General features: G+C 43.5%; 1 protein-coding gene and 2 non-coding genes across 3 annotated transcripts; all 3 read left to right on the forward strand.

The window, feature by feature from the left end:
- The first annotated feature begins 6,173 nt into the window (after window positions 1-6,173).
- Window positions 6,174-95,237, forward strand: LOC140715772 (uncharacterized). The gene is made up of 8 exons (XM_073028144.1): window positions 6,174-6,291; window positions 9,728-9,867; window positions 10,734-10,829; window positions 59,872-60,191; window positions 62,840-62,920; window positions 82,497-82,652; window positions 90,533-90,795; window positions 93,466-95,237. The coding sequence occupies exons 1-8, from the start codon at window positions 6,174-6,176 to the stop codon at window positions 95,148-95,150; spliced, it is 2,859 nt and encodes a 952-aa protein (XP_072884245.1). The 3' UTR covers window positions 95,151-95,237.
- Window positions 36,117-36,188, forward strand: trnam-cau (transfer RNA methionine (anticodon CAU)). The gene has a single exon. It is a non-coding gene; the product is annotated as a tRNA-Met (tRNA).
- Window positions 37,860-37,931, forward strand: trnad-guc (transfer RNA aspartic acid (anticodon GUC)). The gene has a single exon. It is a non-coding gene; the product is annotated as a tRNA-Asp (tRNA).
- Window positions 95,238-144,179: the final 48,942 nt, after the last annotated feature.

Consider the following 144,179-nt stretch of genomic DNA (forward strand, 5'->3'; position numbering starts at 1 on the left):
AAGAAAAAATGCTGAGAAAATGAGTTGAGGAGTAATTGAAAGAGAGTGCATAGGTTGAAGAATCAGTTCAGATATGAATGAGTGAAGTTATCCACGCTGCTTCAGGAGGCTGATGATTATCGGCCTATAACTATAACTTTTTAAAAAGCTGTGGCATTTAAAACTCCTGTGCCTCCTGACAGATGGTAGTAGCGAGAAGATATCATGGCCTGGCTGGTAAGGGCTATTGATAATGGACGCTGCGTTCTCGTGGCGGCGCTCTTTCTAAATGCGCACAGTGGTGAGGAGGGCTGATCCTTTTATGGATTGCGCTGTTTCCGCCACAATTTGTCGACACTTCATGTTCCTGGGTATTGGTATTTTCTTGTCACTCCATGATGCAACTAGTCACGATACTCTCCACTGATAAAACGAGATATTACGGAGCAACAAAATAAATCGTCTTTTTAAATATCCTTTCCACTATCACACAGTTCGCGACAAACGAGAGCACTTGCTCCGGCCACTCTTTGAACACCCAAGTGACTGAATTGCATGGGACTCCTGACTGTACCGCCCACAAGCAAAGAATCGGATGAGTGTTGGTGGCCAGATTTACAATTAATGGAGAGACCATGTTGTGAAGCTATCAGCCCTCCTGAGTCCTGTCATCAGCACGACGAAAAGCATTCGTTGTTTACTTTTGCTCGTTACTAACATGCAGATAATTGACTCACTGGGGAGTCCCGAGCAAAATATAAAGGCTGGAGAAAACCTGAAACAAGAACCATTTGTGAAGAGAATGCATGGACCAGTAAGCGGACTGCTATATGCCATTTACTATCCTTTTCTTGCAATCATTGGTTTTCCCAGTAAGTAGTGCATCCTCAATCATCTACTGAACCTTGCTTATAGTGATTCCAGAGATGTTTGGTACCGAATTCGACTGTTTCGGTTCAGCAGCGCTGGTTGTAAGTGAGCAATTACAACTAAGAATCTAGATGGCAAACTTCCTGTATTTACAGATCTGTGTCCAATGGTGATTCTAACAGATATTCTTTGACAACTCTCTGAGCCATTTATATTTTCTCGTTGAAATGTTGCAGATTTCATCTCAAGAAATAAAGTGATGTGAATATATCTGTTCACGTTAAATGTCTAACCTTTATTTAATACTGTACTGTATGATTTAACATTAGCAGTAATAGATATATAAATGTTTCTGATAACATGCATGATGCTACGATGCATTGTTGCACATCAAACAGTATAACGTAAATACTCAATTTCATATTGCAAACTAGTTCATGCCGTATAGAATTAATTCAATTTTGTCTTCCATTTTACTGGCAAATGCTCCAAGGACTCCTTTATGTCCAAAACATTAATTGCACGCTAGTATAATATACTGCAATGAATTTAAAATTTCGATATGCTCATTTTTTTCTTCTATTTGACATTAATTCTATTAGGGAGGGGCTTCACAGCAAGTATAATTTCTATATTTGTGACTGTACCATACTGGAACGTATTACAATTTTGTTTTGTTGCCTTTTTAAATAATATGTTATGTCTAGCAGGCTGCCGTAACATTCCAGGCATTTAGTGCATGCAACACAGGTTAAAAGCCGCACGATCTGAGCATCCCGAGTAGCATCTATGGAAAGGAGTTAGTTGTCGACTTTTCCGACCGAATACCTTCATCAGGGCAGGAAAAAAAGATAAGAAGTTAGGTCAAGCTGTGAGGAGGTCAAGAAGAAGGTAGGTGATAGGTGAAACCCGGAGAACGGAGGGCAGTAGTGAAGGGCTTGGAAGCTGATGGGTAAAAGAGCTAAAAGTCTGGAGAAGGGGGAATTTGACAGGAGAGGCTAAAAGACCATCGAAAAAAAAGGAAGGGGGAGGAGCACCAGAGGCAGTTGATGGGCAGGTAAGGAGATGATGTGAGAGAGGGAACTGGGAATGGGAGGGTCAAGAAATCGATGTTCATGCCATCAGGTTGCAGAATACACAGACACAATATAAGGTGTTTCTCTTAAAACCTGAATATGGCCTCATCGTGGCAATAGAGTTCGCCTTTAGATTTAGTTTATGCAGAGCTGAGATTATCAGCTATGTGAGTGGATTAGTACCCAACCAGCGAACATGCCATTGAGCTTCTTTAGAACAACGCGCAGCGTCGGTCACTTTTCCCCCGATGCCACTGTTATTTTCTTCAGTAATGTCATTTCCTCATTTAAACCTGAAGATGCGGGTTGTCTGTTTTCTTTGCAACGCCCAGATTAAACGGGATAGAGGGTTCTGCAGTAGAGCATGGACATCTATCTCACTGTAATACTGGTTACAGACATGAAGCAATTTCAATGGATCTGTTCAATATACCTTTTAAAGATAGAAAGAAAATAATGGATATGAATATAGATGTAACGCTGATGAACAAAGTATACATGATTTGTTGCCCATATTCACTGAACTTTTAAGGATAAACCCTTGCTTCCATTTCTCGTAATCGAGGATACAGAACTAAAAATCCAATCCCCTTCCATGGGCCCAGTCGACCCATTCCAACCTTATACCGTGCTACAATTTTAGGAATCACTCGAGTGAATTTTAATTTTACCCTTACAGGGTCATTTATAAAGTCATCTCATGAATTCCCATCTGTACTGAGACTTCAAGCATTCAATCTCGAACCGTTCTTCTTGTTCCCTTAACAGCGAGCTTGGCAGCCGTTGTGGTCCTGTCACGGGGAAGATGCGGTCTCTCCAAATGCGTCACTTACTACCTACTGGCAATGGCGGCAACGGATCTGCTGGTCATTGTCACTGCCGTGATACTGAATAGAATCACTGGTGTCTTTTTCGGGAACAGTTTGCTCTTCATCACTCCCGCCTGTAGTCTCAGCACGGTGCTGATTTATTTCAGCTGGGACTTCTCGGTGTGGTTGACGGTTGCTTTCACGTTCGACCGGTTTGTCGCTATTTGTTGTCTGGAGCTGAAAAGGAGATATTGTAATGAGAAATCTGCTGCTGTAGTTATATCTATTGTCGGTTTTCTGGCAACCCTTATGAATGTACCCTATTACTTTGTGTATCGGCCCTTGTATGTACTAGATGGCGTGCCCTGGTTTTGTGATTATAAACTAAGTTTCTTCACTGAACCATTCTGGATAGCGTATGATTGGTTGGACCAACTTTTAACGCCGTGCGTCCCTTTCCTTCTGATCCTGCTGTTCAATGTTCTGACTATTAAACACATTTTTGTATCGAACAGAGTCCGCAGGGGACTTCGGGGTGAGAAAGAGGGGAAGAATCTCGAAGATGTAGAAACAGAAAAGCGGAAAAAATCCATGACATTACTTTTCACTATCTCCGCCAGTTTTCTGTTCCTGTGGATTACATATGTCATTAGTTTTCTATACGTGCGAATTAAAGGCGGTTCTTATATATCAGGATTCAATTTCAGGGACCCACGCTACATTCTCCAAGAGAGCGGTAACATGCTTTCAAACCTGAGTTTCTGCACGAATTCTTTCATTTACGCGGTAACTCAGGCTAACTTCAGAAAGGAGTTGAAGAAGACACTGAAGTATCCCATGACTGCAGTTACTAGCTGTTTTACTAAGCAAAAATGAATAAATTCTGCTGTCATTGATGTTTGCGTCATTCACTTTTGCTTTTCAATATATTTTATATTATAGTTTTTATAAATATGTATTTAAATGCACTGCTGCACCAAATCAACAAATTTCAAGACATTTTAAAATTGATTCTGAGGTGATCAATTTCAAAATCACCTACGGCATCCTCGCAATCCATATCGCCAATTGGCTTTGAAATTTCGGCCGGCCTGCATATATTAAGCATGTATCATTCAAATCTGGTATACAGGTCTTATACTGTTGGGGACTTAGAAGCAGTGTACGAGTTGGTTTTAAGGAAATGTTTGTGGACTTTAGGAAGTTCAGAAGGACCGTCCCAGCCTACGCAGACACGGCTCCTCCATGAATTGCACCAATTTCCTGGGTGTTCACATCACAGACGACCTCAACAGGTACCTCAATTTTCCTGTCTGGGCAAAAAGGCACACACTCCCCCCTCCACCTCAATTGAATTTTACAGAAGCTCCATTGAGAGTATCCTGAAAAGCTGCATCTCCATTAGGTATAGGAGCAATAGAGCATCAGACAGGAAGTCACTAGAAAGGATAGTAGGAATTGCCTAGAGGATAATAGGGGCCTCAACCCCATACATCATTGACATATATTGGGAGCGCAGTGTACGCAGAACTTTCAGCATCATCGAGGATCCCACTCCTCCATCCAGCATCCTCCTCAACATTCTACCATCAGGCAGAAGACTCCAATGAATAAAAACTAGACTGATATGGGAAACAGCTTCTTTCCTCAGGCCATAAGCTTCTGTAGTTCCTGCTGTTACGTACCCCGTAACTGGGTGTCTAACCAGCAGAGAAAGAAGAATCCGTTGGAGTCTGGTGGTACTATTTTTAAACAGTGTTTATTAGTAAAATACACAAATCAATATCAATAATGCAAATATATAGATAATACACGTTAGCAATACTAAACCTAAAAGTGTGGGTACAATAATAATAAATAATAAACAAGCTCTATCGATGTCTAGGGGATATTGAATTGTCATATACAAGTGTAAAGTTTAGTTCAGTTCAGACGTGCTGAGGTACATGTTGGTTGGTGTGTCGTAATCGTTGGGGAGAGAGAGAGAGAGAGAGAGAGAGAGAGAGAGAGAGAGAGAGAGAGAGCAGTAACAGCTACAGACAGGCAAACCTTCCTTTACCTTCTTGATCCGTCGATCTGTTGTGGCCATTCAGGTATGACCCCTCTGTCCTTCGGCTGGACCGTTCTTCTGTGGTGGACTCGTCACTCTGGCATGAGTGGACACACACACAAGCCCCCACCGTCCCTGCTATAACACTGTGAGTCAAACTGACCGATCCTTTGTTCGGTATCCGATGCCCCACACCTTCACCTGGGTTCCGACACTCAACCAGTGCTCAATAGTGCATCTCCTGATGTGTCTGAGGGGTGTCTCCCCAGACCTCACTTTTATCCCTACTCACGGGGTCTCAGGTGTCAATCAGTTTTGATTGGCTTTGTCCATCAAACCAGCCCACTCCGGCTGTCCACTGAGGAATTTTAATGAACAGAATAGTATAAGATAAACAACCCTCTCAGAAGCCATAAGTCTTTCAGAAGTCATAATATGGTGAATCAACAAGTCTTTCTCCCCCTGCTTTATCTCTCTTATCTGTAGCAGATGTTCCAGTTCCAGCATGTTTTCCCTTACATCTCTCTCTCTCTCTCATTTGCAGCATAGCAACAGTAACGGTTTGCGATTCTTCCGGGGGGGGGGGGGGTTGGGGGAAACATGGGCAACTCTGCACCCTTCTGCCCATCAGAGCTGTTCATCCTTCATAACACTGCCACAACGCATTCAAAGTATCACCGGAAAGTTTGCATTGCGCCTACAATATGTAATTTATAGACTTTATTTTGTTTATCTATGCATATTTCATTTCTAAATTTCATTCGTAGTGTTTTTAAGTTATTGTGTGGTATATGTGTGTTGTACATATTACACTTTGCACCATGGTCCGAAGAAAGTTGGCTCGTTTGGTGGTATATACGCATATAGTTAAATGACAATAAACTTGAAGTGACTTGATTTGGCTTGTTGGACATAGCGTTCAGCTCATGTACCTATTGCTTTGGTGACACATTGCAGATAAAAATATTATTAAGTTGTCAAAATGACACATGTTCACATGCAATATCATTGCTGTTTTACAGTCTTGCTCTACCCCTCTTATAATTGTACTTCAGTGTAGGCAGGAGAAAATAAAACCAACACTAAAGATGGAAGACTTCCGGTAAGATTATGGTGTGGGCAAACACACGGCCTCTCGACGAGGTGTGGAGTGCAACCAAAGGTGCATATTTCTTTGTAAGATTTCTTTTTACGCAACAAAGACAATTCTATTCGAAGAACTTAGGTAATATAGGACTACTCCATCAGTGTACCTCTCATTGATCGGAGTACCTGGACTGGTGCCGGAGGAGCCGGCCGAGGTGTTGAAATGGCCGTACATGATGTTGGGCGAAGGAGCCAGCTGAAAAGCCGAAGGAGACAGTCGGGATATCGGAGGGCTCTGCGGGAATGTCGGAGCTGTCCTTGCTGTCTACTACTCAGAAGCATCGACGTTGGTGCAGCATAACCATGGGAGAGTATCTCGTACATTTCACTTGCGATCACAAGACTCTGTTGGACGATACAGGTAATGTAAGTTGCCTCGGGCCTGCTACCCTTGTCTGTTGGCGAGAAAGATGACATAGGAGCTGTATAGCCTCGATTGTAGCGATGTCTAGGCCTCAAGCCTTGGGCTTGCCTGCAGCTGCACACCAGGAGAAGGACGCAGAAGTCCTACACCATGGTGTCCTCACTCATCTCGGGCCCGTCCTCTCCAGTCGGTGCTGCCCTTTCCTGCTAGAAAGGTGGAATGACAGACTGGATTGCACACTTCAGCGCATTGCCGGGAGACTGGACAATCGACTGCCGGATATTGTCACTCAGATCTTATTATATATGTTCTTTTTGTTTGATTTTTGAATTATACGACATTCATTTTTGAAATTTACTCACTATTTTCAAGTTTTCTTCCTATTTGAATATTCTGCACGATATTCCAGAAAAAGGCTGTTTATTCCGCTGTCTCTAGGTAAGATTTGAATGATAATTAAACCTGATTTGATTTTTATTTGATTTAATTGGGCCATCCCTTCACATATTCGTCTATAATCTAATAATTCTGCCAGATATATTCAAAATTTCCACAACATATCAACAGCCATAAATTTGCCATTGCAGGTATTTGTGAATAAATTCATTGCTGTCAGCACCTTCAGTAAATCACCTGAGTGAGAATCATCTGAACACGTTAGTGAACTGACTTCGGGAGAGAAATCTTATTTAGACAGATGTTGATTCAGTAGTTAGACCATAAGATATAGCAGCAAAATTAGGCCTTTAGTTCAATCGAGTCTGCTCCTCTCAGTTTCCTCTCAGTTTCTCGCCATACCCTTCATGTCCTGACCAGTTAACTATCAACTATCAACTATCTATCAACTTCTGCTTTAAAAGTACATAAAGACATAACCATAAAGAATTTCACAGATTCACCATTCTCTGGCTAACGAAATTCCTCTGCATCACCATTATAAAAGGGCACTCAATCCTGAGGCTGTGTATTCCAGGCTTTGACTCTCCCACCACAGGAAATATCCTCTCCACATTCACTCTTTCAAGGCCTTTGACCTTTCGGTAGATTTCAATGTGGTCACCCCTCATTCTTCCGACTTCCAGTGAATACAAGCCCAGAGGCTTCAGACGCTCTTCATATAACAAACCATTCACTGCTGGAATCATTTCCGTGAACCTCCTTTGAATCCTCTGCAGTCTCAGCACATCATTTCTAAGATAATGGGCTCAAAGCTGCTCACAATACTGCCAATGCTTACTGAAGTCTCAAAATTCCATCCTTGCTTTTATATTCTAGTCCTCTTGAAATGAATGCTAACATTGCATTTGCCTTACTCGACACAGACGTAACCTGTAAACTTCAGGAAATCCTGAACAAATCCTGCATCTCAGTTTTCAGTTTCTTCTCTCCATTTAGAAAATAGTCAACCATTTCTTCTACCAAGGTGCATGGCCATATACTTCCCGACACTTTCATCTGTCTTTACTTTGCCCATTCTACTAAGCTGTAAGTCCTTCTGCAGCCTCTCTAAATCTTCAGAACTACCTGCCGCTCCAGCTATCCTGATATTATCTGCAAACTTGGCTACAAAGCCATCAATTCCGTCATCCAAATCATTGACATATAACGGTAGAAGAATTGGTTCCAATTCAGACCCTGTGGAACACCACTAGTATCCTGCAGCCAGTCAGAAAAGGCTCCGTTTATTCCCACTCTTTGCCTCCTGCCAATCAGCCACTGTTTTATCTATGTTAGAATCTTTCCTGTAAGGTTCCGGTGACGTCATCGTCGAGAATGGTAACTTAAGTCATTAGCTACTCCGGAAAAACGCATATTTTGCCCCGTTAACCCATCAAATATAGTATTTTTCGAAAGCATTTAAACTGATAAGAGGGGCAAGAATGGGGAAAAGGAATGGAAATAAAAAAAGCGACACTGCGGAGCCTGTGGACGAGAGGAGTGCAGCGAGCGGCTCTCCTACACGACCGCGTGCGAGCGAGGCTGACGCTGGGCCTCGTTCAGGTGAAGCGGCGAATATGATCGAAACTTGAAAGAGATAAGTGAGTTCCAGAAAAATATAAAACAGCAGCTCCATGATATTACGTCAGAGCTCGCCACTGTCAATCAACAATTAGCGGTGGTAGAGACTCGAATTGAGAAGGTGGAAGATCGCGTGCAAAACGTGGAACGGATACTAAGTAAGACCATAAATAGTATTAAATCAACAAGAAGGTAAACTGCTTGACCTGGAGGGAAGATCATGGCGGAAAATGATCAGAATATACAACGTTCCCAAAGGAGAGGAGGAGTTGCCTGTGACGGAGTTTGTCGGAAAGTTGCTGAATGTTGTCGGAAGTTGCGGGATGCGCTGGAGCTTCCTTCGACTATGGAGCTGGAAATTGAGAGAGCGCGACGCGCGATCGTCCCGAGGCCTACCCGAGGAAGAGCAGCTAAGCCACGCTCAATAATAATTAAATTCCCTCGATACAGTACCAAGGCGGAGATTCTACAAAGGGCCTGGAGTAAAAAGAGGGTGTTTTTAGACGATGAATTAATAAATTGCGACCAAGATTACACCCCGTCCCCCGCGGTTCTGCAGAAACGTAAAGAATACTCTGAAGTAAAGCGAATACTAAAGCAGGAAAGGATTAGATCTCAAACTCCGTACCCTGCTAAACTTCGAGTGTTTTATCAAGGTGGGATCCAACTGTAACAGACAGTGGAGGAGGCGACTACAGACATGAAGGCCAGAGGGTTGCCCGTCAGCGTGATCAAACCGAGGGAAAGCCTGGCAGACGAATTATCCCGCTCTGCTTGGTAAATAGTGCGAGAATCGAGAAGACAGAAGACGGGAGGTGGCCGAGAGAAGTATATCAGAAAGAGACCGGTAGTTTTCCAAAGACAGCCCTCACCCCCTCCAGAACAGCCATAAGGGTTGGCTAACTTTAAAAATGTTGAGAAGCTAGACGCAAGCAAAAGAATACAGTGATATAACTATCTCAAGAAATACTTATTATAATGTGGATTTTATATACTCAGTTATTCTTCTTTATTTGCTCACTTACTCCTTTTTCCCCACCAAAATAAGAATATATGTGTGTGTGTATGTGTGTGTGTGTGTGTGTGTGTGTGTGTGTGTGTGTGTGTGTGTGTGTGTGTGTGTGTGTGCGCGCGCGCGTATATGGGAATGTATATATGTATATATGTGTATATGCATACTTATATATATGTTTGTGTGTGTATATGTATGTATGTGTACATATATATATATAGGAAGAGTACAGAGGAAAATATTTTCTGTGTAATGGATTTGTTCACTAACTTTCATGAATACTGCAATGGGATCCTCAACTCACAGGTAGGAGGGATTATCTCCCATAGCTAAACCCCGGGTCATCTACCAGATTCCTCAGCCTTGAAATCACACATTCGTTGCCTTTTTTCTTCTGGTTAGGGTTAGGGTTCTGTCAAAATATTGGGAAAAGTTACGCTGGTTGTTTTGACCAGTCAGAGTGTAAAGATGTCATGTTTGCCCAGGCTATCAGTGATGTAACTAAAGTCGCACTCTCTGATAAGATAACAGAGTTTGGAGAAGTAAGGCCATGGGCAGTGCAAATTTTTAAAGACATATTTTACGCAGCTGAGGGTGAAGAACTTAAAGACAAGTTGTTCTCTTTTCAGCAAAGTGAGGAACGAGTTGCCTGACCTGAAAGTTCTAATGGTCCTTTAGCGGTTGATTTAAATTCTGAGCTGGGTTCAGCAATTACATCACTGGTTGATAAATGCCAAAAGTGTACCTGCAGTGAGCCAAATTTATCGTAAGTTGAGAGTGATCTCTAGAATCAAGCCCACACCTGATGGGAAAGAGAACATCTCGGTTACTGGATGAATGGTAGTGTTCAGATAATGTGAAAAGTGTTTAAAAGGTCTAGTAGCTGATATAGTGAGGGTCCTAAAGGTAGAACATCCGTTAGACACATCAGCTAATTGCTTGCAAGCGGTGGAAGATGCTTTTGGCAGTACTGCAAGTTCAGCTGATCTTTTCATGAAATTGAGCCACACATTTCTGGAGAAAGAAGAGAAACTATCTGCCTACCTTTTTAGGTTGGAGAAATTGCTGCATTCTTTATGCCACAAAGGGGTCATTCAACTGTCTAAGAGAAATTGCCAAAGGATGGAGCAAGTTGTGAAGGGCACGCTGTAACGTAACATGTATGTTCTACATATTTGAATAATCCACTAGATGCGTCCTCCTCCTTCTTTTACCAAGTTAATTGGAGATGTTAGAGGGGAAGAAAACATGATTGCAAAGCGGAACATTTCCAAAGGCTGAGTAGTAACTTCAGTGATAGACTCTGCTGCTAAAGGGTCCCCTGATGCCACAGCGATAGAGCTTTTGAGGAATGCGGTGGAAAACCTTTGAGCTGAGTTGATTTGACAGATATCTGATAATGTTTCAGCTAATTGTGACACGTCTGTTGGGAAACATGATCCATGCAGGACTTAAAGCGCAGAGGAAAGCTGGTGAAAAGGACTCTTTAATAGAGAAGAAATCGGTATTTTCTGTTATAGCTGTGGAGAGCATGGGAATTTTAAGCAAAACTATGAGGGACAGGGATATCTTTGAAAAGTAAGTCAGCAGTTAATCAAACAGAGAAGAAAAGAAGCAAATCTATGTAGGGACCCAGTAAAGGAACGGGCTGACAACTCAGAGAGGATACATTCTAATCAGTGTATCAAAGAAAACAGTGAAGTGCAAAATACTATTCCTGAAGGTTTAGTGGGAACAAGCTCTGATGTATCCATATGGTTTGAAGGTGTTTATTCGACAGCCATACATGACATAGGTTCTCAAGTTACTTTGCTTTATAACTGCTTTTACCACAGATTTTTGATGAATTTACTATTGACAGCACTCAGTGCCCTTTACATTTGGGGCCTTAGTACTGTCGAGCATCCATACAATGTTTATTTGTCATTGAAACTGGAGTTTACAGAAGCGGATGTTGGAGTGTGACTATTGACACACAAGTGTTGGTTTGCCTGGATCCGTTTGAAAAGTTGAAGCTTTCATTCTTGTGGGAACAAATACTCCCATTGTGAGAAAGGAGAATGCAAGAAGAGAAATGGAAAGAATTTTTTAGAAACCTTGTCCATTCACTCGGTATTCAGAGTTGCTTTTGAGACCGTGCACGTTCTCCTAAGCAGAATGATGAGCATAAACGAAGAAGTATATGGTACACCCAGTCTAAACCTGCAATGTTGCATCCTGGAGGAGTAGCTGGAATGACAAAGGACATCCTTGTCGAAAGCACGTCTCACTGGTTAGCAGCAGTGGAGTTTGAAGATGTTCAATAACACCTGCTTAAAATGAAAGAATCTGAATTCAGTCATGGGACAGGGGCAACTGAATTCCCAGAAAGTACGAGTAATAGACGAGGGGAAGCGTTCTCCAGTGGACAGGGAAGGGTTGGCTGACGCTGTAGAAGCTGAAAGTAAGGAAGTCAGAAAGTCAGTAGACCCCCAGCAAGGCTGGCAGAGGATGCACCTGCGAAATAGAGTGTTATGTCATTTCCCATGGTGAGATATGTAACTTCCATTTACAAATAGACAATATAGACAATAGGTGCAGAAGTAGACCTTTCGTCCCTTCGAGCCTGCATTGCCATTCTGAGATCATGGCTGATCATCTACTATCAATACCTGGTTCCTGCCCTGTCCCCATATCCCTTGATTCCCCTATCCATAAGATACCTATCTAGCTCCTTCTTGAAAGCATCCAGAGAATTGGCCTCCACTGCCTTCCGAGGCAGTGCATTCCAGACCCCCACAACTCTCTGGGAGAAGAAGTTTTTCCTTAACTCAGTCCTAAATACCTACCCCTTATTCTCAAACCATGCCCTCTGGTACTGGACTCTCCCAGCATCTGGAACATATTTCCTGCCTATATCTTGTCCAATCACTTAATAATCTTATATGTTGCAATTAGATCCCCTCTCAATCTCCTTAATGCCAGCGTGTACAAGCCCAGTCTCTCTAACCACTCTGCGTAAGACAGTCCGGACATCCCAGGAATTAACCTCGTGAATCTACGCTGCACTTCCTCTATAGCCAGGATGTCCTTCCTTAACCCTGGAGACCAAAACTGTACACAATACTCCAGGTGTGGTCTCACCAGGGCCCTGTACAAATGCAAAAGAATTTCCTTGCTTTTATACTCAATTCCCTTTGTAATAAAGGTCAACATTCCATTAGCCTTCTTCACTGCCTGCTGCACTTGTTCATTCACCTTCAGTGCCTTATGAACAAGTACTCCTAGATCTCTTTGTATTTCTCCCTTACGTAACTCTACACCGTTCAGACAATAATCCGCCTTTTCTGTTCTTACTCCCAAAGTGGATAACCTCACACTTATTTACATTAAACGTCATCTGCCAAGTATCTTCCCACTCACTCAGCCTACCTAAGTCACCCTGGATTCTCCTAACATCCTCATCACATGTCACACTGCCACCCAGCTTAGTATCATCAGCAAACTTGCTGATGTTATTCTCAATGCCTTCATCTAAATCGTTTATGTAAATCGTAAACAGCTGTGGTCCCAATACCGAGCCCTGTGGCACCTCACTAGTCACCACCTGCCATTCCGAGAAACACCCATTCACCATTCCCCTTTGCTTTCTATCTGCCAACCAGTTTCCTATCCATGTCAATATCTTCCCCCCAATGCCATGAGCTCTGATTTTACCCACCAATCTCCTATGTGGGACCTTATCAAATGCCTTCTGAAAATCGAGGTACACTACATCCACTGGATCTCCCTTGTCTAACTTCCTGGTTACATCCTCGAAAAACTCCAATAGATTAGTCAAGCATGATTTGCCCTTGGTAAATCCATGCTGGCTCGGCCAAATCCTATCAGTGCTATCCAGATACGCCACTATTTCATCTTTAATAATGGACTTTAGCATCTTCCCCACTACTGATGTTAGGCTGACAGGACGATTGTTCTCTGTTTTCTCCCTCCCTCCTTTCTTAAAAAGTGGGATAACATTAGCCATTCTCCAATCCTCAGGAACTGATCCTGAATCTAAGGAACATTGGAAAATGATTACCAATGCATCCGCAATTTCCAGGGCCATCTCCTTTAGTACCCTAGGATGCAGACTATCTGGACCTGGGGATTTGTCAGCCTTCAGTCCCATCAGTCTACTCATCACCGTTTCCTTCCTAATGTCAATCTGTTTCATTTCTTCTGTTACCCTATGTCTTTGGCCCATCCATACATCTGGGAGGTTGCTGGTGTCTTCCCGAGTGAAGACGGGTCTAAAGTACTTATTAAATTCTTCTGCCGTTTCTCTGTTTCCCATGACAATTTCACCCAATTCATTCTTCAAGGGCCCAACATTGTTCTTAACTATCTTCTTTCTCTTCACATACCTAAAAAAGCTTTTGCTATCCTCCTTTATATTCCTGGCTAGCTTGCGTTCAGACCTCATTTTCTCTCCCCGTATTGCCTTTTCAGTTAGGTTCTGTTGTTCCTTAAAAATTTCCCAATCATCTGTCCTCCCACTCACTTTAGCTCTGTCATACTTACTTTTTTTTAATGCTATGCCATCTCTGACATCCTTTGTCAACCACTGTGGCCCCGTTCCCCCCTTTGAATCCTTCCTTCTCTGGGGGATGAACTGATTTTGCACCTTGTGCATTATTCCCAAGAATACCTGCCATTGCTGTTCCACTGTCTTTTCTGCTAGGATATCCGTTCAGTTAACTTTGGCCAGCTCCCCACTCATGGCTCCATAGTCTCCCCTGTTCAACTGCAACACTGACACCTCCGATCTGCCCTTATCCTTCTCAAATTGCAGATAAACACTTATCATATTATGGTCACTACCTCCTAATGGCTTCTTTACTTAGATTGGGAGTGCTGAAATCACAACATTCATTTGAATACTGTGTTATTTATAATGGTTTATTAAATTCCAAAGTCATGAGGACATGACTATTTTTGGTGGGGGAGAATGTATTGCCCTAGTTAAGATTTCTACTACTGTGCTGTGAGGTATCCTTTTTCGACACTTTTCTGCAAACACAATGTGTCCTGCTGGAAGACGTGTTTTGACCTCAGCTAAAGATACGCAGCCATGTTGTCCCACTCAGGAATGTGTGTCAGCCAATTTTATGTTTCTATAAAATCTCCTCTTATTATTCTGAATTCAAGTGAGTACAGTTCCAGGCGACTCAATCTCTCCTTATAGTCTAACCTCCTCATATCTGTACTCAACCTGGTGAACCGCCTCTGCACCACCTCCAAAGCCAGTATATCCTTCCTCCAGAACGGAGACCAGAACTGCACACAGTTCTCCTGGTGCAGCCTCAGCACTACCCTGTACATTTGCAGCATAGCTCCCTGCTCTTAAATTCAACCCCTCCAGCAAGGAAGGCCAGCATACCATTTGCCTTCTTGAAAGCCTGCTGCACCTGCAAGCCAACCTTTTGTATTCATGCATAAGAACCCCCAAGGCTCTCTATACAGCAGCATGCTGCAATTTTTTAAATATTTAAATACTAATTTGCTCTTTCGTTTTTCCTTTCAATGTGGGTGACCTCGCATTTACCAACATTGTACTCCATCTGCCAGACCCTTGCCCACTCATTGAACCTAAATATATCTCTCTGCAGACTCTCCATGTCTTCTTCAGAATTTGATTTTCCAATAAATTTAGTATCATCAGCAAACTTAGATACACTACACACAGACTCTACTTCCAGATCATCAATGCATATCATGAACATTTGCTGGCCTAGCACCGTTCACCACTGATTGCCAATCAAAGCAACAAACATGTAATCCAACTCTCTTTCTATAAGTTAAACAATCCTCCATCCATGCTAATACATCACCCCCAACTCTTAACGCTATGCATCATTTAAGAAGTGCTTTGTGCAGACTTATGGTTCAAAGGAAGAAGGGCCAATACTCCTGAATTAGCCAGTTCGTTTCAAATGGTCTTTAAGGGAAGTTCATTTCAGTATAATATACTGCAAAAGATTTAAAGGCTCGATATGCTGATATTTTTTTCATACTATTTGCTAATCATGCCCGGCTGCGCTAAAATTCCAGACTAGATTTAATTTATGCTGCAGACGCAAAATGCTGGAGGGACTCAGCAAACCAGGCAGCATCTATGAAAATAAGTAAAATGTCGACGTTTCCGGCGCAGACCCTTCATCAGGACTGACAAAAGATTCAGATTCAGATTCAGTTTATTGTCATTTAGAAACCACAAATGCAATGCATTTAAAAAATGAGACAACGTTCCCCCAGAATGACATCACAAAAGCATATGACAAAACAGACTACATCAGAAAATCCATGTAACGTTTAACAATCCCCAATCCAGAGTACGGAGAGGCTGCTGCGTATTAATATCGCGCTACCGTCTGGCGTGTTCCCTGGAGAGGAGCTCCAAATCCACCAGACAAAAATAAGACCAAAACTAAAGCTACAAGACCTGCACAAAACCACATAATTACAACATATAGTTACTACAGTGCAAACAATAGCATAATTGATTTTAAAAAAAAACAGACTATGGGCACAGTAAAAATAGTCCAAGATGTTAAAGGACTGTAAGTTCAAAAGAAATCACCACAGTTTCCACAAGTCCCCAGGGTTCCGACAGACTCGCCATCCCACGCCAGCGACAGAAGGGAGTACCCCTGCTCTGGACTTCCAAGGCGCCGCCCGTCTCAGCGTCGCAGACGCAGCACACAATGAAAGCTCCGTCGAAAGCAGCCTCACACTGAATGCGACCTGGAAAAGGATGAGAAATGGACAAGAAGGTGGGGAGAGCAGATAAGAGGTATATGGGGTAGGTAGTAGATGCAATCAGGAGAGAGGGAGCATTGCAATAAAGAGCTACAAAGCCGATTGGTGAAAGCAATAAATGGCTGGAGAAGGGGTAATCTGATAGGTGATGGAAGAACACAATCAATGAAAAATTCCTATGTCAATCCTTTCAATCCTCATCGCCAATCAGCTTTGAAATTTAGGCAGGCATGTATATAGGTATTGGACAGTTGGGATCTCAAAGCCAATGTACGAGTCCGTTTGAAATAAATGATTCTGCAATTTAAGATGGTACAGAACAATCATTCCCGTCCTTGCAGACACAGCACCTCCGTAAAGTGCATCAGGTTCTCCGTAAAGAGCGCCAATTTCACATCAGGAACAACATCACCTCCCTGAATAAAAAGGCACGGCAGTTACATGAGAGCGTTCTGAAAGGCTGCATGGCCAACAGGTATGGGAGCACCTTACCATCGGACAGGAAGTCCCGACAAAGGATTGTGAGATCAGCCGAGAAGATAATAGGGGGTTGCTTACTTTCCATCAGTGACTTTTATAGGGAGCTTTGCGTACTCAGTGCCCTTAGTATAATCAATAATCCCACTTGTTCAACCATCAGGCAGGAGACTCATATGTATAAAAACAAGATCTGGATTGTCAACAGCTTAATCCCTCGAAGAGTCAACGGATAGTTTGCATTGTACCCTACAATATTTGATTTGAGCACATTGTTCTGCGTAATTCATTTGTAGATGAAATTCTTAGTTTTCCAAGTCATTATGTGTTATATGTGTTGTGAATACTACGGTGCTTACCACAACGCACAATTAAATTCAAAGTACGAAGGATATTTATGATCAAAGTACGTACATGTCACCGTATAGCACCTTGTGATGGATTTTCTTGCACGCATATGCAGAAAAAATAAAGAAACACAATAGAATTTATGCAAAACCACACATAAACAAAGACTGAAAGACAAAAAATTTGCAAATTAAGACAAATCGCACAAATACTAATAACAAAAAGGAAAAAAAATAATGCTGAGAAAAGGAGTTGAGGAGTCCTTGTAAGTTAGTGCATAGGTTGAAGAATTAATTCAAATATGAATGGGTGAAGTTACCCACGCTGCTTCAGGAGGCTGATGATAGTCGGGCAATAACTGTTGACGAAGCTGTGGCATTTAAAGCTCCTGTTTCTCCTGACAGATGGTAGTAGCGAGAAGATATCATAGCCTGGCTGGTAAGGGCTATTGATGATGGACTCTGCTTTCTCGCGGTGGCACCCTTTCTAAGTGTGCACAATGGTGAGAAGGACTATTCCTGTTATGGTCTGCACTGTTCCCGCCACAATTTGTCGACACGCCTGTTCCTGGGTATTGGCATTTCTTTGCCACTCCATGATGCAAATCGTCACGATACTCTGCACTGAACATCACAAGGTGTTCATCACGAGAGCAACAAACAAATCGACTTTTTAAATATCCTTTCTACTATCACACAGTTCGGGGCAAACGGGAGCACTTGCTACGGCCACTCTTTGAACACAAAAGTGACTGAATCGCATGAGACTCCTGACTGTACCGCCCACATCTGAGACCCGGATGAGTGTTGGTGGCCAGATTTACAGTTAAAGGGCCGACCATGTTTTGAAGCTATCAGCCCTCCTGAGTCCTGTCATCAGCACGACGAAAAGCATTCATTGTTTACTTTTGGCTCGTAACTAACATGCAGATAATTGACTCACCGGGGAGTCCCGAGCAAAATATAACTGCTGGAGAAAAGCAGAAACTAGAACCATTTACGCAGAGCATGCACGCCCCAGTAAGCGGACTGCTATATGCGATTTACTATCCTTTTCTTGCCATCATTGGTTTTCCCAGTAAGTTGTGCATCCTCAGTCATCTGCTGTACCTTACTTATAGTGATTCCAGAGATGTTTGATATGGAATTCCACTGCTTCGTTTCAGCAGCGCTGGTTGTAAGTGAGCAATTATAACTAAGAAACTAGATGGCAAACTTGCTGTATTTACAGATCAGTGTCCAATGGTGATTCTAACTGATATTCCTTGACAGATGTCCGAGCCATTTAAGTTTACTAGCAGAAATGTTGCAGATATTATCTCAAGAAATAATGTGATGTGAATATATCTGTTCACGTTAAATGTCCAACCTTTATTTAATAGTGTACTGTATGATTTAACATTAACAGTAATACATGTATAAATGTATCTGATAACGTGCGTGATGCTAAGATGCATTGCTGCACATCAAGCCTTCTTAAATAATATTTTATGTCTGCCAGGCTGCGGTAACATTCCAGACATTTAGTTTATGCAACACAAGCTAAATGCTGGACGATTGGATCATGCCAAGTGGCATCTATGGAAAGGAGTAAGCAGTCGACGTTTCCGACCGAATACCTTCATCAGGACAGGGGAAAAAAAGATGAGAAGTTAGGTCAAGCTGGGAGGAGGTCAGGAAGAAGGTAGGCGATAGGTGAAACCCGGAGAACGGAGGGCACAAGTCAAGGGCTCGGAAGCTGATGGGTAAAAGAGCTAAACGTCTGGAGAAGGGGGAATTTGATTAGGAGAGGCCAGACGACCATCGAAAAAAATGGAAGGGGGAGGAGCACCAGAGGCAGTTGATGGGCAGGAAAGGAGATGATGTGAGAGAGGGAACCGGGAATGGAAGAGTCAAGTAATCGATGTTCATGCCATCAGGTTGGAGACTACACAGACACAATATAAGGTGTTATTCATAAAATCTAAATGTGGCTTCATCGTGGCAATAGAGGACGCCATTAGATTTAGTGTATGCAGAGCTGACATTATCAGCTATGTGATAGGTTTAGTACCCAGCCAGCGAACATGCCATTGATCTTCTTTAGAACAACGCGCATTTCCAGCGATGCCCGTGTTATTTTCTTCAGAAACGTCATTTCCACATTTAAACCTGAAGATGCGATTGGCTGTTTTCTTCGCAGCACCCAGATTAAACGGGATAGAGGGTTCTGCAGTAGAGCACAGACATCTATCTCAGGATAATACTGATTACAGACATGAAGCAATTTAAATAGATCTGTTCAATATACTTTTCAAAGACAGAAAGAAAATAACGGATATGAATATAGATGTAAAGCTGATGAATAAAGTATACATGATACTGAGTTATTGGCCATATTAACTGAACTTTTAAGGATAAACCCTTGCTTCCATTTCTCGTAATCGAGAATACAGAAATAAAAATCCAATAGCCTTCCATGGGCCCAGTCGGCCAATTCCTACCTTATACCGTGCTACAATTTTAGGAATCACTCGAGTGAATTTTATTTTTACCCTTATAGCGTCATTTATAAAGTCATCTCATGAATTCCCATCTGTACTGAGACTTCAAACATTCAATCTCGAACCGTTCCTCTTGTTCTCTTAACAGCGACCTTGGCAGCAGTTGTGGTTCTGTCACGGGGAAGATGCGGTCTCTCCAAATGCGTTACTTATTACCTGGTGGCAATGGCGGTGACGGATCTGCTGGACATTATCACGAACGTGATACTGAATAGAATCACTGGTATCTTTTTCCGGAACAGTTTGCTCTCCACCACTCCCGCATGTAGTCTCAGCACGGCGCTGATTTATTTCAGCAGGGATTGCTCGGTGTGGTTGACGGTCGCTTTCACGTTCGACCGGTTTGTCGCTATTTGTTGTCTGGAGCTAAAAAGGAGATATTGCAATGAGAAATCTGCTGCTGTAGTTATATCTGTTGTCTGTTTTCTGACAACCGTTAAGAATGTACCCTATTACATTGTGTATCAGCCCTTGTATATACTAGATGGCGTACCCAGGTTTTGTGATTATAAACTAAGCTTCTACACTGAACCAGTCTGGATAGCATATGATTGGTTGGACCAACTTTTAACGCCGTGCATCCCTTTTCTTCTGATCCTGCTGTTCAATGTTCTGACCATTAGACATATTTTGTTATCGAACAGAGTCCGCAGGGGACTTCGGGGTGAGAAAGAGGGGAAGAATCTCGAAGATGTAGAAACGGATAAGCGGAAAAAATCCATGATATTACTTTTCACTATCTCCGTCAGTTTTCTGTTTCTGTGGACTACACATGTCGTTAATTTTCTATACGTGCAGATTAAAGGCATTTTATATATATCAGGATTCAATTTCGGGGACCCACGCTACATTCTCCAAGAGAGCGGCAACATGCTTTCAAGCCTGAGTTTCTGCACGAATTCTTTCATTTACGCGGTAACTCAGGCTAACTTCAGAGAGGAGTTGAAGAAGACACTGAAGTATCCCATTACTGCATTTACTAGCTGTTTTACTAGGCAAAAATGAATAAATTCTGCTGCCTTTGATGTTTGCGTCATTCACTTTTGCTTTTAAATATATTTTAAATTATAGTTTTTATAAATATGTATTGTAAAGCACTGCTGCACCAAATCAACAAATTTCAAGACATTTTAAACCTGATTCTGAGATAATCAATTTCAGAACACCTACGTCATCCTCGCAATCCCTTTCGCCAATTGGCTTTGAAATTTCGTCCGGCCTGCATATATTAAGCATGTATCATTCAAATCTGTTATACAGGTATTGTACAGTTGGGGACGTAGAACCAGTGTACGAGTTGGTTTTAAGGAAATGTTTGTGGACTTTAGGAAGGTCAGAAGGACCGTCCCAGTCTACGCAGACATGGCTCCTCCATGGGCTGCACCAGTTTCCTGGGTGTTCGCATCACAGATGACTTCAACAGGTCCCTCAATTTACCTCTCTGAATAAAAAGGCACACACTCCCCCTCCATCTCAATTGAATTTTACAGAAGCTCCATTGAGAGTATCCTGAAAAGCTGCATGTTCATTAGGTATAGGATCAACAGAGCATCAGACGGGAAGGATAGTAAGAATTGCCTAGAGGATAATAGGGGTTTCACCTCCAACCATCATTGACATTTGTTGGGAGCGCTATTTACGCAGAACACTCAGTATTATCAAGCATCCCACTATTTCATCCAGCATCCTCCTTAACATTCTACCATCAGGCAGAAGACTCCAATGAATAAAAACTAGACTGATATGGGAAACAACTTCTTCCCTCAGGTGATAAGCTTCTGACCTTCCTGCCACATTGTATTCAAAGTATCACCGGAAAATTTGTATTGCACCCTACAATATGTAATTTATAGACTTTATGTTGTTTATCTATGCATCTTTCATTTCTAGATTTAATTCATAGTGTTTTAAGTTATTGTGTGGAGAAAGTTGGCTCGTTTGTGGGATATATGTATATAGTTAAATGACAATAAACTTGACATGACTTGATTTGGCTTGTCACTACCTGCTAACGGGATGACTGCCTTGTTACCAGTTAAACCAACAATCCTGGGACCTGAACGTTCTGCATCAACCCATATGGCAAATAATTTTCGGAAGGTAGAACTGCAGGTCGTGGTGAAATATTTCCTGGGAATGGACTAAGACCTTACAATGGACAATGTCCATGGAATGCGAATTAATATGAGATGGCCATCGCCAGATACACTCATTTATGATATTCAAGGGCCTTCACAATAAAACAATGAAATACAATGGAATCAATGAAAGCTACTCACAAAAACTAGCAGCATAAGAAGACAAACTGTACAAATACCAAAAAAATAAGTTAATGGAAAATAAATAAATAGATTCATTGCTTGATAGACGAGTGGACAGAAAGATAGGTAGATACATATAAAATAAATAAATAAACAAAGAAACACGTAATTAACTAGATAGTAAATAGATAGATAGATGGATAGATGGCAGTGTGGGTCTAAATATAATCAACTTGTTGAACACAGAGTTCAGCTCATATACCTATTCCTTTGGTAACAAATTGCAGAAAAAAAATATTATTAAGACGTCAAAATTACAAATGTTCACATGCCATGTCATTATTGTTTTACTGCCTGGCTTTACACACACGGCCTCTTGAGGAGATGTGGGGTGCAACCAAAGGTGCATATTTCTTTGTAAGATTTCTTTTCATGCAACAAAGACAATTCTACTCCAAGAATTTCAGGTCCTTAGGGCTACTCCATCAGTGAACTTCTCATTGATCGGAGTACCTGGACTGTTGCTGGATGAGCCGGCCGAGGTATTGAAATGGCCGTACTTGATGTTGGGAGAAGGAACCAGCCGAAATATCGAAGGAATAAGTTGGGATATCGGAGGGTTCTGCGGGAATGTCGGAGCAGACCTTGCTGTCTACTACTCAGAAGCATCGACGTTGGTGCAGCATAACCATGGGAGATTATCTCGTACATTTCACTTGCGATCACAAGACTCTGTTGGACCTTGATACAGGTAATGTAAGTTGCAGCGGGCCTGTTAACTTTGTCTGTTGGCGGCAAAGATGACATGGGAACTATATATTCTCGATTGTAGCGAGAACTAAGCATCAAGCCTTGGGCTTGCCTGCTGCTGCACACCAGGTGAAGGACGCAGAAACCCTACACCATGGTGTCCGCACGCATCTCGGGCTCGGCCTGTCCAGTCGGTGCTGCCCTTTGCTGCTAGAAAGGTGGAATGACAGACTGGATTGTGCACTTCAGCGCATTGCCAGGAGACTGGACAATCGACTGCAGGATATTGTCACTCAGGTTTTATAATATATATATATATATATATATATAAGACTCAATATAATATATATATAATATAATATATATAATATATACACTCCCCATATAATATATATGTTCTTTTTTGCTCGATTTTTGAATTATACGACATTCATTTTTGAACTTTACTCACTATTTTCAAGTTTTCTTGGTATTTGAATGTTTTTCACCATATCCCAGAAAAAGGCTGTCTTATTCTGCAGTATCTATGTCAGATTTGAATGACAAGGAGTAGTATAGGAAACTGATACAGGACTTTGTGATATGGTGCAACTCAAACTACCTGCGTCTCAATATCACCAAGACCAAGGAGATGGTGGTGGACTTTAGGAGATCTAGGCCTCATATGGAGCCAGTGATCATTAATGGAGAATGTGTGGAGCAGGTTAAGACCTACAAGTATCTGGGAGTACAGTTAGACGAGAAGCTAGACTGGACTGCCAACACAGATGCCTTGTGCAGGAAGGCACAGAGTCGACTGTACTTCCTAAGAAGGTTGGCGTCATTCAATGTCTGTAGTGAGATGCTGAAGATGTTCTATAGGTCAGTTGTGGAGAGCGCCCTCTTCTTTGTGGTGGCGTGTTGGGGAGGAAGCATTAAGAAGAGGGACGCCTCACGTCTTAATAAGCTGGTAAGGAAGGCGGGCTCTGTCATGGGCAAAGTACTGGAGAGTTTAACATCGGTAGCTGAGCGAAGGGCGCTGAGTAGGCTACGGTCAATTATGGATAACTCTGAACATCCTCTACATAGCACCATCCAGAGACAGAGAAGCAGTTTCAGCGACAGGTTACTATCGATACAATGCTCCTCAGACAGGATGAAGAGGTCAATACTCCCCAATGCCATTAGGCTTTACAATTCTACCGCCAGGACTTAAGAACTTTTTAAAAGCTATTATTAATGCTTTTTGAGATAGTGATTTAGATGTATATCATATTTTTTACTGAGTTAAGTATTGTATGTAATTAGTTTTGCTACAACAAGTGTATGGGACATTGGAAAAAAGTTGAATTTCCCCATGGAGATGAATAAAGTATCTATCTATCTATCTATCTATCTATCTATCAACTAAACTTGATTTGATTTTTATTTGATTTCATTGGACCATCCATTCACATATTCGGCTATAATCTATTAATTCTGCCAGATATATTCAAAAATTCCACAACATATAAACAGCAATGAATTTGCCATTGTAGGTATTAGTGAATAAATTCATTGCTGTCAGCACCTTGAGTAAATTACCTGAGGGAGAATCATCTGAACATGTCAGTGAACTGACTTCGGGAGAGAAATCTTATTTAGATAAATGATGATTCAGTAGTTAGACCATAAGATATAGGAGCAAAATTAGGCCATTATTTCAATCAAGTCTGCTCCTCTCAGTTTCCTCTCAGCTCCTCCCCATACCCTTCATGTCCTGACCAATCAAGGATCTATCAATCTGCTTTAAAAATACATAAATACTTGACCTCCACAGCTGCCTGTGGCAAAGAATCTCACAGATTCACCATTCTCTGGCTAACGAAAGTCCTCCTCATCACCATTATAAAAGGACACACTAACCTGAGTCTGTGTCTTCTAGTCTTTGACTCTCCCACCGTAGGAAATATCCTCTCCACATCCACTCTATCAAGACCTTTGACCTTTCAGTAGCTTTCAATGCGGTCACCCCTCATTCTGCCGACTTCCAGTGATTACAAGCCCAGAGGCTTCAGACGCTCTTCATAAAACAAACCATTCAATATTAGAATCATTTTCTTGAACCTCCTATGAATCCTCACCAGTCTCAGCACATCCTTTCTAAGATAATGGCTCAAAGCTGCTCACAATACTGCCAGTGCTTTATGAAGTCTCAACATTCCATCCTTGCTTTTATATTCTAGTCCTCTTGAAATGAATGCTAACATTGCATTTGCTTTCCTCGCCACAGACTTAACCTGTAAATTAAACCCCAGGGAATCCTGTAAAAACCCTGCATCTCAGTTTTCTGTATTTTCTCTCCATTTAGAAAATAGTAAACCATTTATTCTACCAAAGTGCATGGCCATACACTTCCCGACACTTTAATCTGCCATTTCTTTGCCCATTCTCCTAAGCTGTAAGTCCTTCTGTAGCCTCTCTACATCCTCAGAACTACCTGCCCCTCCAACTATCCTCAGATTATCTGCAAACATTGCTACAAAGCCATCCATCCTGTCATCCAAATCATTGACATATAACGTTAGAATAATTGGTTCCAATTCAGACCCGGTGGAACACCACTAGTCACCTGTAGCCAGTCAGAAAAGGCACCGTTTATTCCCACTCTTTGCCTCCTGCCAATCAGCCACTGTTTTATCTATGTTAAAATCTTTCCTGCAATATCATGGGCTCATCACTTGTAAGCCACTTCGTGTGTGGCATTTTGTCAAAGGCCTTCTGAAAATCAAAGTACACAACCGATTCTCCTTTGTCTATTCTGCTTGTTACCTTTTCAAAGAATTCCAACAGATTTGTCAGGCAAGAATTTCCCTTGATGAAACCATGCTGTCTATGGCCTATTTTATCATGTGTCTCCAAGTACCCTGAGATCTCTTCTTTAATAATCAACTTCATCTTCTCACCACTGAGGTCAGACTAACTGGCCTATAGATTCCTTTCTTCTGCCTCTCTCCCTTCTTGATGAGTTCGTGACATTTGCAATTTTCTTCCAGAATAATTCCAGAGTCTGATGATTCTTGAAAGATCATTATTAATGCCTCCACAACTCTGCAGCCACCTCTTTCAGAACCTTGGGGTATACATCATCTGATCCAGGTGACCCACCTACCCTCAGACCTGTCAGTTTCCCAAACCCTTCTGTCCAGATATGGTAACTTCACACTCTTTATGGCCCTGACACCTGGGACTTGCACCATACGGCTAGTGTCTTTGACAGTGAAGTCTGATGCAGAATACTTATTTAGTTCATTCATTGTTTCATTGCCCCGTTTTACTATATCTCAGCATCCTTTTCCAGTAATCCAATATCTATTCTCACCTCTCTTTTACACCTTAGATATCTGAAGAAACTTTCGCTATCCTTTTCAATATTATTGGCTAGCTCACTTTTGTACCTTATTTACTTTATTGACTTTTTACTTGCCTTCTGTTGGTTTTTAAAATCTTCCCAATCCTCTAACTTCCCACTAATCTTTACTCTATTGTATGCACTCCCTTTGGGCTTTATGTTGCCTTTGACTTTTCTTGTTTTCCATGGTCGTGTCATCTTTTCTTTAGAACACTTCTTCCTTTTTGGGACATATATGTTCTTGTGCCTTCTGAACTGGTTCAAGAAATTACAGTGATTGCTGTTCTGCTGTCATCCCTGCCAGTTTTCTTTTCCAGTCAACTCCAACATAAGAAACATAAGAAATAGGAACAGGAGTAGGCCATCTGGCCAATCGAGCCAGCCCCGCCATTCAATATGATCATGGCTGATCTGGGCATGGTCGCAGCTCCAACTACCTGCCTCTCAGGAGATTGGGAGTCTGATATACACCAACCACCCTGACTGGCATCAAATCAATCCACAGTCAAAGTCACTTAGATCACATTTCTTCTCTGTGCCAATGTTCAGTTTGAACAACACCTGAACATTTTGACCATGTCTGCTTTCTTCTATGCATTGAGTTGATGCCACATGATTTGCTGATTGGATACAGTATTTGCTTTATTCAGCAGGTGTACTTGATACAAAGGCCACTGGGTGTGGATTACCTTGATTCAAGTCAAATTTGGGTCCCTCCCTCTATGATTCTTTTGTTACGGCAATGGCTGAATTTCGGAGATGGATCAGTGAAACAGACAGAGACAGCGGGAATCTGTGAAACAGAAGAAGAGAGAGGCAGAAGGTACATCAGAGTTGCTACAAAGAGAAACAGGAATGTTACCCTTGTGAGGTGAAAGAATTGAACATGTTTATATTGGAAGGTGCTGATATATGGTCAATGATATGAAAATAGCAAGTATGAAATCTCCAGGTCTGGGTGAAGGAAAATACAGAGAGGCAAGAAAAAGAGAGAGGGTTATATTGGGACATGAAGAGATTTGAGAAATATTAGTGTGATAAACAAATACAAAACTGAAATGGGTGAGTAGAAACAGGCAGGGGCTGGGAATGTGGAAAATATGAACTGCAGCTGATGGGAATAGAGAGATAGAGCATCATGTCTCTATCGCTCTCTGTCTCCCTGTCTTTCTCTCTTCTTATTGAAGTGTAGGTCAATGCTGACATGAAATATCTGTAGAATGACACTCGCTAAGATGTGTTAGACCAGGAGTGGATTATCAGATCTTTCATGGAGAACTCATGGCTCCCCATTTCATTCAGAGAGTACCAGAGATCTATTTATTTATAGATTTTATTTATATAAATCTATGCATTTATAATGATTGCCTTGATGATTCAATGAAATTCATTATTCAATTAGGAGACTGTTTCACCACGTTCATCAACTCTGCTCGGAATTTGCTCTAAGCAACAATGTAAGTAATTGTGTTGGTGTAGAAACTGAGTACCTGCAATAGAATTGCTGCTGTAATATTTACAGTATAAATATGGATCAGCAGCAGGCTAATGAACAATCTGTCACAAGGTGGGGACATGGGTGCTGGGAGAGGACCCATAAGCAGGACACAAACACGTCTTTCTTAGGTTCAATAAAATAGTGTTTATTACTCGCTCTACAGAAAATCGGGAAATCAAGGAGGACAAAGAGGAACATGAACCTCGGACTAGGAGATTAGGGACTTGGATCGCCGCGGACCTGGGACTTGGAAAAAGGGAACTGGGATCGCTGCAGCCCTGACTTGGACAGTGGGAACATGGATCGCCGCGGCCCTTGGACTTGGACAGTGGGAACATGGACAGTCGCAGACCTTGGACTTGGACAGTGGGGACATGGACAACCGCGGACCTCGGACTTGGACAGTGGGGACATGGACAGCCGCGGACCTTGGACTTGGACAGTGGGGACATGGACAGCCACGGACCTTGGACTTGGACAGTGGGAACCATAGATCGCCGCAGCCGGGAACAGGGAACCTGGATCGTTGCGGACCTTGGACTAGGAGACTAGGACCTTGATTCACCGCAGCCAGGAGCATGGACACCATGGATCGCCACAGCCAGAAACATGGACACCAAAACACAGGTCAGGAACACGGAGTCAGGACTCCTACTTCAGATCAGGCATTGAGCTGGGACTTTTCTTCAAGGGAACAGACGTCGACACAGGGCATGAACATCAAGCCAGGACTCCGTCTTCAGATCAGGCATCGAGCCGGGAATCTTCTTCGAGGGATAGACACAGACACTGGGCATGAACATCGAGCCAGGACTCCGGCTTGCACTCACCCCTGGCAGTTTGACCTTGCCCGGACCCACTCTGGCAAAAGAATGCGAATTGTTGGTAGTCCGACATGGGTTGGATAACTCTGGTTTGTGGTATTCAACAGCAACTTGCTGATGCTTCTTAACACTCTCACCCTGAATGGCTAAAGCCAAGGGCTTATAAGCTGCCGGTTCAGGTCAAGGGTAGATTACCTTGATTGCCAAGCTCAAGGGACACATGAAACGGAATTAGAAGGGAACAAGGAGTCAATGGTCCGGATCGCAACCTAACTAAGTTTAAAGTGGAACCGATCCGGACCATGACACAATCTGATTAATACGTTGATTGATATCGAAATCCACAGCAACATGAAAGTGCCTGCTATACTGAAAGGCAAAACCATGGACTTCTTGCAGCTATCTATCCCTGGAACTCTGTCAATTTCCCCATTACTGTGGTCCTGCAGTCTCCTGAAAACTCTGCTGGTTGCTACAATCTGCCTGGCTGTCAAAAAAATTAACGCAAGGACATGTTGAATGGGATACAAGGAATCAGAATATGATGAAATGTATTGAAGGCGGCCCATGCAGGGAATGTATGCAAACTTCATTTCGAGATGTGACCCCAAGAAACACCACTAACTGTTATTACATATCTGTCGAGGAAGTACCGGAGATACTGTATAAACATCACATCGCAGTCACTGTTCTGTCAGTGTTTTGTCTTTAGCTTCTCACAGCAAATGGCCACAAATTGATGAAATGGTAAAGCGACCATCGCCCAGATAGCAATCAATGGTTCGATGTTTCAATTTAATATCAGAGAACACATAGAGTTAGCAACCTGAAAGTCTTACTCCTCGCAGACATCCACGAAACAAAAAAAACCAAAAGAATGAGGGACAGAAATGTCTGAACCCCAAGCCCACCCTCCCCCTCATACAAAAGCAGCAGCAAAAGCATCGACTATCCTCCACCCCCACTTGCTCCAGCAAACCCACTGACCCTTGCTCCCCACCCCACCATGCAAGCAATTGCAAAGACATCGAAGAGACCATGATATAGATAGTTCATCAAAAAACTACACTCCATCCCAAAACTTCTGTATGTCAGAAAGGCATTTTCTCACTGACGGTGGAAAAAGAGGTCGCTCCTGCAACAAACGAGAGCAAGACACCTACAGCTCACTGTTTCGATGTTATGGAATTACATATCACTTCTCTGAACTCCCTGACTCAAAGACCAACAGGCTTTCACCTACCTTCAAGAGAGAGCGAGAGAGGATCACTCAAGTGCAGAGGATTTTTTCTGACGGTAGAACCACACATTGCCTACTGTCTCGATATTTCAGATTCTTCTGACGTTTCAGTTGGTGGCATTGGTGAGGAACCAAGTTGTCTACCATCTGCACCTTGAAGGCTCATCTCTTCTAGGCCACAACTGAAGATATCGAAACACCAGGTCACGTAGCATGTCTGAGACCCCACTTGCAGAGAACTGGAACTGTACATCACAGACTCCAATAGGACCACAGCCACCTAGAAAATAAAAGGAAGACCTGAGAAAAGAAGAATAAACTTCCACAGATGAATTGTAAGAAGTCGTCTTGGTCTGCAAAAACATCTGGCACCATGTATTCTAGCTCCCGCTGCTTGCTAAGTAAATCACAAAGCTGCATTTGGCGGTAAGGTAGAGTAACTAAACTTGGAAATATACCATGAAGGTCCATTTCAGCAAGAGGTCAGAAATAACAATCATCAGATCCATCACCGCCATTTCCACCAGGTAGCAAGTGATACATTAGGGGAGCCATTACTTTCTGTGGGATAGGATCGAAATCACTACTACATTAAGTGGAACAGAGAGGAAGGAAAGCAGGGTTACACTATTAGCATGTTTGGAGAGGTGCTGGGACTGCCAGGAGAGTTGAGAATGCATACATGCATGTTGCTCTGTGTGTGTGTGTGTGTGTGTGTGTGTGTGTGTGTGTGTGTGTGTGTGTGTGTGTGTGTGTGTGTGTGTGTGTGTGTGTGTGTGTGTGAGAGAGAGAGAGAGAGAGAGAGAGAGAGTTGAATGTCCATTCACGTTATGTTTTTAGTCCCTGTTCCCCCTCTCCCCCACACCAACACCCCCATCCCACATCCCTCTCTCCCCCTCCCCACTCCCCCTCATCTCCCAGACTCCCCCTCCCCTTCCCAATCTGCCCCTCTCTCTCCTCTCCATCTCCCCTCAGCCATTCTCCTCACCGCCCTACCCTCTCACTCTCCCCTATCTCCACCTCCCCAATTACTCCCTATGCTCTCTACTCCCCTCTCCCCTCCCTCCCCTTCCATCTCCCATCCTCCTTCCCACTCACTCCCCTCTTCCTCTCCACCTCCCCTTTTGCATCCTCACCATCTCTGTTCCCAATTTCTCTCCTGCCCCGTCTCCCTCTCCCGTTCTATCCCCACTCACCCCTCATTCCCCCTCCCCCCTCTGTGTTCCTACTGCATCTCTATCCTCTCATCTCCCTCTCCCCACTCCTCTGCCCCTCCCCCTCACCTCCCCCAATCTCCATTCTCATCCCCCTGACCCTCTCCTTCTTCAGCCTCCCCATTTCCTCCCTCCCCCTCACCCCTCTCCTATCCCACTCCCTCGCTCTCTTCTCCCACTCTCTCCACCCCCATCCTCTCCCCTCCATCTACCCTCTACTCCCCCACTCTCCCTCCTCCTCCCACCACATCCCCCTCTCCCCTCTCCCACCCCCTCCTTCCTCCCTCACCTCACTCTCCCATTCCCGCTCCTGCCAATCTCTCCATCCCCCACTCTTCCCCCTCTACATCCTCCCCACGGTACCCACACAGACCTCTCCCACCCTCCCCATTATTCCCCTGCCCCTCCTGCCCTCGACCTGTCTCCCCTCACCCCCTCCCCCTCTCCCTCCCCTTACCACTACCTTCTCAACTCCCCCAACTCCCTCCCCCAGCCCCCTCCACCCATCTCCTGCATCCACCCTCCAGCCTCTACCCCGCTCCACATTCCCACCTCTCTCACCCCTTCTCTTTCTCCCTGCACGCCCCCATTCTCCCCTCGATCCAACCAACACCCTCTCCCCCTACCATCCCCTACCCCTCCCCTCCTCCCTCACCTCTTTTCTGCCCCCTCATTCCTTGCTTACTCTTCCTTCCCCTTTCCCCTCCTTCCCCTCCCCCTCGCACCCTATCCCCCTCCCCCTCTATCTCCACGCTCCACCCTTCCCTGTGCCCCTCTCCCCTCTTCTACCCCTTCTCCTCCCCCACTCCTCTGCCCATCCCCACTCCCTTCCCCTCACCACACTCTACACTCTACAGTCCACCCCCCCTTTCCCTCTCCCTTCTCCCTCTCTCCCCCTCCCCCATGCCTTCCCTCCTTTCTCCCAAACCCTCCCTCCCCCTCACCACACTCTCTCGCTCGCCCCTCAATCTCCCCTCCCTGCCCACTCTGCCCTTTCTCACCTGCTCTCTCCATCCCCACATCCCCTCCACTCTCCCCCTCCCTCCCTCATCCTCTCCCTCTTCATTCTACCTCTACCTCTCCCTATACCACCCTCTCCCCTTCCCCTCACCCCGTCCCCTCCTTTCTCCCCTCTCCTATCCCCCCTCCCATCTCCTCCAGCACCCTCGACATCTCACCCATCATCCTTCACCCTCTACCCTGCTCTCCGTCTTCTCCCTGCTCTCTCCCCAACCCCCATTCTCCTCCCTCCCTACCCCCACAACTCCACTTTCCTCTCCAGCATTTCTCCCCTCTCTGCAGTCTCCCGCACTCGGTCGCCACCCTCCTTACCCCCCTCACAATCCTCTCCCATCCCCACTCCCCTTTTCTTCCCCCACTGCTTTCTCCCCTTCTATCTCTACACTCACACATCCCCCTTCCCCACTCAATTTCCTCCCTAAACTTCCTCTCCCCTCTTCTACCCTAATCTCCTCGCTAATCCACCATTCTCTCACCTCCCCCTCCACCCTCTACACACCCTCCCTCCCCCTCCCACCCCTCCCTCCTCCCTCACTCCACTCTCTCCCTCCCCTCCAACTCTCCATCTCTCCCTCTGCCCTACTCTACCCCTCCCTACCCACTCAACCCACTCTTCCTCTCCCTTCCCCCTCTCCGTTATACCACTCCCTAACCACTCTGATCTCTTCCCCACCCACCTCACCCTCTCCCCCTCCCCACTGCCCTCAACCAACCTCTCCCCTCCCCTCACCCTCTCCCACTCTCCCATCCCCTTCTCCACCTCTCCCATCTCCCGCATCCCCATCCACCCCTCTCACCCATCCTCCGCCACCCTCTACCACTCTCCCCACTCCCCCTTTCTCGCCCCTTCCTGTGCTCTCCTCCCAGCTTCATTCACCTCCCTCACTCCCCACCTCTTCTTTCCTCTTCTGCTATCTCTCCCCTCCCCAACCCCTCCCCTCTTGCCCCTCCACCTCCCGGCCCTGTTCCCCATTTTTTCCCCTCTGCCATTATCCCCCTCCCCAACAGCTTCTTACACCCTCATTCCACTTTTTACCCTCACACTCTTCCCCCTCACTCCGTACTCATTCACTCCCTCGCTCCACAAACTCCCTACCCTCCCCGTCCCTCTTTCCCACCTCCCTCCGTTCCCCCATTCTCTCTACTCCCCTCTCCCCTCTATCCCTTCCCTGTCTCCCCATACTCGTCCCTCTCCCTTCACGTCCCTCCCCCCTCCACATTCCCCCTCTGCCTCTCCTTTCTCCCTGCCTCCGCCTCTCTCCCCATCCCCCTCTCACCCCCTTCCCCCCTTTATTCCCCTCCCTCTCCCTCCACTCTCCATCTCTATCCTCCAATCTCCTCCTCCCCTACACTCTTCGCTACCCTCTCCCGTACCACTCCCCTCACCATCACCCTCTCCTCTCTCCCCACCTATCTCCTCCCCTACGCTCATCCCTCCCCTTCCCCTCTCTCCTCCCCTCACACTCACCCTCTCCTCTCTACTTCCTTCTCCCCCCCTCCCCTCTCAGTCTGTACATGTCTAGTACTAGAGATTGACAGGACAGTATTAGCCCACACTTTGTACTATAACAGTGGCTGACAAGTAAAGAATGAATCCTGAAATCTCCTTCTACTAGACAATTTCAGATAGAGGTTGATGTCCACACTCTCACACTATACCATCCATTACCATGTGTAGAATAAACCCCCAATCACACTATAACAGAGACACATAGGTACAAAATGAATCCCACCCTCTCACAATGTCCAACAGAATGGCAGGCGGAGAATGCATCAACGCAGTCACAATCTACCAGAGAATCACAGGTATAAGTTACATCCTACATTCTCACACTGTACCAGAGACTGACAGGTACAGAATGAACCCCACACTCGCACACTGTACTAGAGACTCACAGCTACAGACCAAGTCCCACAGTCCCACATTTATCCAGAGTTTGAAATCAGGACGCTCACAATACCTCAGAATCCCTTTTGCTGATTCTCCCAGTGCTGCTATCGCGTGCTCTCTCTTCAATTCTGCATTTTAGAAACATAGAAAACCTACAGCACAATACAGACCCTTCAGCCCTCAAAGTTGTACCGAATATGTCCCTACCTTAGAAATTACTAAGCTTATGCATAGCCCTCATGTACCTATACAAATAACTCTGAAAAGACCCTATCATATTCACCTCCACCATCATTGCTGGCAGCCCATTCCACACACTCACCACTCTCTCAGTAAAAAATGTATCCCTGATATCTCCTCTGTACCTACTCTCCAACACCTTAAACCTGTGTCCTCACAGTCTGCTGTATACTTCCAAGTTTCCCATTAAGCGTTTTCAGTTCATATTTAACCAGGTCGAAGGAATTCTGTAACAAGTCAAACTTGGATTCCAAATCATCCAGTTTATCAAATTTTTCGAGTCTCTCTGACATTTGTTGAAACATTTCAGTCAAAGCCTCTAAAGTAGCCTCTTTTTTAGAGTGTTTTCTACTCATGGTGCTCTCACCGAGATAGGTTTAAACAGCAAAGTAAGCAAATAATTTCAGAGCATGTAGCTACTGCAACCTACTCCATTACAGCCACCGGAAGTCTCCCTGCACCATGCGCCTTCTTAACCACAGAGTCAACTCGTGCAGCTGCTTTGAGCATCCTGTGGACTCAGACCCCAAGATCCCTCTGATCCTCCACACTGCCAAGAGTCTTACCATTAATATTACATTCTGCCATCATATTTGACCTACCAACATGTACCACTTCACAATTATCTGGGTTGAACTCAATCTGCCACTTCTTAGCCCAGTTTTGCATCCTATCAATGTCCCACTGTAACCACTGACGGCCCTCCACTCTATCCACAACACCTCCAACATTTGTCATATCAGCAAACTTACTAACACATCCCTCCACTCCCAGGTCATTTATAAAATTCACAAAGAGTAGGGGTCCCAGAACAGATCCCTGAGGCACTCCACTGGTGACCGACCTTCATGCAAAATATGACCCATCTACAACTACTCTTTGCCTTCTGTGGGCAAGCCAGTCCTGGATCCACAAAGCAATGTCCGCTTGGATCCCATGCCTCCCTACTTTCTCAATATTCAGCTGACATTCTCTCAATACTCAATACTCAGCTAACATAAACTCCGACAAAGATGTTGCCTCAAAAATATCATGATTTCAAATTTGTCCTTTTTTAGAAAGTTAAGACTGGTTCAACTAAGATGCTCACTGATATGTTGAACTATGTGCTTAAAAACCAGGAATTTGAAGAACTGTCAATTCATGTTGACATAGTTGAAGCTTCTAGTGCTGACTGTAAGTGTGGATTCAATCAACTGTAAATCCAGAAACAGACTAGAAGTGGAACATTTGGATGATCTAATGAGGATTAAGACATATTTTTCATCAGAATGTGAAAGTAAACTGGACAGTGCTTATAGAAAATGGATTTGTAGTAAAGACAGCCAAGATAAAGTTTACAAAACTTAAAAGATTTTCTTTGTAGTCCTGTATTTCATTAAACCTTCCAATTAATAAATAAATTAAAATGCATGTACTCTTTCAATTTTCATTTTAATTATCTGTATCGTACATTTACCAAAAAAAACATTTAAATTGCTCAGCAGTTTTCAGGCTATGGAAAATTTTTCTGCCAGTTGTGAAGGTTAGTCCACACATCTGTGAAAGTATTAGAAGGCACATTGACAAAATATCTCTGAAAGGGACTCTCCTCGGTCTCCGACAGCAGCCAGGAAAACATCTCCCCAGGCTCTGCGGATTTAATTTTTTTAAGTAAATCTTTTAAATCGTGGTAATCTCAAAGCTGGTTTTCACTACTCCAGCTGAAAATTCTTTATATAATATCTTTCGCTTACGTGGATATAGATGAGAACTATTCGCTTGGACCTTGCCCAAAGTCTCTGGGCCCATCAAAGTGTTATAACTTTGGCCCTTTACAGGTCCCACTCATTTCCCGATTACCCTGCTGCTCTCGGTGTACTTAAAACACATTAACGAGGGTGCAGACGAGGGTAAAGCATAAACGGCACAATAGGTGCGCGGCAGAAGATAAGAAAGAAGGCGGAGGGAAAGTGAAAGCAGGAAAAGGGGAATCAACAAAGTTGCATTAAGTGGTCAATTCTTGTCAGTCACCTTATGTACACTCCGACACCTAGCATCACTTTATGTACACATAATTTGTCCATTTATATATGGTATATACGCCATATTCAGATACTTGTACATTGTGTACAATGTTTGCTTTCATATTTATATTTATTGTGTAAATATACTGTAACCATCATTTGATTCTCCTTTACATTCGTGTACCGAAGAATGACAATAGACAGTCTTCAATTTTGAATCTGAAGTGAAGCGAGTAAATGGAATGAAGTGGATTTCACGGACCGGCACACGCACACTCACAGACAGACTAAGAGAGAGAAAGAAAAATGGAAATAGCTTTTCTCAACAGCAGAGTGGCGCAGCGGAAGCGTGCTGGGCCCATAACCCAGAGGTCGATGGATCGAAACCATCCTCTGCTATGGCAATGGTCGTTAATTGCCGGTGTTTTTGAAAACACGGGAAGTTTCATATTTTATGTACTATTTCAATTGAAGTCCTACCGATACCTTTTTATCTCATCAGTTTTTAGTTCTGTTGAGTTTTTACTTGGCTAGGAAGATTCTCCCATTGTGTGCAGTTCTATCTGCTGTATAAAACAGAAAATCTACAGCACAGTACAGGCCCCTCGGCCCACAATGCTGTGCCGAACATGTACAGTACCTACTTTAGAAATTACCTAGGGTTACCGATAGCCCTATATTTTTCTAAGCTCCATGTACCCTCTATAAAGTCATATTCTTCTGTAACACATAATATAAAAGACGCTGGAAACGCACAGCAGATTGGGCCGCAGCCACGGAAAGTGGAACGAATTTAAACATTCAGATGGATGCTTGCTCATCAGAATTGAGAAAGCGAAAACAAGCAATAAACACTTCTTAATTTTTAATTAATTAAACGTGTGTGTGTGTGTGGGGGAGAGAGAGAGAGAGAGCATTTTATTGAGTATTACGCTGGACTGCTGCACATTTCGCGACGTACAGTGGTATGAAGCTTGATTTTGATTCTGAGGCTAAGTGAGTGGCTGCGATGATTAGACTCAGGTAATTAACACTGTGTAGTGTTAGGTGTTCTGAGCAACAGAACGGTGGGAGCTGTGCCGCGAGGCGCTGTGGGAAAAGAGAAAAAGAAACAGCCTAACTATACATGTCAGGCACAGATGAGTGTTCTAGCACAAGGAGCAGAGGAAGCTCTCCCCACTTCCCCCGATTCCCTCCGGAAGGTCGGGATCAGCAACGCAATGTCTCCATTGATGGTGAACGTTGCTTACCGAAGCACAATCAGGCCCGAATCGGAGCGTCTCATCCGGCCTTGAAACCAGGAGTGTCAAAACCGCAAAAGCATTAATGTCTCGAGGATCTGGAATATAAAAGCACAGGTGTAACACTCAGAATTTGTAAGGCGCTGGTCAGACCGCACTTGGGAGTATTGTGAGCAGTCCTGGGCCCCTTATCTGAGAAATGGGGTGTTGGCATTAGAGAGGGTCCAGAGGTTTACGAGATTGACCCCAGGAATGACAGTAGTTAACGTATACAAATGGCTTTAGGCCCTGCACTGGCTGGCTAGAGTTTAGAAGAATGAGGTTGAGAGTTGAGAGAAATATCATTGAAACCTGTCGAATATTGAAAGGGTGAACGTGGAGAGGGTGCTTTCCATAATGGATGAGCCTAGGACCAGAGGGCACAGTCTCAGAATACAAGGGCGTTCCTTTAGAACAGGGATGAGGAGGAATTTTAACCAACGGGTGGTGCATCTGTGGAATTCATTGCCACACATCGCTGTGGAGGCCAAGTCATTGGCTACTTCTAAAGCGGTAGTCCGGGTGTCAGAGGGTACGGTTGAGAGGGATAGTAAATCACTCACGACGGAATGGCGGAGCAAATAAGATGGGCCGAAGCGGCTAATTCGTTCCTATGTCTTATGCCCTTATGATCTTATGGAAAGCAATCCTGAGATCTCCGAGAGGCTTCACGGTTAAAAAAACAAACAATGCTGTAGTCCCATCGCAAACAAAAGAAAATCCGCAGATGTCGCAATACTGTCTTCCTGTACTCTGTTAGGGGAATGATACAGCATGCTGTTACATCAGTTCCTCGTTAGTATAGTGGTTAGTATCCCCGCCTGTCACGCGGGAGACCGGGGTTCAATTCCCCGACGGGGAGAAGCATTCTTTTATGTTTCTATATTAATACAAATCTAAGTCGCTTTTTTATCAATGCTGAAAGAAAACGATTAAAGCGCTAGTTTAGTTTTAGGTTTGAAGTAATCCGTCCGTTTAAGGTTGCGAATATACTAGTAAATTTTCTTTCCTGTTAGTACATAGTTAGTGGGCTGTGAAAATGTGGAAAATTTGGGAGACCTCTCGTCTCCCTGATAACTACACCTACAAGAAATGCATCAAGCTATAGCTGCTTAGAGACTGTTAGCGAACTGGACTGAAGTTGGACGACCTTCGGCTCATACTGGGAAATGAGGAGGTGATAGATCGAAGCTGGAGGCGGGGAGTCACCCCTAAAATGCAGGAGTCGGGTACCTGGGTGACTGTCAAGAGGGGGAACGGAAATATGTAGGCAGTGAAGAGGGGGAAACCGCAGCGACATGATTTCTCGCAGTGTGCCTGCCTCTGTAGCTCAGAAGGGGAGGGGTGGGGGTAGTAGAGGAGTGCAGTAGTGATAGGGAGTTCCACAGACACCAGATTCTGTGGACCTGAAAGAGCCACCCGCATGGTTTGTTGCCTCCCACATGTCAGGGTCTTATCTGGTCCACAGCATTCGAAAGCGGGACGCTGAATAGCCGGAAGTCGTGGTACATATTGGTACCAACGACATGGGGAGGAGGTGCTTAAGAGAGAATATGGGGAGTTAGGCAGAAGGCTGAAAAGCAGAACCTCGTAGTTATCTCTAGCCTGCTGTCTGTGCCATGCATGAGTGAGAGTAAGAAATAGGATGATTTGGAAGATGAATGCGTGGGTGAAGAATTGATGAAGGGGGCAAGGATATTACTGAATCATTGGAATTCCTTCTGGGGAAGGTATGACCTGTACAAAAGTGGTGAGTTGCACATGAACCGGAGGGGGTGGGGAATCAGTCAGTACCCACCCATACAGGCAAGTTTGCTCGAGCTGTTGTATAGAGTTTAAACTAATTTGGCAGGGAGATGGGAACCGACGGGATAGGCAGAGGATGGGCCAATTGACTGGAAGACTTCAGTCATTCCGGATCGGGAGCAGCATCTCCAACAGCATCATATTAAGCACGGGGGCCAGGCTGTGTACTCAGTCCACTGCTGTTCACTCTGCTGACCCACGACTGTGCAGCAATACGCAGCTTGAACCACATCATCAATTTCGCCGATGACACGACCGTGGTGAGTCGCATCAGCAAGAACGACGAGACTGCATACAGAGAGGAGCTGAAGCGGCTCACAGACTGGTACAGAGCCAACAACCTATCTCTAAACGTGAGCAAAACAAAAGAGATGGTTGTTGACTTCAGGAGAGCACGGAGCGACCACTCTCCGCTGAACGTTTACGGCTGCTCCTTTGAGATCGTTAAGAGCACCAAATTTCTTGGTGTTCACCTGGTGGAGAATCTCAACTGGTCCCTCGACACCAGCTCCATAGCCAAGAAAGCCCAGCAGCATCACTACTTTCTGCGAAGGCTGAGAAAAGTCAATCTCCCACCCCCCATCCTCACCACATCCTACAGAGGATGTATCGAGAGCATCCTGAGCAGCTGCATCACTGTCTGGTCGGGGAATTGCACTGTCTCGGATTGCAAAACCCTGCAGTGGATAGTGAGGTCAGCTGAGAAGATCATTGGGGTCTCCCTTTCCGCTATTACAGACATTTACACCACACACTGCACCCGCAAAGCTAACAGTATTGTGAAGAACTCCACGCACCCCTCACACAAACTCTTCTCCCTCCTGCCATCTGGCAAAAGGTACCGAAGCATTTGGGGTCTCAAGACTAGACTGTGCAACAGTTTCTTCCCCCAAGTCTTCAGACTCCTCAATACCCAGTCTAGACTGATATCTACATTATTTATTATTATATTGTAATTTGTCCTCTACTGTACCTATTGTCTTGTTTATTCATTATTTTACTGCTCTGCACTGTTTTGCGCACCTTATGTAGCCCTGTGCAGGTCTGTAGTCTAGTGCAGTTTTTATGTTGGTTTATGTAGTCTAGTGTAGCCTTGTGCTGTCTCACATAGTCCAGTGCAGTTTTGTGTTGTTTCATGTAGCACCAGAGTCCTGGAGGAACATTGTTTCATCTTTACTGTGTACTGTACCAGCTGTTTATGGTCGAAATGACAATAATCTTGACTTGACTTGACATCCAACTCGGTGCAGATGATACAGCAAAATTGCTGTCAGTGGGATGGAGTTAAGGTGTAACGGGGGTCAAAATCGAAAAGGGTGATGAATGGAGGACTGAAGGTGTTAAATTTGAATGTATTCAATATATGGAAGAAAGTGGCTCCTCTTGTATCACAGTTAGTATTTGGCAGGTGTGATGCTATGGGCAATGCTGAGTCATGCCTGAAAGAAGATTATAGGTAGGACTTAACATCCAAGAATACTCATTGTATCAAAATGACAGGCAGTTAGCCAGAGTAAGTGGGATGGCTCTGTTGCTAAAGAAAATAAATCCTTAGAAAGAGGAGATAAAGGATCTGAAGACGTAGAATCCTTGTTCGAAGAGATAAGAAATTCCGGAAGTAAAAAATTCCTTGATAGGAGTTTTCTACAGGCCTCCAAACAATAGCCAGGATGTGGGCTACAGATTACAATGGGAGATAGAAAAGGCATGTAAAATGTGCAATGGGACAAAAATCATGGAGGATTTCAATATGCAGGCAGATTGGAAAAATCAGGTTCATGCTGACTCCCAAAAGAGGCAATGTGTAAAAGGTCTATGAAGTGGCTTTTTAGAGCATCTTGTGGTAGAGCCCACTAGGGGAATAACAATTCTGGATTGGGTGTTATGTAATGACCCAGTTTGATTAGTAAGCTTAATGTGAAGGAACCTTTAGGAAGCAGATATCATAATATGAAAAAAAAAATCACCCTGCAGTTTGAGGAGGAGAAGCTAAAAGAGCATGTGTACATACTACAGTGGAGTAAAGGGAACGACAGAGGCAAGACAGAGGAGCTGACCAAAGTTGATTGGAAGGGGACGATAGAAGAAAAGCAATGGCTGGAGTTTCTGGAAGGTGCTGGAAAGATAAAGAAGATAAAGGGAGGATGAGGCAATTGTGAGTGATAAGCAAAGTTAATGATAACAACAAGCAAAAGTGAGGGCATATAATAGAGCAAAAATTATTGGGAAAGTAGAGGATCGGGAAGCTTTGAAAAACCAACAGAAGGCAACTAAGAAACCCATACAGAAAAGATGAAATATGAAGGTAAGATAGCCAATAATATAAAAGGATTACAAAAAGCTTTTTAAGATGTATAAAGAGTAAAAGACAGATAATAGCATATATCAGACTGTTGGAATGGTAGTAATGGGGAACAAATAAATGATGGACAAACTTAATAAATATTTTGTGTTAATCTTCAGTGTGGGAGATACTAACAAAATTCCAGAAATGCAAGAGTGTCAGGTGTCATTGTTTTTACTAAGGAGAAGTCACTTACGAAGCTGAAATGTCTCAAGGTAGATAAGTCACCTATTTGAGTAGCCCAGGTAGCTGAAGAGATTGTGGAGGATTATTCAAGAATCACTGGATGTTGAAATGGATCCAGAGTACTGGAAAATTGCAAATAGATAGATAGATAGATAGATAGATAGATAGATAGATAGATAGATAGATACTTTATTCATCCCCATGGGGAAATTCAACTTTTTTTCCAATGTCCCATACACTTGTTGTAGCAAAACTAATTACATACAATACTTAACTCAGTAAAAAAATATGATATGCATCTAAATCACCATCTCAAAAAGCATTAATAATAGCTTTTTAAAAGTTCTTAAGTCCTGGCGGTAGAATTGTAAAGCCTAATGGCATTGGGGAGTATTGACCTCTTCATCCTGTCTGAGGAGCATTGCATCGATAGTAACCTGTCACTGAAACTGCTTCTCTGTCTCTGGATGGTGCTATGTAGAGGATGTTCAGAGTTATCCATAATTGACCGTAGCCTACTCAGCGCCCTTCGCTCAGCTACCGATGTTAAACTCTCCAGTACTTTGCCCACGACAGAGCCCGCCTTCCTTACCAGCTTATTAAGACGTGAGGCGTCCCTCTTCTTAATGCTTCCTCCCCAACACGCCACCACAAAGAAGAGGGCGCTCTCCACAACTGACCTATAGAACATCTTCAGCATCTCACTACAGACATTGAATGACGCCAACCTTCTTAGGAAGTACATTCGACTCTGTGCCTTCCTGCACAAGGCATCTGTGTTGGCAGTCCAGTCAAGCTTCTCGTCTAACTGTACTCCCAGATACTTGTAGGTCTTAACCTGCTCCACACATTCTCCATTAATGATCACTGGCTCCATATGAGGCCTAGATCTCCTAAAGTCCACCACCATTTCCTTGGTCTTGGTGATATTGAGACGCAGGTAGTTTGAGTTGCACCATATCACAAATGTCCATGGTAGGAAAGCTGTTGGGGTCCATTATTAAGCATGAGATTTTGGGGTACTTGGAGACACAAGACAAAATAGGACTGAAGAGGAAACCTTGCTTGACAAATCTGTTGGAATTCTTTGAGGAAATAATAGACATGATAGATAAAAGATAGTCGGTTGATGTAGTTTATTTGGATTTTCAGAAGTACTTTGTCAAAGTGCCACACATGAGGTTGCTGAACAAGGTAAGAGCCCATAGTACTGCAGGAAAGATACTATCATGGATAAAAGGTTGTCTGACTGGTAGGAGGCAAAGAATGAGAATAAAAGGAACCTTTTCTGGTTTGCTGCCTGTGACTAGTAGTGTTCCACAGGGGCAATATTGGGACAGCTTCTATATACATTATATGTCAATGATTTAGATGCATTAATTGAAGGCTTTTTGGCCAAGTTTCCAGATGATCCAAAGATATGTGGAAGGACAGGTAGTGATGAGGATGCAGGGTGTCTTTAGATTGGGAGAATGGGCAAGGAGTGACAGATGGAACATAGTGTAGAGAAGTACATGCATGCACTTTGGTCAAAGAATGCACTGTTTTCTAAATAGCGTGAAAATTCAAAAGTCAAAGGACAAGGGAGTTCTCGTACAGCGTTCCCTAAAGTTTACCTTGCAGTTGCGTTGATGGCAAGGAGAACAAATGCAATGAAAGCATTCATTTCAAGAGGACTAAGTTTTTAGAAGCAAGAATGTAATGCTAAGGCTTGGAGTATTGTGAGCGGCTTTCCCCACTTATCTAAGAAAGGATGTGCTGGCTTTGGAGAGGGTCCAGAAGAGGTTTGCAAGAATTAACCCAGGAATGAAAGGGTTAATGTGTGGGGAGAAGTCGATGGCTTTGTGTCTATACTGACTGGAGGTTAGAAGAATGAGGGGAGCAGGATCTCAATGAAAACTATTGAATATTGAAAGGCCTAGTCAGAGTGGGTGCGGAGAGAATGTTTCCTATAGTGGGGGAAGTCTGGGACCAGAGGGGTCAGCCTCAGAATAGAGGGACATCTATTTAGAGCAGAGATGAGGAAAGTATTCATAAGCGGATGATGGTGAATCTGGGTAATTCTTTATCACAGATGGCTGTACAAGCCAAGTCATTGGGTATAGTTAAGGAATTTGATAGGTTCTTGCCTAATCAGTGTCAAAGGTTACAGGAGAAGGCAGGAGAGAGGTATTCAGAGGGATAATAGATCAGCCATGGTGGAATGACAGAGCAGACTTGATGGTCTGAATGGCTTAATTCTGCTCCTATGTGTTACGGTCTCAAAGCCCAATGGAACATCCAGGCCTGCAAGTGAGCAGAAGAAGGGAAGAATCTTCCAAGAGGAAGGGAGATTCTTTCCATCAATACCCTCCCAGTGAGTGTGCATCTGAATGCCATCCGGAGTTACACTCAGTAACCAAATTTTATACTTGGTGCCTCAATGATTTGAATGTTAAGCAAAACCTGGTCATCTACTTGATTAAAGGATCAGTAATGAGCCAGAGCCCAGCTGATCAGTCCAGTACCCCCATCGCCATTACTGCCTGAGAGCTGGGTCCAAATCTAAGATTCTTTTCATTGAAAGCCCTCACCACACAAACCATCGTGGCTCTAGAAGGCGACCTGGGCACCACCTTCACCAGGCGAGTGGAAACGATCACTGCCCCTGCTGCTGAGTCAACCCTAGGGATTACTGTAGTCATGGCTGAGTAGTTAAAATAATGGTCTAGAAACCCATTAGGGTTTCTCTGCAAGGTTCAAATCCTGCTGATTTCATGTTTCCACTGTGGCAGATATCAACCCTCAACAATAATGATCTGTTAAGCACATGGGGAATCTGTTTTAATGCACAGTTATCTTTATTGGCTCAGTTGACATGCACACAAATTTACAAAACTAAATACCTCTCTGCACACCCATTGGGTTTTCATGACCCTCGCTGCAGAGTCAAAAAATAGAAAAGGTAAAACTTGGGAAAAGGAGCCTACACTGGCCATACATACTCAGTATGTGCGGTTGGGAGACTGTAGGTCTGACACGGTGGTCAGCAGCACAGGAGCGCCGCAGGGAACCGTACTCTCTCCGGTCCTGTTCACCCTGTACACATCAGACTTCCAATATAACTCGGAGTCCTGCCATGTGCAGAAGTTCGCTGATGACACGGCCATAGTGGGGTGTGTCAGGAATGGACAGGAGGAGGAGTATAGGAAACTGATACAGGACTTTGTGATATGGTGCAACTCAAACTACCTGCGTCTCAATATCACCAAGACCAAGGAGATGGTGGTGGACTTTAGGAGATCTAGGCCTCATATGGAGCCAGTGATCATTAATGGAGAATGTGTGGAGCAGGTTAAGACCTACAAGTATCTGGGAGTACAGTTAGACGAGAAGCTAGACTGGACTGCCAACACAGATGCCTTGTGCAGGAAGGCACAGAGTCGACTGTACTTCCTAAGAAGGTTGGCGTCATTCAATGTCTGTAGTGAGATGCTGAAGATGTTCTATAGGTCAGTTGTGGAGAGCGCCCTCTTCTTTGTGGTGGCGTGTTGGGGAGGAAGCATTAAGAAGAGGGACGCCTCACGTCTTAATAAGCTGGTAAGGAAGGCGGGCTCTGTCGTGGGCAAAGTACTGGAGAGTTTAACATCGGTAGCTGAGCGAAGGGCGCTGAGTAGGCTACGGTCAATTATGGAAAACTCTGAACATCCTCTACATAGCACCATCCAGAGACAGAGAAGCAGTTTCAGCGACAGGTTACTATCGATACAATGCTCCTCAGACAGGATGAAGAGGTCAATACTCCCCAATGCCATTAGGCTTTACAATTCTACCGCCAGGACTTAAGAACTTTTTAAAAGCTATTATTAATGCTTTTTGAGATAGTGATTTAGATGCATATCATATTTTTTTTACTGAGTTAAGTATTGTATGTAATTAGTTTTGCTACAACAAGTGTATGGGATATTGGAAAAAAAGTTGAATTTCCCCATGGGGATGAATAAAGTATCTATCTATCTATCTATCTATCTATCTATCTATCTATCTATCTATCTATCTATCTATCATTCCTCTTCGTCCCAATGTAATCTCCATGTTTCTGACATGGGGGGCATCTGTCCTGCAATGGTTGGTTTCCAGAGAGATGTCACTGCTTGTATTCTTAAAATTCTCCATTCTTATCCTTTTTGCTTAACAGATTAATCTTTTGATATTAAAATCAAAAAATTCTGCAGATGTTGGAAATACAAAGCAACACACACAAAATGCTGGAAGAACCCAGCAGGTTCTTAAAATCCTGTGCTTCTATTGTCCATACTGTTTTGGACCTCACTGCTGGTGCTACGGTCTTCAGTCTCTGCCTATACTCAGGGAGTAGAAGTACAGCCAGGTGATCAGACTTTATGAAGTTTGGGCATGGAATAGCAACTAGGCATTCTTGAATGTGGTCTAACAGTGCTCCAGTGTGATGTTGCTGGGACTGGAGGACCTGAGATAGGAAAGATTGAATAGGTTAGGACTTTAATCCTTGGAACATAGAAGATTGAGGGGAGATTTGTCAGAGACATACAAAATTTTGAGGGATATACATAGGGTAAGTGCAAGCAGGATTTTCCACTGAGGTTGGGAACTACAGGTCAGGGGTTAAGGGTAAAAAGTGAAAAGTTTAAAGGTAACATGAGGGGAAACCTTTTCACTCAGAGGGTTGTGAGGTTGGGGAACAAGCCAATGCACGTGGTGCATGCAAGTTTGATTTCAAAATTTAAGAGGTTTGGATAGGTACATGGATGGTAGGAGTATGCAGGGCTATAATCCTGGTAAGGTCGATGGAAGAAGGCAGCTTAAATGGTTCAGCATGGACTAGATGAGCTGAAGGGCCAATATAACTCTATCCTGTTCTCCTTGTGCATAAGTAAAATGAAGTATGATTGAGGAGTAAATATGCATGTGTTCTGAGTCCAGTTCTCCATGATGACCATACCAGTGGGTCATTTGGATAAGCTCCCCCACTCTGGAACCACAAATTTTGCATTAAAACAACTCATTCTTAAGAGTTTTTGCAATTCTGTTTATATATTTTTTTATTTCTGTTCAACCTTAAACTGCTTTTCCTTCTTTCTTCCAGTAATCCCAACTGCCCTGTCCATATGAAACACCTTATTTCACTAACTTGCTAGTCTTCCTATTACTCCTCAAGATTACTTTGACCTGCGATTTCATCTTTATGACTCTGTATTCTTATTCTTTCAACTCTGCTCAATAGCCATGTTATTAAGTACAGGAGTGAAACTTAGTGAGGTCTTCTGCTGTTGTAGCCCATCCAAACTCCAAAGTTCAAAATTCAAAGTAAATTCTATTATTGAAGTACACATATGTCAATCTATAGAAAACTGAGATTTATTTTCTTGTGGGCATAATCAACAAATCAATAGAATTGCAACTGTAATAGAATCACTGAAAGACCATTCAACTAGGGTGTACATGCAGAATACAAAAGACAAAAAACTGTGCAAATGCAACTAGTAATAAACAAGCAATAAATATTGAGAACGTGAGATCAAGAGTCCATTGGTTGTAGGAACGCCTCACTAACAAGGCAAGTGAAGTTAATTGAAGTTAGCCCTTTTTGTTCAAGAGCCTGTTGGCTGAGGGGCTGTAATTTGTTCCTGTACCTGGTGGTGTGATTCCTGAGGCTCCTGTACCTTCTTCTTGATGGTAGCAGTCAGAAGAGAGGATGTCCTAGATGGGGGAGATTCCTGATGATGGGTGCCAACATTTCGTGTAGATGTGCTCAATAGTTGGGAGGACTTCACCCATGATGTACTGTGCCCAATCCACTACATTTTGCAGGATCTTCCGCTCAAGGCATTACTGCCCCTCACACCAGACCGTAGTGCAGCCACTCAACATGTTCATCATTACTCATCTATAGAAGCTTGTCGAAATTTTAGATGTCATGCTGAATCTTCTCTTCCAGGCTGGACATGTTATGCACTCAGATATACACTTCTGCACACCACTGTTGTAACGTATGGTTCTTTGAGTTACTGTCAGCTTAAGTCCATCTGGCCATTCTCTACTGAATTCTCTCACTAACAAGGCATTTTCCCTCACAGGTCTGATGCTCACTGGATGTTTTTTTTTTGTTTTCCGCATCATTCTCTTAAAGTCGCGAGACTGTTGTGCATGAAAATCCCAGGAGATCAGCAGTTTGTAAAATGCTCAAGCAACTCCATCTGGCATTCCTCAGTCAGTCACTAGATCACATTTCTTCCCCATTCTAATGTTTAGTCTGAACAACAACTGAACCTCTTGATCATGAATGCATGTTTTTATGCATTGTGCTGCTGTATCATAGCTTGCTAATCAGATATTTGCATTAATGAGCAGGTAACAGGTGTAACTAATAAAGTTGCCACTGAGTGCATATCTGACAGTCAATTCTCCTTTCACATCTCATAGACATGAGGAACCTTCTTCAAAAAAATTTATTTTTTTCCTTTTCCTTAGTAACATACACAAATTGCTGAAGGAACTCAGCAGATCAGGCAGCATTTATGCAGGGTAATAAACAGTTAACATTTTGGGCTAAGACCCTTCATCAGAACTGGAAATTAGGGAGAAAGAACCCAGGGTGGTACAAGGAGATAGAGTACAAGCTGGCAGATGATGGGTAAAGACAGCTGAGGGTGAGGTAGGTAGGTGGGTGAATTGGGAGATGAAGTGTAAAGCTTGGAGATGATTGGTGGAAAATGTAAAGTGCTGAAGAAGAAAGAATCTGATAGGAGAGAAGACTGGGCCATGGGAGAAAGGGAAGGTAGAGGGGCACCAGAGGGAGGTGATGGGCAGGCGGGGCAATGAGAAAGAGGTAAGAGAGGAGCTAGAATGTCGAATGGAAAAAGAGAGGAGGGGAATTACTGGAAGTTAGAGAAATTGATGTTCATGACATCAAGTTGGCATCTACTGAAATGGAATATGAGGTGTTTCACCTCCAACCGGATGCATAATTTCACTCACCTCAACTCTAAACTGATTCCACCACCTTTGGACTGACTTTCCAATACACTATAACTCATGTTCTCAGTATTATTTTTTTTTGCATTTGCACAGTTTGTCTTCTGAAGTTTATTTATTTATTTATACATTTATCGTTAGTTTTTTTGGGATTTGAACAAATTGTCTTCTTTTACGCATTGGTTGTTTGTCCTATGTCAGGCTCCTATTTGTTGATTACATCTCAGCATTCAACACAATCATACACTCAGTTCTAATCACCAAGCTTCAAAACCTGGAGTCTGTACCTCCCTCCTTGAAGTCATTACTAGGAGAACACAGTCTGTGCGGAACGGAAATAACATCTCCTCTTTGCTGACAATCAACACTGGAACACCTCAAGGATACATGCTTAACCCACTGCTATACTCTGTCTACACCTACTACTCTGTGGCTGGGCACAGCTCAAATGCCATCAATTTATAAATTTGCTGATGATGTAATTCTTGTTGGCAGAATTTCAGGTGATGATGAGGAAGCTTACAGGAGCGAGATAGATTAGCTAGTTGAGTGGTGTCGCCAGAACAATCTTGCATTCAATCGCAATAGGATCAAAGAATTGATTGTGGATTTCAGGAAGGGGAAGTGGAGGGAACACACATGAGTACTTAATGAGGGATCATCATTGGTAAGTGGGTGTAGTTTCAAGTTCCCGGATGTCAACCTCTCTGAAAATCTATCCTGTGTCCAACATATTGATGCAATACAAAGAAGGCACAACAGCAGCTATATCTCAGTAGGAATTTAAGAAGACTCGGTATGTCACCAAAGATTTGCAAATTTCAACAGATGTACCATGAGCATTCAAACTAGTTGCATCACCATCTACTATGGAAGGGCCACAAGATTGGAAAAAGCTGCAGAAAGCTGTAAACCTAGTCAGTACCATCATGGACACTGGCCTCCTCAGCATCGAGGACACCTTCCAAAGATGATACCTCAAAAAGGCAGCATCCATCATCGAGGACTCCTATCACTAGGATATGCCCTCTTCTCATTGCTACCAGTAATCAGCATTTCAGCAATTGTTTCCTCCCTTTCTGAATGGACAATGAAAATAACACTACATCTTTTTTTTGCATTTTGCATGATTACTTAATTTAATATTATATATTTTTCTATGTGGATATGCCAGTGATATTAAACCTGATTCTGATCCTGTCTTTGTGTGTAGTTTTTCATTGATTCTATTGTATTTCTTTGTATCTACTATGAATACCTGCAATAAGTGTATGAAGACCATACGTGTACTTTGACAACAGAGTCATAGGAAAGGACAGCACAGAAACAGGCCAGTTGGCCCATTTAGTTCATGCCATCTACTCCCATCAACCCGTACTGGGAAAATAGCCCTCCATTCCCCACCCTTCCATGTACCTATCCATACTTCTCTTAAACGTTGAATTCAAGCTCACATGCACAACTTGTGCTGACTTCTTGTTCCACACTCTCATGACCCACTGAGTGAACAAGTTTCCCTTCATGTTCCCCTTAAACTTTTCACCTTTTACCCTTAACCCATGACTTCTGGTTATAATCCCACCTAAGCTCAGAGGGAAAAGCCTGTTTGCATTTAACCTGACTATTTTGTGTACCTCTGTCAAATCTCTTCTCAACCTTCTAAATTCCAAGGAATAAAATCCTGACCTGTTCAAGCTTTCTGTAAATCCTAATATTTCTTTCCTTTTAACCTGGCAGAGCTGTAAACTTTCTCTGTATTCTTTCAACCTTATCTACATCTTTCCTGTATGTGGATAACCAAAACTGCTCACAATACTCCAGACTGTAACTATCTTATATGACTTCAACATAACACTCCATCTCCTGTACTCAGTACGTTGATTTATGAAGGCCAATGTACCAAAAGTTTTCTTGATGACCCTATCAGCTATCTGTATTCCTGAAAATCTCAAATGTTTATCCTTTTCCTTATCTGGTCAATCTGTTATCTTTCGATTTTGTTGGCTTGCGCTCATTCAGCTGACCTCTTGGATCTGGCCCAAGGCTCCAGTGTTAATTATTGGCACTTCCTCGCTCCACCACCTCCCGATTTGTGCCTCAGGTAACTTTCTTTGTTCTTTCTAACTCAGACTAGTTCAGCCAGTTCAGCAGGTCAGCTGGGCACTGGGCTCAGGCAAGTTCAGATCACAGGCTGCTCTTTCTACAAGTCTGCAGTTTGTTATTTACCTAACCAAATGTACAGCTTTTTAAATGGAAATGTTCCAAAGTCTATCAGATAATCAGCATGTGAATGGCTGGAAGATGTAATCATCGGAATATACCTGTAAAATGTAAACTAAAACAAAGCAAATGCATATACCGTGAAGGATATTTTGATAATGATGCTCCGTGAGGTTTACTCATCTCTGCTGAACAGAGGCTGTGACCTGCAGTTTAGGGCTTCTGAGTCAGCTGCAGTGATGCCGTGACTGTATCGCACATTTGCAAACTTCAGTTGTAAATGCTGTTTGCTTACTTTTATTGTTTGGATGACTTGTTTTCTTTTCTCTGCACATTGGGGGTTTGGCGGTCTTCTTTTGTTTTGGTGGGTTTTCTTGGGATTCTTTGTTTCTTTGATTCTTTGGTTCTTTGTAGGGAGACAAATCTCAGGACTATATAAAGTATACATACTTCGATTAAAAAAATGTAATTTGATGTTTGAGTACACTTTCATTTGCTCTGATCCATGAGCAAGAACCAGTTCACTGAACAGTTCACAAAATGGCGTCTGCACTAACGGTCTCACAAAATGGTCACCTCATTCCTTCCACCGCGTGGCAAGGACAAAGACTGCCTTCCACTGTCCTTGACTCATTCCTGTTTGCTGATTTGCAGATTTCAGTTCTTTCTGGCCAAAACGACCATTTTCCTTTTAACATTTTCAGCGACTCCTTGATCTAAACCATTGATGTTAATTATGAAAAGGTGGGTCCCAGCAACAATACCCAGTCACCGCCTTCAAACTCCCCACTTCTTTCAGGTTGTCTCTGTGGTGTAATCTGTTAACTAAATAGTTTGTGAAAAGGTTTGAGGGACAGAATGACCAGTGCCAGCTCCTTTTAAGAACATAGAACAGTACAGCACAGGAACAGGCCAGAATGCTGTGCCAAACCAATGAAATTAATAATCAGATGCCTAACTGAGCTAATCTCTTCTGCTACATAATGTCCATGTCCTTCCATTTTCCTCATGGTCATGTGCCTATCTAAATGTTTCATAAAAATCCCTATTGTTTCTGTCTCTACTACCAACCCAGGCAGTGCATTCCAGGCACCCATCACTCTCTGTGTAAAAAAACTTGTCCTTCACATCTCCTTTAAAATGACCCCCTCTCACCTTGCATGCATGCCATCTAGTATTAGACATTTGAGCCCTGGGAAAAAGATACTGTCTGTCTACTAAATATGTCTCTCTTAATCTTGAGTGTCTATCAGGTCTCCCCTCAGCCTCCGCCACTCCAGAGAAAACAACCCAAGTTTGACTAATCTCTTGTTATAGCTCATATCATCAAATCCAGACAACATCCTGGTGAACCTCTTTTGCATCCTTCCCAAAAGCCTCGCCATCCTTCCTAATATGGGGCCTCTCAATGTCATATACTTGAAGCTATCATTAAGGAAGAAAAAGCAAAGTATCTGGATATAAATGGTTCCATCATGCAGACTGGTTCTCATCCTCAACAAACTCTCTTCTGTCTCCTTCAACTTTTTGCAAATTTCAGGTGTCGGCGTGAACACCCACATGAGCCCCAGCTACTCCTGCCATTTTGGTGGCAATGCGGAACAGTCCATGTTTCAAGCCTTCCCTGTTAATGCTTCTCGACTCTTTTTGCGCTATATCAATGACTGAATTAGTGCTGCTTCATGCACCCATGCTGAGCACAATTTCATCAATTTTGCCTTGATTTTCCATCCTGTCCTTAAATTGACTTGTTTCATTTTTGACATCACACTCACCTTTCTTGATTTCTATTTCTTCAGCTCTGGAAACAAACTATCCACTGATATCCTTTATGAAGCTACCAATTCTCCTGGCCAACTTGACTATACCTCTTCAAAACATGTCTCCTGTAAAAATCCTTTTCTCTTTTCTCAGTTCCTTTGTCTCCACCTTATCTATGACCAAGATGAGGCTTTCCATTCCAGAAAATCATAGATATCCTCCTTCTTAAGAAAACGGGTTTTGACTTCCTCCACCATTGACGCTACCCTCACCTGCATCCATGCTCACCCCATCCTCTTGCTGTTTTAACAGGGGTGGAACTCCGCTTGTCCTCATTATCCACCTGATAAGCCCAACATCTAAAACTTCATTCTCCGCAACTTCCATCATCTTCAACTGGACCCTACCACCAAACACATCTTTACACTCCCTCTGCTGCTTTCCACAGGGATCTGTAATTAACTTGTCCATTTGTTCCCACCTCACTAATCTCCCTCTAGGAAAGTGACAGAAATGCTACATCTGCCATCACCTCCATTCGGGGCTGCAAATGCCCCTTCCTGGTGAGGCAGCAATTTACCTGTATATCCATTGGGGTCGTCTACTGTCTTCAGTGTTCCTGATGCGGCCTCCTGTAAATTGGGAGATCCAACGTAAATTGGGGGACCACCTTGTTGAGAACCTCTGCTCCATCCACACAAAGTAGAATTTCCCAGTGGCCAACCATTTTAAGTCCTATCCCCATTCCTGGTCTGACATGTTGGTCCATGGCCTACTGTTCTTCCACAATGAGGCCACTTTCAGGTTGGAAGAGCAACACTTCATATTCTGTCTCGATAGCCTTCAAACTGATGGCAGATTCAACAACTTCTCCTTCCAGTAATTTGTTTCCTCCCCTTTCCCTCTTCTTCTATTCACCAGTCTGGCCACTTACCACTTCTCCTTACCTGCCTATCCCATCGTCGCCCCACCTCGGTGCCTCTCTCATTCCCTTTTTTCAGTGGTCCACTTTCCGCTGCTTTCAGATTCCTTCTTCTTCAGCCTTTTACTTTTTTCCAATTATCACACCCTCCCCACCAGTTTATTACTTCATCCTCTCCCCAACCCACCTGGCTTCAAAGTTAAAAGTTCACAGTTCAAAGTAAGGTTTATTATCAGAGTACATTCATGTCACCATGTACAACCATGAGATTACTTTTCTGAGGGCATACTGAGGAAATTGATAGAACAGTAATCGTAAACAGGATCAATGGGCAACAATGCAAATGCAGATACAGGTATAAATAAATATCAATAAATAATGAGCATGAAATAACAAGATAAAAGAGTTCTTCAATGAGTGTAGTTATTCATTTTTGTTCAAGAGCCTGATCGTTGAGGGGTAGTAATTGTTCTTGAACCTGGCGGTGCGAGTCCTAAGGCACCTGTATTTTCTATCTGATGGCAGCAGTGAATAAAGGGCATGGCCTGGGTGGTGAGGATCATTGATGATGGATGCTGCTTTTCTACAGCAATGTTTCATGTAGATGTGCTCAATGATTGGGAAGGTTTTATCCATGATGTACTGAACCGAATCCACTACCTTTTGTAGAATTTTCTGCTCAAAGTCATTGCTGTTCCCTTATCAAGCCATAATGCAACCAGTCAGCACACTTTCCACCACATATCTATAGAAGTTTGCCAAAGATTTGATGACAAGCCAGATCTCTGCAGACTCCTGAGGAAGTAGAGGCGCTGTCATACTTTCTTTGCAATAATATTTATATGAAGTGTCTAGGACAGGTTCTCTGAGATAGTGACACCCAGGAATTCAACGTTACTGACCCTCTCCACCTATCATCCTTTGATGATTACTGGATAATGATCAAAAACAAGAACAAATCTGCAGATGCAATCTGAGCAAAACACACAAAATGTTGAAGGAACTCAGCAGGCCAGGCAGCATCTACGGAAAAAAGTACATTTGACATTTCGGACCAAAACACTTCTGTAGGACTAGAGATAAAAAGTTGAAGAGTAGATTTGAAGGATGGGGGGAAGGGGAGAAACTCCGGGCGATAGGTGAAACTTGGAGTGGGAGGGATGAAGCAAAGACCTAGGAAGTTGATTGGTGAAAGAGACAGAAGGCCATGGAAGAAAGTAAAAAGTGGGGGGGGGGGGGGTTAGGAGGATCAGAGGGAGGCAATGGGTGGGGGTAAGGAAATAATATGAGAGAGGGACAAGGGGATGGAAAATAGTGAGGGAGAGGGTGTTGGAGGCATTATTGGAAGTTTGAGAAATCAATGTTCATCTCATCAGGTTGGAAGCTACCCAAATGGAATATAAGGTGTTGTTCCTCCAACCTATATGTGGTCTTATCCTGACAGTGGAGGAGGCCTTGGATGGACATAACAGAATGGGAGTGAGAAGTGCAAATAAAATAGGTGGCTACTGGGAGATCCCGCTTGTTCTGGCAGGCAGAGCGTAGCTGCTTGGTGAAGCAGTCTTCTAATCTACATCGGGTCTCACCGATATACAAGATGTCACGCCTGGAGCACTGAACACCACCCCCATTAGGCTCACAGGTGAAGTTTATCCTGCCTGGAGGGACTGTTTGGGGCCCAGAATAGTAGTGAGGGGAGAGGTATAGGGGCAGGTGTAGCACTTATTTTGCTTGGAAGGATAAGTGCCTGGAGGGAGATCAATGTGGAGGGATGAATGGACAAGGGAGTCGCATAGGAAGCGATCCCTGCGGGAAGCAGAAAGTGAGGAGGCGGAAAAATGTGTTTGGTGGTGGGATCCAGTTGGAGGTGATGGAAGTTTTGGGGCTTTTTCTCTCGAGTCCTGTCGAAGCGTTTCCTCCCGAAATGTCGACCGTACTGTCGATCCTTTGGGTTTCCTCTCCTGAAGTCTATAATTAGTTCCCTGTTCTTATTGACATTGAGTGAAAGGTTACTGTTATTACACTACTCAGTCAAATTTTCAACCTCCTTCCTTTAAGCTGATTCATCACCTCCTTTAATAAAGCCCACAACAGTGGTGTCATCAGCAAACTTGCATATGGTGTTGGAGGTGGACTTAACCACACAGTCATAGGTGTAAAGCGAGTAGAGCAGGAGGCTAAGGATACATCCTAGCTGTACCCCTGTGGCTTCATCTATTTTGCTTGTCTCATTCCCCTCCCCGCCACTGACATCTTCCCCCCTTCCTTTCCAGTCTTGATAAAGGGTCTTCACCCAAAATATTGACTGTTGATTTATTGGCATAGAAGCTTCCTGACCAGCATTTTGTGAGTGTTGTTCTGTATTCCCAGCACCTGCAGAATTGTTTGTGTTCATGAAGGGCGGCTTCTGTTGGACAAACTTACTGGAGTTCTTTGAGAGAATAATGCGTCCACTGGATAAAAAGGTGAACAGGTGGATTTTGATTACTTGGATTCCCAGAAGGTGACTGGTAAGGTGCTGTAGAAAAGACAAATCCATAAATCAGGATGCATTAAATTGGGGTAACTTATTAGATGGGTGGTGAGGTAGAGATACACCTCCACCAAAGGAGGTGTAAGTTGCTACTTCCCTCCACTAGCCTGCAGGTCACCCTTGGGTAAGGTATAGCACCTGCTTAGGCCCCGATGAGGGCCACGTGACACCACTGGAGGAAACGCAGGAGACCAAAGTCCTGGTTATGCGACCACTGATGCCAGGCAGATAATCTTAGAAGAGAATTGATAATGGCTGGGGTCACCCATCTTCTAAAGACACAATCCAGAAGAAGGCAAAGGCAAATCAGTTTTGCAGAAAAAATTACCAAGAACAAGTCTGGTCATAGATCATGATCATCTATGTCACATGACACAGCACTTAATAATGAAGACTGTATTAGGATGGATAGTGAATTGGTTAGTAAAAGTTGGGATAAATGGGGCTTTCTCTGGTTGGCTATAGAGAGTGGCACAAGGGTCAATGCTGGTCAAACATTGTAACCCAGGTACGGTTCAGGGTCCTCATTTCTGCTTCTACGGTATAGCACTTTATTGACTGTGGTCTCCCGTGTTTCCTCTACCCATCAGGGACCCAATGAAGAGCTGTCTTGATGATGAAGTTTGCCTCCCCTCTCTTCATGTGCCCAATCAATCTTTAATGTTTCCTCATGATGATCGTGTAGATGGACACATGGATGATAGAAAAACGGAGACTTACATAAGAGATAAGGGTTATATTGATCTTACAGTAGGTTAAAAGTTCAGGCCAATGGGCCTGTAGTATTCTATGTTCTACGTCCCCCTGCACAACAGCAGGCCACAATCGTTCATAAATAAATTAATTAATTAGATCCAAGTGAGTAAAATTTCTTTTGTTGCATCTCTGTCGCAATGTACAAGAAATAAAGAGGGGAAATCTGGGATGATATTGCCTAAACACTAAAATTGTATATGTAATTGCTTTGTATACATGTATGTTACGATAGAGAAGATGGCCATCTCTGTTGGGACAGAGATGGAGGATCTCTATCGCTGCCCTAAACGCCAGTGATTAATTTGTCTATCTAAGAGGTTCTTAAATTTTCCCACAGTATCTGCTTCTACCACCAGCCCTAGCTGAGTATTTCACCCACCTTCCCGATCTGAGTAAAATACATGCCTTTGACATCACCTTATACTTTCCGCCAGTCACTTTAAAATTATGACACCTGCAATCACCCTTTCCACCCTAGGAAGTAGCCTCTAGCTATATACTCATTCTATGCCTCTTATCATTTCGTACACTTCTATCATATCCTTTTGCTTCAAAAGAAAAGCTCTTGCTCACACAACATATCTTCTTAAAACATGCTCTCTAATCCAGGCATAATCCTGGTAAATCTCCCTGCAACCTCTCTAAAGCTAACACATTCTCCTTATAATGAGGCGACCAGAATTGAATATCATATTCCGAGTGCGATCTAACCAGGGTTTTACAGAGCTGCAATGTTACTTCGCAACTTGGGAGTTCTTATGCATAAATTGCAAAAGGTTGGTTTACAGGTGCAAGATGGCAAACGGAATGTTGGCCTTCACTGCTAGAAGGAATGAATTTAAGAGCAGGGAAGTTATAATGCAACTGTACATAGTACTGGTGTGGTCACACCTGGAGCACTGTGTGCAGCTGTTGTCTTCTTACTTGAGGAAGGATATACTGGCTTTGCAGGCGGTGCTGAGGAGGTTCACCAGGTTGATTCTAGAATGAGGGGGTTCACCTATGAGGAGAGATTGAGTTACCTGGGACTATACTTGCTGGAATTCAGGTGAATTAGATGAGATAAGACAATAAGATACCAGGAGCCCAACTGGCCCATCAAGTCTGCTCTGTCATTTCATCACTGATCCATTTTCTGTCAACCCCAATCTCCTGCCTTGTCCCATGCCTCTTCATGCCCTGTCTAATCCTCTTCATGAAATATACTCAATGACTTGGCTTTGACAGCCATCTGAGGCAACAGAATCCATGGATTCACTACTCTCTGGCTAAGGAATTTCCTCCTGATCTGTTCTAAATGGACGTCCCGCTATTCTGGTCCTGTGGTCTTAGACCACTTTAGGAAACATACTCTCCACATCCATTTTCGGCCTTCCAACAATTGATAGGTTTCAATGAGATCCTCTCTCATTCTTCTGAATTCCAGTGAGTAAGGCCAAGAACCATGAAACATTCCGCATTTGATAAGCCTTTCCTATCAGAATCATTTCTGTTAAACTCCTCTGAACCCCCCTCCAAAGTCAGCACATCCTTCCTTAGATAAGAGGCCCAGAACTGCTCCCAATACTCCAAGTGAGACCTCACCAGTGTCTTATAAATCCTCAACATTTCATCCTTGGTTTTATATTCCAATCTGCTCAGAATGAATGCTAACATTGCATTAGTCGTCCTCACCACTGAGTCAACCTGCAAATTAATCTTTAAGGAATCCTGCATGAGGACTCACAAGTCCCTTTGCAGCTCCAAGTCTTGAATTTTCTCTCTGTTCAGAGAAAACTCTTCTCTTTTATGACCATGCACTTCCTGACACTGTATTTCATCACTTTGCCCACTCTCCTAATCTGTCTAACTTCTTCTGTATCTTGTCTGCTTCCTCAACAATACCTGCCCCCTCACCAATCTTCATTTTGTCTGCAAACGTGGCCACAGAGCCATCAATATTGTCATGCAACTCATTGACATATATTGAACACCACTAGCCTCTGGCAGCCAACAGGAAATGACTCCCTGTATTGCCACTCTGCTTGCTGCCAATCAGATAATGCTCTATCCATGCTAGTATCTTTCCTATAATATTGTGGGTTCTTAATTTGTTCAGCAGCCCTGTGTGTGGCACCTTGTCAAAGGCCTTGTGAAAATCCAATTACACAACATCCACTGATTCTCCTTTGTCTATCCTGCTTGTTATTTCATCAGAATTTCAACACATTTGTGAGGCAGCATTTTCCCTTATGTAAACCATGCTGACTTTGGACTGTTTCATCATGTACCTCTTCTGGAACCATCTGAAGTTAAGAAAGGGATAGATAAGATAGAGGCAGGAAAGTTGTTTCCACTGGTAAACGAGACTAGAAGTAGTTTCAAGATTTGGGGGAATAGATTTAAGTTGCAGATAAGGGGAAACTGCTCATAGAATAGTGCATCTATGGAATTCTCTGTCCAGGGAAGCAGTAGAGACTAGTTCATTAAATATACTCAAGACAAGCTTAGATTTTTTTTGGCATAGCAGGGAATTAGTTAAGCGGAATAAGCAGCCACGATTTAATGGTGGAGCAAGCTCAATGGGCTCATTTAAAAATCCTGCATTGCCTGCAAGAAAAAGAATATCAAGGCGATATATATGGTAATATATTCGTACTTTGAGAATAAATTTACTTTGACTTTATGTTACTTTGTTCTGATGGAAATTAAGATATCCGGAATGTGATACAGCCGAGTCTGCAACGAACCAGGGACGAAAGAGTTACCAGGAGAGCCTCTCTCCCCAGATATACCCTAAGCGCTTTTATGCGTTACACTCAGTGGGCGAGTTCGTTACTCCGAGTCCCGAAAAAGGGTTTCATTTCCATCGATGCTGCCATCCATACCTGCTGAATTTCTCCAGCATTTTGAGAGTGGGGCTGTTCCTGACGGATATCAGCTCCCGCAGGTTTTCAGTACACACTTCGACTCGAGTGAGGGATTTTAATTTTAACTTTTTAAATGCTTTTTATTTGCTCAACCACTTTTTAGGAGCAGTACAAGCTGATCCGTGTTTAAAATGGACAGAAGTCCCTCAAACTCTGAGCAGAATAGATTAGGTCAAATTCCGGCGACCTTCACTTTCACGTCATCCGAACGGGAACAGGTCCCCCTGACCAGATTGCGAGTTGGCAGCAGAACATATACGCCTTCTGGTACGGCTCCTTGACCCTATTAAAATCTCGCCCCCATGATCTTATTGACAGCGGGGAGCAGAGAGCATGCACAGTGTGGTCCCGCCTCCTTAATCTGATTGACAGCGGGTAGCAGCGTTTATGCGCCGTGCGGTCCCGCCCCTTGACCTGATTGACAGCCGGCAGCAGAGCACATGCGCAGTCTGCTGTAGCGCGACCTGCGAGCGCCATTTTGTCAACGAGCGGCGGGAGTCGTTTTTGGAAATAGAGTCCCGGGGAGGAATGGAGAGCTCTCGGTTCCGGGGTCAGGTCGCGGACAGCAGCCTCTTTCCGGCAGCGAATCGCTTTAGGAGCGGTTCCGCAGACGGACTCAGAGATCGGCACCGGAGCCGGGGAGGTTGGGGAGAAGAGGCGGAGTGGAGAGGCGACTGGGCCCGAAGCATGGAGTAAGTGTGGGGAGGGAGGAGAACGTTCACCGGGCGGAAGGTGGGTAGGCGGAGTGAAAATAAGTTGTTTCCTTTACTTAGATCAGTGGGGAATGCCCCCCCCCCCCCGAGAGTGTTAGTGGGAGCGCCACTGTTTACAGAACCGGGTACTCGGTGGGAGCAGTTCAACAAAGAGTTGCTATTGCAGGCTGACTGGGGCAAAATCAGATTTGCAGGTTCATTTTTTGAATCACATGCACATGCAAGCGTGCAGTAAAATGCGTTAACAACTCAGTGTTGGGGGCAGCTCGCAAGTTTCGCCACACTTTGGTTAAAATGGCGCCGGAGAGTGGCAACTCTTTGTGTGCAGCTTTGAAGGAAATCATCAAATATTATCGTTTAAGGACTAAAATTATATTTTGCAAAGACTGTACATGAGCCAGAAGCATATTAAGGACTCGGGGCCCTGCCTTAAAATTTTCCCTGCAGTCCTGTCCGTCAGCCTATTTTCTTGAATCAAAATCCGGTTAACATCAGCGGTACTTGAATTTGTTGACTTTGTGCCAGCAGTACAATGTAATGCATAGTAACAGGAAACAATTAAATAGTTAAATAAGTACTGCACAAATAAAAATAAAAAAGTAGCTAAGTACTGTTCAATGTCCATTCAGAAATCGGATGGCAGAGGGAAAGAAGCTGTTCCTGAATCGTTGAGTGTGTGCCTTCACGCTTCTGCATCTCTTCCCTGATGGTAAAGAGGCGTGACCTGTGTGATGCAGGTCTTTAATGATAGGTGCTACCTTTTTGAGGCATTGCTCAATGATGGAGCTGGCTAAGTTTACAACACACTGCAAACTTATTTCGATCCTGTGCAGAAGCCCCCCCCCTCCCCCCCCATACCAGATAGTGATTCCGGCAGTTAGAATGCTCTCCGTGGTGCAACGGTAGAATCTGTAGAATCCGTGAGAGTCTACAGTACCAGCCTTGGGTAATTCAGAAAGCTACATTCTTTAATATGTTTTGAAAAAAAATCTATTGAGCTACACATTTTGGACTGCAAGGCCATAAGGTCCGTCACTCGCTACAATCCTGGCTAATGTACATGCTCTGCAAAATAAAATTGATGCCCTCAGAGCAAGATTACAGCACCAGAGGGACATCAGAGACTTTGCTTCACAAAGACATAGCTCTTCCCCTACGATAGCTTGAATTTTAGGAACAGCTTCTTCCTGTCCGACGTCAGATGGTTGGATAGTTCATGCGTATTACATCACTAGCTTTCTGGTTGCACCTCTTATTTTTCAATATTCTTATTGTGACGTAGTCTTTTGATGTGTGGCACTGTACCAATGCCACAAAACAGTGAATTTCTTAATGTATCAGTGATAACCTGATTCTGACATCGTATGTCCACAAGCGAAAACAACACAGCAGCAACTGGTCGACACAGTTTAGTGACTGTTTCAGATTCACTTTATTGCCAGCATGTGAAACATTGCTTATGGTTCAGTTTCAAGCATAAAACACTGTTCAATAACATAACAGACAACACAATCGCAACCAACAATTTACAAGATGATAATTCAAACAGCCATGATCAATTAACAGAACAGTCACATGTGCAAATGTCACTAATTAAACTGGAACAAATGTGAATGTATAATTATCAACAGAACAAGGAGAGCAGGAAGGGCCATTGTGCAAGACAGTTGGGATATTTCACCTACAAATGAGAAATTCTGCAGATGCTGGAAATCCAAGCAATACATACAAAATGCTGGAGGAACTCAGCAGGCCAGGCAGTATCTATGCAAAAGAATAAACTTTCGGCGTTTCGGACTGGGACCCTTCAACAGGACAGGAAAAAAAAAGATGAGTTAGAGGGGAGGGAGAAACACAAGGGGATATGTGAAACTGAGAGTGAGGGAAGGGTGAAGTAAAGAGTTGGGAAGTTGATCGGTGACAAAGATATAGGGCTGGAGAAGGGGGAACCTGATAGAGGATAGAAGACCATGGAAGAAAGAAAGAGCACCAGAGGTAGGTGATAGGCAGGCAAGGATTTAGGTGAGAAAGGGGATGGGGAATGGTGAGGGGGTGGGGGCGGTGGGCATTACCGGAAGTGCGAGAAATCGATGTTCATCCTATCAGGATTGAGGCTACTCAGACGTAATGTAATGTGTTGCTCCTCCAACGCTGCCTGGCCTGCTGAGTTCCTGCAGCGTTTTGCGTGGGGATATACACCTATTTTGTTGAGAAGCTGGATAGCTACAGGAGAAAAGCTGTAGTTAAGGTGGTGATGGTTGTAGCACCTGCCTGATGACAATCTGGTGAATGGGCAACTGCTAGGGTGGGCGGTCAGTAAGATTTTCAGCTCTTTCCTTCACTCTGGCGATGAACTGGTCTTTAAATGTTGCCAGCTGTTGAGCACTGAGTCCCAGTGGAGAGCAGACTGGAAATGCGAGGTGTGCCTGTTGCATGAACAGTCCCATGCCCAGACCAGTGGTGAGGTGTCCGTCCTTCCTTTCGTGGAGAGCAGCTGCTCTCTGCTGCTTGAACGAAGCTGAGAGTTGCAGTCTTGCAGTGGCCTCCAATACTGGCACTGGTTACACCAGCTGTTTCACACAATGTCTGCCTCACTCACTGACCGATTTTTCTTTTCCTCTCCACAGGGAAAATCTTCCATCAACTCCGATGTTCCGACCTCACGAGGCACAAGGAACAGAGCGTCCATTCCGTCACTCACAGACAAGGTACGTTACAGAGCACAGAGGCAGTGGCAACTCATCAGTTCCACAGTTTCAGAGCAGAGATTTCTGGACTTACACTGACCCAAAATCCAGCCACACATTTCCCTGCATCATTTAGATGGTGGGAGGGGACAAGAACCAGTAAACAGCATCAAGGTCTCATGTGGAAACACAGGAGATGGGGTGAGACAGTAACAAATACTTCACATCTGTGTTTACCGTGAAGGACATGAATGCTAGCAAACCCAGGAAGTTAATAATGTTATTTTGTAACAGGCTAAATTAGACAAGGTTCTGAGTGTATTAGAATGTATAAAGCTGATAAATCTGTGATGCCTGATCTGTAAAGCCAGGGAAAGAATTGCGATGAACCTTGCGGAGATACTTGGGCCGTGGATAGCCACAAGGGAGAGGAACAGAAGACTAGACGGTGACACTGTTGTGCCTTTATTTCAGGAAAGCTCCAAGGTACTATAGACATAGCATCAGTGGTGGTTGGGCTATTGGAGAGGCTTCCTAGACAGCATGCATTTGGAAAGGTGCGGCCTGGTCAGGGTGAGTCAACATGGCTTTGTGCCTAATGAGTATTGAATTTGGTTGAACTTTCTGAAGCGGTGGATACAAATACAGTTGAAGGAAATGATGTTAGTAGACATTCTCTGCATGGACTGTAGCAGTGTCTTTTGACAGACTACTATATGGTCATCTGTTCTGGGAAATTTGATCAAATGGAATCTGGGGTGAGTTATCCGAATAGTCATGTAACGCTGCAGTACTGAGCAAGCCGTTTAGCCCACCTAGTCCATGACATGTTGTTTTCTGCCTCGTTCCATCTACCTGCATCTTGTCCATAGTCCTCCATACCTTTCTCTTTCATGTACCTATCCAGGCCTCTTTTCAATGTTGCATTTGGACCCCCATCCACCATCTTAGCTAGCAGCTAGTTTCACACTTGCACCACCTTCTGAGTGCAGAAGTTTCCCCTCAGGTACCCCTTAAGATTTCTGTCTTCACTTATGACTTCTAGTTGTAGTTTCACTCAGCCTCGGGTGGGGGGGGGGTGGGTGGGAGCCTGCATGTATTTACTTCATCTGTGCTGCTCAATTTTGTATGCCTTTCTAAGATCACCCCTCATTTTTCTAAGCTGCAGCGAATGACTGTGTGGCTAGGCATAGCTGAAGTACTGTCTGTAAATTTGCTGACGATACAACCATTGTTGGTAGAATCTCAGGTGGTGACGAGAGGGCCGACAGGAGTGAGATATGCCAACTAGTGGAGTGGTGCCGCAGCAACAACCTGGCACTCAAGTAAGACGAAAGAGCTGATTGTGGACTTCAGGAAGGGTAAGATGAAGGAACACGTACCAATCCTCATAGAGGGATCAGAAGTCGAGAGAGTGAGCAGTTTCAAGTTCCTGGGTGTCTAGATCTCTGAGGATCTAACCTGGTCCCAACAGCGGCTATACTTCATTAGCTGGAAGAGATTTGGCATGTCAACAAATACACTCAAAAACTTACATAGTTGTACCGTTGACAGCATTCTGACAGGCTGCATTGCTGTCTGGTATGGTGGGGGGGGGGGGGGGGGGTGGGTGGAGGTGGCGGGAGCCTGCACAGGACTGAAAGAAGCTGCAGAGGGTTGTAAATCTAGTCAGCTCCATCTTGGATACTAGCCTACAAAGTACCCAGGGCATTTTCAGGGGGCAGTGTCTCAGAAAGACCACTAGAACCCAGGGCATGTTAGGAGGTACCAAAGCCTGAGGCACACACTCAGCAATTCAGGAACAGCTTCTCCTCCTCTGCCATCCGATTCCTAAATAAACATTGGATCTTTAGAAACTACCTCACTTTTTTAATATACAGTATTACTGTTTCTGCGCATTAAAAAAAATCTATTCAATATACGTTTACCATAATTGACTTGCTAATTATTATTTTAAATTTTATTTATATTTTTTTTCTCTGCTAAATTATGTATTGCATCGAACTGCTGCTAAGTTAACAAATTTCACATCACATGCTGGTAATAATACACCTGATTCTGAATGAAATCCTCACATTTTCAACCTTTCCTTGTAACTTGGGTTCCAGCGACCTTGTAAATTTTCTCAGCACTCCTTCCAAGCTTGTTTGCATCTGCGGTAGGGAGGTGACCAGACCGTACACAACACTCCAATTTCAGTCACGACAACGTCTTAATACAACTTCAATTTAACGTTCATACTCTTGAACTCAATACTTGATTTATAAGGGCCAGTTCCAAACGCTGTCTTGACGATCTTATCTATTTCATGACGGCACTTTGAAGGGAAGCTCCATTGTATTTCAAGATCCCTTTGTTCTGTAACACACCTCAGTGCTTGACTATTCACTGTGTCAGCCTCATCCTTGTTTGTTCTGACAATGTGCAACCCCTGACACTTGTCTGCATTAAATTCCATCTGCCCATTTTTTTGCACCTGCGTTGCAAGTTTTGATGGTCTTCCTTGTTGTCCTCTACGCCCTCAATCTTGGTATCATCTGCAAATTTGCCTATCCAGTTTACCGCATTTAAGTTATTAATATAGATGACAAATGGCATTATACCAATGCAGGGCTTCAATTATAGCAGGGGTCCCCAACTTGGAGTTCTGGGGCCCCTTGATTAATGGTGTTGGTCCATGGCATAAAAATGATTGGGAACAGCAGAGTTAGAGAGAAAACCATCTACTACCACTGTCTTCTCCACCTAAGGCAATGTTGATTTGAACTTATGTGCCTACAAATATGGACTTGCACACTACATGCTAAAGTCCATTGGGGGTTCCCAACCTGGGGTTCACGAATCACTCGGTTAATGGTAAGGATGCATGGCATAAAAAACGTTGGGAACCCCTGATGTAGACAATATCCACCGACTTCCCTTCATTGACCTTCCTTTGTAATCTCAGAACTCTAAGGTTGGGTAGATGTGTGCCATGCACAAAATCATGTTGACTGTCCCAAATCATTCCCTGTATCCAAAAGGTCTGTTGGTGCAGTTGTTGTGGATGTTCCTGTGTTGTACTGATTTATGCAGTGTAGAGTGTGCTTGATGTAGACCACATGGCTGTTAGCAATGTATTGGGCAAATCCCACAGGTCTGATTGATTCCATTGGATACAAAGAAAATTGACAGGTTGGATTCTGGACTGTCTCAGTGACAGGGAGTGAGAAGACTTGACAAGTGCTTTAGTGCCTGAAGACTGCATGAGTGGGAGTGCCTGGAGACCTGTGCCAGGGCCCTGACTTTTGGTGGAAAGGGGCAACTCTGCTGTCAGTGTGGTGACTTGATCAAGGGGATGTGACAGTTGTCTGTGTGGATGACGATGAGGAGGGAAGCTAAAGACTGCATGAAGGTATCAGTGGACTGGGGAGGTAGGCAGGCAGGAAGCAAATGGAATTTATTCCAGGCATGTGAGATGTTGCAGCAGGGGAGCCCTGGCAAGGCATTGTATATGAGAGAATGAGGAGAATTGTAGTAGGGCAGAAAGACCTTGGAGCCCATGTGATCAGGTCCCTGAAGCTAAGGGATAGATTGGGGGGGCTCAGAAGGCAGACAGGAGACTTGGTTTTGTTGGCTAAAGGTATAGAATGCCTGAGCAGAGGTTCTGCTGAAACTGTAAAAGCACAAGTTGGCCCAAAGCTGGCGTGCTGTGCGCAGTCCTGGTCATCACACCACAGGAATTAGGAGCAGGAGTCCCTATTCAGCCCCTTCCACCTTCTCTGATGTTTAATGAGGTTACAGCTGGTCTCATTTTAACATCAAACCATGGGCATCCGTATGGGTCCCAGCTATGCCTGCCTTTTTGTTGGCTTTGTGGAACAGTCCATGTTCCAAGCCTATACGGGTATCCGTCCGCCATTTTTCTTTTGCTACGTCGACGACTGCATTGGCGCTGCCTCCTGCACGCATGCTGAGCTTGCTGACTTCATTAACTTTGCCTCCATCTTTCATCCTGCCCTCAAATTTACCTTGTCCATTTCCGACACCTCCCTCCCCTTTCTTGATCTTTCTGTCTCCTTCTCTGGAGACGGCTTATCTACTGATATCTACTATAAACCTACGGATTCTCACAGCTACCTGGACTATTCCTCTTCCCACCCGTCTCTTGCAAAAATGCTACTCCCTTCTCGCAGTTCCTCCGTCTCTGCCGCATCTGCTGTCAGGATGAGGCTTTTCATTCCAGGGCGAAGGAGATGTCTTCCTTTTTTAAAGAAAGGAGCTTCCTTTCCTCCACCATCAACTCTGCTCTCAAACGCATCTCTCCCATTTCACGCACATCTGCTCTCACCCCATCTGCCGGCCACCCCACTCAGGATAGGGTTCCCCTTGTCCTCACCACCCCACCAGCCTCCGGGTCAAACATATAATTCTCCGTAACTTCCGCCACCTCCAACAGGACCCCACTACCAATCACATCTTTCCCTCCCCCCCCCGCCTTCTGCTTTCCGCAGGGATCGCTCCATATGTGACTCCCTTGTCCATTCGTTCCCCCCCTGCCCATCCCTTCCCACCGATCTCCTTTCTAGCACTTATCCTTGTAAGCGGAACAAGTGCTACACCTGCCCTTACACTTCCTCCCTCACCACCATTCAGGGCCCCAGACAGTCCTTCCAGTTGAGGTGACACTTCACCTGTGAGTCGGCTGGTGTGGTATACTGCATCCGGTGCTCCTGGTGTGGCCTTTTATATATTGGTGAGACCCGATGCAGACTGGGAGACGTTGAACACCTACGCAGACTGGGAGACGTGTTTCGTTGAACACCTGCGCTCTGTTTGCCAGAGAAAGCATGATCTCCCACACATTTTAATTCCATGTCCTATTCCCATTCTGAGATGTCTATCCATGGCCTCCTCTACTGTCAAGATGAAACCACATTCAGGTTGGAGGAGCACCTTATATTCTGTCTGGGTAGCCTCCAACCTGATGGCACGAACATTGATTTCTCTAACTTCCGTTAATGCCCCTCCTCCCCTTCTTACCCCATCCCTTATTTATTTATTCCCCCCTTTTGTTTTCTTCTTTCTCTGTGCTTCTCACAATCGCTCCTTGTCTCTGGGGCCCTGGTGAGACCCCACCTGGAGTATTGTGTGCAGTTTTGGTCTCCAAATTTGAGGAAGGACATTCTTGCTATTGAGGGAGTGCAGCATAGGTTCACAAGGTTAATTCCCGGAATGGTGGGACTGTCATATGTTGAAAGATTGGAGCAACTCGGCTTGTATGCACTGGAATTTAGAAGGATGAGAGGGGATCTGATTGAAACATATAAGATTATTAAGGGATTGGACACACTGGAGGCAGGAAGCATGTTCGCGCTGATGGGTGAGTTCAGAACTAGAGGCCACAGTTTAAGAATAAGGGGTAGGCCATTTAGAAAAGAGATGCGGAAAATCATTTTCACCCAGAGAGTGGTGGATATGTGGAATGCTCTGCCCCAGAAGGCAGTGGAGGTCAAGTCTCTGGATACATTCAAGAGAGAGTTAGAGCTCTTATAGATAGCGGGGTCAAGGGATATGGGGAGAAGGCAGGAACCGGGTACTGATTGTGTATGATCAGCCATGATCACAGTGAATGGTGGTGCTGGCCAGAAGGGCCGAATGGCCTACTCCTGCACCTATTGTCTATTGTTCTCCATCTCCCTCTGGTGCTCCCCTCCCCCTTTCTTTCTCCCTAGGCCTCCTGTCCCATGATCCTTTCCCTTCTCCAGCTGTGTATCCCTTTTGCCAATCACCTTTCCAGCTGTTAGCTTCACCTTTCCCCCTCCTGTCTTCTATCATTTTGGACTTCCGCCCCCCACCCATTTTCAGATCTCTTACTATTTTCTTTCAGTTAGTCCTGATGAAGGGTCTCGGCCCGAAACGTCGACTGTACTTCTTCCTATAGATGCTGCCTGGCATGCTGCATTCCACCAGCATTTTGTGTGTGTTGCTTGAATTTCCAGCATCTGCAGATTTCCTCCTGTCAGTCCACAGTAAGATTTCACCCCCTAATTTATATCTGCTCGCCTTGTCTTTTCCCCACCTGTCCTGTCAAGGCCTCTCTCCTATCTTCTAAACACCAGCAGGTACAAACCCAGACTTTTCAGTGCTTTCCTCATCAGCCTATTGCCAGTGTTATCCCACAACCCTCCCTGAACTGCTTCCAGTACATTGATGTCTTAAAAGAAACCTGAGCTGATCAAGAGGTCTCGATGTGGCCTCCAGATGTATTGTACTGTTATGAAACCAGTAACTGGTTTCACTTACCAGCAAAGATAGATATGTCAGTTGAAGTCCAATGGTACTATTTTCAAAAGTTTTATTAATAAAGGGGCACAAAAATTAAGGTTAATACAAACATTCAGATAACATGCGTCAATACTCAATCTAAAACGCAGGTACATTAATAATCACTCAGAAATAAGCTCTTTCGTTGTCTAGGGTATAATACTGAGTCCAATTGGAAATATAAAGAGTCACTCTGAAGTCTGCAGGCTTTTCCCTTTTGGTTTCACGTGTTGGAGAGAGAGAGAGATAAACGGAAAAACTTGCCCAAAACATCCGTGGAATCAGGGGAGCGATCTTCCCCGTTGTTAGTTAAAAGCGATCTTCCGTTGGTTCTAGCCACAAACTCCGCATTCGGAATTTAACGCACGTGGCTTCCTTCAAAATGGCTTCCCGTTCCCACGGGAAGCGGTATCGTGCTTCTTGGTGTCTCCTTGGTGCGTCTGAGGGTCGTCCTCTTTCAGACCCTTCTTTATACTGCCTCACGGGATCTCAGGTGTCAATCAGGTTGTAGGTGATGCAATCTCTCTCTCAACCAGCCCACTTTGCCCGAGGGCTTTACAATGTCCCTGCGAGTTGGCACGTCTGCAGTTCCCAGGTGTCTCCTGAGAACAATGCCACAGTCGCCAGCTTTTGTCCCAGTGGAATGCGGTATCCAGCACGTCGCTGTCTTTCCATTTCCTGTGTCCATTCGGCATGTCTCTCTCTCTCTCTTGCTCTCTCTCGGGTCATTGACCCCCCTTTCACTAGGGCTCTTGCAATTCTCACAAAGGAGGGGGCTGGTATCATAACAGTACCTCCTAATGTTTATATTCAGTTCACCATCAGTGAACTATAATATTCAGTCAGCTTTTCTTATTCAATCAAGGCCTCTGTTGGTCAGGGTCAACCATGGATGTTGTGTCCTAGCTGTATAGATACACAAGCCTGGGCAGTATATTATGGAGAGCAAGCTGTTTCCCATGTAGCAAGTTCCTGCTCTCCATGCATCTGATGAGCTCAAAGGAACGGCAGAGACTGATACGGTTCGTCCCAGGATCACTGTAGGAGTTGCTAGTCAACACTGAGCTCAAGGTAGGGCTACTTTAGGGACTCCAGCTCTGGATTTTTCCCTCAGGGGGTTGGGTGGGGTGGTGTTTACTCGCAAGCATTCCCCACGAGTGAGCAGAGCCTTAAGGCAGCGGAGGTTTGAGTTCAGCTGCCAACCACAACTGATGAACCCTACCTGCCTGAAGTAACTGGCTTTAAAACCCACCTTGCCATTCTGTCAGTAGAAGCAGTTCCGCCAGGCTTAGTAGCTAAGCTACATGTGAAGGTCAGGAGCTGGACTAAGTTGTCAGAGGCTATTTGAGGCGCACACCACTGGGGGCTTATCTCCACTTCCTCCCACAGTTGTAACAACCTTAAGGAACCTTTCCATATCATTGTAGCTGCAAGCAAGCCCAAGAATAGGCCCCTTAGCATGTGATGCCTATGCAGACATAGATGTCAATTGAAACTGCACTTCTACTGACACTTCTATGTCCCTTCATCCCTCGTCTGTTCATGTAACTGACTAAATGCCTCTTTAATGCTTCCACCACCTCCTCTGGATGTTGTTCCAGGCATCACCACCCACTGTGTAAAACAAAACCATCTCTGTTAAACTTTCACCCTGTCACCTGCAGATTATTTGATGCCTCAACCCCAGGAGAAAAAGAAAGACCTAGATGCAAATGATGAATGTTGCTTTTAATTTTGAATACTTTCATTAGGCCTTTCTTCAGCCTCTGGAACTCCAGAGAACTGCTGAAGGATTGGTCCGCCCCAGTTCAGAGTATCTGTCCTCTGGGTGTCGGCATTAAAATAATTTGGGCAAAATGTCCACTTCCCACATGGACTCCACACCCCTGAGGTGGCCTGTCCCATCCCTCCCCGGTTCATCTGTCCCTGAAGAGAAGTGCCAAATCTTAGCTGAGGTCTCGATTTGTCCCATGTTTCAGGGGAAGGCTGGCTGGGTTGGAAATAGGTGTCTCTCTGCTCCTTTTGTGAGCTATGTGGGAGGGGTGTGGGTCTTCTCGTTTAAATTCTGATAGGTCATATGCTCTAATCTGTACACGCCTAGGTGTCAAGATCTCTGAGTACAATACTGGTCCCAACATATTGATACAGCTATCAAGGCAAGACAACTACCATACTTTATTTGGAGTTGGAAGAGATTTGGTATGTCAACAAAAAACACACAGTGACTTTCAATGTGCTGCGGAAAGCATTCTGATAGGCTGCATCACTGCCTGGTTTGGGGGGGTGGGGCTACTGCTTAGGACCGAAAGAAGCTGCAGAGGGTTATAAGTTTAGTCAGCTCCATCTTGAGAACTAGCCAACAAAGTACCCAGGGCATCTTCGAGGAGCGGTGTCTCAGAAAATCACTGTCTATTATTAAGGACCCCCAGCACCCAGGGCATGCCCATTGCTCACTGTTACCATTAGGTAGGAGGTGCAGAAGTCTGAAGACATACACTCAGTGATTCAGGAACAGCTTCTTTTCCTCTGCCATCTGATTCCTAAATGGACATTGAACCTGTCAACACTACATCACTTATATATTCTGTTTTTGCAGGAATTTTAATCTATTCAAAATTACACCAATTTATCTATTTTTTATTATTACTTTTTTTCTTCTATATTGTGTTTTGAATTGAACCGCTGCTGCTAAGTTACCAAATTCCACGACACGTGCTGGTGATAATAAACCTGATTCTGATAGTCCAGGCAATGTTCTGATAAACGTTTTAAGCATCTTCCACAGAGTAACAACAATAGTAACCAGATTGTTTCCAAAACAATGGATACCACGGTAGCGTAGCAGTCAGTATGACATTCCAGAGTTCAGAGTTCCATTCTACTGCTGTCTGTAGGTGGTTTGTACATACAGTTGGCTCTCCTTATCTGCGGATTCCGCCTGTGGATTCAACCAACTGCGGATCAGGAAAACCCGGAAGTTCTCTGTCCAGCACTCGTCGTTTGAGCATGTACAAACTATTTTTCTTGTCATTATTCCGTAAACAATGCAGTATAGCAACTATTTACATAGCGTTTACATTGTATTAGGTATTATAAGTAATCTAGAGATGATTTTAAAGTACAAACACGGGTTATGAACGAATACTGTTCCTGAGTCCGTCTTTTAAGTTGGATTTGAAGTCGGAACACGTACGTCTGGTATTATTTAGTGTCAGTTAGTCATATGTTTGTCTTAGTATATAGTGTGTATTTTACCTTTTTATGCATATAAAACACTTAAGAAATGTATGTATTTCAATAATTAAACCTTGAAATTGTAGCTTTCATTGGGGCAGGGCCTTTCACATGCTCCATTAAAATTGTTGACAGACTAACCTAACGCTTTTCCAATGATCGATGGCATTTCACCTCTTTCCGATCGCTTTATTACTTCCACTTTATTTTTAATTGTGATGGTGATTATTTTCTTGAACAGAAACACTGGGGATTCAGACCTGCGCTGGGTCTTAAAGTCCACTGCACTGAGACAGGTTAAATAAGGTCCGGGGTTCTGTTGGGTCCTAAAGACCACCGCTCTGAAGCATATAGGTCCTGGGTTCCGCTGGGTCCTAAAGACCACTGCACTGAGCTAGATTTTGTACAATGTCCTGTGTATGTTACTCAAAATGGCTTCTTTGGTTTGTTAAGAGTAGGAATGCTCCTTTGTCTGCTAAGTGTTTCTCTCGCAGTTATTTAGCTTTAGACTTGCTGATATGGGGATTGTATTCATTTGTTAACCAATGGGGAATGTTATTTTGTCTTGTGAGGCTGGGAGCTTGTGGGGGGGGTTTTCGCGGGTTTTCAGGGGAGTTGGGAAGAAGACGTCGAGGAAGGTGGACGTGCGCTGCACTGCTTGGTTGACCACCGGGGGTGGTCCCAGGTGCGAAGACGTGGAGGTTGGAGGAGAGTGACGAGGGGTCGAATGGTTCGATGGTTGAGCTCCAACGATGTGCACTAAACTGACTGAACTTTGATAAGTTGGCGCCTTTTGCTTTTCTTTCATATATATTGTATTGCCAGTTCTCTTTTAGTTTTAGTAAAATCTTTAAAGTGTATTTCATGACGGTATCTGGTGTGAATTTGATACTGTGTGCGTGCGCGAGGCATAAACTTGATTCCCACAGCACCTGCGTGTACGGGAGGTGGGGGTGGTGTGTGGCTGGATCTCATTTTTGCCCTAGATATATACCAGCCTGTTGGGTGAGTGTTACATTTGTGGGCTGCTCGTCCCGGGATTGGATTGTCAGGGGCTGTGGAATCGCACAGGCAGCAGTGCGAGATGGACAGAGATAAGATTGTTAACTGGTGCGAGTTGGAAGATGTACCGGTGCAGTATGCCTGTGTAGTGAGCGGAGTGGATTTTCGAGTTTCGGGAGACGCGTTAGTGCGGGGATCAAGTTTGGTAAAAGGTATTGGGCAGGTTGAATTGGTAGCTAGACGGTGTGGTAAAGAGGTGGAGTCTAGCTGTGTGTTGGTTGGTACGAATGCTGAGGTCATGACATTGGTACTGCCAGCGACGGTCAGTGTTCTGGGGGAGGCAGAGCCATGGGGACTCCAAACCCTCACAGAGGATGAGTATGACGAGACCCTGGAGGAGGAGCTAGAGGCAGCCCCCGGAGAGGTGCCCGTCACTAGTAAAGGGAGGTCGGAGGAGGGAGGCGTGACTAGGCCCCGCCCCCCCAGGTAGGGGGGAAGCCTCGGAGCTGCTCCCTGGTGGAAGTGGCCGAGAGACCACGGCTGAAGCTGGGGGTGTTCTCCGGAGCCAAGCCTACCCCGGATGGGGAGGTGGACTATGATACCTGGATCGAGCATATGTCTTTGATGTTAGAGGAGTGGCCAGGCTCGGAGGAGGAGAAGAGGCAGCGATTGGTGGGAAGTTTGAGGGGTTCGGCAGCCAAAACAGTCTGGGAGTTGAAAGCTGAAAAGCCTGGGGCTTCAGTGGAGGAATGCATAGAAGTTTTGGAGGAAGCGTTTGGGTTGTCAGGGGAACCCTGGCTGCTTTTAGCAGAGTTCCAACACCTGGAACAACGGAGAGTGGAAAAGCTCTCCAAGTACATATTTAGGATGGAGGGGATGCTTATGGGGTTGCGGCGCCGGGGGGTAGTGAAGGCGCCTGACTTGGCTAGCGTGAGGATGAGTCAGATATTCAGTGGCACTCTGGAGGAGGACAAGGTGGCGTGGACTATCCAGCAGGCTTATAGGAAAGGCCCCCCTCCATCGTTCAGGCCACTGATTAGAGAGGTGCGGGAGGAAGAGAGAGCGTTGGGGCGGAAAAGGGGCTCGGGCCTCTGGGAGCGATCCTCAGCGATACAGGAAGTGGTGGCTGGGTGGAGGACCAACAACCCCCAGGGGAGTAGGGACCCACCTCTGGAGGGGAAGGACAGGGGAGGTACCCACCCCTGGGGGCGACCAGTGCAGTGGGTTGGGAGCGGGAGCTGTCCTGGGAGAGGAGGGACGGCATGCAGCGTGTGCTTTAACTATGGGAAAGAGGGGCATTTCAGGCGGGACTGTGGGCGGCCAAGGGTGTGCTGTAGCTGTGGAGAGGAAGGACACTTTAGGTGGAATTGTGAGAGACAAGGAGTCCCGCGGAGGGAAACTCCCCTGCGACTAAGAAGGGAGAGGTGTCGGGAAACTTAGGAGAGGCTCAGTGAGGGAACGGAATGGAGCCTCTGGAGGAACACGTTCCCAGAGATCAGCCAGGGGACCACCGGGTGCCCATGCCTTTATTCCGGATGGGCTGGTAGGACCCCGTGCCAGTGTGTGTCTACGGAAAGAGGGAGTTTACGCGAAAGTCGTTCTTGATGCGGGATCGCAGGTGACCTTATTATGCCGGACGTTCTACAACCAATATCTAAAGCATTTGCCTGTAACCCCATTTGACACCCTGCAGATTTGGGGTGTGAGCGAGGGTGACTACCTATTGGTGAGATTGGAGTTCTCGGAGGGCGATGTGGGAGTGTCTGAAGCTATTGAGATGTTGGTGTTGGTGTGTCCTGACCCGGTGGAAACCGGTGGTGCTGCCCTCCTGGTGGGGGTCTAACTCCCCCGTTGTGCGACGGCTCCTGGGAGCTTGTAAGGAGAAAGGGGGGGGGAACACTTTCTGGAGACCCTCTTGGTGCATCCAGTGTTTCGAGCGGTGTTCGAAGAAGGGGTTGCCTCTCAAGGGCTGGACCAGGAGTGTAAACGAGGGACGGTGTGGTGTACGCAGGCGAGGCCCAAGGTGATCCGACCAGGGGAGGTAGCACTCGTGATGGGGACTCCCAGATTCCCAGGAGTGCCGACGGGCAAAGCCCTGTTAGTAGACACCCCGGACGATCTTGAAGGGGAGACACGATTCCCAGCGGGGGCGCTGGTGAGGTCCGAAGTGCAGAGACCAGGGGTGGTACATGCGAGGCCTATAGCCGTAAGTGTCAGGAACACTACAGCAAGAGAAATCACCTTTAAGAGGGGAATGCCGCTGGCACATGTGTTCCCGGTGACGGTAATGTCTAGCGCCCCAGTGAGGACCGCTGAAGCCTTTAACTTCGGGGATTCCCCTGTGTCGCCGGAGTGGAAACACAGGCTAGTGGAGAAGATGCTGAAGATGGAAGCTGTTTTTTCTTGGGGCGAGTTTGATGTGGGCTGCAACAAAAGCACTCACCACATCATCCGGGTGATGGAGGACACCCTGTTCCGAGAGAGATCCCGGAGGCTGGCCCCAGCAGATGTTGAGGATGTGTGGCAGCACTTGTACATGTTGAAGGAAGCCGGAATCATAGCTGAGTCTCGAAGTCCTTATGCGTCCCCAATAGTGGTGGCACGGAAGAAGAATGGGAGGGTGCGCATGTGTGTTGACTATAGGACTTTGAATCGGCGAACTGTCCCTGATCAATATACTGTCCCAAGGGTCGAGGACGCGTTGGCCTGCCTTAGTGGAGCGAAATGGTTCAGTGTGCTGGATTTAAGCAGTGGGTATTACCAGACCCCGATGAGTGACAGCCTTTATCTGCCCACTGGGGTTCTTTCAGGTCGAACGAATGCCCCAAGGCATATCGGGGGCTACAGCCACCTTCCAGAGGCTCACGGAGAGGACTGTGGGGGATATGAGTCTGTTGGAGGTGCTGGTGTACCTGGACGATTTGATAGTGTTTGGATTGACTTTGGAGGAACATGAGGAGAGGCTGTTGAAGGTGTTAAGCCGGCTTAATGAAGAAGGGCTGAAGCTTTCCCTGGACAAATGTCAGTTCTGCAAGTCGTCGGTTAGCTATGTTGGCCATATCATTTCGCAAGAGGGACTGGCTCCTGATCCAACCAAGATAGAGGCTGTGACCACCTGGCCGAGACCCCAGAAAGTGAGCGCTCTGCGCTCATTTTTGGGGTTCTGTGGGTATTACCCGCCGATTCGTGAAAGGATAAGCCAAAATGTGTCACCCGTTGACTCAGCTGTTGTGTGGATATCCCCCACTGGGAAAGAAAAGGAAGGGGGAAAGGAGGCAAGACACTGGAGGATACTGGAACCTGGTGGAACCTTTTGGCTCAAGATGGGATGATTGATGTGAAGAGGCATTCCGATCTTTGAAAAGGGTGCTGACCCAGACCCCGGTGTTGGCTTTTGCCGATCCCCAGAAGCCATATGTGCTGCACACGGATGCCAGCTGAGAGGGTCTAGGGGCTGTTCTGTACCAGTAGCATGGCAAAGCATTGAGACTGGTAGCATTTGTCAGCCAAAGCTTGTCGCCCTCTGAGAGAAACTATCCCACTCACAAGGTGGAGTTCCTGGCGCTGAAGTGGGTGGTGGTGGACAACCTGAGCGATTACCTGTACAGAACCAAGTTTGAGGTGAGAACGGATAACAATCCTCTCACTTATATTTTGACTTTGGCTAAGCTGGATGCCACAGGACATCGGTGGCTGGCGGCCTTGTCGGTATATGAGTTCAGCCTGAGGTACCACCCAGGAAGCAAGAATGTCGATGCGGATGCTTTGTCACGTCGGGAGCCAGGGGAACAGGAGAAGGACGAGGAGTGGGAGAGTGTCCCTGCCCCTGGAGTGAAGGCGATGTGTCAGTTTGCTATCACCGTGAAGGCCGAGGGAAGAAGGCGGCTGGAGCGAGCTGTGGACCATTTGGGGGTTTTTGACGACGCCATACCCCGAGCTTACTGTGACCTGACTGCACTGCAGACTAAACAGTTGCCAGAACTGAGTCCGGGGGAAGTGGCAGCTGCTTAGCAGAATGACCTGGGTCTTGGCACTGTGTGGAGAGCGGTAGAGAAGGGGGATGTGGAGTTGGCTGATAAGGCAAAACACCCGTCTTATTGAAGGAGTGGTCTCGGTTAAAGTTAAAGAACCACATCTTGTACCGGTAACGGCGCCTCCGGACCAACCCCGCCGATACGGCAGACTGTACTCCAGGCCTTACATGATGATTCTGGACACTTGGGGGTGGAAAAGACCTATGGATTACTCAAAGACCGGTTCCACTGGCCCCAGAGGAGGGGGGAGGTCGAAGAATACTGTAGGGGATGCAGTCGTTGCATCCGGAGGAAGACCCTGCCAGCGTCGGCGGCTCCACTGTCGCACTTGCAGAGTGTGGGACCTCTGGACCTGGTATGTATGGATTTTCTGTCGATTGAGCCTGACACCAGCAACACCGCGAATGTCTTAGTCATCACCTATCATTACACTCGCTATGCTCAGGCATTTCCCACTAAGGGTCAGAAGGCGACGACAGTGGCGAAGGTGTTATGGGAGAAGTATTTTGTTCATAACGGCCTTCCCAGGCGAATCCATAGTGATCAGGGGTGGGACTTTGAGAGCCGCCTTATCCATGAATTACTGACTATGCTTGGGGTTGAGAAATCCAGGACTACCCCTTATCACCCACAGGGTGATCCTCAGCAAGAGAGGTTCAACAGGACCCTGTTAGACATGCTCAGGACGCTGGAGATTGGGCAGAAAAATAAGTGGAATTGTCATATTGGACAATTGGTACACTATTACAATTGTACTCGCAATGATGCTACAGGATACTCGTCCTATTATCTGATGTTCGGGCGGGAAGCGAGGTTGCCCATTGACTTGTGTTTTGTGGTTGAAGCGGGTGAATTACCCAGGAAGCCCTATCTAAAGTATGTGTCTGACATGAAGAGAGAGTTACTGCGGGCGTACGAGTTGGCCGAGGCGGCGGCTACCAAACAAAATCAGAGGAATAAGATGAGGTATGACCAAAAGGTGAAGTTTGTACAATTATTGCCAGGCGACCGGGTCCTAACTCAGAATTTGGGACTCCCTGGTGAGCACAAGTTGGCAGATCGATGGGCGGCCAAGCCCCTATGTAATAGAGAGCCAGATGCTGAATCTACCAGTTTACCGGTTGAAACCTGAGGATGGGAAGGGGCCTATCAAGGTACTCCATCGGAATCACCTGCTGCCCCTGGGTCAAACGGTGCGGGTGGACAAGGAGTCAGAGTGGGAGTTTGCGCCTAGTACAAGGACTCTGCGAGGGAAGAGGCCGCTGCTGAAGAGCGGGGACGGGTCCTTAACCCGGGAATGGATACCGATTCGGAAGATGACGACTCAGATGAGTGGCCCCTGTTCCCATTCGCTGGCGCTCCAGTACCAGAAGAGGAGGCTCCTGGCCCTTCCCATACTGAGTTGGGTGAGAGGAGGGAAGGTATTGAGGGTCAGATGGAGAGGCAGCCAGCGTTGGGGGGAGAGAGGGTGGAACCCGAACGTGAGCCGGAGGGTTCTCAGGTGAGGGGGGAGCCCAGTGAGGGAGGGGGGTGAGGGTCTGTCAGGTAGACCTGGGGTGTCCGAGGCAGCGGGTTCGCAGGTGAAGAGGGAGCCCAGTGAGGCGGAAGGGTCGGCAGAAGGGGTACGGAGATCTCAGAGAAGTAGGCGCCCCCTGGAGCGGTTGACATGTGTGGTACCAGGAGAACCGAGTGTGATTTCTACTGCTCTGGGTAGTTATGTTACTGCTTTCTGCACCTGGGTTGGGTTTTGTGTGTTGCAAGAAGCTTTGGGGAACTCTGGTAATGTCATGAGGGCATGACATTTGCTGGTGGGGGGAGAATGTACAATGTTCTGTGTATGTTACTCAAAATGGCTTCTTTGGTTTGTTAAGAGTGGGAATGCTTCTTTGTCTGCTAAGTGTTTCTCTCACAGTTGTTTAGCTTTAGACTTGCTGATATGGGGATTGTATTCATTTGTTAACCAATGGGGAATGTTATTTTGTCTTGTGAGGCTGGGAGCTTGGGGGGGTTTTCGCGGGTTTTCAGGGCAGTCGGGAAGAAGACGCAGAGGAAGGTGGACGTGCGCTGCACTGCTTGGTTGACCACCGGGGGTGGTCCCAGGTGCGAAGACGTGGAGGTTGGAGGAGAGTGACGAGGGGTCAAATGGTTCGATGGTTGAGCTCCAACGATGTGCACTAAACTGACTGAACTTTGATAAGTTGGCGCCTTTTGCTTTTTCTTTTCTTTCATGTATATTGTATTGCCAGTTCTCTTTTAGTTTTAGTAAAAACTTTAAAGTGTATTTCATAACGGTATCTGGTGTGAATTTGATACTGTGTGCATGCGCGAGGCATAAACTTGATTCCCACAGCACCTGCATGTACCGGAGGTGGGGGTGGTGTGTGGCTGGATCTCATTTTCCCCTAGACATATACCAGCCTGTTGGGTGAGTGTTACAATTAAATAAGGAACTTGAGAATCCGCGTTTTTTGCTATCTGTGGGGGGGGGGGGGGGGGGCCGGTCCCGGAACCAATCCACTGCAGATAAGGAGGGCTGACTGTACATACGTGAGTGAATGGGTTTCCTCCGTGTGCTTTGGTTTCCTCCCATGGTCAAAAGACGCATTGTTTGTAGGTTAATTGGTCATTGTAAATTGTCCTGAGATCAGGCTTGTGTTAAATAGGTAGGTTGCTAGACGGTGCAACTTGATAGGCTGAATTGACCCAGACTCTCAAATGTTCCAGAGATTGCCAGGTACAGAATCAACTGCATGCCTTCAGGCTCTATCAGAGACTCACCAGTACAATATGAACCCCACACTCTCACTGATCCAGAGACTGACAGGTACAGAATGAGCCCCAAACTCTCATTCTATATCAGGGACTGACAAGTACAGAACAAATCCCACTCTTACTGTACAAGATACAGACAGCTACAAAGAAACCCCACTCTCTTGCTATACCAGGGATGAGCTGGAACAGAATTTTTAGATGGGCCCTGATTTCTGGAACCTACTGAAAGGGTACTGCTGAAATCCTCACCCGCCTTCCTGTTACCACCACAGTAAATCCAGCTGTTACCTGACCCTGTCTAATGTCTGCCCTTCCAGAGTTTACACTGGAGTGTTCCTTCAGAACAGATTTCAAATGTTACCCCACCACTCAAGTACAGTAACGTCTGTGATTGCATAGTGTTGTTTTCTCACATTTTAACCCACGCGACACAAGTATCATCTGATCCTGTGGTCCCACTTTTTGTAGCTGGAGGAAGAATGAGCAATGACATCCTAAGCCTCCACAATACATTCTCCTTCCACTTCCTTCAACAGTCTAGAATATATTTTATCCAGTACTGGGTTTTGTCATTTTTAATAGAACCTACGCCCACTAGTACTCCTTCAGTTCTCAGACCAATGTTTACCTGATCCACTAATTAGGTTTATTATCACTGACCAATATGAAGTGCTGGAAGATGAGAATAATACAAATAGATTACCACTAGTCAGTGCTGGGGCTGTAAGGCTTCTTTCTGTGCTATAAACATCTCTGAAACTAGGAATTTAGCTGCTATCAGCAGCTCTTAAGGGAATTCGTTTATTTGAAATACAGCACAGAATAGGTCTTTCGAGCCACGCCACCCAGTAATCCCTTGATTTAATCCTAGCCAAATCACAGGACAATTTATAATGACCAATTAACCGACCAACCTGTATGTCTTTGGACTCTGGAAGAAAGCTGGAGCACCTGGAGGAAACTCACGTGGTCATGGGGGGAAAACATATGCACTCCTTACTGTTGGGATTTCGATCCACGTTACTGGTACTGTAAAGTGTTGTGATAATCATTATGCTACTGTGCCTTTCATGTAATCATAGTTGCTATCTGTCTTGTCTCCATACAATGTGGGTTATGCTGTATAAGAAATTAATTTCATTTTGTAGGTCGTTTTTTTCCCCATACTTTTCTGCAAATTAGCTTTTTGCCTCCCTTTCATGGTTCTCACCTGGAATGTTCCTTCTCCTACCCTCTCCACAGCTGCTACCTGAGCTGCCAACTGTTACCAACACTGTGTTTGTTCCATGTTTCTGACATTTCAGTAATCTTCAGTCTTTTAGTCATTTAAAACCACCTGCAGTATTGTAAAGAGCAAATTGGTCTGACAGTTAATTTTTCCCCCCAATTTCTTCAAAGTTTTATCTTTTCTGAAAACGTAGATGAACCATTACAGGAAGGATTTGGGAAATGTCCAGGAATTTACCAGGATGCAGTGTATGGACTGTGAGGGCATTTTGAACAAAGTTGGGTTATTCTCCGTAGAGCAACAGAGGGAAATGTGAGGGCTGATGGAGGTTTAAACAATTATGAAAAGCATAATAGGGCAGTCAGGATGTGCTTCCCAGGTAAAAATGTCAAACATCAGAAGACATGCTTTTATGGTTCGAGGGGGCAAGTTTAAAGTGGCAATTTTATACATTGTGTGCCAAATGGCCCAACTAGTGTCGGTACTATTTCATGGTGCTTGCATTAGAATATTTCCCTTTGATGCCCACAATGAAAATTCCTATTTCCTTCCTAATGAAGGATCTCTGCTGGAAATGTTGACTCTTTATTCCTCTGTGTACATGCTGAGTTCTTTCAGCATTTTGTATGTGTTACTCGTATTTCCCTTCCTTGGTTGCTGATTTTACACCAAAATGTCCCTGTGCACAAAGACTTCCCTGCCAGATCCCTTTCAATTGACAGTTCAGTCTGCCCCACATCCCAGCTGCTGTCTGTTCTTCACGTGGAGTCCAGCAGCTTTTCGCCAGATTATGTGTGCTGACGGCACAGAATGCACACGATCCCCTACATTGTTCCATCAGCAATGGGCTTCTGTGGGCACGAGGAAGTGGCGAAGTCCACAGAGGGAATTGTAGCTGGGTGGAAGTGAGACTTCCACCTTGGGCAGTGTAACTGAACTGATGTGTAGTGAGGTTGGCTTGTACTTGCTGGAGTGTCAAAGAATGAGAGGTAATCTAATGGGCTTCTACTTTGGTTTGCAGGTCGATGTGGAGAGATGAAGAAGGTGGCGAATGGCGAACTGCCCCTCGCTCACTGCCATTCCCAAGTGGATCTGGAAGTGGACTGATAGAGTCTGGTGGTCCTGACTACTCATCCTCTGTGGGTTGCTTCTCTTCCCGCCAGCCGCCAAGGGAACAGTAAGTGTCTTGCCAGTGCCCTACTACACTGGCTCCCAGCCTCAGGTTCAGATCCCTCATTCTCTCTGTAATCTCCTTCCATTTTTGCAGCCTCACAGCTTTGCTTTCTTCCATTTCTGGCACTTTGTGGATCATTGCATTCCTTTTCAGATTGGAAGTCTCTGGCTAGTGGTGGCTTATAGGTATACGGGCTGGGGTCCTGTTGTTCATGGCCACTTATTGAGACTTAGTGGCCACTTTATTAGATACCTTCTTTATTAATGTGTACCTCCATGTCAGCTTGAACCAGTCTGGCCATTCTCCTCTGATCTTTTATTGAGATAAATTCACTCCCTTTTTTTTTGCACCATTAAAATAAGAGACTGTTGTGTGTGAAAATCCCAGAAGATCAACTTCTGAGATACTCCAACCACCCTTACTGGCACCAACAGTCCATCTACGGTCAAAGTGACTTGGACAACATTTCTTGGCATTCTGATGTTTGGTACAAACAAGAACTGAATGTCTTGAACACGTCTGCATGCTTTTCTGCCACGTGATTGGCTGATTTGATGTTTACATTAATGTGCAGCTTTCAGGTTGCTGTGTACAACCGCAGAATCAGGATATATTGTATATGTTGATGAAACTGCAGTTGTTGTTGCCTTGCATCAGAAGGGTATGATTCAGCTGGAGAGGGGGCAGAAAAGATTTACAGGTAAACACAAAGTACACTGCAGATGCTGTGGTCAAATCAAGATGTACAAAAAGCTGGATGAACTCAGCAGGATGGGCAGCATCCAAGGATGTGACTAGGAGCTGAGAGTTTGGGTTAGAAGGAGAGATTGTGAAGCCTCAAGTTTTTCCCAGAAAGTAGAAAACTGAGGGGTTCCCAACCTTTTTTATGTGATGGACCAATACCATTAAGCAAGGGGTCCATGGACCCCAAGTCAGGAACCTGTTGTAGAGGTATACAAGATCTTGAGGTGCATGGTCAATTGAGGTCATTTTCCCTGTTCAAGGCTGTCTAACACTGGTGGGCATGGATTTCTGGTGAGGGGGAGAGCAATATAAAGCAAACCTGGTGGGGGCAACTTTTTCCACACAAGGTGGCAGGTCTGTGGAATGAGCTATCACTGGAAGTTGAAAAGGCAGATATACCTTCAACATCTAAGACGTTTAGACAGGGATGGGTATGCTTTAAAATGATATAGGCCAAATGCAATCTGATGAGAGTAGCTGAGGTAGGCTACTTGGTCAGCATGTTTTAGCTGAAGGGTCTGCTTCAGCGCCGTGTAAATTAAATTCTCTATATTGCGCAGTTAAACCAAAGTAGGGTGTACACAGTGAATGGCAGGTTCCTGGGGAGTGTTGATCAAAAGACACTTTGTGCGTTTCTGCCTCCTCCACCCCCCTTGGCAGCTCATTCAGATACCAACTATTTACCCTTCAGATCACCTTTAAAACTTCCTGTCACCTTATAACTATATCCTCGAGTTTTAGACACCCACACCGTGGGAAGCAGTCTCTGGGTATGTAACCTATGTATGCCTCATAATTATATCTACCTCCATGTACCCACAGCCAACTTTGTGCCTGGCATACCAAGCATTTAATATTCAATCTCTCCCGATACAAACCCTCCAGTCTGAGGACTACCCTTCTGAATCTTTTCTGTATCCTCTCAAGCTTAGTCACACCTTTCCTGTTAGAACTCATAAAATACATCGTGGCCTCAATTATTTGTACATTTACAACATGAATTCACAGCTCCTGTCCTCAAAGCCCTAACCAATGAAAGGCAGCATGCCAAATGCCTTCCTCATCATCATCTCTACACTTTCAGAGAATGATGTACTCCCTAGTCTCTCTGTTCTCCAACACTCTTAATTTACTCTGTGCGTCCTGTCCGGGTTTAACTGATCAAAATATGCTGCACATCACAATTGTCGAGATTAATTCTACCTGTTGTTTCATCTGATTTAGGTTATAATCTTTTTTAACCTTCACTGTGCACTACACCACAGGCATGGTCTCATCTGCAAAAATGTTCTCACCAAATTGACCAAATTGAAATGGTTAAAAGGTTCTTCAGCAGTAGGAGGGTCAAAGGGTTACAGGGAAGAAGGCAGGAGAATTTGGTTTCAGAGTAATAATAAATCAGCCATGATGGAATGGCAGAACAGAGTCGATGGGCTGAATGGGCTAATTCTGTGCTTATGCCTTTATTGTCATCCAAGTAAGACAAAAAGATATTTGAGCACAGTTAGGCCATTCAGTCTATTGAGTTTGCTCTGCCATTCCATCATGGCTTATCCCAGATCCCATTTACCTGCCTTCTCACCATATCCTTTGATGCCCTGATCAATCACAAACTCTCAACTTCTGCTTTAGATATACCCATGGACTTGGCCTCCACCGCAGTCTGTGGCAGAGCATTCCACAGATCACTACACTCTGGCTAGAAAAAAATCACTCCTCTTTGTTCTAACAGGTCACCCCTCAATTTTAAGCCTGTGTCCTCTAGTCCCCTAATATTCTGTGTCAACATGTGTTCTCTTAATCCAGCCATCTTTGCCCTTCACACAGGAACCTGTTGTCTCTAAATTTTCCCCATTTCATGCCACATCACACATGGTAAGCACCACTTTACCCACAAACAACTTCTAGAAATCAACCTGTGCAAATTCCTGTGTAAATCTGGGCCACAAATTTTTTAAACTAATGAAGTTTAATTTTCTGATCCCAAAATACTGACATCTCAGTCACTGCTTCATTTCCAACAGGAGGTTCAGTGTTACACCTTTTCTAGTAGGATCATCTACATGCAGATTGGGAAAACTTTTTTGAGGGACTTCTGTTCGCCCGAGCTCTTTGAACTGTGGCGGTCCAGTCGATATGGGGGAAGCTGAAAACCCTATAATCCTTTTAGTTATCTGCATTCTCCTGACATATTGGCGCCTCTTATGCTGACTGATGGTATAATTATAATACAATCCCATTAAAGTTGTCATCCCGTTCTTATTTAAAATGTCAACTGAATAACATCACTGGATAATCCCCAAGAACACCTCTCAACATCAGTTATGTTCTCCATGATCAAAACACGTTTCTCCCACCTTTCTTACCTTTATCATGCTTGTAGCATTTGAATAATGGAAATGAGTTGCCAATCAACCCCTCCTGTAGGAGCCATCTATCTGTTTTCTGTCTGTCTATGTCTTGCGCATTCATTATGGCTCATGGTAATTTGTCATGTGGGTCAGGGTGTGGCAGAAGCCAGTGAGTATAGTTACATATTTACACTGTCCTTGTTAGTTTAGTTGAGAGGGATGGGATGGGGGAGGTGATTTTTTTTTTGTGTTGACTGCTTATTTTGTTAGTTTACTTAATTATGCTAATTTGAATGCAAATAGTCTTATTTCACTCGTTTAGTTTAGTTTTTTATTCCTATAAGATCTCTCATCTTTGTTGGTTTCATAGTAAAGGGTCGAAACAGCTTCTTTCAACTTGGAACTCAGTTATTCGGGAGTGCATCATAAGGTGTCAATACCCATACTCAGTCTTTCAGTGGTTTTGGTTTGTTTTCAAGAAACCGCTACACCGCAAAACCGATGCACCTAGGTGCAACTTGAGTAGCAGCAGTACTCTCAATGGATACGATTAAATATTCCCATTTCGGCCTGACTCAGCTGAAAAGCACAACTGTTTCCAAGATTAGTACAGTCAACAAAGATGTCTTATTGCGTTTAAATGAACTATCGCTGCTTAAAACTGAAGGAAGCAATACTGATTGTGATCGGAAGCGCCCACCTAAGATACCTTGGAGGAAGCGCGGGTGTAGAGCGGGGTTACAAGTATGTTTAAGGAAAAGGGGTTTTAAACTCCCTATACCAACTATCTTGCTGGCGAATGTGCAGTCTCTGGTGAATAAAATTGATGATCTCAGAGCTAGGGTGTTGAATCAGGCGCACATTCGGACCCCGTGTGTCCTTTGTTTCACTGAATCCTGATTCACCCCTTCTGTACTGGATGTAGCGATTCAGATTGACATATTTACTATACACCATCACGAAAGATGTATAGAATCTCTTAAAAGCAGAGGTGGAGGAGTATGCTGCATGATTAACTCTTCTTGGTGCAAAAATATATCAGTGCTGTCCCAATTCTGCTCGCCAGACCCACAATATCTAGCAGCTAAGTGCAGTCCTTTCTACATACCACGGGAGTTCTCTGAGGTCAGTTTGGTAGCAGTTTACATTCCACCTCAGGCCAATGTCAAGCAGGCTTTAAATGATCCAAGCAATGGGATCAACATGCACAAAACAGCGCTTCCTAAAGCCTTCACCATCGTTTTGGGAGATTTTAACCAGGCCAGTCTGAAAAAATCACGAAGCAGCTACCATCAACAGATCATTTGCAATACCAGAGAAAACAACACACTGGGCCATTGCTACACCACCATCAAGAATACCTACAGTGTAATTCACGCCCTCACTTCGGGCAGTCTGATCACCTGGCTCTACTTCTACTCTGAGTATAGGCAGAGACTGAATACTGCAACACCAGTAGTGAGGACCAAGAAGGTATGGACAAGGGAATTGCAGGAGTGCTGACAGGACTGCTTTGAATTGGTGGACTGGACTGTATTCAGAGATTCATCTTCGAACCTGGATGAATATGGTTCAGTTGTTACCGACTTCATTAAAACCCGTGTGGATGAGTGTGTGCCTACAAAGATTTACTGTATGCTCCCAAACCAAAAGCTGTGGATCAACCAGGAGTTATGTCGTCTCCTGAAGGCTAGATCTGTGGCATTCAAGTCTGGCGACCCAGGCCTATACCAGGAAACCAGATATGATTTGCTGAGGGCTATATCAAGGGCGAAAAGACAATTTTGAAAGAGGTTGGAGGCGACATCAGATGCATGGCAACTCTGGCAAGGTCTCCAAGACATTACTTCCTACTGAGCGAAACCCAATAGTATGAATGGCAGTGATTTTTCACTACCACAATGCCTTCTATGCCTGCTTTGAAAGGGAGAACACAACTACAGCTGTGAAGATCCCTGCTGCACCCGATGACTCTGTGATCTCTATAACTCTGTGAATCAGTTCATAGTTGAGGTTATCCATGCTGCTTCAACAGCCTGATGATTCAATGTTAATAACTGTTTCAGTTATGGACGTAGTGGTGTGAGACCTGAGGCACCTGTACCTCCTTCCTGCTGGCAGTGGTGAGAAGAGAGCATTGGCTGGATGGTCTTTGTCCTTGCTCATGCACCAATTTAATCATTACTTAAGTACCCCTATATCAACTGCCTCTACCATCAGCCCTGGCAGTGTATTCCTGGCTAAGGTGAAATACATTCCTTCTGTACTGGCCAATTAAATCTTGGCAAAGAATACCGACTGTCTAACTATACCTCACAAAATTTTGATAACTTCTGTCAAATATCCCTTGAGGCTCTGCCACTCGAGAGGAAATGGCCTGTTTGTTCCGCCTTACCTCACAGCACATCTCCTTCAAACAAGGCTGCATCATGTAAACCACCTCCACACCCTCTCGAAAACCTACACATCCTCCCTGTAGCAAGGTGAGCGGTGTTGAACATTATACTCTAAATGTAGCCTAATCAACTTGTAATAATCTCAAAGGTAATATATAGTGACATATACAGTCGGCCCTCCTTATCCGCGAATTCCGCATGTGCGAATTCAACCAAGCGCTAATCACGAAAACCTGGAACTGCTCTTCCAGCACTTGTTGTTCGAGCATGTACAGACTTTTTTTCTTTTCATTATTCCCTAAACAATGCAGTATAACAACTATTTTACATAGCATTAGGTATTATAAGTAATCTAGAGATGATTTAAAGTATACGGGAGGATGTGCGTGGGTTATCGTGGACCAGGATCGGACATTCTGTTACTAAGCAAGTCGGAACAGGTATCTGGTATTATTTAGCGTCAGTTAGTCAAACGTTTGTCTTCGTATATAGTATATATTTTACCTTTCTATGCGTATAAAGCACTTAAAAACGTATGTTTCAGCGCTGGGCTTGGGAGGGGAAATTTCCGAGTTCAATCTAGTGTCAGATCGCTCCCAAGTGCGCTCTCCACTGTGCCTGGTTGATGTGGAGGATCAAAAACCCAAAACCCAATAATTAACCACTGCGTTGCTTAGTAATAATTGTAGCTTTCATCAGGGCACAGCCTTTCTCACTTTATTCTTTAAAATTGTTCCGATTGTTGACCGACGTAGCCTAACGCTTTTCCAATGACCGATGGTGTTTCACCTTTTTCCGAACTCTATTATTTCCACTTTACTTTCAATCGTTATCGTAATTATTTTCGTGAACAGAAACACTGCGGATTCAGATCTCTGCCACCGGGTCTTAATATCCACCACATTGAGACAGGTTGAATAAGGGACTTGAGCATCCGCGAATTTTGGTATCCGCAAGTGGTCCCAGAACCAATCCCTCGCGGATAAGGAGGGCCGACTGTACTTTGATAACTTGGGTGGGAGGGTGCAGTAAACATCTACCAAAGGAGGTGCAAGGTGCTCCTTCCCACTAGCCCATAGGTCACCCTTGAGCGAGGTGCAGCACCTGCTTAGAACTCCCCCTCCCCCACTATTCCCCCCCCCCCCCCCATCAATCAGGGTCACGTGAAGCTATGGGAGCAGGTGGTGGATGGTTGTGTGATTTGTCCCAGTTACTTATAAATCCTGGTTATTTGACCACCGATGCTCGGCAGACAGTCACTGAAGAGTATTGATCGTGATCGGGATCATCTGTCTTGTAAAGACACAGCCTAGAAGCAGGCAGTGACAGACCTGCTTTTTTGGAGGAAAATTTGCCAAGACCATGATTGTCTACATCATAACAAATGTACTTTAATAAGTTTATTTTAACTTCGACTAAAGCTGTAACCTTATTTCCTGGTGCTTGAACTGAATGCCTCAATTAACGAAGGTAATCACTGCATGCACATTTTTATCAGCCTATCAGTGTGTGTGGCCACTTTAGGGAGCCTCATAGCTGGGCTGCAAGGTCCATCTGTTTATCAATGATAGTGTTCCTCCCACAAACTAATGGCCTTCATGTTGGATCTCCCAATATACAGCACCTTACACTTACCCAGATTAAACTCCATCTGCCTCTTCACCCATATCTGCAACTGATCTATATCCTGTTGTATCCTTTGGCAATCTTCGATGCAGTACACAATGCCACCAATTTTTGCGTTCCCTCTGCTGCTGCTGCGATGTATTGCTGCTCCACTGATGTGCACGTTAGGCCTGTTTGTGTGTTTGTTACTCCACAGATTACCATGTATACATAAAATATGCATATTGGGTTTGATTTTTTAAACAGAGTCCGGCACATGTCCATTTACATAATGTTATAATGACCCCAAAGTGCACTGATTTACATACTGCTCCACCTCCGAGAAACACATCCTCAGCGTTAAGTGGGGTCTGAGTGTATTTTCTGCCCTGGTACCAAGTTGTATTTCCTTTCCCCAGTCGCAGATTTTATACTGAATGTTGCGTGCAGCTTCTGTGCGCCATGGCTATCCGCTGTAGCTCATCTGAGAGCTCGCTGCACTGGCCTCCTGAGCTGTGTGCAGGGTGTCATGTGATGCAAAACCACTTTCAAATTTGTGGCTATTTTTGTGCTGGCATCATTAATGCTATTCCCTTAGTGATGGGCCAGTACAGGCGCAGAATGGTAGTGAAGTCCATGGAGTAGGGTGCGTACTGGGTTTGGGGATGGTGGTGAGGCTCCACTGCGGGCGAGGCGGCAGAGACTGAAGTGCACTGGGGTCAGTGTGTACTTGCTCGGGTTTCAAAGAATGAGAGGTGATATGATAGGTGTCTCCTGTGGTTTGCAGGTTGATGTGGCGAGGCAGTGAAGGTGGCGACTGGCAAGGCGGTGAAGGTGGTGACTGGCGAGGCGGTGAAGGTGGCGATTGGCGAGGCGGTGAAGGTGGCGACTGGCAAGGCAGCGAAGGTGGCGACTGGATCAGAAGAACTGCTCCCCGCTCCTTGCCCTTCCCTTCTGGATCTGGAGCAGACAGTTGGAATCGAGGTGCCGTGGCTGCTCCTCCACTGTGGGCATCGGCTTCTTCTGTTTCTGCCTGCCGTCCAGGGAACAGTGAGTGTCTGTCAGTGCCTTAGTGTACTGGCTCCCTGCCTCAGTTTTCCCGTTCTGATCCTTGGTCCTCACCCCCTTAATCTATCTGTAACCTCTTGGGTCCTGGCTCCCTCTTACAGTTATGCTCTCCAGATCTTTTTCAAATTAAAGTTTATTGTCAATTCAACTGTTCACGTAAATACTGCAGACATTTTTCTGGGCCAAGGTGCTTAATACAGTACCAATAACCTGCACAGCACAATTAATATTACCACGAAGAAGTTAACAAATAAAACCTATTCCAGAAGATTGACATTTTGCATAAAGTGCATTTATGACACAAGTTAAACATAAGTAATTAAAAGTTGGGCGGTGGTAGGGAGTTTAGTTGTCTCACGGCTTCGGGAAAGATGTTTCCCATCCAGTCAGACTTTGTTCTGCTGGTAGGGTGTCAAAGATTTGGGATGGGTGAGAGGGTTCCTTGACAATGCTAAGAGCCCTGTGTAAGCAGTGCTCCCGATATCTCGGATAAGTGGAAGAGAGACCCAGTGTTCCTGTAAGCAGTCCTTGCAATCATCTGTAGCGCCTTGCGGTCAGATGCTTTTCAACTCACATACTGGACAGTCATGCAGTACCTCCTCCTCTCTGCATGCCATCTTGTCTTTGGTGATGAGGCCAACCATTGTGTCATCAGCAAGTTTGGTTTGGGCTGGAGCTACCTATTATTCCATCCCTTTTCAGATTGGAGGCCTGTGGCTATGTGTTAATGATTTTGATGAGAATGTAGATGCCATATTTAATACGTGATAGATAATTAATGACACAAGTGAAGATGATTGCCGAAGCTCACAACAGGAAATAGACTAATTAGTAATATAGGCAAGGATATAGCATTTGGAATTTAACCCAGACAGACACAAAGTGAAGTATATTGGTTATTTAAATCAGGATAGGGGCAACATGGTAAATGTCAGAGCCATGTGTGTGTTGTAAAACCAAGAGGGGCAAAGGGTTAAAAGTGTATAGTTCCCTGAAAGCGGCAGCATAGGTTGGGCAGCAAGAAAGATATTTGTTTGCTTTGCCGCCTTCTTGAATGTCTTGTTACTGTTGCGCAAGACATTCTTGAGGTTGTACTTGGTGGAACGTGTGCAACTTTGATCGCAGAGGCTTATGCTGGCTTGTCCTTGTAGCCTTAAAGCTGTAGCGTTAACCATACACTTGGTGGTTAAAATAGGTGCCCATTTCTATGCTGATGCCCCTTCATTACTTCCTTAGCTTCCTGCATTGTCCGAGGATACAGTTAATCTGCTCCTGGGGATTCAGGCACTGCAGAGTGCTCTCCTCTGAAAGGCTGTATTCTGTACCCGCGGTAATCCCACACTCCCTCCGGCTGATCAACTTCATCATCAGTGCATATATCTTCATCACTGGTACATTAAAGTAGATTGTTTCCTCTTCCACTCCTCTCATGTCAAGGCCTCTGCCTGTCCTGCCCAATGGACTGACCTCATTGTGAGGATGTGCCTCCCGACATCTCCATTACACAGTCTCCCTTGTTTAGGACTCCCCCACCAAGCTTTTTTGCTCTTATCAGTTCCATGAATCACAGTCCAGTGTCAGGTTTGTACGGGTCTCAGTCCTTGAAGTGGTCAGGTTGTGTTGGTATTTAATGGTGGAATAGTGCTTGGTGTGTATAGGTCTGTGCTCATTGCACAGTGTGGAGAGCTTTTTTTTTGGATCTTTGTCCTTATGGTTAAAGACTTGGTGTTCTAAAGTTCATTGTATATATCGTCCATTGCTGTCTGTTCCTATACAGAGCAGTATGGTGGGTTTATATAGCTACATCCTTAAGCTGCGGCCTTGTGGTTTGTACACTCTGTCTTTGCAGTGTAGTTCTATGTGTTGTATCATTCTGTGTCCTCAGACTACTGACACTTGTCTGCACTGCCTGGAGCTGTAATGTGTGTCTTTTCAGTGCTGAAATTATCTTTTTCCTTACAATCCATTGCAAATTTGCCCTGCTCCTTGTACAGTACACCATGTTGTAAAGACCTGTGTCCTCACATTACCACCAGATCACATGGGAGCAGGAGATCAGCAGGCTGCTCCTATGCCCAGCAAATTGTCGTTAGTTGGTGCCAGAGCACGGCAAAGTTGCTCCCTACACATCCACATTTTAGAACTACTAGAATCATTCTGCTCTTTAAAATCCTAAGTTCTCTGTCTTTAAGAATTATTAATGTCATTCTTTCTTTTTTTCTTTCTTTTCAAATCTTTTTATTAATTTTAAGAAAACATAAGTGAAATATGAGTACAAAACGTTTGAGAGTACACAATTAATAATTTAAATAAACAATCAGATATGTAATAATTAATATATAAGGCCTCCCAAACTCATAGTATTAATGTAAAGGAATTAAGAAAAAGAGAAAAAAGAAAAAAAAAACCCAAAAAAACTAAAAGAGAACTTAAAAAAAAACTAATAAAAAAAAACTAACCAACATGGGCAATTGCATAATGTTAGATACATACAGTAGTGCCGATAACTCCGAACCTCCATCCACACAATTAAGGGTAGTAACAATAAGGTTCTGGATCAGACCATTTAATTCATATGAAAATGTTGAATAAATGGTCTCCAAGTTTCCTCAAATTTAACTGAAAATGTCATTCTTTTAAATATTCTTGCAGGTCTGGCAACCTTCCATCCTTCGGGAGCTGATCTACCAACCCAACTCGTGGACCCTGACAGAACGGACCAGCGAGGCCTAGGGTGGGCCCGGCCAGGTCGCAGCCGACTCCGACCTCAGCGAACCCCCGCTATTGAGACCCGACTGCCGGAAGAAGTGGCCCGTGGATTCACTGGAATGAAGACCCGACTGCCTGGAACACCTGATGCTGACCCCAGAGGCTGGTTCTACCAGGGTACCCGTTCACCCGAGACAGGTGGATTTGACGCCCGAGGCTCAACTTGGCGCGAAGCCCGAGGCCCGACTCGACCTGTGGGGGTCGAGGCCCAAAATGACCGGAACCAGCAGATAACTCGGAAGCGAGGCAAGAGGGCAGGGCTGCAGGCGAGACTGAAAACTCGTGGGTTCAAGACCCCCCTCCCCAGCATAGTACTAGCTAACGTCCAGGCCATCGAGAACAAAGTTGATGAACTAAGGTCCAGACTGACCTCGCAAAGAGAGCTGAGGGACTGTTGTGTGCTTTGTCTTACTGAAACGGGTCTTACGTCAGATTTGCCTGACAGCGTCATTCAACCTGAGGGCTTCTCCATTCACCGGATGGACTACGCGGCATCCTCCGATGAAAATAGAGGCGGAGGGGTCTGCTTCTTAATCAACTCCTCATGGTGCTCGGATGTGAAGGTTCTAGCGAGCGCCAGCACAGCAAACTTGGAATATCTAACGGTGAAGTGTCGCCCATTCTACCTGCCACGAGAATTCACTGTAACTATCCTGACGGCAGTCTATATCCCACCTCAGACAGACACGAAACCAGCACTTGATTCGCTATGCGCTGTGATTAACAGCTTTGAAAGAAGATACCCAGAAGCCCTGTTCATTATTGCCGGACACTTCAACCATGCCGACTTCAGAAGTGTGTCACCACATTACTACCAACACGTCTCCTTTGCCACCAGTGGCCCAAACACCCTTGACCATTGCTATACGACCATCAGAGAGGCTTATCGGTCCATTCCTCGTCAACACTTGAGTAATCCAGCCCACCGGGCTGTGTTCCTTATCCCTGCATATAGACAGAAAGTGAAACGGGAGAAGCCAGAACAAAAACTGGTACCGTGCTGGTCTGAGGAAACAAAGGAGATTCTACGTGACTGCTTTGAGTCGGTCGACTGGAAAATGTTCAAGGACTCGGCTGCCAGTCACGAAGAGTATGTCACTACCGTCACAGACTTTATCACCAAGTGTGTCGAGGACTGTGTACCAAAGAGGACAATTACTGTGTTTCCAAACCAGAAACCATGGATGAACGAGGAGATACGTTCTCTTCTGAGGGCTAGGACTGCAGCATTCAAATCAGGCGACCCTGTCCTTTATAAGAAAGCGAAATATGATGTACGTAAAGCGATCAAAGAAGCCAAGAGACGGTACCAGTCTGAAAACGAGTCTCAGTCTGGCCGTCAGATGTTGCAGAACTTGCAAGCTATAATGGGTTGCGATACAAAACCAGAAAACAGCACTGACAACAGCACATCCCTTCATGATGTACTTAAGACCATCTTGGAAAGTTTTGAACAGAAGGACACGGGTATGTCCCCACCCGTCATGTCAGACTCCAGTGAACCTGAATCTACAGCCAATGATGGTGAACATTCCGAGAGTGAACCTGTGGAAAGCATCGTCCCCTGATGATATCCCTGGTTGTGTCTTTAGATCTTGTGTGGATTAGTTGGCAATGTTCAAAGTAAAATTTATTATTAAAAGTTGGTATATATACGTTATAGATTGGTGTTTTCTTTTGCAGGCATTTACAGGAAAATACAAAAACAGTGGAATTTATGACAAACTATACATTAACAACCGATTTGCTAAAGAAGACATTATACAAATAAAAATAAGACTGAGAATATGTTGTAAAGAGTCCTTGAAAGTGAGTTTTTACGTTATAGAATCAGGTTTAATATCACTGGCATCAGTTGTGAAATTTATTAACTTCTGAGTTCAGACTTGCCATGAGTGAAGTTATTCATGCCACTGAAAGTTGTCAGGTAATAACTGTTCCTGGACTTGTAGTGTGGGACCTAAGGCAACTAAACTCAGTGCTGATGGTTAGTAGTGAGAAGAATGCCTGCCCTAGTTGGTAGGGGTCTTTAATGCATGCCGCTTTCTTGTGGCAGTGCTCCATGCAGGTGTGGTCAGTGGACTTCTCAGCCCAGCTCTGCATTCTATCAATGTTTTGTAACCTACAGCAACTTTCCACACTATCCACAACACCATTGATGTTCACATTATTTGCAGACTTCCTAAACCACTGTTCCACTGTAAATGGGCTTTGCTTGTGATGGACTGGCTAAATCCATTACATTCTGTAAACTTTTCCTTTCCAGGGCTTTGGTGTTTCCATTCCAGGCTGTGATGCAACCAGTTAGAAAACTCTCCACTGTGCATCAATAGAAGTTTGTCAGATTTTGTTGTGACATGTTGAATTGTTGAAAGTTGACTAACTGTTGTGAATTCTTTGGGAATTCTCTTGACTGCTGGTTCTAGGAATAATCCTCTGATATGATGATGCGAGGGAATTTAAAGGTATTGGACCTTTCCACCTCCGAGCCCCTAATGAGAACTGGTTCATAAACTCCTGGCCTTTTCCTCCTGTGGTCAATAATCAGGGGTTTTGATGAAATGATTTAATGGGCTTCTGTAGTTTGCAGGCTTAACTGGTGAAGGAGGCAACTGGATGGATCAGTTGAGCTACTCTTTGCTCTCTTTCATTCCCACGTAGATTTTGGAGTGAGTCTGGTGGGCCTGACTGCTCTTCCACTATGGACATTGGCCTCTTCCTGTCTGCTGCCCTGTGAACAGTGAGTGTCTGTCAGTGTGTTTTTGCAGCACTTCCCTGTCTCAGTTTTCCCATTCTCATACTTGGGCTCACATCCCCCCGGTCCACAGTGCCTGTCACCTTCTGTCCTAGTGCCTTCTCACAACTCTGTCTCCTCCCTTCTTCACATTACATATTTAGACTGCAGGTCCATGACCAGTGGTGTCTTGGTGGGCATGAGTGCTGGTTTTTATGACAATGATGTCATCATTTGGAAGGGTGTGCACATTTCAATAATTAATAAGTTTGTAGATGACACCAGAATTGATGGTATAGTGGACTTTAAGGAAGGTTGTCTTAAGATACAGTAGGATGTACTGTGCATTAACTACAAAACTGGGCAAGGACAGGTAGAAATTAATTCGACATGCAAAGTATTGTGCTTTGGCCAGTTAAACCAGGGCAAAAAAATCACACGGTAAATGGTGGCCTGCAGAGTATTGCACAATAGAGATACCTCAGTAGATTTCATGAAAATGCTAATGTAGTAATGAAACTGCTAGACTTTCCTTGCCTTCTTTGGATGCATTAGCATGTTACAACTGTGCAAGATGTTGGTGAGATTGCACTTGGGGTATTGTGTGCAGTTCAGGTCAGAGGAAGGATGTGACTACTGGAGAGGGTGCAGGAAACATTGACAAGGATGTGACTGGGGCTGGAGGGCTTGAGTAGATGGTCTGCAGGGATTTTGTAGATGCTGGAAATCAAGACAAAATGCTGGAGGAATTCAGCAGTTTGGGCAACATCGATGGAAAGGAATAAACAATTGAGATTTTGGGCTGAGATTCTTCACTGGGAAGGAGTAAGAATACAGAATAAGGTCGAGGGAGGTGAAGCTAGGTGGATGGGAGAAGAGAATGGTGAGAAGTTTGGAGGTGATAGGTGGAAAAGGTAAAGGACTGAAGGAGGAGGAATCTGATAGGAGAGAAGAGTGGACCATGGAAAAAGGAAAGAGGCACCAGGGGGAGGTGATGGGTGGGGAATGGAAGAAGAGGAAAGTGGGAGGAGGAAAATTTGCCAGAAGTTGGAGAAATTGATATTCAGGTTATCATGTTGGAGGCTAAGCAGATGGAAAATTAAGTGTTCCTTAATTTGAGGGGCCTCATTGTGGCAGTAGAGGAGGCAATAGACTGACATGTTGGAATGGGGATGGAGATTAGAATTAAAGTGGTTGGCTACCAGTGAATCTTCAGTGAATCTTGTTTATTGTGCATGGAGTGGATCATAGAGTTTGGACTGTTATATCTCAATGACTATGATAGTCCTCCACTGCCTGCAGTAATTTTGGCTTTTTAGACTCTCAACTCCTTTATCTTACCGAACGTCTTGATCTTTGAAATTGACATCCCCAATGGCTCACCAATTTCCTGTACTAAAGGAGTGTTATTCATACATGCAGGCGTAGCACACTTGGTGATTGGGGGGGGGGGGGGGCAGATTTTGCTGCTCTACAGGAGGAAAAGGTTCTTTATTTGACACTTAGCAGCCTTGTCCTACTGAAATCAATCTGCCGAGTACTGAATGTTTCAGGTGAGTCTGGCCTGAAGGGCCGTGCATCAGGTTGCCTTTGTACTTTTGCAGTCCTGGGTTTATGCAGCAGAGAAACAGGGCTTTTGGCCCATTGTGTCGAAGTTGACCATTGAGCATCTGTCCACTAACCACCTCCTGTACCTTGATGATTCAAGTGCGCATCCAAGTGTCCTTATTTACTTGTCTGCACCACCCCTCAGCCAGTGTGATCTAAAGTAACTTTTCTTTTTAAAGTAAAGAGGATATTCTTAGATCCCACCCAAATCTCTTGCTCCTCTGTATTTTCATGCCATCTTGTACACACCTTTTGCTTGGACCCATTGTTATACAGCATAATTACCTGGGGCTGGCCTGTATTCCTCTGAATCTTTCCTATCTATGTACCTGTCTAAATGTTTCTGAAATCTAGTGATAATGCCTACTTCCTCTGGCAGGTATTTCGCATACCCACCGCTTCCTTGAAAGAGTTGAACCCCCCCCCCCCCCCCCCCCCCCGGCGTTAAGCCTATGCATTCCAGTTTTACACACCTTCATGCTGGAAAAAGAACTACCTTTTTTCCCTATAATTTTATACACCCCCATAAGGTCACCACCCCTCAGCCTCCTCTGCTTCAGGCAAAAAATAAAACCCTTGATCGGGTGTGGTGAGCGTATGACACCCAAGCCCAAAATGGTATATGGAAAAAATATGTAGGTATGTGACATACACAAAGCTCCTTGATGTTTTTAAACTCCACACATAATAAAAGACATCGAAACAATTATCTTTACTGCAAAATGAAGCCGCGAAAAATGATTTTACAACCCGAGTGCACTGAGATTTTCAGAGCATCGCAGCACTTTGGCGCCACCTAGAGTACGTGACGTGGAAGATACCGTAAACGCTTTAAATTCGTTGCAGACCTGGTATATACATTAAGTATTTGGACAGTAACTTGTTGCAATGGAAGTGCTAATTAGCAATGATGTTTTTCAATTGCCTTATGAAAAGATTGATGTTAATAATTTTTGAAAATATTTTCTTAGATGCTTTATTTCAATCTGCTCGTTACAGTAAAACAATGAATACACGTAAAAAAAGCAACATAACTCGTCTACTTTGCTTAAAATGGTCCTTAATTATTGTTACTAAGTCACTAATCAATTATTAACTGCTTAAAATTACCATACCATACTAGATTATCCAGAACTTTTTCCAATATCTTTCCTTCCAGTCGGCCCAATTGAGTCTGCTCTGCCATTCCATTATGGCTGATGATCTTCTTAATCTTAATATTCCACAGAATTTCACTGCACCAGCTGCACAAGATAGAAATAAGCTGCAGAGAGTTGTAAACGTAGTCACTTTCATCATGGGCGCTAGATGCCCAGGACATCTTCAAGCAGCGTTGTCTCAAAAAGGCAGTATTTATCATTAAGCACTCTCATCACCCAGGTTATTCCTTGTTCTTATTGCTACCATAAGGAACGAGCCACAGAAACTGAAAGGCACGCACACAACGATTCAGGAACTGCTTCTTCCCCTCTGCCGTCCAATTTCTGAATGGATATTGAACCCATGAATACTATCTCACTACTTTTTTATTTCTATTTCTGCAATTCTTACTTAATTTAACTATTACACGTTTACTGTAATTCTCCTTTTTCTATTAGCATGTATTGCATTGTACTGCTGCCGCAAAGACAACAAGTTTCACAACATATGCTGGTGATATTAAATCTGATTCTAATTCTGAAAACACCACAATGTCTTTCATCTTGGTGAATACAGATGTTACCAAGTGTCTTGGCCAGAAACGTCGACAGTGCTTCTCCTTATAGATGCTGCCTGGCCTGCTGTGTTCCACCAGCATTTTGTGCGTGTTGTGTGAATGATACATTTCAGATACTACCCACATCACACAGACCCACACATGTGTTAATAGACCCCACTCATTCCCCCTTGCTTCTAATCTACTTATAAATCTTAATATTTATAAACATTCTTGTTTTCCTTAATATTAGGTGTCAGTTGCTTTTATAATTTCACCTTGCACCTAGCTTCGTTTCCTTGAATGCCTTGCACACTGACCATACAGCTGAATATCTCCCCCTCCCCCCCAGTTTTCAGTGCTCTTATCTTATGACAAGTGTCTTTGTCTTATTCGTTTAACAAAACCCTCAATATAGCTTGACGTCCAGAGTTCCTTGTCCTTTCCGTTTACAGGAATATGATACATTCACTATTTCCACTCTGAAATGACCCCCACTCCCCAAATATAGATAAATTCTTCCCATGCACACGTGCCAGGTACTGTTTAATATTAATGAAGTGGGCCTCAATTTCTAGACCGTCCATTTCCCTGTTCGAGAAAAACTTTGAAACTTACCCAGTTATGTTCAGGTGCCTTCAAATCCTCACGCTCCGACACATAATGCAGCTCGCTGCCCTATAGCCAGGAAAACTGCTGGCACAAAACTGCAGGTTAAAAATCCCACCTCTAATCCTTTCACACAAAAGTGATCCGATTAATATTGTGGAAGTTGAAATGCCCGACTGCAGTAACCTTATTTCCATTACATATCTGTGTGATTTGCCAGCACTTCCATCTTAAATTCCAACCAGTTGTTGGCAGGCCTGCAGTATAATCCCAGCAACGTGAATATGGCCTTTTATTTCTAAGCTCTACCCATGTGAAAAGTCTTCTGAGACACCCTCCCTCATTACTGCATTAATGGGCTGATTTATCAATGCAAAGTCCGCTCTGCTCTTACATGCCTCCGTATCACATATGTTAACTTTCTGCAGCCAGAGTGGCGAGCTGCTAGTCCTACTCATCTTTCACTCACTAAGTCACAGAGTTACACAGCACAGAAACAGACCATTCGGTCCAACTCATTCATGTTGACCAAGAACCGAGGTCGTCTCATTTGACTATGTTTGGTCTATATTCCTCTAAACCAGGATTCCCAACCTTTTTTTTGTGTCATGACCAATATCATTAAGCATAGGGTTGGGCACCCCTGCTCGACACCATTTCTATCCAAATGTCTTTTACCTTTCTACTACTTCCTCTGACAGCTCATTCCATATACCCACTATCCTCCGTGTAGGAAAGGATCGCCCGTGGAAATCGTTTCAAGCTATATTCTCCAGTCAGACTCCCTTAGTTGTTACCATCCAGCAGATCCACACCCCATGATCTTATATATTTCTAAATGGTCACCTTCAGCTTATTACATTCCAGGGAAAATGGTTCTTGTCTGTGCCCTTTCTCCTTATAACTCATGTCCTCCTTTTACGGTAATAGCCCTGTTTCCACACTCTTTCCAACTTCCCGATACGTTGCTTGACTGGGCAACCAGAACTGTGCACAATTGTGTGTAGTATCGTACATGATGGCCCTATCCCTGCACCTTGTACTGTGACGAATGAAGACGAGCTCAAGGGGTACAAGGTAATGTTGCAGCTCTGTTGAACTCTGGTTGGACCACTGTGGAAGTCATGGGAAGACAAGGATAGCCTGGGGCAGTTGTAGTCAAGTGTGACCATTGGAGTGAGACTGCCGGAGAAGCCTCTGCTTACTACAGGCGAGATAGGGTCGGTAGAGCGGCAATATGTTCTGAAGCCGAATGAGTGAAGCCTCTGTAGTGAGACTTTTCCAGAAAGGTCTTCCTGAGGCAGAGTATCTCTTTACACAATGAGGGTGGGAGGGAAATGCCAGAGACAGACGAGATAATAGAACTGAAGGGATGTGAAACATGCCCAACATCTAAGACTCTGCTGTCTTTAGTAACTTCAAGGTAGTTGGGAAATAGGCTGTCCTCCTGAAGTTTCAATTGAGTTTATTATGAATAGTAATTTATCTTGCGGTTAAGGAATTCAAACATATACACTTTACAATGATCAATATCCACAACTGATAGGTCAATTCTGTATGCAAATAATGATTTTCTGTTCAGAGTTCAGCAGTGTGGGCGACAGGAGTCCATGCTGTTCCTCTCGTGAACAAGTAAAATATAAGGTATGCTTGACTCCCAAAGACCATAAGACATTGGATGACATAAGACATTTGAAGATGTCCTGGATAGTATGGAGGCTGGTGCCCATGATGGAGCTGACTACATTTACACTACTTTGCAGTTTATTTCAAGCGTGTGACGTATTATCCCCTTTCCTACCAAGTGGTGATGCATACCAAATCTCCATAAAACCATGAGATATAGGATCGGAGTCAGGCCATTTGGCCCATCCAGTCTACTCCGTTATTCCATCATGGATAATTTATTAACCCCCCACCCCGACCCTATTTTGCTGCCTTCTCCAGTAACGTTTGATTCCTTGACTAATCAAGAGCCCAACAATCTCATATATACTCAATGACGTCCTGCACAGCCGTACATACAATGAATACCACAAATCTTCCACGTTCTGGCTAAATAATCGAATCTGCTTTGCCATTACATCATGGCTGATCCATCATTCCTCAGCCTCAATCTCCTGCTTTCCCCTTGTATCCCTTCACACCTTGACCAATCAATAATCGATTAACCCCTGCCTTAAATGTTCATAAAGGCTTGGTCTCCGCAGGTGCCTGTGGCAACGAATTCCACAGATTCACCACTCTCTGGTTAAAGAAATTCTTCCTCATCTGCGTTCCAAAAAGACGCTCCTCTATTCTTAGGTTGTGTCCTCTGGTATCCACTTTCATCTCTGTTTTATTTATTACATACTCGTAAAAGCTTTTACTATCGACTTTGATATTGTTTGGCAACTTACTTTCACGCTTCACTCAACTTCACTTGCCTCCATCATTGAAATGTTCCTAAAACCAATGCATATACTTTCATCTCAGCTCGGGGTGCGTGCAGGATAACGAAATGTCGACCTGTGATTAAACCACCACGCGTGGGATGTGGGGACGGGGTTGGGAGAGGCTGTTAAAGCACATGCTCCAAGCCTGGTGCAGGTGCAAAGTCTCGTCGGGATAGAGAGCAGGTTTGTGTGTTTTTTTAACCGGACTATCGATTATGCTGAAAAAGGATGAAGAAATAGAAAAGTAATTTTAAGAGATGGAGGCAATAGATTTCAGAAAAGGGTGGCAGCATCAGTTCTTATTCCAAGTTGAAGACCCTTATGTTTGCCTAGAAGGTCTCAGTTATACATTCGATGAAGATTTGCACGCAGTAATGTGGAAAACAAATCTAATGCAGTTCTATCTTTTGTCGCAGAGTCAGTGTGATCGTGCTAAATGGGCGCATCGGCCAACTACGTGCATGCAACCAAGCTTCCCTTCTACAGTCATCTAAGCAATTCAGATTAGGACCCTACCATTCTGTGCCTTGTCTATTAATGAGCCTGTCTGGAAGACTCTGTAACACGGTATTGTACCTGATTCCATCACCTCCACCGAGAGCGCACTCAGATACTACCCACCCTCCGTGGAGAAACGAGTTGCCAGAGGAAGTGATGGTTATGGGTTCAATTGCAGCTGTTTAGAGAAGTTAGGATGGGAGGAATATGAAGGGCTGTGGTCCAGGTGCGGGTCGATGGCATTAGTTAGAATAATACTTCAACATGGACTAGATGGACAGAAGGGCCTTTTTAGAGCTGTATTGCTCTATGTCTTCGTGATTCAGTCCGATCTCCTAGCAATCTAAGGACAAAAACCGTGACTGTGTACTTACAGAGCACTCACCCTCGCAGTTATCTAGTCACACTGTTCCTACATTTCTAAAACCATTTCAGCTTTCACACTCAACAATAGCTGCTGTTATCGCTGTGTTCCAGCGTTTCTGTTCGAAATTCAGATTTCAGCACCCGTATTACTTTCTTTAGATAGAATACACAATTTTATTTTTATCTATTTATTTCGAGATGCAGTATGGAACAGGATCGTCAGACCTACCAGGTCGCGCTGCCCAGCAACCGACCGATTTAACCCTAGCCTAATTACAGGTCAATTTACAACGAACAATTCAAAGTTCAAAGTAAATTCATTATCAAAGTACATAAGTCACCATATGCAACTCCGATTCATTGTTTTGCGAGCATATTCAATACATACATAGAATAATAACCAAATCAACCAATGAAAGACTGCATCGACTTGGGCGTTCAACTAGTGCATAAACTGTGCAAATACTAAAAGCAAGAAATAATAAATATAATGCATAAGAGAATAATAAATATCAATAACATGAGATTAAGAGTCCTTGAAAATGCATCTTCAGGTTGCGGAAGCATTTCTATGCGGGGCAGGTAAAGCTCAGTGAAGTTATTCTTCTTGGCTCAAGAGCCTGATGATGGAGGGGTAATAACTGTTCCTAAACCTGGTTGTGAAGCTCCTGAGGTTTCTGTACCTTCTTCCCGATGACATCGGCGAGAAGAGAGCATGTCCTGGATGGCGGGGATCCATGATGATGGATGTTGCTTTCTTGCGACAGCGTTTCGTGTATATGTGCTCAATGGCGGGGAGGGCCTTGCCGCGATGGACTGGGCCATATCCAGCACCTTTTGTAGGATTTTCCGTTCAAGGGCATTAGTGTTTCCCGATAGAGAGACTTGCCTGCAGTTAATATTCTCTTCTCTGCACATCTGTAGAAGTTTATCAAAGTTTCAGATGTCATGCCGAATCTTCGCAAACTCTTAAGGAGCTCGAGGCACTGCCGTCCTTTCTTCGTAGGAAACGACGAGATTCTCCATTTTGTAGCACATGGAGTAGGTCGCATTTCTAGCTGCTCTCTCTCTTTTAATATATTTTATATCCCTTTTAGTTTTGATGATGTACTACTTCTACTGAAGGATTTATTATTTCTACTGAAGGATTTACGACTTAATCACAATGGCCGAAAAACGTCGTTCTGGTATTGAACTGAGAAGCGGCAAGCCTTTCCCTGAAATGGAGCAAACGGAACAAACCAAGAAAACGGAGGAATCTATCACACTAGCAGGAATATCTTCTTCAATACAAGACATGAAGTCGGAATTCGGATCGCTTATTATCAAAATTGATAATTTAGCCGGTTCAAACGTGAAGCTCGAAAAAGCTATTTCTACGATTCAAGACTCTCTGAAAAACTTGGACTCTCAACTTCAAACACTTCAGCAGACTACAACCCGAATCGAGAGTGAGCGTGTTTTATTCAAGCAAGCTATTAAAGATCAAGGAATGAAGATATCTTCGATGGAAAAGAAAATCAATGAAATTACCTCGGAACTATCTAAAACGAAGAAAAGAATGGTTGATTTAGATAGTAGAGGGCGTCGGAGGAATCTGCGTATTCTGGGACTGCCTGAAAATACTGAAGCTGGCGATCTGCTAACATTCTTTTCAGATATGCTGTACTCACTTTTCAATGAGACCCTCGAAGCTAGTCCCTTAATCGACAGAGCTCACAGAATTCCATTTTCTTAGCGTTCAGCCGAATTACGTCCTCAAGCAGTTGTACTTTCTTTGCATTATTATACGACTAAAGAAGCTATTCTTCAAGAAGCCAAAAAGAAACGGAAATTATTCTTTAATTCAACACAGATTCGTATAGTTGAAGATTATCCTCCCGAAATCTTTCCGAAAGAAAGAAATATCGAGAAATTATGAGTGAAATGTATAAATTAGATTTAAATCCCTCCCTTCGCTTTCCAGCAAAGCTGACAATTTTTCCTGAAAAATCTCAATCATTGAGAATCTACTCTCCTCAGGAGGGATGGGTGTATATTAAAAACCTTAAAGTTAAGCCTACTGAATAAAATATTAAAGTTACACCGATTACTCAGTAGGCAATTTTGAAGTATCTGCTGTATGAGTTGTTTATGGAGCTTTTGAGTTAAGTACATGCTATACCTTTTCATTCTCTGGTATGGGACGTGGTCGATTTAATTTTTTTTACCTTATTAATAATTAGTACATATATAACTGTTTTGTAGGGAACCTTTATAGTATTGTACTTTAGTGGTCCGTGTAGGACCTGTTGTGTATTAATCTTTTTATTTCTTTTATTTGTTTCAATACTTATAGTTTTAGGTCTGTTATATATATACTTATTTACTTTTCTTTTTCGAGAGAAAGCATATTGTTTGTAACATTATTTGCTCGGATTTATTCCTTCTTTTGAATATGTGTTTAAACCACTTTAGCTGATTCTAAGATGACCGTTGTTGATTATGTTTTTATTAATGTTAGACATAACATTATAGTAGTTGAATTCAGTTTGTGCATTTTATTATGGCTATTTTCCGTGGGATTTTTGCTTTTCGTAAGGAGCAGCAAAATGGAGAACAGGGTCAAAGGTTATTAGTCAGCATGGGACCACCCTATTGGTTCCTTCATTTCTATCTTTTGGGTGGGGGGAGGGGGAGGGGTCTATTAGGGTAGGTTCTTTTCTTGATTGGGCAGTTCTTTTGATGGATTTCTCTTTCGTAAATACGTCACTCCTTCTGGTTGTACCCGCGCCTTTTGGTTTAATCTGTACTTGCGTAACATTTCTTTTATATAATATTCAACTCAATCTTAAAAATGGATGTTAATAAAATCAATATAATATCTTGGAATTGGAACGGTGTCAATCACCCCATTAAGGGTAAAAAGATTTTAAAGAAATTAAAAACACTTAATGCTGATATTATTTTTGCGCAAGAAAATCATATACGAAAACAGGATGAGGATAGGTTCTTCCGCTTCTGGAAAGAACCTCTATTTAATTCGCTGTCGGATAGTAAAACAAGAGGCGTTTCTATATTTCTTAGTCCCAAAATTCCTTTTGTACACTTTAATACAACTATTGATATGATTGGAAGATATTTAATTGTTACTGGCTTATTATGCGAGCAAAAGGTAGCTTTGGTGTGTGTATACGCACCTAATGTAGATAATTCATATTTTTTCAAGAAACATTTTTCAGAGTTACCGAATCTCAATGAATCTCAGCTGATCATGGGTGGTGACTTCAATTGTAGCTTAAATCAGGTGATTGACAGGTCATTAACCAATCCGTCGCTTCCTAATAAAGCGGCAGCTTGTATTAACTCTTTTTTATTAGAATATCGTCTTGTCGATATTTGGAGATATAAACACCCCAATGATAAAGATTTCTCTTTTTTCTCACACGTCCATCATAAATATTCTCGAATTGATTACTTTTTTTTAGATACACGTCTGTTAAACTTCGTCGTTGAATGTGCGTATGACATCATTGCGCTTTCAGATCACGCGCCTTTAAAGTTAACCCTTAAGCTTTCGGATAGATTTTTGAAAATCTGACAGTGGAGATTGAACCTCGTATTGTTACAGGATCCAGCTTTTGTTAATTTTATTAAGAAGAAAATTTCTATATTTTTTGAATTTAATACAACTGAAGGAATGTCAAATCTGGTTATATGGGACACCTTGAAATCTTTTCTTAGCGGACAGATAATCTCATATTCAGCAGCCTTGAGAAAGAAAACTAAAGCGGAATTGTCAGTGCTTATTAATAAAATTAAACAGATAGATAAAGCGTATTCAGTTAAACCTACTGAAGACCTATATAAAGAAAGGGTCGAACTTCAATCACAGTATGATTTGCTTCTGACCTTTCCCATTGAACAGCAAATTTTTAAATCTAAAAGTTTATTTTATACACATGGGGGAAAATCTGCTAAACTTTTAGCGGGTCAGTTAAAGGCTGGGATGGTCAGAAGACAGATTTTAAAAATTCGCCGACCAGATAGAACAGAAACATTAGATCCTTATGAAATTAATAAGATATTTATGGACTTTTATTCAAATCTTTATAAATCTGAATTCTCTGATAGTATATAGACTATATCCTCTATGCAATTAGGTAAAGCTCCAGGACCTGATGGCTATACGGTAGAATTTTACAAGACCTTTCATGAAATACTTATACCACATCTTCATCAAACGTTCACCGATTCTCCATCCTCTGGGAACCTTCCTAAAACTTTTTATGAAGCACTAACTTCATTGATTCCAAAAAAAGGAAAAGACCCACTGGAATGTGTATCCTATAGACGTATTTCTTTACTGAATGTAGATTTTAAAATCCTCTCTAAGATTCGAGCAAATAGGCTTGAGAGTATCTTGCCTAATGTTATCTCAAGCGATCAAACAGGATTTATTAAAAATAGATACTCACATTTTAATATTCGAAGATTATTAAATATCATTTATTCCCCCTCAGCCAAAGAATCTGTATGTATTGTATCTTTGGATGCAGAGAAAGCCTTTGATAAGGTGGAGTTGCCTTATCTATTTCAGGTTTTGAGGTGGTTCAATTTTGGTCCTGGATATATTTCCTGGATGAAATTGATTTATCATGCCCCGGTAGCTGCGGTTCTAACTAATAATCAAAAGACTTCGTACTTTAGATTATATAGAGGTACCCGTCAGGGCTGTCCCCTTAGCCCTTTATTATTTAATTTGCCTTTAGAACCACTTGCTATTGCTCTTAGGGATTGTATTTCTGTGCAGGGTATTAGGAGCGGGGATACATTACATAAAGTTTCGTTATATGCGGATGATTTATTATTTTACATTTCAAATCCTAAGAAATCTATTCCTTCTATGTTATCTATATTTATGGAATTTGGTACTTTTTCTGGATATAAACTTAATTTACATAAAAGTGAATTACTTCTTATTAATAATTATTCTGATTATTATGATCAAATACCTTTTAATATTACCAAAAACCATTTTACTTACCTTGGTATCAAAATTACAAAACATTTTAAAGACCTATATAGGTATAATTTCTTCCCTTTAGTTGAATATACTCAACAGGTGCTTTCTAAATGGTCACCTATGTCGATGTCATTGATAGGTCGAATAAATGCTATAAAAATGGTTATTCTACCGAAATTTTTATATATATTTCAAGCAGTTCCCTCTTTTGTTCCAAAAACATTTTTTGATAAAATAGATTCTCTGATTTTGTCTTATGCTTGGAATAATAAAAGCTCTAGAGTGAATAAACTTTTATTGCAAAAATCAAAAAAAGATAGAGGACTGGCTTTACCAAACTTCAGATTTTATTATTGGGCAATTGATATTCGTTATATTACTTTTTCGATTTATGATATAGACGACCAAGATCACCCTTCATGGTTACAGCTGGAGGAAAATTCAGAAATTGAGTTTTCGTTAGCTTCTTTATGAGGAGCTCCTCTTCCGTTTTCGCTCTCCAGAATAGGTAGACAAGTTCTTAACCCTATTGTTAAAAATACTTCAAAAGTTTGGTTTCAATTTCGTAGATTTTTTGAATTAAATGATTTTTTAATTTCTAGTAATATTTATTCTGATTTCTTTTTTAAGCCATCATCTTTGGATAAGGCTTTTCTAATATGGAAAATTAAGGGAATAAAAAATCTTTTAGATTTGTTTTTACAAGACATTAACACCATTTATCCATCTAAGCGAACTTGAAAACTTCAGCGGCAAAACATGGCGTTCGCCTGCTGTGACCGACTGCTTCAAGCAACTCGGTTTTGCAGATTACGGGTGGTACGGAAAACGATGAGTCAGAGCGGCAGAAATATGCGAGCGCGAGACCTTCACTAAGGTGCAGAGAATTCATGTGTAGATGCAGTCGACAAACTTCTGCGGAGAGGAATCGGCCCGACAAATTTGCGGTAGAATCTTGGCCTAGAAATACCGCAGAAGGTGCAGGTGATCGAGTGTTTATTAAACACAAGGGACTACGCCAAACAGAATGGATGATTGAAGAGTTCATCAGGATTTTCAGTGCGTGAGTCGGATGTTTCAGACCGGAAGGGCAAATTCTTTGCTGGGATTTGCTGCTTTTCTTTCGGACCAGAAACTCCGGCTGGTTTCGTGAGATGGCCGCAACGTATCCTTCACAGACCACTCTGATGCAGGTATGTGATAAGTATTAGTTTTGTCTTATGATATCAACACATGGTTTATGTTACCATAACCGCTGACTTAACGCTGTAGATATTTATATTTTTAATCTTAATACAAATATAATTAGAAACAGAAACTGCTGTTTTCAGCACGGAGAACGGCTGAAATGACTGGGGGCGAGGTAAAATCTTCATTTTCCAGGAAGATATGCACCTCATGCCCCCTGCCAAAGTAAAGTCCATTTCTTCTCAGTATGCTTCACACCTCATGTTGCAGATGACCAACGCACCACTACATATGGATCGCTGAGCATCACTTTATATACATATGTAATAGTATATAATAGTTAGTTGTACATTGTGTTTTCTAGGACTGCTTTTCAATTTATATTTACAGCGCTTTTTTGTTTCTTTAAAATTATTTTCTTAATGCTTTTATTAAATCTGATCTGGAGTCACAACCATGTCGTTCCCCTTTACATTGTGAGCTGAAGGATGACAATAAACAATCTTGAACCTACACGAGCGATTTGAAGCTGATTATCCACGCTATTAACTGTTGATTACAAAAGCAGCTCTAATCTCCGGTCATGGAAATAGATTGCCCAACATTTGTATTTAACGTGGCTGCAAACAATACTAAAAAAATCATAATATTCAAGGAAGAGCGAAATTCACCGCACAGTGACACATTGAGTAAAAATAGTTCACCGTAAGTGTTTGTTCAGTGGTGTGTGCCTGATGTGTCTGCGGAGTTGGCCACGTTAATTGTCTCAGTGGACTTTGTCACTCCTTTATAAGACATTGCTGACACAGTCACCAGTACATATGGGCGTTTGGGGTCGTTCTGTAGTACTGTTTGCTGCCGCATAGCGAAAATGGGATACCCAGCCATTTACTACATAGCGGGTATTTACTATCCTGTACTTGCAACGGTCGGTATTCCAGGTAAGATACCGGAACTACAGTATATACTGTATAGTGTGGGTCGGACTTCTTGCTGTGCCGGCTGCAATATACGAATACTCGTCTTGATACCCAGTGCAGACGATTTTTTTTTGAATGCTCAGGGTTCAGAAATCTGATGTTTGTTTATTATTTAAATATATTTAACCCAGCCAACCTGTTCATATTCTATATCTTCACAGTATGGTCCGGGTCCATTTGGTCCCGGCCCAAGAATCCCCTCATAACAAGTGTCTATACCAAATTTTTAACCACAAATCTACTTGGAATGCATAAATAGCCTATCTGACATTAATAAATGGGTGATTAAGCTTTAGTTAATGTTTCAGAGATCTAAATTCCATTTCAATAGATACAGGTCAAATTTGACCCGGAACAGCCTTAATGTACAAAAATTTGCAGCACCTGTACAAAAGTATAATCATTTTTAAATATTTTCATTTTTGCGCTTTTTGGGCCACTTTAGGAAAATTCATCAAATGTCGGCTAAAAATGGCATTTAGGGTGTTTCTACTGCTCTCAAATGTCAAAACGGGTCAAATTTGACCCGAACAGTATGTAAGGGTTAATTTCGGATTCTTTTGTTGCATGCATTACTCCCGTTTGTGTTATTACTGACTTTGTTCACCATTGTGCCTCTCATGACCTTCCGAACCATACCAGGTGTTTATTGTTTTAGGTCTGAACCTGTATCAATCCTGACATTTCGCAATTTAGAATAACAAATTTACAATGATGTGGAATCCTCAGAGTCACTGTAACTATTATAATTTGCTTTCCGCTGTACTTCCAGCATGAGAGGTTTTTTTTTTAGCTCAGCCATAAGGAGGCATTAAGGTACTCTTGTTTTATACCTGACTAAATGTCCACTCAATTTCAACAATAATATGAAGGACCCCCCTGCTTTCTTCATGGCCTTCTTTGATCAGGTTTGACTTCGATTGTTCGGCTTTATTTGTCTAATACTGGATGCCTGAAAGAACAGTCTTCCTGGATCTCCCGTATTACTATTATCAAAGCTGACTTCGGCATTTTCATCTCCAGTGACAGACCAAGTCTAGATGATTGCGGCATTAAGCCGCTCGTGAGTAAGTTTCTTGCGAAGTTTTGAGACTCCACTTTAAACTGCCAGCTCATCCGCAGCTTCCCCCCCCCCCCCACCCCACCCCACAACTTCGGATCCTGAAAGTGCAGCCTCGGATCCTGAGCCTGCCGATTCCAAGCCAACCCAACTCAGCATACGATAGAAGAGCTAGGGCCATTCAACACAATACTAAGCATTTCCCCATAAATGTTTCGTAACGGTTAGCGCAGTGCTTTACCACGCCAGCGTCTCGGGTTCAACTCCCACCGCTGACTGCAACTCTGAGTGCTAGGTGTGTGTTCAGGATCCGATACAAGTTGCTGTTGTTTGATCCAACATCCTCGCGAGTATTTTTTAAACTGCTGGATTAAACTATCAGTAACTGCAAACAGCAGTCCCAGGCAATGGAGGAACGAATAAAAGACACTCAGCCTGCCTTTCCTTGTGATCTTTATCTGAAGGCGAGGAGTCACATATCTACGAACATGTGAATGACCGGAAGATGTAATCAGTAAGAACGTTTTAGTAAATAATAATTAAAAAAAAAACAACTGTAATACTGGAAACCTAAAATAATGAGTATGCTTTGTAAACTGAACCTCCCCCCCCCCACCCCCCGTGGGACCGCGTGAGATTCCTCCGGATGCTCCTGTATGCTCCCATCTTCCAAAGGCATAGGGGTTTGTAGGTTAATTGGACATATCATGTGCAGCATGGACTCGTTGGGCTGGATGGCCCTTCTGCCGTGTTATGTCACTAGATATAAAAAATGGTTTGGCGCAAATCAAGTTAGCCTGTTTTATGCTTCTTTACAGTTAACTTAATGGCGATTGTGATCCTGTCTCGGGGCAAGTGCGGACTCTCCAAGTGCATCACCCGTTACCTAGTGGGAATGGCGGTCGCTGATTTAATGGTCGTTATCATTGCTGTCGTACTGGAGCAGATTAATAACATATATATTTATGCTCGGTTTCTGCTCTTTACTCCGATTTGCGCCGTAACAGTTGTCCTGAGGTTTGGCGCCGTGGACTCTTCCGTTTGGTTCACGGTGGCTTTCACGCTCGATCGCTGTATCGCAATTTGTTGTCAAAAGTTGCGGGAACGATATTGCACCGAAAGAATGGCGACTATTGTGACAGTTATTATAGCTATTGGGAGCTGCGCGAGATGTATTCCATTTTATTTTTCAGTGGAACCTTACGTTATCATTGACAACTTACCCTGGCGGTGCGTCGGCAGCACTGAATACTTCAGTTCGCCAGTGTGGACAGCATATCAGGTATTTAACAGTATCATGACACCATTATTGCCAATCGGTTTAATCTTATTGTTCAATGCCTTAACAGTCCAGCATATTATTGCGGCAAACAAAGTCCGACAGGGACTCCGGAACAGTAACGAGAATCAGAGGGATTCGGAAGTAGAGAACCGGAGGAAGTCAATGATTCTGCTGTTCGCTCTGTCAGCCAACTTCATAGTTTTGTGGATGCCTTACGTAGTGTATACCACCAACTGGAGAGGTCAAAATTTCTTTTACACGAACAGATACCTGAGTAACCCGTTATATATCGCTCAGCAATTTGGGTTCATGTTCCAATTCCTGAGTACCTGCACCAACACGTGTATCTACACACTGTCACAGAAAAAAATCAGACAGGAGCTGAAGAACGGGACGAAATATCTGCTGAAATTAAGCAGACAACTTTGTGGATAAAATTACGAATTTTCTTTACAATTCAAATAAATGTTCCAAAAGATTCGTGGATTTGGAAAATGTGACAAACACCTACGCAGTCGAGTGTTACTGAGTCAGTCATAGACACTACAACACTGCGACAAGCCCTTCAGTTCATCTGCAATGTGCCTAACTATTATTCTGCCTAGTTACATTGACTTGCATCTGGACCATATCCACCATACTCCTCCCACCCAAGCAAAATCTCCAAAAACCCGCATCCAACATTTCTGTTGGCAGGTCGTTCTATACTGTTATCACCCTCCAAGTGAACATATTCCCCACTCAGGCTCGCCTTAAACTTTTCACATTTCAGCATTAACCATGACTTCTAGTTCCAACCTCATCCAACCTCAGTAGCTTGCCAAAGACTTCTGCCCTGGACACCTTTCAATTTGTCACCGGGTGTAGCCCATTTTCATTGGAGCTGCTGGTTGTGTTTCTGTATCGCTACGTTTTTACGAGATGGATTGCTCTCCCCACGCCCAACCCCCCTCATTTCTCAGCAGGGCGAAGTTCATAATTTTATACACCTCTAACAAATCTCCCCTCATTCTCTTACGTTCCAGGGAATAAAGTACAAAACTATTCAATCTTTCCCTGTAACGCAGCTCCTTAAGTCCCGGCAACATCCTTGTAAATTTACTTTATACTCGTTCAATCTTGTTGATATATTTTTTTTCTGTAGTTCGTTGACCAGACTGGCACACAATACACTGAGAGTGCATAAACATTTCCACTGAAGGTAGACGAATTCATTGACTTAAGTAGGACAACAGTCCTAATGAATGAAATACCGGTGTTGTGGTCATTAAGCTTATAAAATTATATTTAAGTTCACTGGATTAACACGTAGATGTGGCCAAGCGAAGTAGGTACCGATGAGTTGGTAGATTCATGCTCAGGAATATCAATAGTCTAGGAATATGTGTATACCTACTCTGCCGCAACTGGAGCCATTTAAAGGGAAAGGCAAGGCGGCGTTAAATAAAGTGATTAGGACAGATCAGATTTTGCATGGAAGTACTGCATAGAAGTAAATGTTGGCTTATGTATGTTCATTGAGAAAACATCTGACATATAAAAAAACACAGTATAATCCATAAATGGTCACGTTTATGCTGACGTTAGTGCAAGTAAATAGAGGAAGGAGCCATGTATCACAAATATGTCCGTGACATGTTAAAAAGAAACTGATCGCCCACACAATAGCATATCATTGGCACGTATTTTGTGCCCATGGTCATGTAGCTTCACGACCTGGTTTCTTCCGAGAATTACCTAGTGGTAGAAATTTGCCTAAATTTTTTTTATCTCTCAAGTCACGTTCGGCAGCTCTTCATTCACACATATTCCCTGCAGCGGCTGCTGGCATCGGAAAGCACAAGTTTTAATCTGAAAAAGAAAAATCTTCGTCGTCCCTTCTGCTGCTAAGGCTTCTGGGACTGCAAAAAGAAGAATTCGGTGCCTAGCTTCCATTCCATTTCATTTCTGCTTCCCACTCCCACGCCAATCTGTCTGTTCTCGGTCTTCATTGATGCGGAGATTTCAAGCACGAGCAGGAAGAACATAATGTCATATTTTGCTTGAGTAACTGATAAGTCAAGGATGCTAATACAAATACTTCATGTTCAGTATCCTATACACCCGGTGGCCTATTGCACTCAGCTGTCCACTGTTGTTCACCTTGCCCATCCTTTGCCCTTCACACCTCCACCGGGATCCATCACTCTTCCATTCTGCCTATCTTCCACCAAAGTCTTTGTAATCACTCTCTCGTTGAGCTATACACTGGCAAGCTCTGCTTTCCCCATTGAGTGCTGATGTAGGACTTCAGCCAGAAATATTAATACCCACCTTCTGTCCTGATGATGGTTGTTTGAGCAGCTGAGCTTTTCCGTTATCAGCACCAGATTCCAACGATTACAGACTCTTAAATCCTCCATCTCCAAGGCCTAATTTGAAGAGGCTTTTGAATACTTCTGCATCATTAGTACAGTGACAGACCTTTGATCAATTACGCCATGGTCCATCCAATCCTACCCCTTCCATATCACGGCTTAAAACATCTACTCTATATCCAGGAATACTAGGATATCGGTCCTGCCTTCTTCCAGCAATGCCTCCATGGTTGCAAGAAAAGCATGTTGTCCCTTGCTGATTAGCACTTTGTTGGTTCTTCCGTGGCCTCCCCGCAGCAACGGAGAACACTGAAGTCAAGGCAGAGCGTCATGGAATTGGGAAGGTGAGATGGAATGACAAGCTACAAAAAGCTCACGGAGGGATTGGTTTTAGGCAGGTGCTCCTCGCCATTATCATCTTCAATAAGCTCGGCCTCTCCGAGATTGGATGCTTGTGACCAGTGATGTGCACTTAGTAGTTGGGTCGTCTGTTGTTTTGTCATCTCCACTATTCGGATAATAACATTGCTGAGCTGACTAGTACGTTTGCAGATGACAATATCTGTGGTATACTAGAAGGTGAAGAAAGCTGTCTCATGTTATGACAGGATACTGATCCACTGGGAAAAGGGGATGGAATGGCGAATAGAATTTAACGCGGTTAAGAGCTAAACGATGCATTTTGAGAAGCTAAGCAAGGGCAGGGAATGCTCAGTGAATAGCATGACATTGAGAGTGGTGATGGACGGATATACCTTGGGGAGAAAGTGCTTATTTTACTGAAAGCAGAACAATAGAGAGGGTTGCTAAAAATCGCATGGCACGAGTGCCTTCATTGGGGGAGTCATCAGGTGGAAGAGCTGGGACTTCATGGTGCAGTTGTACAAAATGTCGATGAGACGCGGGTGGAGATTGTGTAATGCATGTGGTCTAGAATGAGGTTATGACTGATCAGAGACTGACGAGGAAACATGTGCCTGGAGTCAGAGGAGTTAGGGTAATCCTTAGTGAATAGCATGTTTCAGTAGTCAGCGTGAAAGGAACCTTCACGTCTGTGATGACAGTGTGAAATAGGATGATGTACTATAGCAAGTCGATGTTAAGAACGAGAATGTGCTAGATCTTTTGAAAAACATTCAGATGAATATGTCCCTTGAGCCGGGCGGTATATACTCACCTCACATTACTATAGTAAGCGAGGGAAGAGATTCGCTTCCTCACTAGCCGTACCGAGAATTCAGCTTTTACAAACGACAGTTTAAGCATCCACATTCGCTGAATCCATTGGTACGTCACCAAGGACTTGAAAATTACCTGGTAAATTTCTTCAGGCGTACAGCGAAGTGCGTCCTATCTGGTTGCATCTCCGCTGGTATGGAGGATCGGCAAGAGCTCCCGGAGTCTGCAAACCCAGCTAGCTATATCACGGCATCAACCTCCACGCTACCGAGGAAATCTTCAATAGGCGATGCATCAAAAAGGCGACATCCATCACTATGCTCTTTTCTTATTACTGCCATCAGGAAGGTGGTGCTGGAGCTTGATGACATCCACTTAACATTTTAGGAACAGCTTCCTCCCCTCCGCGATCAGATTTCCGAATGGACAATGAACCCATGAAAATTACTCGATCATTTTTTTGCTCTCTTTTTGCACCAGTTAATTCAATTTATTTTCTTTAAAATATATATTTCTTGCCGTACTTTATAGTATTTGCAATATATTGTATTGTAATGCTGCCTCAAAACAACACATTTCACGCCATTGGTCAGAGATTATAATTCCCCATCGCAAGCATAACTGAAAATCCAAGAAAACACATCAGGATAGAGAGCACCAGCAGAAACAGTCAACGTTTCGTTTTCAAGATATTTCATCAGAGCTGGTAATCAGTGAAAGGAACAGAGACCAATTTTCAGGAATCCATCCACCGGCCAATAACAGAAAGGTTTATATCCCCTTCCAACTAGAAATCACTGCACAGAAAACTGTCTATAGACCATATTCATAAGATGAACGATGTTGATGAGTGAAATGTACTATGAATGGCGAAATATTTTCAGATGGGTCATGATTGATATTTGTATTGTGCAGTTTTTCCTTCGAATATAACAGAACAGTGATATATTTACAACACCTTATACGATTTTGTGAAAGGTGGCCATATAGGATCATATAAAAGAACATCTGTTTTAGTTAGAGGAGTTATTCGGACAGGGCAGTGCAACCAGAAAACATGAATTACTACACACGCAATGCAGATACATTTATTAAGGTGGAAGATGCAAGAGCGTACCTCAGTGACCTACACTGCAACTAAGCGAACAAGTCTTTCAGTTTATAGACCTCGCAGTAAATTTCATTTATCTTATTGAAAGCACTATCCTTTTACTTCTCATTACAAGCCAGTCAAACATGGATTAGGTACATCATTGTATTTTCAGGAAAAATAAATTCAGGTAACATTTTGTTTTCTTAAAATTTCGTTCATCTCGGAATCTTCACACACTACAACACCACGAGAAGGAAGGCGAAATACGCTATTTTTACATGAAGTCCTTATCCATCACTGTGCAGCCACATGAGATGCGCCTATGGTGTTTATTTGAAGGGGATCATCCATGTTCTAAAAGTAATGTTGATTCCAGTATTTTGTCTATTCCAGCAACTCAAGCCTCACAAGCCTCATGTTATATAAAACTTAAAAGGTGCAATTCAGACGAGCTATTGTTGCAATAGCCTGGTGGAACAAAATGCATTCAATATTACATTTAAAAAATCAAGTTTATTTTAAGTGTTGACTGAGTTGTGGCAGTTGTGAGTCAGAGGCCGTCCGCTCTAATTGAATAGGCGGATGTAGGTTCTCCTTTAAAAGAGCTTCACAGTCGTAATTCAATTACATGGGCAGTTGGAAAGCAGTGAGCAACTGATTGCAGCTTCTTACATAAAAAGCGATATCCAGAAATTTACTACACGGCGAGCATTTACTATCCAGCACTTGCAGCGTTCGGTATTCTCGGTAAGACAGTGGGTCTGTTTAGTACTTGTATGGTTCCATCTTCCTATCAAGTGTAAGTCTTACTGTACTTTGATCTGTCTGCGCTCCCTCACTCATCAAATATTGCATTGCAGCATGTGGTATGGTCTTTGCTTCTGACTTTTGGCGGTACTCGAATGTCCGAGGAGGGTTTGGTATGCATTTCTTGTGAACGGGATGGCAATAACAAAGAAACGTAGTTTTCCTGCAGAAACGAGTTGATTTATTGTTACTTTGGCAGCATTTGCAAACCGATTCCCAGGGTTTTCCGGAGCCAAGGATATTACTGACATGATATAAATTATTCCGTCTTGTACACCGGAATAAATTACTGCAAGCCAATGGTCGCCTGGGTCCAGCATCCTGCTAGATTGGTGTTGCGCTTCCTGTTCAACTCAGCGCTGACACAGATTAGTCAAGCCGGCGTTTCCAGCAATGGGACACATTCCTGGATTGTTCGATCTTTTGATCATATTGAGTTGTGAATTGCTGGACAGACGGAACAAGACCACTCTACGGAAAACAGCGTAATAAACTGCATTTGAATAGAGTGATGGACTCACACATCAACATGGGCAGAACAGCCAATACTTGTTGCTACTCAGTTTGGAGCTGAATTTTTCATTGGCAAAAACACTGTCGGACATTAACTGCAAATCTTTCGGTACTGTTACTCTTATTCTGAATCGAAAGGAAAATGGAAAATTATGAAAACGCAAAGCAAACCTGAAAGCAACTCTAGAAAGAGAAGCGGTGTTAGCTTTTGAAGTCGTTAAGTCTTCATTGGAAAATGAAGAAAATGCTTCAGTTGCCTGGAGGGTGGGGAGTTATAGTTAAAATAGATGGTCTATAAGTGCAGAACAGAGATGCGAATGTACAATTTGTGCCGGTTGAATAGGATCTTCATTTTGAGAGTACAACAACCGCGAGCCTCAGTTACCGAATGTGGTAAATATGTAACTCAGAGCGACAACACAGGCACAAGGATATTTGGTCTGTTATATCCAGCGATGCAGCATATGTTCGGCAGACTGGTCAGTGGCAATGAGAGAAGACAACTGAGCAGATATCACAGATAGATGACTCGCCCGACCAGGTACAAATTCATAAATCCAGTTCATCAATTAAGCGCCAAATGAACGAATGCTTTGATTAGAACTCACGACGGCGAATCCCCGCGAATCGTCCGCTGTAACGACCCATTCCATGTTAGTCTTTTCCGCCTGAGCCATGTCTCCCTTTTCGACCGCTGACAAAATAGTACCAATGCCTGGATCATCTCGCTGAGCAGCTGCCACTTCCCCAGACCTTAATTCCTGCAGCTGATTTGTCTTCAGAGCAGTCAGGTTACAGTAAACTTGGGGAATGGCATCATCAGAAACCTCCAGCTGATACATGGCTCGATTCTGCCTCTCCTTTTCCTCTGCCTTCACTGTGATGTCTTCACCACAGGGGCAGGAACGCTCTCCCAGTGCTCGTCCCTGTCCAGTCCCTCATGCACCCGTCGGGACAAAACATCCGCATCAATGTTCCGGCTTTCCGGTCGGTCCCTCAGGCTAAAATCATAGGCGGACAATGCCGCCAACCACCGATTGCCTGTGGCATCCATTTCCGCCGAGGTCAGGACATAAGTTAGGGGGCTGTTGTCCGTCTTTACCTCAGACTTAGCCCGGTATAAGTAGTCACTCAGCTTATCCACCACCGGCCATTTCAACGCCAGGAATTCCAACTAGTGCGTGGGATATTTTTTCTCGAAGGGCGACAGACTCCGGCTGACAAACGCCACGGGCCTCAACCCGGTGCCCTGATCCTGGTACAGGATGCCCCCTAAACCCTCTCGGCTGGCATCTGTGTGCAATACATAAGGCAATCTGGGGTCCGCAAAAACCAGCACCGACGCCTGGGTCAGCAGCTCCTTCAGCGACTGAAAGGTCTCCTCACATTTTACATCGCACCTCGGTCCAAAGGACTTCGAGGGGCTAAGGTACTCTCCACCCTCCTCTCCTTTTTTTCCCCTCAGGGGTGGGCATTATTCCAGAAAATATTCTTAGTTTCCAGTGGGGACCCTTTGCCTGTGCACTGGGCCACTTATTTGCCAGGGAGGTAAGGGCTAATGCCAACTCAGAACTCTCACTATTCACCAGGGGCCGGGGACTAACTAAACTTATTGAAATCCGGGTGTAAATGCAAACCAGTCGGATATCGTTACATTTACATCGGTTTTGGCCCGTAGGAGAATCTTGTTGGTCTGGAAGTCTGCTGCTGCTTGGTTAGAGGACGTAATGTTTTTTTTCCTGAAATTAGAAAATATTAAATACACTTTGGGGGATCTGTGAAAAATTTCTATTCGAAATGGGGAACTTTCTTGTCATATCTAGGGAGACTTAAGGAATTACCTACTAGTTGAAGGCATTTGATTGTACTTGGGAAGTTGCCTTCCTTTTAACACGCATCTAGTTTATCTCACAGGGTGGTTGATGGATTGTAATATGAGTCTATTCTGGATCATCTGACATGTTGTGGATGTGTGTGGGCCTTGGTCTTGAAGTGGTGTGGGGGTATGGCTGTGAAATGTCCGTACTTGTATTTGTGAATTGTTGTATTAGCTGCCAGGGTATTTTCGGGGAGGGTGAGTGAAGGTTTATTTAGGGGTAAGATATAAAAGCAAAATGGAGCAAAATGTAATCCATTATGTATTCTGTATTGTGTCATTCCTTCAATAAAAATATATTTAAAAAAACGTTAGAGACCTGTTTCTGAAATATCCGCCACCAACTACGGGCAACTGAGCATGTGGCAATGCCCGCTCGGCTACCTTCTCCTCCTCCCTTACGGTATTGACAGGCCATGGCCCCGCCTCACCTGGGGCACCGATAGACGCTGGCAGTCCCACCGCCGTTCCGTCAGCGCGAAAACAAGGTTTGAGCCCGCCATTTTATCAAACCTTCGCGCTACAATTTCAACTTTACGAACAGCTTTAACCATGCTCAAAAATCGAATTAACAATTCATCCAGGGTACGAACCCCACGAAACACGCACACATTAGATACCGGTAACCCCACGGAGGGGCACCACCGCTCCACCACTGCAGCATCCATACCAGCAACAGATTTAAACAGGGCAATACAATCAGCATCCAACAGAATCAATCCCGGACATGTCCCCACAATTGTGACCCTCAGGCTCGACCACCTCATGTTCGTCTAGGAGAAAACAGCCTCTGGCCCCGCCAAACTGAGAAATCACGATTGTGTGGATGCTGTGTAATGTACCGCCCAGTTACAAACCCGCACCGCAAAATATCAGACAGTACACCATATGCAATTAAATGATTGAAGTTTATGAATCTTAATCTGAATATCAGGTTAGTAATGAAAATTAAAAAAGGGCCCATATTAAGGAAAAATCAAAAGTGCACGTCGTAACTCACGAATTCGCCATTCTTCCACCATCGATTTCTTCCGAGCGTCGCCGACCTCCGGACCCTCAGATCTCAGTCCAGACCGTCCGGTGGTCTATCAGCTCTCTCCACACGTGTCTTCCCTCTGCATCCCTGCTCGACAGAAGACCGCGAAAAGTCTCCTTCCAGATCCACAAGACAGAGCAACAATCTCCTGATTGGCTAACATGCATACCACAGTCCTCTTATACCCGATCATAACCCAAACATTGTTGCTACAGAGAAACCATTACCTCAGCAGTGAACATTACAAAGAAGCCATTACATTAGCAGTGAATCCTTGCAGCGTGTTACAATTGTAACCACGTTCGAAAGATATTAGCTCCATTGTACCTTTATGTTTATGTATTCTATTAACTCCATTGCATCATTCTTTATGTTTAATGTTCTACATTTATCCAGTCCAAATTTCATGTTTATATGTCGATTATTAAACATAAAAAAGGTGCAATAGAGTTAACAGAATACAAGACAACGCCGCAGGATACAATACAACCTATGGACAAATATGAAACATACATGTATCTGGGATATTAACAAGGAAAGAAAACAGATCAAACGTGATCAAGGAAAAGCTTTTGACAGAATTTATTTCAAGGCTTAAGAAAATCTGTCAAACCAAGCTCAACAGTAAAAATATAACAAAGGCAATAAGAACTTTCAACATAGCTATATTATCGAATTCGTTTGGCATAATATCTTGGGCCGAAACCGATCTGGAAAATTTACAATGAAAAATAAGAAACAAAATGACAAATTTCTGAAAACATTGTCTGTTTGTACGTGCTTAGACTAACACTACCTTAGACAGAAGGGGAAGAGGAATATCAGAGATTAAAAATCGACACAACATTAAAATAAAACTTCTAACGATATACTTCCATCAACAACAACAACAACAACAACAACAGCAAAAAAAGAAACAGGAATCAGCTTTCCACACAAGCAATTTTGGTAAGATGTATGCACCAAGAAACTTAAATGAGACTACAACCCAGAAAAATGAGAACACTATCACTATTGAAGTAAACATTATCCATGGAAGACCATGACTGTAGTGTTCTCGTGCAGGTGTAGAAATTCTGAGCTAAACACAGAGTTAAACCGAAGTCAATGAGGCAGGATCGCAGTAAAATTAACCGTTTACTGTTCCCTCTTCACAATAACGTATGGTGAAAAGTGTTGATAAAACAATACAAACTATATACAGTATTTGTATCCTTCTAGGCATCACATTTACATCATAAATATTTGTAAAAGTAAAACTACAACAAACTATATTACATTAAGGTCTCATTAAAGTACAACATACAGTCAGAATCTACCTACGCCATCAACAACTTTAAATACACTTCAACACAAACTATCCAGCAACGCTTTCAATAGCACAAGAAAATAAACTTTATCAACAGTCATTACTTTTAACAGAATCAGCGTTAACATTTTTACTTCAACATATTGATTGTCTTATGAACTTATGGCGTTGCTTCTATGATGTTTCTTAGTGCGTAGAATGGAACTTTTCTCACGCTGATCCTGCATACTCAAGCCCCCTCCTTCTCATTTCTCCAAACGGGTATTTACCCACAAGAGGCGGCGAAACCGTGTGTGACGTCATCGCATGCCCTGATACATCACAGATAATGAATTTACCTTCAACAACTGCAACGTAGTTATCAACCATAACTTTAACTAGAAACTAATTACAAACGAATTACTAAAGCGAAAATGTAATAAAACTAAACAAATGCCTTAAGGGCAACACAATGACCCTCCATGGAAAATATTCCCACGATCTGAGTAGACTAGATGCCGACAAGGAAGCGTCAAACTTATGGCTCAGAGGCGATCTCTTCCCAGAACTAGAAGGCTTCCTTGTGGCAGTACAGGACCAGATGGTTAACATAAAAAAATATTAAAAAATACATAGTATAAGACCAACAAATTCAAGATGATGAATGTAGAAAATGCCGAGAAAAACCAGACACGATCCGACACGTTACACGAACCTATATCAGTTTAATACAATCAGATTACTCACACAGGAGCAACTGTTGATCAAAAAGTGACGATATCATTCATGAAACATTTGCTTTAAATGGAAACACATAAATGAAATCGCACCTTACTACAAGTACTAGCCTGATCCAGTTTTAAAGTCAGAATATCGGATATTATGACCGATCAGTTATTATAGATAAGACAATCCACAGTATAATAACACACGACAAAACAAGCAAGAACAACTTATTTAACACATATAGCCATTCCAAAAGCACATAACGTTCAGAAATCAATGTGAAAAACGCCAGAAGTATGCTGAATTAAAAAAGGAAATCCAAAGACTTTGGAACATGAACAAGGTTTACATTGCTCCGATAGTAATATCTAATACAGGCACTACAGAATAACATTAAACACTTGGCGCATACAGAAGAACAGAAATGATTCTGTAAGGCTATGAAAAGATGTAAAGAACAACTGATAATAGATTCCGTAATTTTAAATCAAACCCAGGGAAAAAACCGAAATATTTAATTTTGCTATATTGACTACCAACAGGCATTTGACCCTATCCCACGAAGATGCTTAATAGAAATTCTTAATATATATATATAAACTACACCCAGAGCCTTGTGCATTTGATGAAACATTGGCATACTATAATTAGATATTGTCGATATGGATCGATAGGAAAACGAAATTATTTCATTTTCATTGTGAACACTTTTTACCTATGAACCTGATGACAGTTGAAAGAAAATTAGCTGTTGTAATAGGGGAGCGATTTGTCGAAACACAGCCGATATAGGTTTATACGTGGAAGAATTTGTTTTAGTTAGAGTCCTTATTTGGACGGGAAAGGCAATGGCGGAAATCGCGGTGTTGCCCACCGTGCCGTTCCGCGACACTCCGAAGCGCTTCTTGGACGGGCTGCTCCTGAACACCTTACACTTCCTTGCCTTCGTCTGCCGTTGGGCACGCCTTGGCGGTCCGTGTTAGAATCTGAAAGCGGAGAAGGTGCCCATTGGAAGTCTCTTTACATAGGGGTGCTTCCCCTGTGCGTTGGAGACCTGGGGTGGAAGGTATTGCATCGGGCAGACCCGTAGAACAGATTCCTGAGCTGGTTCACTGACGCTCCGTACAGCTATCCGTTTTGCCGGCCGGAGGATTCAGCGTAGCATGCGTAAACGGAATGCAAGAGGCTGCAGCCGCTCTTTGAGTTTCTGAGAGTGCCGCTGCTGAGCTTCTGGCTGCACTTTAGTCCCGCGATCCTCATCTATGGGGCACCCAGTTCTGAAGGGGGCGGCGGAGCGTGAGGAGGATCTCCTGTTGGGCTTGTCCTGGGCTTGGCGAAGATGGCCATTCACGGGTCTAAGCGGCGGAAGGTGGAGAGCGCTGCCTGGGCCGACTGCCTACCCCTTTTATGAGCTGTCCATGGAGAGGGAGCACGCGGTCGCGGCGGGCACATTGGGATATTTCAGTGAGCTGTGGTATCCCGGCGGTATCGACTGCTTTATAGACTGTAGTAATTATATATTAATATTAATATTAATTATAGATGATATAGTAATTTCAGTATAGCTACTGTCTTGTAAGTATTGATTGTTTTGTGTATATGTTTTGTAAATAAACTTTTACAGTTCTGATAAAAAATGGCGGAAATCGCAGTGGAACTAGAAAGCATGAAAAACTACACGCAGACGCAGACAAATTTATGAGGATGTAAGGTGCAAGAGAGTACCCGAACGAGTAACACTGCAAGTAAGTGAACAGGTCTTTTAGACTTTTCACTGTATGTCATTTTTCTTATTAAAAACAATTTCCTTTTGCTTCTTATTATACGTCACTCAAACATGAATTTAGGTATATCATTGTCTTTCTGGATAAGTAAATTCACTAGCATCTTGCTTACTTAAAATTTCGTTAATCTCGGAAACTTCCAACATTAAAACCACATGAAGGCGACATAAATATCTTAATTTAAATGCTCATCCTTTATTGTGCAGCACAATGTGATGCTCCTATTGTAATGATGCTGTTTTTTTTGGAGGGGATGGCCAATGTTCTAACACTGATTCCATCATTTTGTCTGTTCTATCAAATCAAACCCGGAGTTAAATAAAATTTGCAAGGTGTTATCCAGACATGCTGGATGAACATTTATTCTGATATCCCAGAGTAACATAATGCATTCAGCAGTACAATTAAAAAAAAACAAGTTTATTTTCAGCGTTCAGTGAGTTGTGGCTGATGTGAGTCAGAGGACGTCTGCGCTAATTGAGCAGGCGGAGGCACGCTCTCCTTTATAAGGGCTTCCTAATTGTATTTCAATCACACGGGCAGTTGGAACACATTGAAGAACTGGTTGTTGCTTCTCACCTAAAATGCAATATCCAGCAATTTACTACACAGCGAATATTTACTATCCTGTACTTGCAACGGTCGGTATTCTCGGTAAGACATTGGGTCCGGTTAACGTTTGAATGTTCCCATCTTCCTTACAAGTGTAAGATTTGCTGTTCTTTGATCAAACTGTTCTCCGTTTCACTCCTCAAATATATCACTGAAGCTTGGGGTATGTGTTTCTGACTTTTGACGGTACTGTAATGTCCGAGGAGCGGTTGGTACGCATTTCTTGTGAACGAAATAGCAATGACATAGAAACGGAGCTTTCCTGCAGCGAAAAGTCGATTAGCTATTGCAGTATTTGCATACTGATTGCCAGGGCTTCCCGGAGCCAAGGATATTTCACACATATGAAAAGTAATTCCATCTTGCACACAAGAAAACATTACTGCAAGCGAATGGTCGCCAGGGTCTAGTTTCCCGACTAGATTGGGATTGCGCTTCCAGCTCAACTCAACACTGACTCAGACCAGTCAAGGCGGCGTTTTCATCAATGGGATTCATTGCTAGCTTCTCTGATCTTTTGATCCTCTTGAGTTGTGAACTGCTCTGCAGACGGAACAAGAATCCTTTGAAACCACTTCAACCATACTTGAACAGAGTGATGGACATACACTTCAACCTGGGCAGAGCACCCAATACGTATCACGACTCAGTTTCACTGGTCAAAGACACCGTCGAATATTAAATGTAAGTCTATTTGAAATATAAACAGGAATATTCTGGAAACGCAGAGCAGATTCGACAGCAACTCTGGACTGAGAAGTGATGTAAACGTATGAAGCCGGCAACTCTTCATTAGAAATGGCAGAGAACAAAACGTTTCAATCGACGCGTGTATAGGGAGCTATATTCAGAACAGATGGTCTAAGTCGATGAGGCAGGGATCAAAGATGTTAATGTACAACTTGGAGGCTGACTTAATAGGGTCTTCTTTTAGAGAGGACAACAGCATTGAGCTTCAGTTACCAGATTTGGAGATAACTCGGAGTGTAAGAACTCAGGCACATGAATTGTGAAACGCAGCGCTGCAGCATGGGCTCGACAGATTTGGCTGCGTTTACCGAGAGAGGACGACTGAGCGAATATCATAGACGGATCACTGGCTCGTCCTGTTACAAAAGAATAAACCAAGGGCGTCAACTAAGCGCCTAATGAAGGAACGTTTCGACGGGATATCGCGACGGCCAACCTCCGCTTTCTCTTATACTCCGCATTCCAATTCCCCATCTGATGCAAAAGGAGGGTTGGACATGGCGTGATAAGTCACATCCCATGAAAACCCAGAGCTACAAAGCGGCCAGCAGAAGCTCCAGAGACCTCACCACTCGGAGAGGAAGAACTTCCCCTAGAAGGTGAGCTACACCTGGGGACAACTTGAAAGAGTGGCCCAGGCCAGAAGACTCTGGTGACCTGCTGTCGGTAGCATATGCCGCAGTAAGGATGACGGTCACAAGAATTCCGATTGTATGCAGGTTCATATTGTGGTCAAGAAATTTCAGTCCGCACTGTTAATCTTGAGCTCATTGACTCACCATTTTGAAGTTTGCTTTCACATTGCAGTTACTTTTCCGGCGATCGTAATGTTGTCCCGTGCAAATCGTGGGCTCCTCAAATGTATAACTTGCTATCTAATGAGAATGGGAGTTGCCAGTTTCCTGGTGGTTGCAATTGTTATTACGGTGAAACAGGTTAATCTTATGTACGTGTACGTGGAGACTCAAGGTCGTGCCTTGTGTGCAGCGCACAGAAGGTTTAGGACGATTGTGGGCGTGAAATTAACTTTCTCATTTTATTTCCCTTTGCAGTGAATTTAACGGCGATTGTGATCTTGTCCCGTGGAAAATGCGGGCTGTCGAAATGTATTACTCGCTACTTAGTGGGGATGGCAGCAGCCGATTTCATGGTGGTTGTCATTGCTATTATTGTGGAGCAGATCAATCTTCTCTATTTGTACGCCAATTTCTTGCTCATAACGCCCGTGTGCGCTCTGACGCTTGTTTTTAAAGTTGCAAGCATGGACTGTTCCGTTTGGCTGACGGTTGCTTTTACCTTCGATCGCCACATCGCGATTTGCTGTCAAAATCTACGCGAAAAATATTGCACGAAGAGAACGGCGACAAAAGTCATAGTAATAGTAGGCGTTTTGAGCTGTTTAAGGTGCATTCCGTTTTACTTTCAAATGGAACCTTATGTTAACATTAATAATATTCCTTGGGGTTGCGTCCCGGTACCCGAATACTTTACGTCACCTATGTGGAAAGGACACGAGCTGTTTGACAGTATAATAACACCGTTAATACCAATTTGTTTTATTCTTCTGTTAAATGGCTTAACAATCAAACACATTATTGCAGCAAATAAAGTCCGCAAGGGACTGCGTAGCAACAGTGAAAATCAAAGTGATCCGGAGGCAGACAGCCGCAGGAAATCCATGATTTTGTTGTTCACCCTATCAGTCAATTTCATATTATTGTGGTTACCCTACGTCATTCACTCTATGAGTTGGCAAACGGTGAATATTTCTTATAATGACAAGTATTTAAGTACACCGGTATACATCATGCAACAGTGCGGATTCATGTTGCAGTTTCTCAGTACATGCACTAACACGTGCATTTACACAATGACACAGAAGAAATTCAGAGAAGAGCTGAAAAATGGAGTGAAGTATCTGTTGACATTAAATGGACATCTCTGCAAATGGCAATAAAAGAATACATAACGTAGATTTAATTTAAATGCATATTCTAAAAGATTTGTGGTATACCATAAGCACAGCGAGGATAGGTGGTTCAGTGCAGAATTCTTGTTGCTTTGAACTGTGCAAAGAATTAAACTAAACACGGGGCATATATCACTAAAAGACGTACTCGCGACACAAATGTGGCATCAGCTAGATGGTATTTATTGATAGTTCCAGTTGGCAAGGGTGTAAGAACAACAAAGGTTTTAAGAATGGAGAAGAGTAAATTACAGAGGCATTAGAGAGAGGGCGTGGGAAAAGTTAATTAGAAGGGAACAATAGTAGGGGATGACGGCAGAACACAAGGGCTGAAGTTTCTGGGAGAACTCGAAAGATGCACGATGGATACAAGGCAGGATATCGCAACACTGGTCGATAAGCGAAGTCACAGCCAACATAAAAGCCAAAGAGAAGCCTGTAATAGAGCAAACATTAGTGGGAAGTTAGAGGATTGGGAAATTCAAAAGTCTGACGTGCAAAGGGACTTGGGAGTCCTTGTGCAATATTCCCTAAAAGTTAACTTATAGGTTGAGTCGGTGCTGAGGAAAGAACATGTAATGTTAGCATTCTTTTCAAGAGGATTAAAATATATAAGCAAGGATGTAAATTTGAGTCTCTATAAGGCATGGGCGAGGCTTCACCTGGAGTATTGTGAGCAGATTTGGGCTCATTATCTGAGAAAGGATGTGCTAACATTGGAAAGGATTCAAAGGAGGTTCACATTTTAAATTCCCGGATTGAAAGGATTAGCATATGAGGAGAGCTTTATGGCTCTGGGCATGTACACTCTGGAATTCAAAACAACAAGGGGCGATGTTATTGAAACTTTTGAATGTAGATAGGCCTCGCTAGAGTTAATGGGGAAAGACTGTTCTCCATAGTTGGGGAGTCCAGAGAACACAGCTTCGGGATAGAGGGACCGAGATAAGGAAGAATTTCTTTAGACAGAGAGTGGTGAATCTGTGAAATTCGTTGCCACAAGCGTCTGTAGAGGCCAACTCAATGGGTATATTTAAGATAGAGTTTGATAGATTCTTGATTAGTCAGGACAAGAAGGGACAGGCGGACGATTGGGGTTGAATTAAATGATCAGCTATAATGACATGGCGGGGCAGGCTAGATGAATTTGAAGAAATTGACAGAGCACTTCATATCTCAACTCCATCTTGGTAAAACACTTCCTGCAGCATTTAAAAGGTTGCAAAGATGTCGCCTTCTACTCTGTTCTTCCATCGGTAGCTTAGCGATGAATGCTACTAATTTTTCAGCAAAATCTATAATGGTGACTTCAGGACATTGACAAAGATTTATCTCATTGATATGGTTAAAATATCTGCCAGGTCAAAGACATAATGTTGTGAAGTACAGCACAGACACAGGCCCTTCGGGCATATAGTCCGTGACGAGCCATATAAGCTGCCTACACCTATTGACCTGCATCGGGTCCATAGCCCTCCATGCCCCTAGCATGCATGTACCTCTCCAACCTTGTCTTAAACGTTGAAATCGAGTTAGCACGCTGCAGTTACGCTGGCAGCTTTTTCCACAGTCTCAATACCATCTGAGTGAAAAGGTTTCCCCTCATATCCCACTTAAACTTTTCACCTTTCTCCCTTGACCCATGATCGCTGGTTTTAGTTCCATCCAACCTCTGTGGAAAAAGCCTGCTTGCAATTACCCTATTATTTGTATATGAATCTGCATTGAAGCAGCTTCATCCTCGTGCATTTCCAGCATTCTCCTTCAACAAAGTCAATAACACTCCCCATAGGTTTCCTCCAGTTGCCGCGGTTACCTCCCACAGTTCACAAACGTACCGTTTGGTAGATTAACTGATGATTGTAAATTATCCTGTGATTAGCCTCGGATTAAATTATGAGGTTGCTGGACGGCGCAGCTCGACGGGCCGGAAGGACCTATTCCATGATGTACCTCAATAAATAAAAAAAGTAGATAGATAGATAGATAGATAGATAAATCAATAGATAAATAAATAAATAGTAAACAAATGAAGAATAAATAAATAGATAGATAAATAAATAATTAAGATAGAAATGAACTGTTTTTCATGTTCCTGGAGGAGCAAAATCGATTACATGTTGATAACGCGAATGCAAAAACTTTATGTTTCTGTGCTCATTGGGTTTTATTTGATGTTTCAGAGTCGGTGCATACACGAAATCCACAGCTGTTTGTTGAACAAACCGGCCGTTTGAAGCTTCTGTATTGACTTATCCCAGGATGTTATGTCATAATTTCTGCAGATTAGTGGTACAATAAGAAGGGTCCTCAAAGTTAGTAGTCGTCTCCAGTAACTTATCAGGTACACCAACCTCTGCAAGCACAGAATTTTCTATCCTGTACTTTCTATAGGGCTATCGAACATTCAGGCGATCCAGTTCTTGTTGAATTTTTAACCTGCCTAGTCCCAGCGACCAGTACCCTAACCACAGTTATTCGTACTCTTATCCATATACCAATTTAAGCTGCTCTCGTGATAAAGTCAAAACCGCACCTACATTCCACTGGCGGATTGTTTCACACTCTCGTCATCCTCTGAGTGAAGACATTCCCCCACAAAAATGTTCCCCTTAAACATTTCACCTGTTACGTTCAATCCATGACCTATAGATCTAGTATCTCCCAACAGCAATGAAAAAGCTCATTTGTTTTGCACTCTATCTATATATAGTACTTTAAAGTTCTGTGTATCTCTTTCAAATGTCCCATCATTCTTCAAGGCCACAAGCGATAAAGTCCTAATCGACTAAACCTTTCCGAAGCACTCAGTTTCATTAGTCTGGGCAACATAGTGTAAATTTTCACTATATTATTTTAATCTTGTTGATATGTTTCTCATAAGCAGACAACCAGAACAACACACTCCAAATCACCTTTCAACCACCAGGCTCCTGAAACAGCGTGGATAACTTCACTCACCTTCAACCATAACCAATTCAACTACAACCTGCACTCATTCAGTAGAACTCATGTACTCAGCATTTTTTGTTTATTTTACTATTCATTGGTTCTAATATATATTTATTTATCTCCTTATCTATTTGTTTGCTTCTTTGCCGAGTTTGCTATTTGTTTGCCTATTGTTATCCTATTTTTTTTCTCAGATTAAGTTGAAAAAACCTCAGGTACATGCATAGACAAGTACACCCATTTCTCAATTGCTGAGAAGTTTCGGAATATTCTAGTGGTGTTTAGTATTGTGCTCTCCTGGAAGTTTACATATAAATTTCTATTTAGGCCTAATTGTTTAACGTAATGTGCAGTGAATTTGGGATGATATCAGTTTTAGATCTTACAATTGGAACAATGTATACATTGTTCACTTCCATAGGCTTTCAATTTCTTATTTTAATTCAGCATATCGCTGGTTCTTCTTCACCTTTTTATGTTACATACACTTGGAATGATTATATCTAATAAGTAAATTGTTCTTTCTTCTTTATCCTGAAATATTATATCCGGATCGTTATTATGGATTGTCCTTTATGTCGAAAATGGGTCAGTCATAATATAATTTGTAGGACTCTGACTCAACAACTGAACCAGGCTTGTATTTATAGTAAGACATCTTGTCTCTTATGAGTTTGCATTTTGTAGCAATATTTGGTAAATTATGTTTGCCACTTCTATTAGGTTGCAGGAGAAAGGTAACAGGTAACTGGGTGACTGTAGGGTGAAGGAGGAGAAATGCACATCCATTGCAGAGTACATCTGTGGCCATTCCCCTCAAAAATATGCATAGAACTTCAGATACTATTGAGGAGGACGATATACCTGGGAAAGTCACAGTAATCAGGTCTCAGGAACAGAGAGCAAAGAGGTGAAAAGAACTGCAATCTTGATAGAAGATTTCATAGTCAGAAGAGCAGAGTTGAGGTTCTATAGAGGTGACAGAGACATCCAGATGGTATGTTGCCCCCCTGGGGCCAGGATCAGGGATGTCTCCGATCCTCGCTGTGGCATTCTCAAGCGGGTGAGCAGCTAGAAGTCTCGGTGTGTATTGGCAACAATGACCTAGGTGGACAGTCTTAGGACGTCCTGAAGAGAACTTTTAGGGAGTTCGGTAGAAAGCTGTGAAAAAAGACTTCCAGGGCGGTGATCTCTGGATTGCTGGCTGTGCCATGTGCCAGTGAGGGTAAGAAGAGAATGATTTGCAGGTGAATGTGTTGCTGAGGAACAGGTTCATGGGACAGGGGATAAGATTTATGGATCATTGGGATCTCCTCTGGGGAGATACGACTTGTAAAGGGACGGGTTACAGCAGAACCAGAGGAAGTCCAATATCCTTGCAATAAGGTTGGCTAGAGTTGTTCGAGAGGGCTTAAACTAATTTGGCAGGGGATGGGAACTGTAGTAATAATGCTGTAGATGAGATAGTTGGTTTACAAACAATGTATAGTGATTGATGTCTGTTGATAAGTCAAAATTGCATCATTTTGAGTGTCAACATCAAAGGAGGATAAAATCGAAAAGGGGGAATACAGGACCAAAGGTGTTATATTTGAATGTGCACAGTATAAGATCAGCTTGCAGTACAGTTACAGTTTGATATGTATGATGTAGGCATCACATGTTGTAGGAATGATGACTGAAAGAAGATTATCGCTGGGAGTATGATGTACAAGGATACACATTGTATCGGATGGACAAGAAGGAAGGTAGAGGGTTCTGTTGGCATAAACTTCATATCAAAGAAGGAAGTGCCATAGTGCCAGAAGGTGTTGAATCACTGTGGATAGAGTTAAAGAACTAGATAAGTAAAGAGACTCTGATGAGAGTTGTTTACAGACCTCCAAACAGTAGTAAGGATGCGGCGTATACATTACAAGGGGAGACAGAAAATGCATGGCAAAAGGTCAATGTTGCAATTGTCATGGGTATTTCAATATACACGTAAATTGGGAAAATCAGGTTTGTGCTGGATCCCAAGGGGGGGGGGGGGGGATTTCAGAAATACTTGTGAGGTGGCTTATTAGAGTAGCTTGTGGGTGAGCCCACTTTAGGATCAGCTATTATCGATTGGGTGTTGTGCAATGAACTAGAATTGATTAGACAGCTTAAAGGAAAAGAACCCTTCGGGTCGAATGATCATAATATTATCGAATTCATGCTAAAATTTGAGTTTGAGAAGCTAAATTCAGATGTATCGGTTTTACACTGGAGTAAAGCGAATTACAGAGGCACGGGGGATGAATTAGCTGGAAATGATTGGAAAAGAATGGGATGACGGCAGATCAGCAATGGTTGGTATTTCTGGAAGCAATTCGCAAGACAGAGAATATATGCATCACAAAAAGGAAGAATTATTTTAAAGGCAAAGTGACACACCGTGGTTAACAAGAGAAGTCGAAGCCAATATGAAAGCCAAAGAAACGTCTATAATACAGCAACGATTATTGAGAAGTGAAAGGATTCGGAAGTATTTAAAAACCAATAGAAGACACCAAAAAAGTCATTAAGAAGGTAAAGCTAGCCAATAATATTAAAGAGGTTACCATATTTTTCTTCAGATACATAAAGTGCAAAAGGTTGGCGAGTGTGGATATTAAATTGGTGGAAAGCGAAACTTGAGAGGGAGCAAGGGGGGCAAGGAAACAGCGGATGAGTAAATATTTTGCACCAGTCATCACCGTGGAGGATACTAGCATTATGGTGGAAGTTCTACGTATCAAGGGTCATGAAGTACCATAACTAGAGAGAAGGTTCTTGGGAATCTGAAATTTCTGAAAGTCAATTTAGTTTCCTGGAATAGATGGTGTATACTCCAGCGTTCTGAAAGAGGTGGCTGAATAAGTTGCGTGTAACACTTACACGACAGGCTGGTGTATGTCTAGGTGAAAATTTGTCCGCCCGCCAAACCGCGCCTCCCGTATGCATAGATGCTGTGAAATACACGCTAATACAAACTCGCACACACAATATCAAGCTCACACCAAGTACGTTTACAGAATACACTTTATAAATCTTACTAGAAATAAGTGATTTATAACGATACAATATATATGAACGGAAAGAAAATAAAGAAAAGGCGCCAAAACTTATCAAAGTTCAGTCAATTAGTGCACATCGTTGGAGCTCAATCATCGAAACCTCTGACCACTCTTCGCTCTTCTCCGGCCTCCACGACCCGCACACTTGGGACCCCCCTCGGTGATCGACCAGCCGTGCCGCACCCATCCACCTTCTCGCCGTCTTCTTCCCGACTCCCCAGAAAGACAAATACAAATACGAATACTTTATTGTCACCGAACAATTGATACTAGAGTGTACAATCATCACTGTGATATTTGTTTATGCGCTTCGCACTCCCTGAAGTACAAGACCGTGTAATCCCAGCTCCCATACCCACAAGAGAAAATAACATCCAACCCAATTGGTTAACAAATGAATACAGTCCCCGTTATCAGCAACTTTAACCCAAACAAGCTTTGAGAAGCATCGAGAGTGCTCTGCAAGAAAAAGACTCTCTCACCAGTTAGCATAACAAAGAAGCAGTTTTACTTTTAACGAACAATGAAGCCTTTTTTTGATTAACATACGCAGTACATGTGAATGTATGAATTCTCTTTCAAGAATTACTAGATTCTAGAATGGTTCTGTAAGACTGGAATATTGCAAATATCACTCCACTCTTTAAGAAGAGAGAGACGGAAGAACGGAAACTATAGACCAGTTACTCGAACGATTATTAATTCTTCTCAACTCAACATGGTGAATCCCGAAGCACGGGCATAACCAAGCACACTTATTTTTTAATTGCTAGTAACTTTCGGAGTATTTTAGTGTTGTTTAGTGTTGTGGCTTTCTGAAGATATACAGAAATATTGTTGTGTAAGTCCGATTGTTCAATGCTATTTTGAAGTGACTTTCCGATCACACCTATTGAATCAGTGTATACCCTGATCCTGTTCCATAGGCTTTGTATTTCATCTTGTAACTTAGCATCTTTCTGGTGTTGTTCACTTATTGATTTCTGTGTGTTATGTGTGACTCCATTGGCTATATCTGTTAGTAAGTGGTTCCTGCGTGTCTTTCCTGTAATATTATATCCAGACGGTTATTATCGATTACCCTATCTGAGTAGCAGATGGGCTATAAAATCACTTGGAGGACTCTTACTCGAAAACTGCATCAGGTTTATATTTATAGTAAGGTCTGCTGTCTTATATGAGTATGCATTTAGAACAAGATTTTGGTGAATGAAATTTTCCACTTTATTGTGCCTATGCGTTTAATCAGATGCAGTTAAGCTACTGCAAGGTTCTGTAGTGTGTTGGACTGTTTCTGGTTTCTGATGGCATTTTTCTTCTGCATTTATCGCCTTGAAATTCTTTAGTTTGTAAAATTAGATGTTGTTGAGATTTTGTGTTAACCAGCTGGTCCTGTTTTGCCTCAAGGAACCCCTATGTTTCTGGGATGAGTTCTTCATTTTTGAGACGCTTTCTTGTCGAAATTTAGTCTGCTCAGATCGTGGGGATATCTTCCATGGAGGGTCGTGCTCTTCAATTGGTTAACATTTTCTACTAATGTGATAATTTTTTCATTTTTGTGCGATGCGTTTTCATTTAAGTTTCGTGGGTTTGCACTCACCAGAACTGGATATGCTCCCATGGAATGCTAAATCCTGTGATTGTGATTTGGAAAGCGTGAATGTGTAATTTAACGGACAAAAGTAAGGAAGTGAAGACGAACACTGCAGAAGCAGAATGAGAAAACTTTCATGTGTCCTGGACTCAGTGCTCAATGCGGAGATAACAGATTTATTTCTCTGTTATTCGACCGATATGACACCAACAAATGCAGAGAAAACTTTGTACACATGCAGCAGGTTGGGAAGTTGGTTTAATTGACAAAACAGTGAAAGGTGCATTTCTTAAATGTGAACAGTTCAAACATTTGCCGATGTAACGCTGCAAAAGCTGACAATAGAGGCGTTGCATTTGAAGTTATGGGTCTCTACATCTTTCGGTCTATTCCCCTAAAGAGATCTGATTCCATGGACATTTATGTGTCAGCGTTCAGCCAGCGCAATTTGTGCACCATGGATAAAAGTGTTGATGTAATGTGTTTGCTCCAGTGACTAGCTTGGGTAAAATTGCCACTGGAGACTGATTCTCTGTATAAATCAATGCCTTTTGGAATGCATCAGCTGCGAGTGACTGGCATTCGGGAACAACGAAAGTCAACGTTTCTCACTGAAACGCATTTTACAATAATCTGGCGGATCGAAGACATTTACCACCCTATCATTTCAGCCGTCGGAATTCCCGGTAAGCCGCTCGCTCAGTTGTCGTTGGTGGAAACTCAGCCCTAATTTCAATCTTCAGACTTGATTCTTTGGTCGCCTATGGGGTCCCAGCATACATAAATAAGTAAGTAAACAAGTAAATAAGTAAACAAAATAAACAGCCTGTCATTTAAAACTGAGATGCCTAGACGTTTTTCCTCTTAGAGCAGGTCTTCCAATTTTTTTTATATGCCATCAACTATTACCATTAACTGAAGAGTCCGTAGACTCCATGTCACGAACTACTGTCTTACTGAATTAATCTCTGGAATTTCTGCACACAGAACAGTGACGCTGGATCTTCGGAAATAGTTAAGAAGCGATGGATATAAATATTACAGATCGAAGAGTTAACGTTAGCGAGGAACTGGCTCGAAGGAGAAACGGAGACCAACATCAAACAGTTATCATCACGTTGAAACAGAGAGGGGGAGGATGGGAACCCTCTTAGCCGATTGCTGCTCGTAGCTTGCATGTAGAACACAGAAATAAGTACATAGAGAAAGTAGCAACAGAGTATTAGAACAGACCCTTCTTGACAAGATGGTGTGCCGAACTAGATAAACGAGCAATTAATTGCCGAACTAAGCTAATCCGTTTTGCCTGCATAATGTTAATAGCACTCAATTGCCCGTACATTCTTCTGCCCTACTGAGATCACCTCAAACGGCTCCATTTCCATTCTATTCTTGCCCTGATTACCGACTTTTCCCTTTCCCATTATATGCGTGCCGTCTCGTATCAGTTATTTCAAGAGAATCTTGCGATTTCTTACTCCATTTATACCTCTTATTACCTGATGAAAGTCTTCCCGCATTTTACGGTGGTCCAAAGAAAACAGGAAAAATTGGTCGATCCTTTCAGTTCAGTTCAGTTTCAGTTTATTGTCATTTAGAAACCACCAATGAAATGCAGTTAAAAATGAGACAATGTTCCTCCAGAATAATTTCACAAAATCACATGACAAAACAGACTACATCAGTAAATCCACATAACGTTTGGCAATCCCCAACCCAGAGTCCGGAGAGGCTGCTGCGTATTAATACCGAGCTACCATCTTAGCACGTCCCGGAAAGGAGCTCCAAACCAACTCGACCAACCAAGACTACCCAGACACACCAAGTCAGGAGACCAACTCTAGCACCCAACAAACCAAAAACTAAAGCTACAAGACCTGCACAAACCACATAGTTACAACATATAGTTACAATAGTGCAAACAATAGCATAATTGATTAAAAAAACAGACAGTAAAAATAGTCCAAAGATGTTAAAAAGATGTTAAAGGACTATAAGTTCGAAAGAAACCACCAGTTTCCACAAGTCCTCAGGGTCCCGATAGACTCGTCATTCCACGCAGGCGGCAGAAGGTAATACCCCCGCTATGGACTTCCACGGCGCCGCCGGACTCAGCCTCGCAGACGCAGCACATAATGTAAGCGCCGCCGCACCCAGCCGCACAGACGCAGCGCACAGTGAAAGCAACCCGACCGCAGCGGACTCCGAGTCCGTTGAACCTCTGAGCTTCCGACCATCCCCTCCGGCACAGCTTATACGAGCACCATCATCTGCCGAGCGCACTAAGACGCTCCCGCCACCGGCCACCGGCAACGCGACCCCGAGGACTGGGGGCCTGGTCTTCTCAGCAGAGACCCGGACCTCACAGCAGCAGCAGCAGCAGCAGCAGCAACGAAGAAGGCCTTCCTGGAGATTTCCAGATGTTCCTCTTTGCTCCCACGTCCGTTTTTAATCAGATTAGGATTACGCACGGCACCCCGCTTAACAAATATCAGATATCAACTCAGGAGTGGCCGCTGCAACCTGCGTCGCGCTGCCATCTTGGACGTAATTTCCGTATAGACATGATAACAAATCTAGACAAAACCTTATCTGCACCCATTCCAAAGCCTACAATGGGACGAACAGAAATGAATGCAAATACGGCATGCTGCCTAGTCAGATGTTTATAGCATAAAGCTGCAGCAGAACTTTCAAACGGCTAACGCTAACATCAAGCCTTACAAAGTCAAATATGCTATAGGCCCCCTTATCCAAACCGTTAACCCGTAGAAGCATCTATAGATCTTAAGATGTCTTTGTTTCTATGATCTCATGGCCTTGACATTAAGATTCTTTTAAATTTGATCTTCTCAGCAAAACTACTTACACATGGCCCGACTCTGCACCATATGGCATTACTCTGCCAATATCTGCAACTCACTGCTTTACCTGGCAATTGTCTACGCTCCGTCACACCACGAAACACTGCATCGTGTGTGAACTGACCAATTCACACAGCCACAGTTTAATCGCAGAGGGAACTGAACAGAGCCATAAACACTATTAGTGAGGGTCCTCCTGCCAGAATAAATTCCAATGGCTATAACACAACTTCTCAATCCAACTGACGTGGTCACTTTGAATATTTTGCATTTCAGCATTACCACGAAGAGCGTCAAACACCTGACTGAAATTCATGTTTTAACACTCTCAACTCTAATCTCAACAATAATGTTCATCATCCCCTCAAAGAAATATCGGTCAAGTCACTGATACGCAAATTTCCTTATCACTGACGTGACACTGGTACATTGTTTCCAGGGTTATTTCTACTTCCTCAGCTGCCTGACCGTCGCATGCGACTGGAGAGGACTCTAAGATTTTGTTCAAGGCTTCATAAGTCTTATCACTTAATTCGATTAATCACCTTGGGTATAACCCATCAGTTCCAGGGGAAATAATCTTTTTAAGGTATCCAGCACTATTCCTTTTATTATCTCAAAATACCCTAACATATTAGCACTGACCTCACTGCGCTCGTGTCATTCTTGTTAAAAAAAAGACAAACACAAATACTTTTTAAAGAACTCACGCATGCTTTCCGTCTCCAAAAACATATTGCTGCCTTTACGATTAAGTCGCCCAACCCTCTCTCGTTATCCTCTTGCTTGCGATGTATGTGTAAAATTCCTCAGGCTTCTCTTTAGTTCCACGTGGCTAAAACATTTCGTGGGCTTTCCTTGCACTCCACTTTTCAGTTCTTTTCTAGCTTTCTTTAGATCCTCATTTGCTTCTGGCTCCCTAAACCTTACATGTGCTTCGTTTTTCCTTGTCTAAATGTAGCGTCCTTTATCGCCATCCAAGTTTCCCTAAACCCTGGTTATTTCGTCCTGTCTGCTTAATGGAACATGCTTGGTGTCCTGTCCTCCAAGTTCCCCCCAAGTGTCAGATGTCGGCCTCCCCAAGAACTGTTCCAAATTTACTCTCCAAAGTTCTTGCCTAGTACTACCGTAATTTGAGATACCCAAGTTAGTACCATTCCGCAAGGCTCATACTCATACCTGAGGCGCTACGCTTAGTGTATCGATTAGCCCAACGCTGTTATAGCTCGGGGCGTCGGAGTTCGGAGTTCAATACCAGCGTCACCTGGAAGCAAATATGTACGTTCCTTTCCATGTGCGCTGGGTTTCCTTCGGGGGCTTCCGGTTTTATTCACAGTCCAAAGACGTACTGGTTAGTAAATTAATTGGTCATTGTAAATTGTTCCACGATTAGGATGGGGTTAAATCTGTGCGTTGCTGGTCGGCGTGACTCAAAGGGGCCGGCAGGGCGTATTCTGTGTTGTATAGCTAGAAATAAATAAATAAATAAATAAATAAATAAATAGATAAATAAATAGATAAATAAATAGATAAATAAATAAATAGATAAATAAACAGATAGATAGATAAATAATCTTTAAGAATTGTAAGTTATTTGAACAGCTGCCTGTTAGCGATCCGCAGCGTGAGAAGACGTAGCTTGCTCAGGTTCGTCGGCTGAGTACATAGGGCATCCATCCCGGCGGCTTGACTTTTGGACAGCGGCTAATCAGCTATCGGGCTTGATTTGCACGAATAAATAAAAAACAGGTAGGGGTAAACGGAGTGGTCTTTAGTGCATTGGACATTAGAGTCATAGAGAAGTACAGCACTGAAGCATGCCCTTCGGCCCATCTAGTCTGCTGTCCGGAAGGATCTGCAGGCTGCAAATAGGTGAATTCGAATGAATCAAGGATAGTGGAAGCAGATGGACCAATTGTCTCTGTTCCTTCCATGTGCTTGGAGATGGAGGCTGCCATTTTTTGGAACTGTTTTACGCCCTTCATTTTTTGGGTCAGTTGCTTGGCTTGATCAGTGTTTTAAAGAAGGCAGAAGAATGCCTGAGGTAATCTGCCGAACAAGGAATGATTTCCAAATAAGAAATTATTTGTGATATTCTCTTTGGTTGGATATAACATGCAAGTTTACGTATGTTAGTCTGTGTCTGGTTTATATGATTCAAGCTGATTAAGAACAAAGAACCATAAATTGCCGATTATCACTTCCTGATAGAGGGCAGTAAATGGATGCTGTTCTGGAGCAAAGCCAATAAAAAGGTGTTAAAGGTCAGGCACATGACTAACAGCCAACAACACCGGAATGAAATATTTGAATTGATATGAAATGGATATAAAAGCAGAAGCTTCAAGCCTGCTGGCAGCGGTAACTCTGTATAAGAACAGCTATTGCGGATGTAAGGTGCCCCACGGACCAGTGGAGATCCGAAACGGAACTACGAGCAACATGTGGCCAGCAGAGGAAACTCATTTTATCTGTTAATATCTTCTCTGCTCTTTGATAGTTCATGGAAAGTCGGGAAAAAGTAGTAGGTGTGCACACAGCTATTGAGTTTAAGTTCACATGTTCTTCCGTTGAAAGGTACTTGTCGGTAAATACAGATCCCTCCGTGCCTCTCTGATCATTATTACATGGGGCGATTCTTGTAACAAGTCCAGCTGGAAACGATGTAATCTGCCTACTCCCATCGAGTCGCTACGGGTTCATAGCCCTCCATACTACTTCTATACATGTACATATCCAAACTTCAGTTAAGCTTGAAATTCGATCTCAGATGCACCACATGTACTGGTAGCTCATTCCACACTCTCAGGGCTTCTGCGTGAAGAGGTTTCCCCTCATGTTCCCCATAAACTTTTCACCTGTCACCTTAAACTCACGAACTCTGGTTGTAGTCCTACACAACACTATTGGAAAAAGCTTTCTTGTATGTATCCTAGCTCCCGCTGATAATTTTTTATATCTCGATCAAATATCCTCTCCGTCTGTATGTTCTAAGGAAAAAAGTCCCAACCGATTGAATCTCTCTTTATAAATCAGGTTGTCCAGACTCGGCAACATCCTTGTACATTTTCTCTGTACTCTTTCAAACTTATTTAAATCTTCCTGTAGGCAGATGAACAAAAATTCAGATAATACCCCTAATTAGGTCTTTCCATTATCTTATACAATTTGAACATCACATTTCATCTCCTGTACTCACTAATGTGATTTGTGAAGGCCAATGTGCCAAAATCTTTCTTTACGAACCTATCTACATGTGACGTCACTTGAATCAAATTATGGAACTGTATTCACTCTTCCCTTTGTTCTACCAGAAGCTTAAGTGCCCTAACGGTCACTGTGTAAGACCTACCCTAGATTAAGCTTCATCTGCCACTTGTCAGCTTATTTTTTCAGCTGATGTAGATCCCTCTTCAAGCCACGACAGCCTTCCTTGCTGCCCACTACACGCTTAATCTTAGTGTCTTTCGCACGTTTACTAATCCAGTGAACGAAAACATCCTCCAGATTGCTGATAAAGATGGAAACAATAACGAACCAAACACTGTCCCTGCGGCACATCACTAGTCACATGCCTCCAGCCAGAGAGGCAACTATCTACTACAACACCGAGGCTTCTCCCATAAAGCTATTGTCTAGTCCAATTTATGACCTTATCTTGAAGGATGAGCGACTGAGCCTTCTTAAGGAAACTCCCATGCGGGAGCCTGTCAGGTGCCTTGCGAACTGCCGTTTAGACAATATCCACTGCCTCTTCATTCACTTTCCTGATAACTTCCTCGAAAACTCTGCAAGATTATTTAGACGTGACCTGCCACGTTGACTATCCTTAATTAGTCCACGACTATACGAATACCGATCTCTTAGAATACCTTCCAATATCTTTTCCACACTGATGTCAGACTCACCGGCCTATAATGCCCTGGCTTATACGAAAATACTTAAAAAAAAACAGAACAATATTGGCTATTCTCCAAATATCTGGTACCTTCCCTTGTCGGTAAGGAATATATATTGAAAATATCTCCACTAGGGCTCCGGCACTTTTTGCACATGCCCATGCCTCTCGTAGGGTCGGGGGAGCAGCTTGTCATGTCCTGCGGACTTATACACCTTGACTTGCCACAGGACAGCAAACACCTCCTCGTCTGTAAACTGTCTGGTGTCGATTAAGTTGTTGCCCCAATGTCTCACTTCGATATACTCTGTGTCCTTCTCTTGACGAAATATAGCTGCAAAAAATATTTAAGATCTTCCCCATATGTTTTGCTTCTACGAATAGATTACCATTCTGATGTTCCAGAGGACCAACTGCGTCTCTTGTAATCGTTTTGCTCTCAACATATCTGTAGAATCCCTCAGGATTCTCCTTCACTTTGACGCTAGCGGCAACTTTTTGCCTTTTTTAAGATCCCCTGATTTCTTACTTACATGCTCTTTGGTATTTCTTATACTCTATGAGTACCTCATCTGTTCTGACCTGCCCTATATCTGCAAAGCACCCGCTTTTCTCTCTTAACCAGGACCTCAAAATATCAATATTAATATCTCTTGAAATATGTCAGTATTTCAATTTCTCTTGAAAACTAAGCTTCCATGCACTTATTATATTTACTCTTTATTCTGACAGGCACATGCAAACTTTGTACTCTCAGT

The sequence above is a fragment of the Hemitrygon akajei genome, chromosome 24 (genome assembly GCF_048418815.1).
Source record: "Hemitrygon akajei chromosome 24, sHemAka1.3, whole genome shotgun sequence".
Classification (NCBI taxonomy): Eukaryota; Metazoa; Chordata; class Chondrichthyes; order Myliobatiformes; family Dasyatidae; genus Hemitrygon; species Hemitrygon akajei.

Bases quoted from the DNA above. Each gene is read 5' to 3' on its own strand.
- LOC140715772 (XM_073028144.1), top strand. From the start codon at position 6,174: ATGTCGGAGCTGTCCTTGCTGTCTACTACTCAGAAGCATCGACGTTGG. The intron at 60,192-62,839 runs GTAAGTGTGGGG...TCCTCTCCACAG, and splicing joins GACTGGGCCCGAAGCATGGA to GGAAAATCTTCCATCAACTC. The intron at 90,796-93,465 runs GTGAGTGTCTGT...ATATTCTTGCAG, and splicing joins TGCCTGCCGTCCAGGGAACA to GTCTGGCAACCTTCCATCCT.